The sequence below is a fragment of the Mobula birostris genome, chromosome 11, assembly GCF_030028105.1.
Source record: "Mobula birostris isolate sMobBir1 chromosome 11, sMobBir1.hap1, whole genome shotgun sequence".
Taxonomy (NCBI): domain Eukaryota; kingdom Metazoa; phylum Chordata; class Chondrichthyes; order Myliobatiformes; family Myliobatidae; genus Mobula; species Mobula birostris.
Window position 1 is genome coordinate 77,127,986 of NC_092380.1, and position 109,172 is coordinate 77,237,157.

At 40.6% G+C, this 109,172-nt stretch overlaps 2 protein-coding genes and 1 long non-coding RNA gene across 4 annotated transcripts; 1 reads left to right on the forward strand and 2 right to left on the reverse strand.

Moving 5' to 3' along the window:
* Positions 1–1,672: 1,672 nt before the first annotated feature.
* On the reverse strand, positions 1,673–51,632 carry tmem9b (TMEM9 domain family, member B). Of its 2 annotated transcripts, none has more exons than XM_072272586.1 (5): positions 51,544–51,632; positions 45,212–45,303; positions 41,305–41,413; positions 39,857–39,988; positions 1,673–5,160 (listed from the first exon to the last, which is right to left on the reverse strand). In XM_072272586.1, exons 3-5 carry the CDS (start codon positions 41,386–41,388, stop codon positions 5,005–5,007), a joined length of 372 nt encoding a protein of 123 aa, XP_072128687.1. In that variant the 5' UTR covers positions 41,389–41,413; positions 45,212–45,303; positions 51,544–51,632; the 3' UTR covers positions 1,673–5,004. The 2 variants fall into 2 exon arrangements, with proteins under 2 accessions (XP_072128687.1, XP_072128686.1); XM_072272585.1 differs by lacking the exon at positions 51,544–51,632 and adding an exon at positions 50,853–51,032.
* LOC140205204 (uncharacterized) lies at positions 50,521–85,829 on the forward strand. The gene is made up of 5 exons (XR_011887777.1): positions 50,521–51,233; positions 60,581–60,697; positions 78,282–78,319; positions 79,106–79,320; positions 85,176–85,829. It is a non-coding gene; the product is annotated as an uncharacterized lncRNA (long non-coding RNA).
* A 3,012-nt stretch (positions 85,830–88,841) lies between these two features.
* Positions 88,842–108,500, reverse strand: LOC140204687 (nuclear receptor-interacting protein 3-like). The gene is made up of 6 exons (XM_072271375.1): positions 108,327–108,500; positions 100,531–100,713; positions 96,506–96,588; positions 91,731–91,870; positions 89,972–90,024; positions 88,842–88,943 (listed from the first exon to the last, which is right to left on the reverse strand). The coding sequence occupies exons 1-6, from the start codon at positions 108,498–108,500 to the stop codon at positions 88,842–88,844; spliced, it is 735 nt and encodes a 244-aa protein (XP_072127476.1).
* Between the last annotated feature and the right edge of the window lie 672 nt (positions 108,501–109,172).

Here is a 109,172-nt window from a genome sequence, read left to right on the forward strand (position 1 = left end):
GGCGACAGCTTGCTCTCCATATCGTACTACCCTGGCTTGCGCATTGACTGCTGGTTCTGCACCAGCTACGTAGATAACAACATTCATGGTCGATCCCGACCAACGGAGCACCTCTCCAATATCATCTGCAGTGCTAGAAGATGGAAGTAAGGCTAGTTTTGTACAAGTAAAAGCCTGGGAACTCTAGACCATTGGGCCTAATGTTGATGGTGGGTAAGTTATTGGAGAGGATTCTGAGAGAGAGATCTGCATGTATTTGGAAAGGAAAAGACTGATTAGTGATAGTCAGCCTGGCTTTGTATATTGGAAATGGTGTCTCATGAATTTGCTTTAGTTTTTTGACAAGATAATCAAGAAGATAGAAGAGGGAAATGCAGTAGATATTTTCTACATGGATTTCAGCATGGCCCTTGACAAGGTACAGCATGGTAGGTTAGTTCAGAAAGTTAAATCACATAGGATCCATATAAAATAGCAAATTGGATCCAAAAGTGGCTTTACAGTAGGAAACTGAGGATTGTTCTTCAGATTGGAGGCCTGTAATCAGTTGTGTGCTGCACTGGGTCTTCTAACGTTCTTCATTTATATTAATAATTTGGATGGCAATGGTTAGTAAGTTTGTGGATGATACTAAAGTTGGTGCTACAGCAGAGAAGGTTATCCAAAATTACAATGGGATATTGATTTACTGGGCCACTAGGCCAAGGAATGGCACGGAGTTCAGTTCAAGCAATGCAAGTTGTTGCCTTATGGTAAGAAACACCAGAGCAGTAAGTGGTAAGGCCCTGGGGAGTGTTGTAGAAGAGAGATCTAAGGGTGCAGATTCTTTGAAAGCAGCATCATAGGTTGATTGGGTGGTGAAGGAAAAAGTTTGGCATAATTGCCTTCAGCTGTCAGAATATAGAGTACAGGAGTTGGAACATCAGAGCTATTCAAAACATTGGTAAGGTCACATTAAAGTACCAAATAGTTCTGTTCACCCTTCAAAAGGAAAGATGTCATTAAACTGGAGAGGGTGTACAAAGATTTACGATGATACTGGACTGTAGGGCTTGGGTTATGAGAGGCAGGGTAGGCTAGGACAATCTCCCTGAAATATAGGAGGCTGAAGGGTGACTTTGTAAAGGTTTATAAAATCATGACGGACATTTATTGGGAGAATAGCCAAAGTTGTTTTTCCCAGGGTGGGTGAGTCGAAAGCTAGAGGGCACAAGTTTAAAGTGAGAAGGGAAAACTTTGATAGAGACAGGAGTGTAGCAAATATATGGAACAAGCTACCAGAGGAGGTTATAGTTATATGCGTAGGAAAGGAGGGATATTGGCCAAACACATGCAAATGAGACTAACACAGTTAGTCAGCATGGATGAGTTAAGCTGAAAGGCCTGCTTTTGTGCTTTATGACTATCCACAATTTTTTTTGATTTTCATTCCAAAAACTTACATTTTTTGAAGCATTTGGGCATCAGCACCTATAGGTGCTGCAGAAGTCTGATGATGTTTATGTGTAGCATATTGGAAATTTTTCCTGTATTAAAGATGGAAGATACAACCTGCTACATTAATGTCATATATATATATATATATAGTAGGCTTTTGAGCTTACAAGTGAATGAATGAAAACTCCATCAGAGGGGTGTAAAGCAATGATAGAAATATTATTAAATTGTACAGAAATAAATTTATTAAAGATAAAGATATACAAAGTTTCACTGTAAATCTTAAAACAAGGTACAGAAGATTAGGAGCTCAAGTCTTGATTTTACAAAATGTGTGTGTGTGCGCGCTGATGGGGAAAATATAAAGTCTATTTGCAAAATCAAATTGAACCTGCTTTTATTCATATGGTAGATGACTTGATGAGTCCTAATAAAAGAATTAGCTCTAGTTGGACAAGAACTTAAAACAAAGCAAATTTATTGAGTCTATGAAAGCATTTTTGTTGAAGTGTGTTAATGCATGCTACTAAAATAGACGGAGGTGAAATCCTGAAGATATATCATATGGTCATTAACTTCTACATTGTGAAGGTAGTGATATTATTTTTTAGGCTGATACAATCTTGTTTAAACTTCTTGAATGATAAAGTTTCAAATAATTCCATAAGAGAGGGAGGAAAAAAAAGGAGATAACCACATGATACATCCATTGACTAACAGCTGAATAAATCCTTAAGAGCCATTAAGTGGTTCATTCAAAAAGGTAATTCACCAAATATAATGTAGGAAGATCGCTGTTTCAATTACTTACAATAATTTACCCAGGGCAATGTTGAGAGCTACAGTACTGATGCAAAAGGAAAATAGGATTAGTACAAGAAAATATCATGAAATATACTAATAGATTTGTTTAATTAACCAGTATAGAAGCCAAGTGACTGCGATGATGAGGAATTGACTTATATTGTTTTATAATTATAATAAATAATGAGATAGATTATTTGTCTGTTGATGAGATAACTGGTACAACTTAAAAACATTGAAGAGGAGATTTAAATTGATGAGCAAAGCATTCCCCCACCCAATGGAAAAGTAAAATGTTAAATGGTCAATGATAAGCTATTGCTGAAAGTTTTCATAGATGTATTCAAAATGAATTAAATTAATTCTTAAATGAAATATGAAAGATAATGAAAAAAGAGGATATCCAAAAGATGCAATTAATGTTTGACTGATTTAATGAAATATTGGGTGTTTCAAACATAACTTATTCATAATGACATCAACATCTTTCATTAAGGCCTTTCTGTAAAATGTTTCATCAGTTACTTTATTTTTTGCTACAGTAGCTTGTCAAGATCTAAGTGTGGTGATTTCAATGAGGCATTTCAAAAATGATTAAAATTTTGGCAACTCTGAAATAGAGAATTAGAAATAATCAGTTAGGATCTGAATTGGATCAAAGTTCAACTTGTGTAAAATATATATCATGACTGATTATCACCCACTGCAATTGAACAATTAGTAATTTAAAGAAACAAGATTTTAAAAATGTTTATTAATTACATCTTATGATATTTATATTATATTATTTGGAGAAAAAGCCAAAGGGGGAAATTTTGGGAGAGATATACGCCTTAAATTAAGGATTTAGTATTATGTAGTTCTTTTCATTACTGAATTGAATTTGAAGTCTCCATGCAATCCTGACATTTGGTTAATTGTGCAGCAATAATATGTTAACAGTGAGAATTCATTGATTGAATTATGCAAAATTATAAAGAGATGCATCTTATCAATTTTCTTGTGGAAAGATCTAATTTGATTTCAAATTTAAACATGCTAGCAATCAATGTCAAATCAGATTACAATGCTGGAGTTTACTAGTGTGTAAAATTAAAACACAAATGCAGTTTTAAAAGTAAACTTTTTGTCTGCCCAACATTGTGGCCTACATTAACCAGTAAAAATACCAACATGTTGCCAGTTGTACATCAGATAAAACTGAACATGGTCCACATGTATTAATAGACCCTGATGCCCAGTTTACCACACGGACAAGTTAGTTTTAGATGAGGCATTGTTCAAAGAGCTCCCTTTTACAGGAAACAAAGCAGCAAAATACCAATTTTCCAATTATTCTAGCAGATAGTTATAAAATATTCTGGAGAGAAAACCTATAGCTAATAGAAGTGACAGATTTCACAGACAGAAAAAAAATCATAACATATGAAATAAAAACATAGGTAATCTTCATGTTAATACCCAAATATACAAGGTCTAGCCTCCTCCTTGGCAATTACAGCACTAAATACAAAGAATAATCATCTTTTGTTCAATCACTAGATTAAAAAAAATCAGCAGACTTTAGGTGCAAGGCAGATGTGACAGAAAAAAATATGATAAAATCCAGTCTCATTACCCATTTGCTGCAGGAAAGAAAAATGTTACTGACTGGCCAGATTGTCTACTCACAACCTGTTGGTCACTTGTTCAATACTTCAAGTGCATAGATAGGTGCAAACAACATTGAACTTGGCAATAGTGTTGTCCACTGTAGTACAGTTCCACAACAGAATATCTTAGCTAACACTTGAGAAATGTAGCTGGAACAGAGCTACTAAACCACCAGAATTTTGCCACCTGGAATAAGTCTTTATTGCTAAAGGAAGATAGGAAGTAAAATGCGAATGAAACATATCCAAGACAATAGAAAACCCATCCATTAAAGCAGAATGAAGAACAGGCACTTCAACACTTATTGGTGTAAAATAGTGTAAAACAAATAACTTTAAAAGGTGTATCATTAGCCCAACATAATATTTAAATAATTATTTCTGCAACATATGGGTATGCAACAATACACAAACTATTTTTAATCAGTGTTACCATCGGTGTTGATTTTCTTTTCTACACTTCATCAGATTGGTCGTAAACAACTGCTCAGCCAGAACATACACTAATATTTGATTAGTTACCTTTATAATTGTGTTTATAGTTGTCATCTTTAGGTTTCATTAATTCATTAAAGACTCAATTTAAAAATAAAAATGAAAATTAATTGTTGGGTGTCAACAAATATCTTAGGCACTTCCTTTACGACAGGGAGTGCTTAGACTTTTACAAAGAATTTGTTTTGTTTTACAGGCATCCTGTGATCATTATTAAGGTTGCTAATTTTATAACAGCTCAAAATACTATGTACAGTAACTTCCAAAATTTTTGTAACTTAACCACATAATTAAAGCATCAAGGAAAATAGTAATTTTTAGATACATTTTTATAATTAGCTTATAATTAATGTTAACGATGTTATCTCGTACAACTTGTTCCACAACTATACCATAAATTTATTGATGGGCAAAAGTTAGGGTAAACTCTCCAAATGCAAATGAAAATCCCAATAACAAGATATTATCAAACACAAGTATGATTATTACACGTGTGCCAAAGAATTTACATCAGGGTATCAAAGTTAAAGAAATTCTATCAGCAGGTGAAATCCTGAAGAGATCAGATTTGTAGGTCCACTGAGTTTTCCTGCAAAATCTTTAAAAGGCAGTGTTTTTAGCTGAGGACAACATGGCGATCGAAAACAGACTTTCTCTGTTCTTGAACTTGTCTTTTCCAGCGCTGTTGTGCATGTTCAACTTTATTCAAAACATTGCTACGTGACCGAGAACGAGACAGCACATCGTGGGCATTGGCAAATGGCTGTGTGTCCTGAAAGGAAGCAAGTGCAATTTAGACAAAAACTGATATACAAAAATGTAACTGAAAATAATATTTTTGTCATGCAATTGGTAATAATATTAACCCTTCACCAACGGAGACTGTATCTTGTAATGGAAATTCTACAGAACTACTGCAAAAGTGACAACCTGTACCATGTGTGAAACAAATGGGTTTCACAGTGCAAATATATATTGTGGAAAATTACCAGCCTTTCATTTTATAGGAATATACTGAAACTGGTGGGTTTAAAAGGAGCATTAGAAATGGGGCTCTAGTGAGTTTAAAGAGAGTGTAAGAAACAAGACATTAGTGAGACAAATACTGAACCATCAGAATTTCTGAATAATCTGATGGTGGAACATCAGAGATTTACTGTATTTGCAATGCACGATATTCTATATTTGCTAATCATTTTCTGATTTGTTTGAAGATATGCCTCCCCCTTTCCCATTTTTGGATTATCTTTAGACTACCCTTATTAGTGATATTGATCTGTTTTTATCTCTCATAGCATAGTATTTAGCGTAATGCTTTACAGTGCTAGGTTTAACACCGCTGTCTGTAAGGAGTTTGTACGTTCTTCTTATGATTGCATGGCTTTCCATCAAGTGTTCTGGTCTGTCCCACATTCCAGAGATAGATATAGGGGCTAGTTGGTTATCAGGTGTTACTGGGTGCCGCAGGCTTGTTGGGCTGGAAGGGCCTGTTACCATGCTGATCTCCAAATAATCAATCAATCAATCAATCAATAAATGAAAACTGGACATGCTAGAATTACTCAGCAAGTCAGACATCACCTGTCAAGAAAAACAGCTGAGTTAATGTTTCAGGTCAATGATCTTTCATTATTTTGTCTTTCCTCTCTATCTAAGTGCATTCTGCTTCTATTTTATCAATATCTGGCCCAGTTTTTCTATTGTCATTTGTTAATTCTAGCAAGTACATTTACTCCAGCTCTCCTATTATCCTACTAGGTTCTTGAAATTGTAATTCCAAACCTCACTGTTACTGGTTCACTCTTCAACCTAACTTTCCCATCTGGAGTTGAGAGTTGAAGACATAAACCAATCACGCCACTTTTAGAATTGAATATCAGAGTGAATTGTATATTTAATGGAAAAAAACACTTCTAATTATGGTGATGTGGTTAGTAATACCTCAAATCTCAAACTTTCCAGTTTAAAACAGAAATGAGTTTAATTAGGGTAGCAAAATGAATCACCATACACAAACCATCACAGCATTAAATGACCAATAAGTCAAAAATATAAGATCTGAAATCATTAAAGGACAGAAAATTATGGCTGCAAGCTGATGCAGATCTATAAAACAGAACCATAATCATTTTCTAATGAGATAATAAATATTATTTGGAGAGAATATCCATGAAGTCTCAATTAACAATGACTTTTACAGCATCAGATACATTAATCCCTTTGACTCAAAAGGAATAAAAAAAAACAAATTATCCAAATAAAAGATCTAGTACTGCAGCTAGTATTCTGAAGGTCAGAATTAACATATACTTTCTTCTCATGGTTTAATAAATAAATGGGTTCAATAAAATCATCAAATTATACTTTTGCAATTATATACAGCCTTTGTTAATTAATTTATGTATTATTCCACACAATGTCTGTATAATAATTTCATACATTTGCCATAAGCAAATGATAATGCCGATTTATGTTTTTTGTGAAGAGCTGTATATAGAATTCTCTTTGAAAGTAACATATTGTGAAAGCAAAACTGAATTGCAGTTACAATTCCTGATGCCATCTATTGAATCAAAGGTGGATCTTTATAGTCAGCTCCCACAACCCATCACACGCAAATAAAAACACACTTTAATTATTATTTGATTGCTAAAGCTGCAATGATATCATTAAATCATTCTATATTGGACATCTGTTGCTCTATTTATTAATTCAGCAATCAACTGTTATAAGCATGAGTCTTTCCTATAAGTCACAGAGCATGTAGAATTGGTATACACGAGACCAAAGACTACAAACAGACCCATGTTAAGTTGATACTAAGCAGAATAGGTGAAGTGCACAATGTTAAATAATAAACAGAGTTGCTGGACAGACAGTGAATCGGAAAAAAAGCGACCCCTAAACACTCTGTTGAAAATGCAAAACAGTACTGAAGAATACAGCTGTATTTTTAACCGACAAATGTTCTAATTACTCACATTAATCTTCATTCTTAGATGAACACCTGCAAGTCTGCATTGGTTTTCTCAGTAAATAAAATGTAAACCAGATAAATTCTACAAACACAAATAAAAGTGAAGAACTTTCTCCAGAATGTCAAGTTCCAATACCTCCAAAGTTCTATTAGCCTGCGGTTCTGGGACAAGGGCCTCTTGCACCTGAGCCAAGATGCTCGGAAATGGCTTGGGGCGGCAGAGGTTCTGTTGGACGGTTGAATTTCCACAGCAAAACTGTCAAAATGCCATGAAATTTGCTTTTACAATTCAAATGCTTGTTGGCACTTCATAAGAACGCCGAGGCAACACGTTTTACCTGTTTTGCTTGTGAATTTGCTATTTGCAAATGTCAATAACTACTTCAGTGACAAGTAAATTCACTCAAGGTCACAATCCTCTCAAACAGAAGCTGTCCATGATTTACATTTAAAGCATGATTACCTGTCCATTACCCAAAACTTCTAGAAGGTTTAAAAATCGCAAAGTACCATTATTTGCTTCATAATGTATTTCACTAGTAATCAGACATAAAACAAGCAAAGTTAAACAGGTCAAAATTCTAACCATGGTTCTGAAAGAATTCAGCAATGTAGAAAAATTTTGCAATTAAAAGTGTCTCTTTTTTAAAAAAATAGAGCAAGGTCAATTCCTTGGGCTTTCAAAACACATTCTGAATAGACCCTGGGGCAATTCTATAAAAATAGAATACCAGAGACATCAATCAACAAAAATGACCACCAACATTTTAGAGCAGAGGGCTTGTGTCACAAGGATTAAGAAATCTCTAGATTTGATTCTTGTCCTACGTTCGGCAAGGATAGCAGTACATAAGGCATCAAAACGCAAAATTTGGAGTTCAGGTTTAAATGTTTCCTGTTCTAATTGCTATCCAACACTCTGCTATCATAGAGTGCATGTTTAATTAATTGAACTCATCCTACCAATAATCTGATTGAAGGGAAGAAGTAACATTTCTTATTTGATACTTTTTCACTGGGATAATAAAATTGATGCCTCAAAAAAAAATCAGAGTACATCATTTTATATGAAAGCAAACCAGAATATAAATAAAAATCACTTCCAAAAGAAATAGGAAACACTCGAACCTATCAATGTCAGTAAATCTGTGAGGAGACAGAAAAGGTAATGGCCCGGATTTTGTTGAGAGGCTCGTCGTCGTTGTTAGGTCGCATCTGGAATTTCCAGTTGGTGGACGATTTCCCTCCACACCGCTCTGTCCCGACACTTGTCCACAACATCCCTGGTCTTGTCCAGCTCGGTCCAATCCTTGATGTTATCCAGCCATGTTGTTCTTTGCCTTCCTCTTCCTTTCTTTCCCTCCACCTTTCCATATAGCAAGACCGACAAGATGTTATCTCTCCGCATAACGTGTCCACAATAAGCAATTTTTAACTCCATGATCTTCTCCAGCAGTATCCATGGTCTATCAACTTTGGACAAAACCCTCTCATTTGAAACTTTTTCTACCCAGCTGATGTTCAACATTTGTCGATAGCACCACATTTCAGAAGCATTAATTCGTTTCATGTCATCCTTCTTCAGGGCCATGTTTCTGATCCATACCTCAGCACTGACCACACGTAACACTCGAGGAAGCGGATTCTACTTTGAATGTTTACCTTCCGATTGCATAGTAGATCTTTTAGCTTCATGAACTGGGTCTTAGCCGTACCTATTCTCCTTCTGATCTCAACTTCACATCTCCCGTCATCTGTCAGACAACTGCCAAGATAATCAAACTTTCGCACCTGTTCAATGTCTTGTCCATTCACTTGTAATGATGCCATCATGAATGAGTCTTTAGTGTTTGTTTTGCTTACCACCATCGATTTTGTTTTCTTAGGGTTGAGTTTTAGGCTCGTCACCTACTCTCAAATTTGGTAAATACAATTGCACTTCACGCATAGGAACATGTGAGCTGAAAGTTTCTTGGACTCAATTGACATAGCCCTTGTGGAATGTACTTAGGTAATGGGGTAAGTCTAGAGGTATTCATAAAACTGATGAGAAAACCTGTTAAACAGTAAAACCACTCCTCTAGTTTCATCATTTGTCAAAAATTGTCAAGCTCTTTCAACAGTTTTCAATTATCCAGCCATTCAAAAAATCTAGGGTTGAGTTAAGGGCTTTTGCTTTGATGTGATTGATAACTTCAACAACGTTACTTAATACGTTGTTTAGACATTTTTCGGCTAGCCAGCATTTCCCTGTGTATGACAGTGTGTAGACTGGCATTCAGGAGCAACATCTTTGACTCGGTTAGTGAAACCAAACAGCCGTCCAGTCATAGCTGCAGCCCCGTCTGTGCATATTCCAACACAGAATGACCAGTCCAGTTTGCCTGACATGTAGTCATTCAAAGACTTGAATAGTTCTGCCCCAGTTGTGTTAGTTGGCAGCGGCAGCGCATACAACATATCCTCGTGCACATCATCTTGAAATATATATCGCACATAAACCAGCAGTATTGCCTTATTGTCAATATCGGTAGACTCGTCGACCTGGATAGCATACCATGGTGACTTGTTAAGCCTTTCCAACAGCTGTGCTTCGATGTCCTCCACTATGTCATCGATTCCCCTTGAAACTGTGGTAGCTGAAAGAGAAACCTGTGCCATCTTGTTAGCTGCAGCTTCTCCCAACAGTTCACGGCACATGTCGTCGGCAGCAGGCAGAATCAAATCTTCACCAACAGTGAAAGGCTTCTTAGCCTTAGCAATACAGCTAGCCACTAAGTACGACACTCTCAGAGCAGCAGCATTTGTGGAGGTGGTGGCTTTCAGCACTTGCTTCTGTCTCGCTTGCTCACGGTTTTTCTGCTCAAAAAACTCAACTGGTTTGTCTTTAAGGGCAGGATGTTTGGACTCAAGGTGCCGAAGCAGTTTTGAGGGCTTCATTGCCTCATTAGACAGCTTGTCTCTAAATATCACACACAGCGGACTTGGAGTGTGCAAGTCACTGGTCGCAATAAAGCCATATTTTATGTACAACTTGTATTTTCTGTTGAAGGAAGCTTTCTCTTTTTTTTTGCAGTCTCGGCCTCAGCTGTCTCTGCGTTAACATCATCGTTAGGCTTTTTATGTCCGCTACCACCTCTTCCAAAGAAACTCTCAAGTGATGTTTGGTTTTTACTCATCGAGTAGTTGTAGGTTAATGACTGACTGATGACCTCGCGTGCGTCCAAGTTCAACAGTGGGCGTGACGGAATGAGGAAAGGTGCAGCTGACTCATATTGTTTCATATCGCCAAATCATATTGTTTCTTCGCAGCCCGGTAGCACATGCTTTGCGGCCCAGTGTTTGGGGACCACTGGGTTAGGGCATTGAATATAAAAGCTGGGAAGTTATGTGGCAGCTATACAAACCTTTAGTTAAGCAGTAATTAGAGCAGGGGTTTCCAACCTTTTTTATGCAATGGCCCAACACCTTCAAGCAAGGGGTCTATGGACCCCAGGTGGGGAAGCCTTGATTTCGAGTATTGTAACCAATTCTGGCCACCTCCCTATAGGAAGGATATGGTGGCATTAGAGATGATGTAGAAAAGATTCATCAGGGTGTTCCCTGGTTTAGAGGTGCATTAGATAAGGAGAGGTTGGATAAACTTGGATTATCTTCTCTAGGGTGTCAGAGCCTGAAGGCTGATTTATACTTGTGCGTCAAATGTACGCCGTACCCTACGTTGTAGGGTGACTTGCACCTCCCCAAAAATGTAACTCACGCGTCACGGCGACGCAGACCGCAACAACTGTGATTGGTCTGCTTGGTAGCATCGCACTTCCGGTTGCTTTTCTCCACCAAGTCTGTACACTGATGCAAAAATAAATGATTGAAGACGATGAACCAAATCGTCAAAGCTACCTGCCGACATCCGAAAATATTTGAAATGCATTTCCTTGTCCATGTCTCTCACAAAGAAACTCAACACAGTGGCACAGAAACCCCACCGCCAACTAGCATTTTGGCGGTGAATTGCAGAGCGACGCAGACACAACTACGCATGCTCACTAAGGCGTGGGGCTACGCAAAAGTATAAATCAGGCCTACGGTGTAGCCCCTACACACAAGTATAAATCAGCCTTGAGGGGTAACCTCTTATGAGAGGCATAGATGGGGTAAATAGATAGTCTTTTCCCCCCAAGGTGGAAATGTCAAATACTAGGACATAGGTTAAGTTTCAATACACACAAAGTAGTAGTAGATGCCTGGACTGCCCTGCCAGGAACAACAACAGAAGCAAACATGATAGTGATGTTTAAGACAAACACAGGAACAGAGGGATACATGCCATGTTCAGGCAGTAGAAGATCAGAGCAGACATGGTGAGCTGAAGGACCTCATCTTTTGTTGTACTTTTCTATGTTTTATATATCCAAATGCCAAGCACACTGGTAAATGTCAGCAGTTTGCCAGAGGACTGTAAATAAAATCCCACCAATCTTCTCTTCTTTTACATAATCTGTTGAATTCTTCCTTTATTTTCTGCCTTTGTTTCAGATTTACAGTAATTATGGGATAATAACTTTTTTTAATAGTTTATTTTCAAAATTTTCAAAAAAACAATGAAATCAACAAGAACATACCAGCTCGGACATGTATAAAAATGAAATAAGCAAAAAAAAGACATAACATTAGAGGGATGCCTATTGTACAAAGTGCTCAAAAATTCAAATTCAAAAAACTTTATTGTCATTCTAACCATACATCAGCTCTGCAGGGCAGAATGAGACCGTTTCTCAGAGGCAGTGCAATCATAACATAACAAACGCAACACTAAATAATAAACATAACAATAAATAGTAAAACACAACAGCCACATGTCAGTTAAAATCAGTTATAAGTGTCCATTGCAAGTTAAAAGTGTCCAAAGCAGAGTCAGGTGGAGCAGCTATTTAGCAGTCTGACTGCCTGTGGGAGGAAGCTGTTTAGTAGCCTTGTGGTTTTAGTTTTGATGCTCCTGTAACATTTGCCTGATGGCAGAAGAACAAACAGTTCATGGAGAGGGTGTGAGGGGTCTTTAATGATGTACCGTGTCTTCTGGAGGCATCGACTCTGAAAGAGGTCTTGGACAGAAGGTAGGGAGACCCCAATAACCTTCTCTGCTCCCCTAACCACCCTCTGCAGGCTTTTTTGTTGACAGCACTGCAGCTGGAGTACCAGGTTGTGATGCAAAAGGTCAGCACACTCTCAACCACCCCTCTGTAGAACGTAGTTAAGATGTTAGTGGGGAGTGATGCTTGTTTAAGCTTCCTCAGAAAGTGCAATATCTGCTGGGCCCGTTTCACAATCCCAGTGGTGTTCCTGGACCAGCTGAGATTGTCCGAGATCTGCACCCCAAGGAACTTGATGTTTTCCACTCTCTCCACTGTGGAGCCGCTGATGCTGAGGGGTGTGTGCTCAGGCTGAGACCGACATAAAACAAATACAAAACATTAAATCTCAATTGAGGGCCATGAGAAATCAGCTGGGGGGAAATTGCTCATCCACCCCCGGCCTCGTCCAGGTAGGCAAGAAATAGATCCCAGATAGCCGAAAATTTTTTAATTGAATTGGTTCTCAAGAACCTAAGTTTCTCCATCTGTATGACTGAGATCCTATCAGCCATCCATCTCCGAAAGGAAGGGGGAGAAGGTGATTTCCATTCCCTCAAGATAAGTCTTTTGGCAACAATCATCCCCAGCATCAGAGACTGTTGTATGGCTGCAGGGAAACAAACAGTAGATTGCGAGCAGCCAAATATGGCGAGACCAGCTTCCAAGGGGAAGGATCTTTTATAGGCCTTTGAGTACCAGTTAAATATTCTGGACCAAAATCCAATCAGTAATGGGCAAAACCAAAAGGTGTGTGCCAACGTGGCTTCCGTCCCTTGGGATCTATCACACATTGGTGAGACAGAAGGGTAAATCCTGTGCAATCTAAGCTTAGAGTAATGGAGACGGTGGACAACTTTAAACTGGATTAGTTGGTGCCTGCTGTTAACAGAGCAAGCCTGTATCATAGACAAACACTTATCCCAGGCAGCTTCAGATAATACAATGCCCAACTCCTCTTTCCAGGTGTCTCTAATCTTCACAGTAGACGCTACAGTGCAATTATCAAACAAACATACAAACTTAGAAACGAGACGCCTGGAGCCAGCAGGGTTCTTTAAAATATCAAAAAACGTATGTTTCCCTGGAAGGATTTCAAAATTACAAATCTTAGATTGAATGTAGTGTCTAATTTGTAAGTAACGAAAAAAGTGCGAATGAGGCAGCTCAGATTTCTCTTTCAGCAGACTAAATGTTGTAAACCGTCTCTCTATGTACAGGTCTTCAATAGAAACTAGACCCTTCTCCCTCCAAGCATGGTAGGTTTTATCTGACCATGAGGGGAGAAAGGAGTGATTGAAACCGATTGGTGTTTGTACAAAGGCCTCTGGTAAATTCAGATCACTCCTAATCTGATTTAGAATTCTGATGGAATTTTTCAAAACAAAACTCAAATTTTTTGAAGACCCAGGCTTCTCTAACTTAGAGAACAGCATGGCTGGCAAGGAGGAATTGACAACAGAGTTAGACTCCATACATAGCCACAAGGGAGCCCCAGGGACTAGGTTATCTGGAGCCCCCTGTTGCCAAAACATTAAAACCCTAGCATTGACAGCCCAATAATAGTGCCTAAATACAGTTAATCCCAGCCCTCCTTCAGACTTGGGCTTTTGTAAATGAATTTTTGAAATCCTGTGATTCTTATAATTCCGGATATAAGACAATATTATGGAGTCCAATTCTTTAAAGAAAGCTGATATAAGAAAAATGGGAAGATTTTGACAAGGATAGAGAAACCTGGGAAGGGAAACCATTTTAATTGAATTTATATGACCAATCATAGACAGAGAATTACTTTGAACGGGACACTTTCCAAAAATCCCCGCGTGTAGTCCTTGGAGAGGAGCACAAAGTCACTTTTTGTCTAATTGTTTGAGTATCCCGATAGTCTGCCAAAAGAGGTGATTAAATCTAGAAGAACTCAAATTTAACCCTTATAATAACAAAAATATTTAGAACATTCTCTATAATTAAATCCCAGTGTGGCATACAGCATTGCAAAACTACATATAACAAGTCTCTCCCCTTATCCCAACATGGAAACCGGCACAAATATAAGCATTGTCAGTATATCTACTCCCTTTTGAGTACATAATTCCATTCCAAGAATTGTGCTGCTTCTATCAGGTTGTTGTATACTTTAGGCGCACTTCCATCGTGATGATAAATATAGAGCCTAGCCGGATATCGCAGGGTGTGCTTGATTCCTCCATCCCGCAGAGTTTGCAGTACATCACGAAAGTCACGACATTGAGTCATCACCTCTTTAGTATAGCCCGGGAAGATCAAGACCTTGTTTCCCTTGTACTCCATGGGTTGTAGTCTGCTGTGGCGCAGGATCAGCCCTTTCACTTGAAAGTGATGAAAACGTACCAAGATGGTACGCGGTTTAGCGCCGGCAGCCGGCTTCGGCCGGATGTGCACGATCAACTTTAACCAGATACGGGAAATGCTCTTCCCTGAGCAACTTGGGAATCAGTCTGGAAACAAATTCAGTAGGTTTACCATCCTCCTCCCCCTCTTGTATCCCTACAATTTTAATATTATGTCTCCGGGAATGAGCCTCTAAGTCATGCACTTTAGCTTCAAGCTGGCTATTTTGTCTCATTAGCTCTGAGTACTTAGCTTCAAGCTCTTGTACGTGTGTTTCAAGGTCACTGGTGGTTAGTTCTTGATTAGCCATATGGGCTTGTAAGTCAGCCTGTGAGGCCACAAGCGCCTCAAACTTGGTCTCAAAAACATCAAAGCGGTTGTTAATGCCGCGCAGAACTGACTCAGAAATCTCCGGACCTAATTCCTTGCACATGGCGCAAGTTTTATCCGGCGGTATCTCAGACATGGAGAAGTTCTTTACAGACCTGTTGTTCGCACTAACTTCGGTAGTTTGGCAGTCGGCGGTCTTGGCTTTATTTGGCATTGTCAAGCTTTTCCAGACACTTAGTTTAGACATACACTTTTGGCCTATGAATAAATAAAACACGGTATAATAGTAATTTTATCGAGACCTCGGAGAGGAGCATCGACCAAACACGTCTAATCCATACGCATGCGCATTGGCGCCCCTGGGATAATACCTTCTAATCTACTTCCCCTATAAATTCTTTTTATATGTGCACATACCCTGGAATGAGGCAAGGACAGTTTCTTTAAACTACGCGTCATCATCATCCCAATGAAAATGATCACAATTGAACTCCATGTTGTAATTTCAAAGTAAATCAGAATACATTATGTAGGTTCCTTAACGTTGTTATAGCCAGGGGGTGGTAATGGAGATATGCTCTCACTACCTATTAAATGCTTCCAATGGCGTGCATCTCAGATAGCCTCTGACAACTAAGTCCAGCTCCTGGCCTTCATGTGTGGCTTAGCTACTAAGCCCAGCAAAACTGTTTCAATTGACAGGCGAAGGGGCAAAGGGGGGTTACAGGCACCTTAAAACCAGAGTCTTGCGGCAGATGGGGCTTGTCAGCCATGGATGGCAGGTCATCTAGATAAGGAAAACTTTAACCTCAAACCTCCTCTGCTTTGTGACTATATCCACTTATGAGGAAAGTGTCTGGAGTAAACCCAGAGGAGAAATCTGGAGATTAAGTACCTAAGGCAGTCCTACGTTGGGTTCAACACTGACTGGCAACTCATGCAACACCAACTGGTCTCTGCTGTTCCTTTGGATTCTTCAGCTGCATGGAGAGGGGTAGCCTGATCCATGGGCAACAGTTTGCTCTCCATATTGTACTGCCCTGGCTTGTGCATCATGAGACAGCAAGGACACAATATCCATAGTCGACCCCAAAGGGCTTCACAATAAGCAAAATTTCAAATGCCAAGATCAAAAGGTAATTTTGTGATCCCAGTACTTTAAGTGCAATGAAATATCCTATGTTTACAATGTATTGGTCAGAAAATAATTTCTCACAGACTTATCAATTACCAGCCTTGAACTTTCATCACTATAATTTAATCTGGCTTGAGTTTTCAGAATGACACTCTTTTCAGATGCAGGATTAAATGAAAGGCAAAAGAGTTCTATCCAAAATTAATTGTGAACTTCCTACACAATTAATTGTGATCTTTCTGCACAAAGAATAGCAGCCTTTATTCAGCACGTTACATTTGTCATCAACCATGTATTATGGCCAGTCTCAGCTGAGTTAGTGTTACTAGTATGGCCACCTTTGATTGTCTCCTGCAGCTTCACTTCAATACAGCATTTGCAGTATGGTATCATTTGGATTTTTTGTGTTATGAAAACATTGCTTTGCAGCAGATGTCTTATACTATACACACAGGTGGATAAAGTGGTGGTCAGTAACCAAAGATGATAACTCTGCACTGTACAAAACAAATGGAAAGTACAATGCTGAATAGAAAATAGAACATATTTATACATTAAAAGCAATAAATAGCATAAATATTTTCAGCAAAGTACTGTATTGTAACCCTGTGCACCTGTTTAGTAGTTATTCCTGAGTAATCGACGTTTCCTCATATGACTTGAACAGTTGCAATAATTTTCTCCTTTTATTTATTACCATCTCGTAAAGAGAATGATTTTTTATTAACACATTGTCCTACAGTGTTAAATAATGATTACTGTCAAACACTTAAGCACGAAGGGTATCTCTTGTGAGCCAAATCCTGCAGGGGTAACTGCATGCAATATCTGCTGACCTGGTCCAGACTGGATAACTATAGGTTTCTAAGCACACCACCAAGACCTTGGCCTCTGCAAATCAGGGGTCATAATTAAACCAACGGTTTCCACATTTTGCAGAATGCAGAATCATGCTAAGCACTTGGGAAAATTAAGTTGCCAAGTCCTAGCCAACAGTAAGTATCTAAAAAGCTTAATTGATTAACAGAAATTAAATTTGGTTAGCTTAGGTTTTACAACTGTGCAACCTGACAATTGTAATCAAGATTGATACGAATTTGGCCAATTTTGTTTGCCACAAAATCTCCAAGAGAAATTGTGCTACAGTCTGAGTGGGAAAGTCAAAGTTAAAAAAACGTAAAAGCTCATGAGATCCAAGAGAGTGGGACAAACTGAATCCAGAACTGGTTCAGTTTCAGGGAAAAACAGTTAACAGTAAATGGGCATTTCTGTAACTGGAAGGGTGTAATGAGACATACGCCATAGGCATCAGCTTTATGTAATAAATTAATGATCTTGACCTGGAGCTTCGATGCAAGATAGGAGTCTTTTTTGCTGCTGTGTATGAAAACCTTAGACTGCAGGATGGTCTGCAGATTAAATGGGTACAACAGATAGTGAATGGATTTAATCTGGAGAAATGTAAAGAATACCTTCAGAGAAGTTACAAAACCATGGTAATATACAATAAACAGTAGAACATTCAGTGATATTAGGGAATAAGGGAATCTTGAAGTCCATGTCCTGAAAGATATATAAAAATTAACAAGGTGTTTAAATTGGTAAATGTGATGCTTTCCTTTAGTACCTGAAATGAAGAGTAGAAGAGCATCAAACTTGTACTACAATTGTACACAACACCAGATATGCTACAACTTGAGTACTGCATACAGTTCTGATCACATCACAAAAAAGTATACCAGAGAGGTCACTAAGGAGATCTAATAAGATTGGAAAATAGCACTGATGAAGAAAAATTGGCTTAAGAATTTAACAGAAGTCAAGGGAAGACAATACAAGCGTGTAAATTTATGAGGAACACAGATGGTGTAAGAGGAAAGAACTATTTCCCTTAGGGCAAAACAATAATCAGTGGGCAAAGATTAAAGGCTATTGTTAGAAGGATTAGAGCAAAGCAGGTGAAAAGTATTTTACTCAGAGGCTGGTAGGAGTCCAAAATTCTGCTTCAGGGTGGTAGAGGCAGAAACCCTCATCAAGTATAGAAAATACTCTTAAGAAATGACTTCAAGGGTTATGGACCTTATACTGGAAGGCATGATTAGGTTGGGTAGCAGTTTTTCTAATACGCATAAACACATTAGGCCAAATTATTTATTCCCCTCTTGTACAATTCTTCCTTTTGTTACAAGTTTTGGGTTAATATTTTCACCAAAATTGATCTGTCAACACTTCTCATTGTATTTCAATTGTGAATACACAATTGCAGGTTTATGCACTAGTGGTGCAAGGAATGATCTTTGGAATTGTAAATAGCCTGGATTTCCCACACGTCAGTATACTACCCACTTTCACCAGTCATTGGGTCTTGAAGCTCACTTCTAACTTAGGAGGATCTCTGGACAGAGCCTTCCACTAGGAAGCTGGTTCATGGCTAATAAGCAAGGTTCTTACAGTCCACCTCCTGGCTTACCAGCTGAAAAGAGGCTTTCAGAAAGTTGAGGGTTTGTAAATGTCTCCGACTGACTGTTGTAAGTGAGGAAACGGATTCGGTAGGTCTCAAAGGAAAGGACTCTGGACACACGGTCCTGGTAGTAAAGGATTTCATTTACAGAAGGCAAACGTGGGAAAATGTCAACAGAAGCAACATGCACATGCGCACAATTTACAGCAGTCGTGGGAAAAGTCGGATCGGCAATAAAACACACGCGGACAATTAATAATGAACTTGGGAAAATCGCATGGGAACAAAGTACATGCACACACACAACCAAGGGAAAAGTCAATATGATACCTGCCACCCCTTGACTCTGTGCAGGCACGGCTCTATGCTATTAGGGACAATAATCAATGCTCCCAACCCTATTCAATGCACAGCTCACCAACAGTTTCTCCAGCATTGTTCCACGGTTCCCAGCCTGGAGCGAAGCAGGGTGGTCCCTCGGAAATGGCAAAGAGAGAGTCCAGCACACGTGGCACTCTTTTAGCGCAGGAGGGCTGGAGGGTCCAGCCCAGGTAATTCATGGGGGGGCCAATGGCTCGGTGCCAACCGAGTTAAGCTGATTACAAAGGCCAATTGCGAGGCCAAGTAGAAGGCTAATTAAAGGGGCCAATGGTTAGGTATGCAGTGATGGGTGAGGAGGGGTCAATCCTTGATTGGCAGGGGTCGTGTCTTCCGACCAGGTAGTAGGCAGTGCTGTCACATGACAGTCACGACCCCTCCAATACACTGACACTGTAATTTTTAAAGTAGCTGAGCACCATCATACTTAGTATTAAGCAGCGACCTCTTGATGAGCCACTAGGTGACTCCCATTCATCATCCAACAGGTCTCCGGCTTTCACATCTGCTCATTGAATCAAGGTAGTGGTCACTCACCAAGATATCTGACCTTCCCCTCTGCTGATGTGCAATAAACACAGAGGCAGAGCACTGACCCACAAGAGAGAGGGGTAGATACGCAGTATATCCACACCCTTGGCTTAAGCCAATTTGATTTACTGAACTTCAGTAAAAGGTCGACAGATAAGTGATTTACTAATTTATAATTAACTTTATCAAAGTACATTTATTATCAAGAATATATAAATTATACAAGCTTGAGATTCATCTGCTTATAGGCAGCCACAAAGCCAGAAACCCAAAAGAACCCAATTAACAACACCCAGTGCACAGAGGAGGGGAAAAAAAAAGACAAATCATGCAAACAATAAAACCAAATTGAGCCCATAGACCTGGAGCCTGTGAGCAGCCAGAGCAGGCCCATAATCTCAGTCTCGGTTTATCACACAGCGGGGCAAATAGCCATGAAGCATGCAGACATGAAATGTGTAGCAGCCACAGCAGGCACACAGCTTCAGCAGAGAGGAGTAACCATCACTTACAATTAATTTCCAGGACCTCGTGTTTTTTTGATAATTTTCAAAATTTTAACTTACATACAGAATACTCCGGCTAAAACGGCAGTACAGTCCAACATCTGTGATAAAGATATCTGATTCTATCACCTTTAGGCAGTGTACTCTGAATCTCCTGTCACCCTCTAGATAAAAAAAATCCTTTAACCATTTCAAGTTATTCTCATACAGATATGACACTATCACTGATTCGATCACTAATTTCAATAAGACAGACCACTGTGGAACAGGTCAAAAGCAACTTTTGTTAGAACTGGCAGAGAGAAAACAAATCCCTCGTTTCTCCATAGATACCACCTGACCTCCCGAGTGTTTCTAGCACTTTCTGTATTTGTTTCAGATTTCCAGCATCTGTAAGATTTTGATCTTCAGTTTGTTTCCATTGTTTTGTATACCTCTATCTGTCACCCAACAAACCCTGCTATTCTAAGGAAAGGCAAATCCAGTTAAAGAGTGTAGATTTCTACAGCAGCCCTCAAACTATTTCCAAAGATTAAACAGACACAAACAGAGTACTATGAAGTCATATTATTCCTTCTTACAGCAATGAGGTTCCAAAACAATAATCAACAGTACCGAAAATTGTACTTCTTGCTTCCACATTACTGTGATAAATCGATCACACAACTTGCATGTCCACTATTCTCTACACACTTCTCTCCTCCATAACTTTAGTATAAGGAAACCTACAAAGTCTGCAGGAGAATGTGGAAACTCACACAGATAGCACCCCAGTTTAGGAATGAACCTGGTGACGCAAGACACAACCTGTAATAAAAGAATACACAAGTTTTAATGTAATATTGTAAGTATCACTACTCTGTTTTATTGATTGGAAGGAGAGAGCAGCAGGGATGACGGCAGAACAGCAATAGCTGGAGTTTCTGGGAGCAATTCAGAAGGTATAGGATAGTTACATCCCGAAGAAATATTCTAAAAGCAGGATGACGCAACCATGGCTGACAATGGAAGTCAAAGGCAACATAAAAGCAAAAGAGAAGGCTTATAATACAGCAAAATTTAGTGGGAAGTTAAGAGGATCAGGAAAAGTTTAAAAATCCACAGAAGGTAACTAAAAAAGCTATGGGGAGCAGGGGAAAGATGAAATATGAAGGTATGCTAGAAAACTGAGGATATCAAAGGTTTTTTCCAGATATATAAAGAGTAAAAGAGAGGCAAGAGTAGATACTAGTCCACTAGAAAGTTAGTAATGGGGACAAAGAAACGGTGGACAAATTTAACAAATATTTTGCATCAGTCCGCAGTGTGGAAGACACTAGCAGTATGCCAGAGGTTCAATAGTGTCAGGGGCAGAAGTGAGTGCAGTTGCTATTACTAGGGAGAAGGTAATTGGTAAACTGAAAGGTCTGAAGGTAGATATGTCACCTGGACCAGGGTTCTGAAAGAAGTAACTGAAGAGCCTGTGGAGGCATCAGTAATGATCTTTCAAGAATCAATTGTTTGTGCCATGGTTCTGGAGGACTGGAAGATTGCAAAAGTCACTCCTTTCTTAAAGAAGAGAGGGAGGCAGAAGAAATGAAATTTAAAAGCTAGTTAGGTTAGAAAGATGGAGTCATTTGTTAAAGATGTGGTTTTGGGGTACTTGGAGGCACATGATAAATTAGGGCAAAGTAAGCATGGTTTCCTTAAGGGAAAGCCTTGCCTGACAAATGTGTTGGAATGTTCTGAGGAAATAACAAGCAGAATAGACAAAGGGGAAATTGATGGATGGTAAGTACTTGGAATTTTCAGAAGGCCTTTGACAAGGTGCTTAACAAGAAAAGCGCTTGTAATATTATAGGAAAGATACTAGCATAGAGCATTAGCTGATTGGCAGGAGGCAAAGACTGGGAATAAAGGGAGCCTTTTCTGCTTAGTTGCTGGTGACTAGTGGTGTTCTGCAGGGGTTTACATTGAATATCAATGATTTGGATGATGGAATTGATGGCTTTGACGCTAAGTTTGCAGATGATACAAAGAGGGGCAGGTAGTGTTGATGAAGCAGGGAGGTTGCAGAAGGACTTAGATCAGGAGAATGGGCAAAGAAATGGCAAAGGATATACAGTGTTGGGAAGTGCATGGTCATGCACTCCAGTAGGAGAAACAAAAGGATAGACTATTTTCTAAACGGGGAGAAATTTCAAAAATCTGAGGTGCAAAGGGACTTGGGAGTCCTTGTGCAGGATTCCCTAAAGGTTGAGTCAGTGCTAAGGAAGGCAAATGCAATGTTAGCATTTATTTTGCGAGGACGAGAATATAAAAACAAGAATGTAATTGGAGGCTTTATAAGGCACTGGTTAGGCCGTGAGCTGTTTTGGGACCCTTATTAAGAAAGGATGTGCTGACATTGAAGTGGTTTCAGATGAGGTTCAGGAAAATTATTTTGGGAATGAAAGGCTTTTTGTATGAGGAGAGATTGATAGCTCTGAGACTTGCTAGAAATTAGAACGGGGAGGGGGATCTCAATGAATATTGAAAAGCCTAGATAGAGTGGATGTTATGAGGAGGTTTCCTATGGTGGGGGAGTCTAGAGCCAGAGGACACAGCCTCAGAATGGAGGGACGTCCAATTAGAATGGAAAAGAGGAGGAATTTCTTTAGCCACAGGGTGTGATCTCTGGAATCTGTTGTCGCAAGTGGCTGTGGAGGCCAGGTCATTGGATGTACTTAAGGCAGAAATTGATAAACTCTTGATTAGTCAGTGTGTGAAAGATCACAGGAAGAAGGCAGGAGAATGGAATTGAGAGGGAAATGGATCAGATGCAATGAAATGGCGCAGCAGACTCGATCGGCCGAATAGCCTAATTCTGCTCCTTTGTCTTATGCTGCTGCTTCATTCACAGGTCAAGAATAATAGTGGTATTTTCCTTCATTGTGATGTGACAGGGCCCAGCCTTCTGTTCCATGTTCAGTAAGTGCCTTTATAAGAACATGAGAAACAAAACAGAGGTAGACTTCATAATCCGTCATACCATGCATCTATTTCTCCTGACTATGGTTAATAGTCCTTATGGTAATCATTAGCATTCACTTACTCCACCAGAAGTCAATTATGGACTTGTGTGCACCAGCTGGGTCCAGTTCTTAAGTGACAGATTGTAGTTACAATCAAGCATCTAAACATAGTCTCACTGGGATTGCTCAGAACTCTTAACATTAAACCAGGTCAGACCCATCAAGACTTTTGTGGAGCCTAACTCAAAGACAGTGAAGCCAAGCCACTGAATTCAAATATACACAGTGCAGATACCTATTCCAGGTACTGATCGAATTTCTGCTCAATTAATCATGAAATCATAACTATGCCACTTTTTCAGTCTATCGTCATAACTTTTATCTTAGCCCTATACATATTCAATGACTGAAATGTCAGAGCACTCCAAAAATTCACAACAGTGAAGGAAGTGCATCTCACATCAGTCCTCAGACCTTGGTTTCAAGCTACAGAATCTCACTGGGAAAACTCTCTTGTGACCTGATCTACAGTGACCTCAGAATTCTATTAAAGTATTCCAGTTTCATGCTTCTAAACTCCAGAGAAGTGCAAGTCTTCTTCACTTGAACCTTTATCATTTCAGCTCTTTATCCTTCATATAATAGTACTGAACTTTCATTGCTCTGTTGTCTGGGCAAATACATTTTCTTTGATACCAAAATTAAATTCAGCCTGTCCATATATATTTTTGCAGGAGTTTTTATCATTTCTTTTCCCCCTTGAAAGCTGGCCTTCTTATATCCTCTTCTCTAATAAAACACATGCTTTGTACACGGTAGTGTACATCAATCTAATGAAATTTGATGTATGTGGCATACAACAGGATAACTTGGTGTACTTACAGTTTCACACATCTGCAAGCTGCCTTTGGATACTATGGGCAGTTCTGCCGGCTCCCGGGCAGTATGCTACATCTCTTGTCCAAGATGTATTAAAATTATTTTCTGCAACAGCTTAATGAATTTATAAAGTTACCTTGAATGAATTTACATTATTCGCAGATCATTTGATCCTTTAGCTCTGAGGGAAATTTAATTCTATTAAGCAACTGTTTGAATTTATGCAAACTAAACTGATCTATTTTATTTGGCTTTCATAATTAAATTTACTTTTATTGTCTAATATTTCTTGCTATCGTACAAAAAACAGATTTAGATCTAAAACTCAAAAAATACTATTTCACAACAATAAGACTGGATTGCAAGAAAGAGAAATTGAGGAAATATAAGGAAGGTGCAGATGAACCATACCCCTCTGCGAATAAATGGCTCCTCCGCAGAGAGAGTTAAGTGCACCAAGTTCCTGGGAGCTCACATCGTGGATGACCTCACCTGGCCCCTTAATATCACCTCCCTGAACAAGCGCCCCCACTTTCTAAGAAGATTGAGGCAAGCAAGGCCACCCCAATCTTAACAGCGTGTTACAGGAGCACCATTGAGAGCATCCTGACAAGTTGCATCTTCATCTGATATGGGAGCAGTTGAGCATTGGACCAGACGCCTCTACAAAGGACTGTGAGAACAGCTGAGAGAATCATAGGGGTCTCCCTATCATCTATCGGGGACATTTATCAGGAGCATTGCCTATGCAGTGCCCTTAGTATTATTAAAGATCCCATCCATCCATCCATCCAGCATCCTCTTTGACTCTCTACCAAGGATGGTCAGGATGAGAAACAATCTCTTCCCCCAGGCCACCTCCCTGCAGCATCATATTTGAAGTGTCACTGGTTATTCTGTTCCAGTACAATATTTAATATGAATGCACTTTAGTATGTGATTCCTCTGTAGATTTTATCCTTACCTTCTTAAGCTGTCGTGTGTTATGTGTACTGCTGTGCCTTACACCCTGGTTCGGAGATGCGTCTCGTTTCTATATAACATTATATGGTTATACTTGTTATATACATGTATATACAGTTGCAACAAAAAGTTTGCGATCCCTTTGCAATTACCTGGTTTTCTGCATTAATTACTCAAAAATGTGGTCTGATCTTCATCTAAGTCACAATAATAGACAACCACAATCTGCCTAACCTAATAACACAAAAACAATTGTCCTTCTCATCAATACTGAGTACAGTACTCCATTTAAACAATCACAGTCTAGGTTCAAAAAAGTATGTGAACCTCTGGGATAATGCTTTCTACAAAAGCTATTTGGAATCAGGTGTTTCAATCAATGAGATGAGATTGGAGGTATGGGTTGTAGAGGTACCCTGCCCTATAAAAAAGACACACAAAGTCAAATTACTGACAGAGCCTGCTTTTCTCAAGAAAGATCCATTTATGTGCACCATGCATTTTTCAAAACAACTTTCAAAGGACCTTAGAAGAATTTTTGAGATGCATGAAGCTGGAAAAGGCTACAAAGCATTTCTAAAGACCTGAGTGTTCATCAGTCCAGTCAGAGAGTTTGTCTACAAATGGAAGAAATTCAGTACTGTTGCTACTCTTCATAGGAGTAGGTGTCCTGCAAAGATCACACTAAGAGCACAATGTACAATGTTGAAGGAGGTGAAAAAGAAACCAAAGGTAACAGCAAAAGACCTGCAGAAATCTCTGGAATTTGCTAAAGTCCCTGTTCATCTGTCCACTATAAGAAAAGCTCTGAACAAGAATGGTGTTCATGGAAGGACACCACGGAGGAAACCACTGCTCTCCAAAGAAAAACATTGCTGCACATCTCAAGTTTGCAAAAGATCACCTGAATGTTCCACAAAGCTTCTGGGACAATGTTCCGTGCACAGATGAGACAAAAGTTAAACTTTTTGGCAGAAATGCACACCACTGTTTGGAGGAAAAAGGGCACTGCAACACCAACACCTCATCCCAATTGTGAAGCATGGTGGAAGGGAGCATCATGGTTTGGGGCTGCTTTGCTGCCTCAGGACCAGGACATTTTACAATCATTGAGGGAACACTGAATTCAAAATTGTATCAAGACATTTTACAGGAGAATGTCAAGGTAGCAGTCCATCACCTGAAGCTCAATAGAAGTTGGATGATGCAGCAAGAGAATGATCCAAAACACAAGTGTAAATCAACAAAATGGTTTAAAAATAAGAAAATTTGTGTTTTGGAATGGCCAGATCAGAGTCCAGATCTTAACCCACTTGAGATGCCGTGGAATAACCTGAAGAGGGCTGTTCATGCAAGATATCCCAAAAATATTGATGAATTGAAACAGTTTTGTATGGAGGAATGGTCTAAAATTCCTCCTTGCCGTTGTGCAAATCTGATCAGCAGCTACAGGGAAACGTTTGATGGAGGTTATTGCTGCTAAAGGTTCTACCAGTTATCATGTACAAGGGTTCACATACGTTTTCCAGGCTGGACTGTGAATGATTAAACAATGTGTTCAATAAAGACATGAAAAGTACAATTGTTTGTGTTATTAGTTTAGGCAGATAGCGTTTGTCTACTATTGTGACTTAGATGAATATCAGACCACATTTTATGAGTAATTAATGCAGAAAACCAGGTAATTGCAAAAGGTTCACAAACTTTTTATTGCAACTATAGTTAAATGACAATACACTTGACTTGACTTCCTGGTGACATAATGGTGACATAGCCATTGTTGAATTGTAGAAACTTTGAAAATTATATTACACACACAAGTTTTCTTTACTGAACTTAAAGGGCTTATTATATCAGGGTATTCATTCAAATGTTGATATTAAGTAACTTTAGACATTCTGGAAGTTCGCTAATGATCAAATCTGGGGGTGGAGGGAGATCTATGTTTTTTAAAAATTGCTTTAAAGAATTAGGTGGTGTTTAAGTTATTTTAAAATAATGGGAAGGAATAAGCAGGTAAAGTAATGGCCTGGTCTTCCTCATTTTTCAGGTCTTCAACAATTTACGTAATATAATCTGTTAGGATTGTCACTAATATATCAAGAGCAAGGCAATTACAAAGTTGGCTGCTTGTTGGCTTTTTACAAATGGCTACTTTTTCCCCCAATTTAGTTCTCAAATTTCATTATTTCATTATAATCTTTCAATTCTGCCCTGTGGGTGGCTTTGACTTTACAAAAATTAACAACTATAAAACTAGTTTAAACAGGAATTGCTAAGGTATAACCAACATCATTTCCAAAAATGGCTCTTTGAACTTTGATATGAGTGTAAACTATTAGCGGCACTTACTCCTAATCGCAATATTATTATTAATGATGTATTGTACTGGCATTATTTTAGAATGCCTATAAATATGGACTTTCAAAAATAGTTAAAACTTCCAGCTTAGCATTCCAATATTAATAACAATAATAATGATTGGATTTAGATCATTTTCACATTTTAATATGAAAGCAAACAGCTACATTTCACAAACAACATGGGAGTAGAACTTGGGGGAGGGGGGCCCCATGGAATGGGGGAGAAAGGGGAGGGGATGCCTGCTGAGCCAGGGTGGAGGGGGCACGTGAGCAGTGGGAGGGGGCGGGAGGTGCCTGAGGTGTGGTGGGGGGAGGAAGAAAGAGGAGAGGAAAGGGGTGAGAAAGGGAGATAAGGGATGAGGGAGCAAAAAGAGAGATGGAGAGAAAGATGGGAAGGGGCGAATGGGGGAAGAGCACAAAGCCGGGGGAAGAGCACAAACCTGAGAGAAGCTGACATGGAGATCAGAAAACCTGGAAATAGATTAGGGAGAGCCCCAGGATTAACTCGGAGTCCAAGAGCAACCTTTGCCTCATGCCACACCACTAGTTGAGGAGTTGTGCTATTTTTTTGTTGGCCCCTAGGTCGAGCCCAGTGAACACATGCATTATTCTCTCTTTTTGCCACAAATTTCAGGAATGGAAGTTTTACTGAGATTCTAAAACACGAAGATCTTGAGAAAAATGATCCAACCCACTGCCGAAGGCTTGGTGTAGCAGGGTTTTGCGTTATCACTACATAAGGCACTAGTTAAATAACAAGTTTCAAATTAATGAGCTTTGATTTCATCAAGAAGCTAAGCACATTTCATTATTCTTCTGCCATAACATCAATGGACAGCACCTGAGTTCCAACATTCAAAGATAACAATTAAATCAGGCTCCACACAACCTCTCCTGAACTCATCATTGACTGCTTGATGTCCACTCTTGAAAAAGCCACAATATCCTTCCATTAAACATGGGGAAGACCAAAGACATCTTCTTTAGCCCCTCCAACAAACATCATTAAGAGCTGCTGCTGATGTCATCCCCTTCTCACGATACTGTCACAGGCTGCATTTGACTGCTCATAATCTGAATATACTAATCTCAACTTGAACTTCCAATATATTATCTTCTGTAATACAACCACTCATCATTCATGCATTTGTTAACTTGAATTCCTCTCTTTGCTCTGTATGGCACATCGGTTGGCAACCTTGCCGATCCTTTAGCGTTCATTTTTCCCAGACCAAGTTGCTGGCTTGACAATCTGCTCAGCGCAGATGGAAAGCATGCAAGGAGCCAGCCGGATTTGAACCCCAGCCCATTCACCTCAAAGTCTGGTGTGGATGCTACTACACCACTGGCTGCTTATTTGTTATCTTCATATACCATTATTACAATGCTCAGCTCTTCTCAAGCTATGCTTCACTGGTTTTACATTAAAATAAAATCTATAAAGTGAAATAATTAGCATTTGTTTTGTACAGACATCATACAACTGTAAGAATTTCTGCAGAATGAGCTAAGAGACTGAAAACCTCCCACTCTAAATCTTTAAGGAAAACCATAAAAAGAATTCACACATCATATTATTTCTCATTTGAGGTCTAACATGTACATATCTTGGAGAATACTTTAACACCAGGAGCTGTGTCATGTGCCAACTGTTGTATAAATATATTTCTATGTCATTTAACTATAAATTGCTATAATTGGCAAAACATTGCCAATAGAAATGTCTTTTGGGAACAAACTCAGAAATACAATCAAGCACATCTTCTTAAAGGGAAATTGTGAAAAGATGAGTCCTGTGCAGCAAGTTGTAAATTTGGGACTTCTCAGAGCATCTTTTTTCCACTGAGGGGAAAAACATAAAATTGGACTAGTTTTCTTTTTTTTTTGAAGTAGCTATTTAACCGAAAAATGTAAAATTGTGCATTGCGATTGTTCATTGCTTGATCCAATGAAAAACTTGGAATAAATTTTCCTCAAGTGAAACTAGACTCTATCCAATGAGGTATAGTGCTTGATCGACCCCAAATTTAGATAACAAGAACTACTTAAGAGAATTTTCAGCCCATCAAGACTGCACCAGTAATTTAAAAGAGTATTTCAGTTAGTTTCACTCCTCATCTTGCCCCATATATCTGTACTTATCATGCTCTACCAACATTTAATCCAATTTTCTTTTGAAAGTTTCTTTTGGATTTGTACATACCACCTTATAAGGCAGTGGCATATTTATTAACAAGAGACACACAATAACTTAGATTTCTCCATGCTCAGCAATTTATTAATGTAATTCAGCCAAAAATAAGACTTTACAAAAAATAACTATTGATTTATTTTTGTGAATAGGAAATATAATCAGCAGCCAGAGAATTGGAAATGAATACCAATAAATTGATCCACTTGACCCGAAACAAGTGTGTGGGCCATGGCAGTCAAAGCTCAAACTGCGCATGGTACCTGATGATGATGATGATGATGAATCAGTAGTCACATACAGTATGCATATCTGAAAATTATAATCTGTTGGAGACCTCTTTTACGCTGTTAAATTCAAACACAAAGTATGACTTTTTATTTCAGAGGGGAGAAAGCAGAGAGGCCTAACTCAAGAACACTACCGATCACCTTTTTGAACCTGTTATTTGAAAGGAGATGCCTCTGTACATTACCTGACTTTGAATAACAATTACACTAGTTTCAGCAAGTAACATGAAGACCATGAATTCAACATTTTTGATGAAATCATTTTTTTAAGCTGCATACTGGGGTGTGGGGGATGTGTGGGAGAGGCTCAGGCATGCTGCTGGTTGTAAAGTACGAGATAGGTTCAGGCCAACTAAAAAGCACTTCTTGATGGTATGCTAGCATATGATCCTGCACCCTATGCATCATCAAGTACTGAACAGTTAAATGAAAGGGCATACAAAAGCAGCATGCTTTTCCCTTAAACCTATCCTAGTCTCCTCAGAACACCTCCCAAAATGTCTAGTTGTAAACTTGAACTAAAAAAAAAAAAACAAGCATGCATCTGCTGCTTTAGAGCACCTATCTACAGGAAGAATTAAGTGCCGTTCAGCAGCAATTTCTTTGGAGAAATGCTAAACGCTCAAAATCTAAGCAGGGAATGATCCAAATTAAGGAATTGTCATGTAAGGCTAAAGAGTCATTATTAATTTTTTTTATGCTGTCACAATTTCGTAACGTACCAGCAGCAAGAGATGACAAATTGAGTCGGGTTTTAATATAAAAACCACTATATTTATTTACACAACCAACAGGAATTCTGCAGATGCTGGAAATTCAAGCAACACACATCAAAGTTGCTGGTGAACGCAGCAGGCCAGGCAGCATCTGTAGGAAGAGGTGCAGTCGATGTTTCAGGCCGAGACCCTTCGTCAGGACTAACTGAAGGAAGAGTAAGGGATTTGAAAGTTGGAGGGGGAGGGGGAGATCCAAAATGATAGGAGAAGACAGGAGGGGGAGGGATGGAGCCAAGAGCTGGACAGGTGATTGGCAAAAGGGGATACGAGAGGATCATGGGACAGGAGGTCCGGGAAGAAAGACATGGGGGGGGGGGGAACCCAGAGGATGGGCAAGAGGTATATTCAGAGGGACAGAGGGAGAAAAAGGAGAGTGAGAGAAAGAATGTGTGCATAAAAATGAGTAACAGATGGGATACGAGGGGGAGGTGGGGCCTTAGCGGAAGTTAGAGAAGTCGATGTTCATGCCATCAGGTTGGAGGCTACCCAGACGGAATATAAGGTGTCGTTCCTCCAACCTGAGTGTGGCTTCATCTTTACAGTAGAGGAGGCCGTGGATGGACATGTCAGAATGGGAATGGGATGTGGAACTAAAATGTGTGGCCACTGGGAGATCCTGCTTTCTCTGGTGGACAGAGCGTAGATGTTCAGCAAAGCGATCTCCCAGTCTGCGTCGGGTCTCGCCAATATATAAAAGGCCACATCGGGAGCACCGGACGCAGTATATCACCCCAGTCGACTCACAGGTGAAGTGTTGCCTCACCTGGAAGGACTGTTTGGGGCCCTGAATGGTGGTAAGGGAGGAAGTGTAAGGGCATGTGTAGCACTTGTTCTGCTTACACAGATAAGTGCCAGGAGGGAGATCAGTGGGGAGGGATGGGGCGGACGAATGGACAAGGGAATTGTGTAGGGAGCAATCCCTGCGGAATGCAGAGAGAGGGGGGAGGGAAAGATGTGCTTAGTGGTGGGATCCCATTGGAGGTGGCGGAAGTTACAGAGAATAATATGTTGGACCCAGAGGCTGGTGGGGTGGTAGGTGAGGACCAGGGGAACCCTATTCGTAGTGGGGTGGCGAGAGGATGGAGTGAGAGCAGATGTACGTGAAATGGGGGAGATGCGTTTAAGAGCAGAGTTGATAGTGGAGGAAGGGAAGACCCTTTCTTTAAAAAAGGAAGACATCTCCCTCGTCCTAGAATGAAAAGCCTCATCCTGAGAGCAGATGCGGCGGAGACGGAGGAATTGCGAGAAGGGGATGGCGTTTTTGCAAGAGACAGGGTGAGAAGAAGAATAGTCCAGATAGCTGTGAGAGTCAGTAGGCTTATAGTAGACATCAGTGGATAAGCTGTCTCCAGAGACAGAGACAGAAAGATCTAGAAAGGGGAGGGAGGTGTCGGAAATGGACCAGGTAAACTTGTGGGCAGGGTGAAAGTTGGAGGCAAAGTTAATAAAGTCAACGAGTTCTGCATGCGTGCAGGAAGCAGCGCCAATGCAGTCATCGATGTAGCGAAGGAAAAGTGGGGGACAGCTACCAGAATAGGCACGGAACATAGATTTACATCTACTCAAAAATATGGAAAATTAAATAAACTACTTTCTTAAACAGAAGTTAACAGTGTTATGCATCTATAGCTCCCAAACAGTCAAACTTAGAACCCGTTCTTAACAAATCTTACTCAAGCACAGTCTTAAAGTGGCTGTTCAGAGAGTCCCAGTAATTCACGAAATAGGTGAGAGGAGAGACTTGTGGATTCAGTGCAGCGACAAGGCGATCATGACAAATTCCAAAGATTCCACGGCTAGTGAATGAAGAAATGGTTACCAAAGATCCCAGCCGAGGGATACTGTTCCGAAGTCCATGATGAGAAATTTTTACTAAGTGACTGTCACGAAATCCACATCCATGGATCATACGTTGGACGGACACGTCTCCACAATGCGCTGCTGATTAACTCAATCCTTTGGGTATGGGTAAGCATTAGACTTTATCCTTCTCGATCATGAACTGTTCCTGGATAGCTCGGAGTCTGCAATGTTCACTCTCTCTCTCTTTCCTTTGACTCCCTCTCAGCAAAATGTCCACATTTCTTTTATACCGTTGGCATACGTCATAAGGTAATGCTCACAGAAACTAAACTGTGGACTCAAAGTAAAATGAAACTGGGGACACGTGATGCCCACAGTAAACGAAACTATGGACTCCCAGGAAAACGAACCTGTGGACACGTAACACCTCCCCCAAGAGAAAATTTTGATCTGCAAGAGCAAAATTTTAACTACAATCTACAATATGTGGAAGAATACATACACGGTTATCATACAGCACACTTCAAACTAATACAACATATTGCAGAAGCATATACAAATATTAAATTCTACCCTATTATTAAAATTACATTGCAAGTTTAACATCCAGAAAGACAATCGGCAATTGCATTATCTTTGCCTTTAATGTGAGTTATCATGAGATCATACTCTTGCAAAAATCAAACTCCAATTCAGCAACCTTCTATTTTTGTTTTTCCAGCTTACTCAAGAACACCAAGTGGTTTCTGAGCTGTGCAAACATACATATCAAAATGCTGCAAAGCCAAAATAAATGATACTAATTCCTTCTCTATGGTGGAATAATTTCTTTGATGCTCATTGAATTTCTTTGAAAAGTAAGCCACAGGATGGTCAACATCATCATAATCATCCCTTTGTAGTAACACTGCTCCTGTAGCTTCATCACTGGCATCCACAGCTATGGAGAATGGCTTGGCACAATCAGGTGACTTGAGCACAGGTTGGTGACATAAGATAGCTTTCAATTTATCAAATGCCTCCTGACAAGGTTCTGTCCAAATAAACTTTTCACCCTTCTTCAGGAGGTTAGTCAATGGGAGAACAATATCAGCAAAGTTCTTACAGAGCTTGTGATAATATCCAGCCATTCCCAGAAATCTTCTAAGAGCCCTCTTCCCAGTTGGAATGGGAACCTCAGAAGTTGCCTGAACTGGAGCCAACCTGCCTTGACCTGCAACATAACCAAGATAGGTCACAGTGGCATGGCCAAATTCACTCTTAGCTAGGTTAACTGTAAGGTTGGCTTTTGAGAGCCTTTCAAACAGCCTTTCCACTGCAGAGATATGGGCTTCCCAGGTGTCATTCCCCGTGACTAAATCATCAATATAGGCACCTGTGTGTTCTAACCCTTGAATTACAGAATTAATCATTCTCTGGAATGTTCCCAGAGCATTTTTCATTCCAAATGGCAGAACATTGTATTCATACAACCCAGAAGGCATCACAAAGGCAGAAATTTCTCTACCTCTATCCATTAATGGAACACACCAATATCCTTTTAACAGATCAATCTTTGTAAGAAATTTAGCTTTCCCAACCTTGTCTACACAATAATCCACTCTAGGGATTGGATAAGCATCTGTTTTTGTTACAACATTCACCTTTCGGTAATCAGTGCAGAATCTGATACTACCATCTGGTGTAGGTACCATGACATAAGGTGAACTCCAATCCGAAGGTCTAATTTTCTAACATATACTCAATTTCTTGTTCAGCAAGTTTACATTTTTCAATATTCATACAATATGGATGTTGTTTTATAGGTTTGTTATTACCCACATCTACATCATATAAGGCCACTGTGGTTCTTTTTGGGATATCAGGAAATAAATCCTTACATTTCATCATTAATTGCTTCATCTGCTGCCACTGCTGTGACTGTAAATGAGCCAGTTTCTCATCAATATTTTCCAAAATAGTCAAATTTGTCAATCTGGCTGGAATAATGTTCGGTTTAAAATAGGCCTCAGATGGATCAGCTAATAAATTTCCAGAGAGCTCACATCCATCTTTGTTTACAGCAACCACCAGAGCTGCAGTTTGTTTTTCATGATATAGCTTAAGCGTATTTACGTGACAAAGCTGCGCTGGCCTTAGTCTATCCGGCGTTTTGACTATATAGTCCACATTAACTTCAGCCACAATTTCATAGGGACCATGAAACTTAGCTTGTAGAGGGTTTGTTTTTACAGGAAACAAGCACTTTATCTCCCGGCTTGAATGACCTCATTCTGGCTTGTTTATCATACCAAGTTTTCATTCTTCCTTGGGCTGATTTTAAATTTTCCTTTGCTAGGTTGCAAGCCCTTTGCAATTTGTCCTTGAATTTCAAAACATAATCTAGCAAATTAACATGCAGGTCATTGTTAACCCACTGTTCCTTTAACAATGCCAAAGGTTCTCGGACCTGGTGACCAAACACAAATTCAAAGGGACTAAAGCCTAGGGACTCTTGTACTAACTTCCTTACTGCAAATAAAAGCAAATGAACTCCCTCATCCCAATCCTTCTCATTTTCAATACAGAATATCCTAATCATGGTTTTGAGGATAGAATAGAATCTCTCTAAGGCCCCTTGGGATTCTGGATGATACGCAGATGATGTAATTTTTTTGGCTCCCAGTTTGTAAACTACCTGCTGGAATAATTCTGACATAAAATTACTCCCTTGATCAGACTGAATTTCTTTAGGCAAACTAAAAAAGTAAAAACTTTACGAGAGCCTTCGACACAGTTTTGGCTTTTATATTTCTGAGAGGTATTGCCTCTGGAAATCTAGATGCTGTACATATGATAGTTAGGAAATACTGATGACCAGCTTTAGTCTTTGGCAACGGGCCAACTCAATCCACAATAACTTTAGAAAAGGGTTCACCAAATGCAGGAATAGGCTGCAGTGGGGTCACTGGGGTGACTTAATTAGGTTTACCCACAACCTGACAAGTGTGACAAGTCCTGCAAAATGTTGCAACATCTTTCCTCAAACTAGGCCAGAAGAATTGTTTCAAAATTTCGTTCACAGTTTTCTTCACAACTAGATGTCCACTCAAGGGTTTACTATGGGCCAAAGTTAAAATCTCATTCCTATAGGCATTAGGAACTACAACCTGGTGAACAATTGCCCATTCTTCACTTGCAGGAATCTCAGGTGGTCTCCACTTCCTCATTAACACTCCATCTTTGAAATAATATCCCACTGGCACTTTATCAACCTCCTCAACTGAGACAGCTTTTTCTCTTAAAGCTTCAATCTCAGGGTCCCCACTCTGTTCTGCTATAAACTCCTTCCTAGACAAAGATAAATCTTTATTATCAGATTTAATACCTGGATCCTGGTGAAATGAAGGCAGAAAAGTCCCTGACAAGTCATCAAAATCTGATTCCCTACTTGGGCTATCATGAGTAGCCGAATCAGGCTGCACAGGACCATCTGCATTGGCAAGTTTCTTGGCCCTAGTTCGAGTTACTGCACGAGGGATAAATGTTAGGGTCTATCTTTGAATCATCATTGCTTTGCTTAATTGTCAGCTACAGTGCAGGAACAACTTTACCACCTGCTAGGTCATTCCCTAATAACAAAGAAATATCTTCCACCGGTAAACTGGGTTGTAGTCCTATTTCAACAAGTCCTGAAACTAACTCTGACTTCAAAATTACCTTGTGCAGAGGTACAGGAACAACGGTGCACCCAATATCTCGAATAAGATTTACCTCACCAATGGCAGTCTCATCACCAAACTTTAGAACACTGTCTAACATAAGTGACTGAGAAGCCGCAGTATCTCGAAGAATTTTCACTGGTACCAGGGTTGATCCTTCCTTTACCGAAACAAACCCATCTGACGTAAAATGAAGGGATTCTTTCCTAAGCTGACCAGACTTCTAAGCCTTTGACACAGCTTCATCAGAATGCTTAGAACCCTGTGGATTCACAGGTGTTTCAACATTCTGGACACAGGCATCTGGAACTGCCCCCTTTTCCTTCTTCTTTTTCAGAAGGAAACAGTTAGCCATAACATGACCAGGTTTCCTACAATAGTGACAAGTATGACCAGAGGGCTTCTCCTTTAATTGTTTCCCTTCATTCTTACCTTTGTGAATAGACCTGGATTTGATTTCTGGTTTACCCTGACTATCCATGCTACTCTTTTGGAAGGTCTTACTCGGGGTAAACTTAAACTTGTGGGTTAAGGTAAACTCATCTGCTAATTTAGCAGATTCTTGCAAAGTGGTGGTATCCTTTTCATTTAAGTATGCCTTTCTGTCAATAGGGACGCACCTCTTAAATTCTTCAATTAAAACCAACTCTTTCAAGTTGTCAAAATCACCATTCACATTTTTAGAGGTGTACCAGCGTCAAAACACACAAACTTCTCATAAATAAATGCCACACGTCTGGTTCACAGATATCCTCAAATTTCTAAACCTTTGCCTATAGGCTTCTGGAACCAATTCATAGGCTTTAAGTACAGCCCGTTTCACATTCTCATAATTAGCTGCATCTCCAATTGATAAGGCAGAGTAAGCCTGTTGAGCTTTACCCTTAATTACACACTGTAACAAGAGAGGCCAGCTTTCTTTCGGCCACTTTAGGCTCTGAGCAACTCTCAAAATGCTGGAAGTATTTATCAACCTCAGCCTCATCAAATGGAGGGACCAGTTTAACTTCCTGGCTGGCAACAAACTTATCACCAGAGCCAAACGCTAGACCCCTTTGCTGCAACTTCTCTACCTTCTCTAACTCAAACCTTCTTTGTCTTTCTGCTTCTTCCCTCTGTTTTTCTGCTTCTTCAGCTGCAAACTGCCTGTTTTTCTGCTTCCTCAGCCTCAAGCTGCTTTTGTCGTAACTCAATCTCGAGCTGTTTTCCTCTTATCAGTGGTGTTCCACAGGGGTCCGTGTTGGGGCCCCTTCTTTTTACTTTGTACATCAACAATTTGGATTATGGAATAGATGGCTTTGTGGCTAAGTTTGCTGACGATATGAAGATAGGTGGAGGGGCCGGTAGTGCTGAGGAAACAGACAGTCTGCAGAGAGACTTGGATAGATTGGAAGAATGGGCAAAGAAGTGGCAAATGAAATACAATGTTGGAAAGTGTATGGTTATGCACTTCGGTAGAAGAAATAAACGGGCAGGTTATTACTTAAATGGGGAGAGAATTCAAAGTTCTGAGATGCAACGAGACTTGGGAGTCCTCGCACAGGATACCCTTAAGTTTAACCTCCAGGTTGAGTCGGTGGTGAAGAAGGCGAATGCAATGTTGGCATTCATTTCTAGAGGAATAGAGTATAGGAGCAGGGATGTGATGTTGAGGCTCTATAAGGTGCTGGTGAGACCTCACTTGGAGTACTGTGAGCAATTTTGGTCTCCTTATTTAAGAAAGGATGTGCCGACATTGGAGAGGGTACAAAGAAGATTCACTAGAATGATTCCAGGAATGAGAGGGTTAACATACGAGGAACGTTTGTCCACTCTTGGACTGTATTTCTTGGAGTTTAGAAGAATGAGGGGAGACCTCATAGAAACATTTCGAATGTTGAAAGGCATGGACAGAGTGGATGTGGCAAAGTTGTTTCCCATGATGGGGGAGTCTAGTACGAGAGGACATGACTTAAGGATTGAAGGGCGCCCATTCAGAACAGAAATGCGAAGAAATTTTTTAGGCATAGGGTGGTGAACCTATAGAATTTGTTGCCACGGGCAGCAGTGGAGGCCAAGTCATTGGGTGTACTTAAGGCAGAGATTGATAGGTATCTGAGTAGCCAGGGCATCAAAGGTTATGGTGAGAAGGTGGGGGAGTGGGACTAAATGGGAGAATGGATCAGCTCATGATAAAATGGCGGAGCAGACTCGATGAGCCGAATAGCCAACTTCTGCTCCTTTGTCTTATGGTCTTAACTCAGCCTCAAACTTTAGTTTTTCCAACTTGAACTGGAGCTCAAGATCACTGGGTTTACTTTCAGGAAACCTTTCTAACACCCCCTCTTCAAACTTCCTCAAAGAAATATAGTGCTCAGCTATTATCCTCTGAATCTGTACCTTTTTCATATCCTGTTTTACCGCAGTAAGTCCCAGCTCCTTTGCAATGGCCAACAAGCTGTCCTTTCTAGCATCGCCCAATGCCTTAGGGCCTGGCGATGCCAGAAATGCCCCAATATCCATTGCTGCTGGTTTCCCCACACAAGTCAATCAAAAGCGTAGTAGCCAATGAGATCAATAATCAATCAATAAGCTCAAATTTTGTTCATTTCGCGGACGAGCCCCCAATTTTGTCACAATTTCGTAACGTACCAGCAGCAAGAGATGACAAATTGAGTCGGGTTTTAATATAAAAACCACTATATTTATTTACATCTACTCAAAAATATAGAAAATTAAATGAACTACTTTCTTAAAGAGAAGTTAACAGTGTTATGCATCTATAGCTCCCAAACAGTTAAACTTAGAACCCGTTCTTAACAAATCTTACTCAAGCACAGTCTTAAAGTGGCAGTTCAGAGAGTCCCAGTAGTTCACGAAATAGGTGAGGGGAAAGACTTGTGAATTCACAGTGCAGCGACGAGGCGATCACGACTATTTCCAAAGATTCCACGGCTAGCAGACAAAGAAATGGTTACCGAAGATCCCAGCCGAGGGATACTGTTCCGAAGTCCACGGCGAGCGATTTTACAATGTGACTGTCACAAAATCCACAACCATGGATCATACGAAGGATGGACACATCTCCACAATGCTCCGCTGATTAACCCAATCCTTTGGGTATGGGTATGCATTAGACTTTACCCTTCTCGATCGTGAGCTGTTCCTGGATAGCTCAAAGTCTGCAATCTTCAATCTCTCTCTCTCTTTCCTTCAACTCCCTCTCAGCAAAATGTCCACATTTCTTTTATACCGTCGGCATACGTCATAAGGTAACGCTCACAGAAACGAAATTGTGGACTCAAAGTAAAATGAAACTGGGGACACATGATGCCCACAGTAAATGAAACTATGGACTCCCAGGAAAACGAAACTGTGGACATGTAACAATGCCCTGAAATTTCACCCAAGTCTTCAGTCAAGTAGCATGGTGCTAACCCAGCACAATTAGTTATGCAGCAGAATTTGATTGGTTAATATTAAAATTAAACTACCTTTGTGCCAAATTTGATCAAGGCTCATTCTTTTAATTATTTTACAACTACATAATTCAAAGTGCTCAATTTCAAATTAGGTATTTCATATGCCACATATAAAACAACTGCTCATCCAATAATAAATGCTATCTTTACCATAGATTTTATTATCAAGCTCCTATTTAATACCATTGTGAATATTTGAGATTTTTTTGCATTTGCACTTGAACTCACCCCAAAATCCTCTTCATTCTGCAGTGGCCTTGAATGGAACAATCGTTTTTTCAGCAAGGGTTCCATCAACGTCAGATAAATCATGTAAAGTAGCAGCAAGCCCAGGATGGACAAATAAATAACAATCGTTACCTGCAGACAAGTTAGATTAATTATATAGTAGATCTTTTGTCCATTAAAGTGAGAACAACAGTTCTTGATTGTTGGGAGATAAACCTGACCCCACTGAAGTGAATTTGGAAGACTTAGAAAATGAAAAATGATAGGAGCAGGGTGATGAAGAGTATTTTGAGAAAAGCTGAAGGGAGTGAGCCCTCCTCTGTGTGAGCTTCAAGAACAATCAGCATTCATATATCCTTCATTATCCCTCCAATGGAGACAAAGGGAGTAAAATGTGTTCAACATGCACCCAGTACCAAATTTCAATTCAGGAACCCTACCAAGTTACTTGGCCAAAACCATAAATTGGTACTTTAGCCAAGGAGAAAAATCAAATAACCCTAAATGACCAGGTATGTATAAGCCCAATAATACAGGACTTTGGAGGCAATTGGAAGGGATGAAGAAAGTGCACCAAATGCATTCACTTTTGTGCCTAGGCTGATGTGTCCATAATAAAAGTAGAAGCTATGACCGGGCAATACTAGATATGGGTGAGCTGCCACTAGATAAAAATAATTTTAAGCGTATGGCATGTGATAGGTTATCAGCAGCAGTAATGCCAACCTAGCATACACAAGTTTACTCTAAGTGGCTTAAACACAATCACTAGAAGGTCCTTGGTCTTGGGATTTCGGACCCTTAAAGGACACATCACATAGTTCCTAGTATACTGGGTGACATGACAGCGTAGAGGTTAGCACAATGCTATTATAGCCTGGATGTCAGAGTTTGGAGCTTAATTCTGGCATTCCTGTAAAGAGTTTATATTTATACTGTCCTCCCCATGCAATGCATTGGTTTTCTCCGGGTGATCCAGTTTCTCCCACAGTCCAAAGACTGGTTAGTAGGTTAATTGGTCATTGTAAATTGTCCCATGATTACGCTAGAGTTAGATCAGGGGTTGCTGTGTGGGAGGCCCTCTTCCATGCTGCATCTCTAAAGAAAATTAAAATAATATATCTCACATTTTGCACCAAAGTTCAAACAGTATTGAACCATTTTTCAAGTAGTTATTGCTTAGTATGATTAAAATCAACCCAACAAAGTTTCTCAATTTTTAGTTGGATCAATCCTACTTCCATTTAGCAAGAGAGTTGCTTGCCAAAATATTTTATGTTGCATGAAAAAGGAAACATAAGGATAATCGTTTCAAAATATATGATTATTTTAAGGGTAATTCATCCACAGTATATAGTAAAGATACTGTACATTTGCTCTTCAAAAATGGATTAAACAAAATATGGTCCTAGGAAGAAAGCTTTTGTGGCTTAAATTTTTAAAAATACCTTAATTGTAACAGAGCTTCTTTCTTCATATCTGCACTCACATCTTAAACAATAAGCTTCAACATCTTGTCCAGCAACTGGCATGGGTATTACAACATGTAGGCAGTCACTGAAAAAAAAAGCCAAAAATTTAACCCCTTCAAATGTACAAAGGTTCTATATGGTTTCTTTGAGCTTTTTTAAAATTTCATCTGCAGAGGTATTACTAAAGATAAAGCTGAATCAGAACACGAAACTGTCAGCATTTGAATTACTAAGAATTAACTTGTAGTTAATAGTAGGAAAAAAATGATTTTACGCATTTCAGCAGTTTTAGGATTTGCAAGCTATATTTCACAGATTATAGTTCCATGGTAGCCTAAATCTGAATGCTTCCTTTCACCCAGAAAAGTAACAATAGATTTGAAAACATTAATTCTAACAGAAATATTGTTAAGTACAGAGAAAGGAAAAGCAGATACTATTAAAATGGTAACAGGCACATAAATGTGTAAGGTGATGAATGACCTGGCAATATTCCTGGATATTCAACACAATTACAATCAGTCTTGAGATTTGTTTTTTTTTAATTTGCACAATTTTAAGTTATACCTTTCAAGAATCTGGTTGGAAATACTGAAATTTTTATATCAAACTTTCTTGGATAAGCAAACTAAAGAAACCTGGAGAGATGAAGCCTTATTAAGTTTAACATGGTAATTTTTCTGTTCATGGATGAAAGTTTGTATTTTAGAACTCATATCAGTAAAGGGCTTCTAAATTGGCATCAGCAAGCAGCTTCAGCTGTAGAAGCCTAAAACACTTTGTTTTTAAACCAAAGTTGCCAATTCTGAAGGATCCAGGCCACAAAATGTCAGTGCTGGCTAAGTATTTATTGAAGCCTTCCCACACCAAATGTAATTACAATGCCAAACCACAATGAATCTTTAGAAGGTACCAGATGAACAGACCATTAAGTACTTATACTTCTAGACACTCAACTTGACATAACTGTTAATTTATAATCATAGGAAGAAGCAAGTGAAAAGGGGGGTGAATTATAATAATTGGTCTGATTTCTCAAACTTGTAAACATATACCATCACCTATTAAATAGAAATTTGGCAAGAATCAAAGTACCTTCCCATTATCCATGTCCAGCTTGTAACAGAAATATCCCTGTGCTTGAAATACAAAGTATGTTCAATCATAAATTAATCTCTAGTGAAAGCAAGGCAATGACTAAAACTGCCCTCAAATTGTCTCCTCAGCCTCTCAGGTGTGTTCCACCATTTGATGAAGAACTGGTTGATCTACAACAAACTCCACTTACTTGCAATGGATTCATACTGCCCATGAAAAAATCCTAGTCAATAAAGTTAATTTATTGCTATTCCAAATCCAGAAAGAGGATGGAATGTAGAGAATAATGCAGGAGTCTTTGGAATAATTGAACACTGGTACAAACGAAAATTTTCAGGGACTGATGAGGTGAAGCATGCCATAGCTGTGAGATATTAGAAATTCTAGTCCAATCCTACACCGAGTTGCAATTACACTACATTTGATACTGCTATATAGAAGAGCACCATCTGATGGTAACAGCTAAGAATAGGTTCTAGATACATAGATACATAGAAAATAGGTTGAGGAGTAGGCCATTCGGCCCTTCGAGCCTGCACCGCCATTTATTATGATCATGGCTGATCATCCAACTCAGAACCCCGCCCCAGCCTTCCCTCCATACCCCCTGATCCCCGTAGCCACAAGGGCCATATCTAACTCCCTCTTAAATATAGCCAATGAACTGGCCTCAACTGTTTCCTGTGGCAGAGAATTCCACAGATTCACCACTCTCTGTGTGAAGAAGTTTTTCCTAATCTCGGTCCTAAAAGGCTTCCCCTCTATCCTCAAACTGTGGCCCCTCATTCTGGACTTCCCCAACATCGGGAACAATCTTCCTGCATCTAGCCTGTCCAATCCCTTTAGGATCTTATACGTTTCAATCAGATCCCCCCTCAATCTTCTAAATTCCAATGAGTACAAGCCCAGTTCATCCAGTCTTTCTTCATATGAAAGTCCTGCCATCCCAGGAATCAATCTGGTGAACCTTCTTTGTACTCCCTCTATGGCAAGGATGTCTTTCCTCAGATTAGGGGACCAAAACTGCACACAGTACTCCAGGTGTGGTCTCACCAAGGCCTTGTACAACTGCAGTAGTACCTCCCTGCTCCTGTACTCGAATCCTCTCGCTATAAATGCCAGCATACATTCGCCTTTTTCACCGCCTGCTGTACCTGCATGCCCACTTTCAATGACTGGTGTATAATGACACCCAGGTCTCGTTGCACCTCCCCTTTTCCTAATCGGCCACCATTCAAATAATAATCTGTTTTCCTATTTTTGCCACCAAAGTGGATAACTTCACATTTATCCACATTAAATTGCATCTGCCATGAATTTGCCCACTCACCCAACCTATCCAAGTCACCCTGCATCCTCTTAGCATCCTCCTCACAGCTAACACTGCCACCCAGCTTCGTGTCATCCGCAAACTTGGAGATGCTGCATTTAATTCCCTCATCCAAGTCATTAACATATAAACAACTAGGGTCCCAGCACTGAGCCTTGCGGTACCCCACTAGTCACCGCCTGCCATTCTGAAAAGGTCCCGTTTATTCCCACTCTTTGCTTCCTGTCTGCTAACCAATTCTCCACCCACACCAATACCTTACCCCCAATACCGTGTGCTTTAAGTTTGCACACTAATCTCCTGTGTGGGACCTTGTCAAAAGCCTTTTGAAAATCCAAATATACCACATCCACTGGTTCTCCCCATCCACTCTACTAGTTACATCCTCAAAAAATTCTATGAGATTCGTCAGACATGATTTTCCTTTCACAAATCCATGCTGACTTTGTCCGATCATTTCACTGCTTTCCAAATGTGTAAAGATAAAGCAGGCGTGACATTTTCACCTGCAAAAGGCGCAACAAGTACCTAAAACTGAAGTGCGTATTTCCTGTTTAATGCATTTGTGCCCATTTCTGGTTGAAGCTCGCCCCATTTGTAAAGAAAACTGGACTAGTCAATTGTGGGTTCAACTCGCTCTGACATTGCTGTCATTTATTTGGCATCATTCATGCATGCCATGGGAATTTTAAAATGTGGAAGGTTCTTTTCCATGTCACTAGTAGAAACTAGACTAACAAACCTGTGTGCATCTAAAGGCATGCTGGCTGTAAGCAAATACAATTGGAAATTACTTCAGGTGTAGGAAGGTGATAGGAGAACCAGTGGGGTGTTACTGGCATGTGGGTGAGAAATAAGTAAAAGGAAAATAAATGAGTAAGTCAGGGTTATATTCAGAGCACCACGGTAGTGTAGCAGTCAGTGCGACACTATTACAGCTCAGTACATTCCACGCTTCACCTGGATTTTCTCTGGGTCCTCCAGTTCCCTCCCACAGTCCAGGACATACCAGGTAAATTGGTCATTGAAACTTGTCCTGTGATAAGGTTAATTGTGTTTGTCAGGGGTTGCTGGGGCGGCATGGCTCAAAGAGCTGGAATGGCCTACTTCATGCTGTACCACTAAACAAACATATATAAATAAATAATATCACTATTTTGTAAATAAATAAACAAACTATCAACATTTATCAGCAGACCCTAAGGTACAATTACAGAGTCCTTTCAGCAGCAGACTGCTTCAGAAGTTAAGAGAGCTGGTCTCTGCACGTGTATTGATACTGAAGATTTTGACTCAAAGAAATATTTGAAATTCTTTGACTGAAGTTGACTCTCAGCTATTTGCTTTTGGTAATCACATAATAATAATTTGACTGGGAAAGTATTAGAGTGTGAAAAAGGGTAGAAAATGAAAATGATTTTTCTTAAGTAATAAAAGAGGCAGAACTCCACTTACCAATCTTTCTGTGTTACATTTTTGTTATAGATATGGCCTGCATTATCTTTGTACGGTGGACAAATGCACTTGCACCTGATGTCCTCAGAATTCTGCAACAGAACAGATTAATATTTATCCCAGAATGGCAGTTCCATTTAATGTATCCAGACTGTATATTACTTATTATTAATTACATAGCTACAATTTAGCAATAAATACCTATTCTAAGATTTTTTTGTGAAGACAGTTATAAAATAATATTTTTTGATAAAAATACATTATCATTCTCTGTTGATGGGAGTAAAAGATCAGAACTGTTTCCTAGGCCTCGAATTGGACACTCTTAATCACCTGAAAGGAAATTCTTGGGGCGGAAATAAAGAATATATCATTTGTTTCTTATGCTTAATTTTCTTTAGTGTTTTGTGCCATCGATTTTTAATTATTTTTATTCCAATGCATAGAGCTATAATAGTTTTAAATGTCTAAATATTAAAGATGCTTAATAGGAGATAAAACACTTTTCAAGTTCAATTTTCATTTAACCACGTATGAATGCCAATGAATACAGCCAAAGCTCCTGGAGGGCTAAGGTGACAAAACACAGTACCAACAGTGACACACAGCACAAGGCACATATAGCACATGTAGGATAGCAAGTAAATATATATAGTCACACAAAAAAACATATATTCCAAGTCCCTGAGTGGCATGTTCTGTAAATTGATGGTGCAAGGGTGTCGTTGGCAGTTCTCAGCAGTCCGCAGATGAACATCCACATGTATGCTGCCAAACCAGCTTGTCATCTCACTGATCGAACACTGAACTCTAGCACTGATGGGAGGGATGGGGGGGCCAGCCCCCAACCCAGCACTGACGCCGCACTACACCACCTCCAGTGTCTTCTCTCTTGGACTGCTGCAACAGGCAAGCCTCCAGCCTGAGGCCTCGTCCTCGCTACAATCGAAGCCACACGGCTCCCCTGTGTCTGCCCCGCCAATAAACAAGGGAAACAAACTTGTAGCATTTTACATCAATGTCCAAAAGGCTTTTGCAATTGCAATAGAAACATCCAAGACAATCACTCGCTGTTAGACTGCACACCACATTCACACGCCAACTCCGATGTGTCTACACCAAATCCAGTTCCTCCACCAATGAGCATCTCACTGATGGGTCAGACCTGTAGCACCTGAAGTTCTTAATGTACAGCATTGCATTCAATCATAAAAAAGATAAAATTACTTTTGCCTGGCCCCCGATCCCTCCACCATCTTACAGGAAGTAACTTTATCTTCCATGAGTCAGAGTGTTTGATGATTATAGTCATACTGCTAATGATTACTTGCCACCAGAGTCACGCTGTGGCTCATCCAACATTTCTAGACATGCAGGGTCATCTTGATAAACTCTTCTGCACTAGGTCAGGTAAGTGAGGATATGTAAATATTATAGGTGCTGAGTCCAGATTGGCTAGAATTCAATCCAGATTTTTCCAGCAGTCTAAATAAAGAGTAAAACAAGCAAATACACAGCACATGAATCTATCATGCCATTAGGTCCTTTACTTGCATAGACACTGAAAAAAGATTCATTTGGTCAAATTGGCCAAATATAGGCAGCTGCAACAAATAGTGTTCAGCATAAATCTAGTACGGAAAAGATGGCACTGGAGGGTTTTGCAGACATAGGCAACTCCTTCCAGTTCGTCCACAAACAGCTTATTCTTCTTTCTTCATGTTTCTTTTTTCTTTTCAAGGTGGCTGGGGTCCTCTGAGTCCACAATCTACAGCTGCAGCTCAAACTACCGTTCTCCACAGGCAGTGGGTTCTCGTTCTCAGACTTGCCATGAGGCCTGGTGTTTTGATATCTCCAGATGTGGCAGGAAGACGTGCACCTTTGGGGTGTGGCCCTGTGGACAACCTGGCTCCTCGCCAATGTCGCCGGCATCGCCAGCAGAACAGTTGCATGAGACTGAAAGAAACCTCGATACACAATCAGTGTGTACTGCTGTTGGAAGAAGGCCCCAGTACTCGAGTGATCCCTCTCGCTCTCTTTTGGTCTGTTGGTCCTTAAGTTGGAGGACTCGGACAAATGACACAGCAGATTGTAACATCGAAACAGTGAGCTGTTGGTCTCCTGCTCTCACTTGTTACAGAAGCGATATCTCTCTCACCCTCACTATTGAGAAAGAGTCTTTTGAGATATTGAACTGTTGAGATGAACAGTAGTTTTTTGATAGACTCTAGATCATGGTCTCTTTGGGGACTTTACTACGGCTTGCATGGTGGGGTAGTGGGGGGGTCGGTTCTCTTGCTGGAGCAAGTGGGGGGAGGATTGATGCTTTTGCTGCTGCTTATGCGTGGGAGGAGTGCTTTGAGGTTCTAACATTTCTGTCAGTCATTCTTTGGGTTTCTGTTTCATGGATGTCTACAAAGAGTCAGAAGTTCAGGTTGTATACTGTATAAATTCTCTGATATTAAATTGAACCATTGAATGGATAGATATACGCAGATTCTTCAGCATCCTTTTTCTCCACAAGTGAACAGACACAAAGCAATTAGAGTTCCAGGCATGCCCTTGCAAATGTAAAATGACATTATCATTAAATTCTGAGCTATGATCTAGACAGCAAAGTTTTCAAACACAGAGCATCTGACCACATCTCATCCATTTCCAGCACTTCTGCTCTAACCCCTTCTACTCCTGGACAAAGCAAGAACAAAGTTCCCCTGGTCCTCACCTTCCATTCCACCAGCCTCTGCATCCTTCACAATTTCTTTTTACTCCAACAAGGTTCCTTTACCGGATACATACTCCCCCTTGTGCCAGTATTTTGAAGGGATCTTTTTCTTTGCAACTCCCTGCTCCTGTCGCATTTTCTACAGTTGCATAGGAAGGTGCCATACCATCAACTGCTCCCCATGATATGGTACTTTTCCATGCAACACATGCCCTTTTATAATTTTCATTCCCAAGTGATTCACGTGCACTTCTTCAAAGCTAGTGAACTGCATTTAGAGTTTATAGCACGGTCTTCCCTACACTGGAAAACCAAACACAGATTGGGTGATAGCTTTGCACCAGAGTGACTCTGAGCTTTCAGTCATCTGCCATTTTAATTCCCATCACAACTCTGATCTTACTGAATATGGCTTCCTACGCTATTACAGGCCGGTGTAACAGCTCCTTATCTTCCATCTCAAAATGGCAAACTTGCAGATTCAACATCAAATATTCCAATTTTATGTAAATCAGACTCTTTCTGGCTGCATCAGAACTGGCTCTTTCTGCCTTTCATTGCTTTGCCTGGATTTTTCTCTTTTAGCAAATCCCACAGCCTTGATGTTTGCAAGCCACAATAGAGAAAAAGAAGCATAACTGGTTTCTAATTCTGCCTCTGAGTTATTTAGTCTTGCACTATTAAATATATTCCTCTTCTTCTGTTTGTGCTTGCCCCATCTCCTTTGATGCTGAAAACTAACTGGTTTTCTCTCTTTCCCAGTTCTGACAAAGAATCCAGGAAGGACTATAATTTTTCACGAACGTAGCTTGACCTGTTGAGTGTTTCCAGAAATTTCTGTTTCTATAGCAAGCTTTAAAAAAATCTGTAAATCCGAAGCCTTCCATTAAATTTCTTTGGGTAGTGGAATCAAAAACAAGACAGCATAAGTTTAAGGGGAGAGGAGAAAGATTTAAAGGGTACCTGAGGGGCAAGTATGTTCCCCACATAGAGGGTGCTGGGTGTTTGGAACGAGCTGCAAGTGGAAATGGTAAAGGCAGGTAATGATTACAGCATTTAAAAGACATTTGGACAGGCACATAAATAGGAAGGCTCACCTAAGGAGAGGCAAGACAATCAATAACAGATCAGCCTATACTGTAAATCAAAAAGAGCTCTATGAGCGCTAAGATTATGAAATAAGGATTTACACATAACAAAATACAAACACGACAAACTAAAAAGATGCACTTAAAGACTCATGCAATAAAAAGACTGATTAATACACAAACATGAGGAATTCTGCAGATGCTGGAAATTCAAGCAACACACAAAGTTGCTGGTGAACGCAGCAGGCCAGGCAGCATCTCTAGGAAGAGGTACAGTCAATGTTTCCGGCCGAGACCCTTCGTCAAGACTAACTGAAAAAAGAGCTAGTAAGAGATTTGAAAGTGGGAGGGAGAGGAGGAGATCAGAAATGATAGAAGACAGGAGGGGGAGGGATGGAGCCAAGAGCTGGAAAGTTGATTGGCAAAAGGGATATGAGAGGATCACGGGACAGGGGAAAACCCCAGAGGATGGGCAAGGGGTATAGTGAGAGGGCCAGAGGGAGAAAAAGGAGAGTGAGAGAAAAAGAATGTGTGTATATAAATAAATAACGGATGGGATACGAGGGGGAGGTGGGGCATTAGTGGAAGTTTGAGAAGTCAATGTTCATGCCATCAGGTTGGAGGCTACCCAGACGGAATATAAGGTGTTGTTCCTCCAACCTGAGTGTGGCTTCATCTTTACAGTAGAGGAGGCCGTGGATAGACATATCAGAATGGGAATGGGACGTGGAATTAAAATGTGTGGCCACTGGGAGATCCTGCTTTCTCTGGCGGACAGAGCGCAGGTGTTCAGCAAAACGATCTCCCAGTCTGCGTCGGGTCTCGCTAATATATAGAAGGCCACATCGGGAGCACCGGACGCAGTATATCACCCCAGCCGATTCACAGGTGAAGGACTGGAAGGACTGTCTGGGGCCCTGAATGGTGGTAAGGGAGGAAGTGTAAGGGCATGTGTAGCACCTGTTCCGCTTACAAGTGCCAGGAGGGAGATCAGTGGGGAGGGATGGGGGGGACGAATGGACAAGGGAGTCGCGTAGGGAGCGATCCCTGCGGAAAGCAGAGAGGTGGGGGGAGGGAAAGATGTGATTAGTGGTGGGATCCCGTTGGAGGTGGCGGATGTGGGTAATACACATATTGATCTCCCTCACATCCAGCTCACAGTGGTACTTATATTAAGGAAAAATATCCTTTCAAAGGTTTTGTTTGCAGCAGACTAGGATGAAACGAAAGCCAGTCAAACTCTTATAAGGTGTATATTCAGCTTTGCTGTAAAATCCATACGTGACTTTCGCCGTGGTAGCTTGAACTTTCAATGACCACGTTAAGATTTAGATAACGGTAGAAACCGGTGAAGCGCACTTATCATAAATGAGTTTTAAAATACAAAACAGAATCCGATGTTAAAAAGGATCAATTTGCAGAATTGTCAATACTGGCATTCATGACCGGAAGTTGCTCAGCGACATGACCTGTAAACCATTTAAAAACAAGGAAGTGAACGTTACTGAGAATGTAGAACTCTAAACCAAAGGATTACGTCTGTTCCCGATAACAGCTTCAGTTCACCTCCAGCCAATGAGCGGTGAAGTTTTCATGAAAGATGTCGACCTAAAGGGTAACTCAGTGTTCCTCTTTGCAGATAGTGTATGGGCAGCTAAGTGTCTCCGGCATTCTTGTTTCAGATTTCCGGCTTTGCCCAAGTTATTTTTCTCTAAAAGCTCTCCGTCAAGCAGCGCCGGCGGTCAAAGAGGACCCGAGCCGACGTCCAGAGAAAGTAAAGGAGCCCGGGGCCCAGACACAGGCTGGAGTCCTTCTCCTAACGCCTTACCTCGTCCTCTTCGCTCTTCGTCAGTACGATCAAACACAGCAACGGCAGCAGCAACAGAGCAAGCCAGCAACCTCTCGCCATTTCTGGAAACGATGTTTCCCTGGTAACCTGAGGCCGACCCGGAGATCAACGCTCGCAGCACCGCGGGTTGGTCCGACGCATATCGCGCACTCCCCGTGAGCAGCATAAACATTCCTGCATCTCCGTTCCGAGTCGAGTGGCTCTCGTCAGAAAATAATTATTCTCCGTGTTAGCAAAGACAAACGTGTCCGTTTACCTATTATCTGGTCTGTTTTGTTATTTTCCTTTGAGGTAAATAGAAACGAAGCTTGTTTCATTTTGCTGTTTGCGCCAGGCGTGTCACACGCTTTGAAGTCCGGAGTAAGTTATTATTCCTAAAAAAAAGTTTTTAAAAAATCAATCGCTTCTCTCAAATTAGACGCTAATTTGATTCATTTATCAAAGTTATCAGTCAGATTTTCGGGTTTAATTTATTTAAACATGTCTGATCCTTATTTTTTTAATTTCATTTAGTTGTTGCGATTTCTCGGATCTTGAGGTCGAGAATGATTGTTTCTACTCAATACGTGCGTCGAAGTAAGGATGATAACGGTAATGTTAGATTCATCGATTAGTCCAAAAACCTGCGGATTTTGTTTTATAAGGGCGATTTCTGCCGGGTCTTTCATACCTTCTACGTTGATTTTCTGCTGATCCGAGAATGAACGCGCTCTGTTGAGGAACTGTGTACTCAAATTGAGTTATCTTGTTGAGACTGACGATAAATCCCTTTAAAACATGGAGCTTCGTTTGTTCTCTTTTTAACAAGCATAAAACACGCAGAAGAGTTTCGAAAGGTGGGGAGAAAATTGAGGGTTGGCGAAGTTACGAGTATGATGAATGCGTGTTTGGTAGCTAAGAGTTAAATGAGATTTGAAAATTTAATTTCATGTACAAAGAAAGTTATTTTATATTAGGTAGGAAATTTAAGACTGTTGCTCCTGAACCTGCGTGTTTTTACAGTAGAACAAAAGCAAGAACATTTTTCAAAAACTAATATATAGGAGTTGGAGACCATGTTATATCGGGTATCAGATTAGTAGGATCTACAGTCTTTTATTATGCTCTGAAATCTAACATAAAATATTTTATAGCCTTTATCATTCCTTTCAATGATAGATTTTACTCTTAAGGTTCTTGTACACTTTTGTCAATTTATGCAGTTCTCTGCTAGGCCACTTGATGGCCTTTTGGAGATGTTTTCCATTTGCAGTAATTCATAATTTCCAAATCATTAATTCTTTTTGATATACAGAAAGGACTATTTTAGTTCTGATTAAATAAAGACATTTCATTAGGTTCTCCGTCAATCAAACATTTTTTGCAATATTCACCTCTTCCTCCTGTTTTTAAAAACATCTAGAGGCATTTCTCTAGTCAAATTTCAGAACAATTTCATGTTACTGTTAATTATACTGATTGTTACGTTTTGTAACTCCAGAACTTAAAACTAATTCAAAGGAAAACAAGAGAGCCAAGAGATGCGAATTTTAGTTTGCTTTCTACTTAAAGGGATGCACACGTATAAGACTTGGTGACATGCTGATGTATGGCATTTACGTACTTCTAAAATAACCCACAATGCATTATGTAAACAATAATACTTAACATATTTACAATATTACTTAAATATTACTGAAATATTAGCTACACAACATTTCTCCCTGCTTATGTATAAATTCCAACTCAAAGCATCTCAACTATATTCTCAATACATGAGATAAAACAGCTACTGTATAGGCATCACACATCAAAGTTGCTGGTGAACACAGCAGGCCAGGCAGCATCTCTAGGAAGAGGTACAGTTGACGTTTCGGGCCAAGACCCTTCATCAGGACCCTTCGTCATGAGTCCTGACGAAGGGTCTCGGCCCGAAACGTTGACTGTACCTCTTCCTAGAGATGTTGCCTGGCCTGCTGCGTTCACCAGCAACTTTGATGTGTGTTGCCTGAATTTCCAGCATCTGCAGAATTCCTCGTGTTTACTGTATAGGCATCCACAGTATAGTAAATAATAATTTGTCCCATTCAGACCTAAAGGTTTAATCGCTGTGGAAAATTTCTTGCTCTTGTGGGATAAAGTTTTTCTTTATTGGGGTGGGGGCTCTCTGCTTGGCAGGTGAGACTTGTGGCTGTGAAACAATCTCAGGTTCTGGGGCCGCCTCCGTGGTGGTTGTGTATGCATTGAGTCTGATACTTCAGGAAGCAGTCCTGACAGGACTGGACACCTTTCTTCTGGATGTGTTAGCATCCTGAAAAGTGCATGCCTGGACAATGTATCATAATATGATAGTACAATGCCTGATGTCACCGTTTCCTTTACATTTTGGCAAGCCACTTCACACTGCTTTGTCCATTGCCACTTCTTCCCGATCTACAGTAATGAGTTCAAGCGGTGGAGCACAGTAGCCAGGTTTGGCAGGAACCTGTTATAGTAATTGACAAATCCTAAAAAGGACTGTAACTATGACATATCCTTTGGCCTTGGAGCATCTCCACTGCTTGAATTTTCTCAGCACACTTGTGTAGTTCTTCTGTGTCAGCAGTGCAACCACAGTAAGTGATGCTTGCTTTAAGTAACTCACACTTGTTGCATTGTGCTCTGAGCCCATAATATTCTAATTTTTTTAACATCATATTGAGATTTTGAAGATGTTCCTTGTCATCCTTATCAGTAACAATAATGTAATCCAGGTGACACTGGGTGCCTAGGCAGCCTTGCAGCACCTGGTCCATAGCTTTCTGCCAGAGTGCAGGGGCAGATGCTACTCCAAACATAAGCCTATGATAGTGATTAAGCTCTTCGTGAGTTTTATGGTGAGAAATACTGTAGTTTGGATGCTTCTTCCATCTCCTTCTGTAGATAGGCCTCAGCTAAGTCCAGTTTGCTGTAGTGTTTCCCTCTAGAAAGGTTTGCAACGGTGACCTCCAGCCAGGGCAGAGGGTATCAATCTGCTTTCATTACTGGATTGATGGTAACCTTAAAAATCACCACAGATCCTGACAGACCAATTGTTGTTGGCTTCAGGGACTACTGGCATTGCCCATGGGCCACACTCAACCTTGGAAAGGATTCCTTCAGGCTCGATGCGAACTGACTCACTGGGTACATTATCATGGATGGTATAAAGAACCAGAAAGGCTTTGTAAAACTTGGTTGTGGCATTTTTATTTAACACCATTTTACACTTGATATGTTTGAGTTTGCTAATGCTACCCGCAAATGCTGCTGTGGCATCATCCATTACCTTTCTTAGTTCACTTTCAGTTGAGTCTATTGCAGGGGATGTGTCATGCAAATTGTGGGTGGATCTCCAATCACGTTTTAGTTGGCTCAGCCAGTCATGGCCCCACAATGCTGACCCTCCTGTTTTTACCTCACACAAGCTCACTGTGTTGCCCTTAAGGGTCTACGCTTTAAATGATTTGTTTCTAACTATCTTCTAGTTAAAGTTAAAGGTTGATAACTATGTTACAGTATAACAAAGGTAAATTCATTGTCTATGGTATATCGCAGCATGTGATGACATCACCGGTTTCGCCACGTCTTATGTGTAACCTCCAGTTCGGAGAAGGTGTGAAGGTGGGTGCCATGCGTGTGGCATGATCGTGAAGAGCTCTGTTTCTACCCACAAAGAAACATTATAGAAACAACGCCATAAGTTCATAAGAATGTATTTGAAGTAAAAATATTAACATGGTTTCTGTTAAGGGAAGGGGTTTGGGTGGCGCGCATGCCGGCTTTTCAATTTCAAATGCAGGGTGGGCTCGAGCCCGGCAGTGGTTTGACGTGACCCCCTCGCCCGCTACTCAGGGTGGCTGGAGACAATCGCTAAAAGAAGAGAGCACACGTGGTCTCCAGAATGAAACAGATGCTGTATATGTTTGTATCTTTTTATCAACAGTTTTCACCATACGATGTTAATGTGGAAGAGTGAACAGTAAATGGTTAACCTTACTACGACTCTGTCTTCATTGGCTCCGGTTTAACTTGGTGTTTAGTCAGAGTTTCAACACACTGTACGAGAACACTACACTCACTGTGGCTTGTTAGTTGTTGTATTTCACAGTTACGAATGTCATTCCCACAGGAATTATCTTTTCTCTGGTATAAATCCTTAGTTGGATATCTTCAGGCTTTAGTTCAGTATCTTTTGAAATGCCATTCAAACTCATTTTGTGGAATGACCAAAATAGCTGAGCTAGTGTCCAATTCTATTTTCATTAATTTGCCACTCACGTCTGGTGTAAGCCATATTGCTTGCTTATTATTAGTTCACACACTCTAAGTCTCAACACTACCCAGGCTTGTGTCACCTACATCAGATTTTTCATCAACAGCATGTAGATTAATGCTCTTTTTGACATTGGAACTTGACATTTTATCTTTTTCTTTTTCTCTTCCCTGTGCAATCCATTTATTTTTGTCTGTGTGACAAGCTCTTTGCATGTGTCCTACTTATTACGCTTTCTGTAAATTTTGGCTTTAAATCTGAATTGTTCTAGTGAGCCCTTGCCACAACGGTAACACAATTTGTCTGGCCAGGCTGGTTTCTATTTAGATGCTGCAATTTGCTTCATGCTGACTTTCATTCCTGACTGCAACTCAGTTGTGTCCCTGTCTGCTGTTTCCATGGATACAGCAATTTCAACTGATCTTTTAAATTTTAAGCAACACTCACAACATGCTGGAGGAACCCAGCAGGTCGGGCAGCATCCGTGGAAACGGTGAGTCGACATTTCGGGCCAGAACCCTTCGTCAGTACTGAAGAGAGAAGGGGCAGAGGCCCTATAAAGAAGGTGGGGGAGGGTGGGAAGGAGAAGGCTGGCAGGTTCCCAGGAAGGAGACGTGGCTGTGGTAGCGGGTCTGGGTCAGGATCTGGTTGAAGAGTCGGAGAGAGGCGGAGATCACAGAGGGGAGGCAGTGAGAGAGGGTTTCACTGAACTCCCGTCAAAGAGGTGATTTAAACTTCAGGGTAGGCATACCTGAAAGAGACTTTGCAGCGGAGTAGCGAATCGTAAACACAAAATAATCTGCAGATGCTGGGATCAAAGCAACACTCACAACATGCTGGAGGAACTCAGTAAGTCGGGCTGCATCCGTGGAAACGATGAGTCGATGTTTTGGGCTGGAACTCTTCATCGGGACTGAAGAGGGAAGGGGCAGAGGACCTATAAAGGTGGGGGAGGGTGGGAAGGAGAAGGCTGATAGGAAGGAGACGTGGCTGTGGTACTGGGTCTGGGTCAGGATCTGGTCAAAGAGTTGGAGACTCTGCCCCTTCCCTCCTCAGTCCTGACGAAGGGTTCTGGCCCAAAACATCGACTCATCGTTTCCACGGCTGCTGCCCGACCTGCTGAGTTCCTCCAGTGTGTTGTGAGTGTTGCTTTGATCCCAGCATCTGCAGATTATTTTGTGTTTACTTTTAAATTTTAAGTTCTGCTTCAGTTAGGAGCCATTTTTGAATGCTTAATTTGTAATTCCACAGACTAAATGATCTCTCAGTGCATCATTTAGCCCAGTACCAAACTGATAATGCTCAGACAATCTCTTCAATTCGCCCATGTATGCCCATTCTGGGAGATCGTTTTGCTGAACACCTACGCTCTGTCCGCCAGAGAAAGCAGGATCTCCCAGTGGCCACATATTTTAATTCCACATCCCATTCCCATTCTGATGTGTCTATCCATAGCCTCCTCTACTGTAAAGATGAAGCCACACTCAGGTTGGAGGAACAACACCTTATATTCCGTCTGGGTAGCCTCCAACCTGATGGCATGAACATTGACTTCTCAAACTTCCACTAATGCCCCACCTCCCCCTCGTACCCCATCTGTTATTTATTTATTTATATACACGCATTCTTTCTCTCGCTCTCCTTTTTCTCCCTCTGTCCTTCTCACTATACCCCTTGCCCATCCTCTGGGTTTTTCCCCCCTCCCCCTTCTCCTTCTCCCTGGGTCTCCTGTCCCATGATCCTCTCATATCCCTCTTGCCAATCACCTGTCCAGCTCTTGGCTCCATCCCTCCCCCTCCTGTCTTCTCCTATCATTTTGGATCTCCCCCTCCCCCTCCCACTTTCAAATCTCTTACTAGCTCTTCCTTCAGTTAGTCCTGACGAAGGGTCTCGGCCCAAAATGTCGACTGTACCTCTTCCTAGAGATGCTGCCTGGCCTGCTGCGTTCACCAGCAACTTTGATGTGTGTTGCACAAGCAATAACCTCAGTTTGTTTTTCTATAGCCATCTTAAAAGTAGTTTATGTGCAGTAATTTGTAGAAATAAAATCTTCATAATATATCCTACTCCGTGTGAGTGATCCCTTTTGTTCTATCACACCCCTCAGTGCCCTACTGCTCACAGTATAAGGCCGACTGTCTTTGGTCCTCCAAAAGTGCAATGCCTTGCATTTGTCTGCATTAAATTCCATCTGCCATTTTTCAGCCCATTTTTCTGGCTCGTTTATATCCTCCTGCTGCAAACTTTGATAGTCTTCCTCATTGTCCACTGCATTCCCATTCTTGGTGTCATCTGCAAATTTGCTGATCCGGTTAAACACTATATATATAAAAAACAACAACAGACCCAGCACTGATCCCTGCAGCACTTCACTAGTCATATGCCTCCAGTCAGAGAGATAACTATCTACTACCACTCTCTGGTTTCTCCCACAAAGCCAATGTCTAATCCAATTTACTACCTCATCTTGAATGCCAAGCAACTGAACCTTCTTGAACAACCTCCCATGGGGGAACCTTGTCAAGTGCCTTGTTGAAGTCCATGTAGACAACATCATCTGCCTTGCCTTCATCACCTTTCCTGGCAACTTCCTCAAAAACCTCTATAAAATTGATTAGACATGGTCTGTCTATCTAAAATCTGTTCCTGCCTATCCAAGTTCTTGTATATCCGGTCCCGTAGAATACCTTACAATAACTTTCTCACTACTGATGTCAGGCTCACCAGCCTATAGTTTCCTGGTTTATTCCTATAGCCTTTCTTAAAACAGTGGAACAATATTAGCTATCATCCATTCCTCCGGTACCTCACTGGTTGCTAAGGGCCCCTGCAATTTCCACACTTGCCTTGCATAGGGTCCAAGGGAGCACCTTCAAGAAACTCATTAAAATGTGTCCAGCTTTATGTTTTCAAATTTTTGAGATTCCTCTATGGTGTGCAACCTCTCTTCTATTGAAGCACTCAGTGACCACTTTATTAGGTACACCTGTACACATACTCGTTAATGCAAATATCAAATTGGCCAATCACTCAATGCATAAGAGCATGCAGACATGTTCAAGAGGTTCAGTTGTTCAAACCAAACATCAGAATGGGGGAGAAATGTGATCTAAGTGACTTCGACCATGGAATAATTGTTGGTGCTAGACGGTGTGGTTTAAGTATCTCAGAAGCAGCTGATCGCCTGGGATTTTCACACACTAGAGAAGGGGTTCCCAACCTTCTTTATGCTGTGGACCGCTGCCATTAACTGAGGGGTTCGCGGACCCCAGGTTGAGATCCTCTGCTCTAGTTTTCAGAGAATAGTGTGGAAAAACAAAACAATTCCAGTGAACAGTGAGTGAAAAAACCTTGTTGATGAGAGATCAGAGGAGAATGGCCAAACTGGCTCAGGCTGACAGTAACTCAAATAACCACGCATTACAATACTGGTGTGCAGAACAGCATCTCTGAATGCAAAACACATCGAACTTAAAAATGGATGGGCTACAGCAGCAGAAGACTATAAACATACACTTGGTGCCTACTTTATTAGTTACAAGAGGTATTTACTAAGGTGGCCGCTGAGTTTGAGTATCTCCACCAATCCTCCAGCTTTTTAAACCTCTTCTTAAGCTTCTACAGCTTCCATACCAGCTGAATGGAACATGTAGCTGATAATACTTTCTAGACACCAACCATTCTATATTGAATATTTTGCAAATCTTTAATTATATTAGACATTTTAATTATAAATTGTTAACATCCTTAAATAAGCAATATTTTATTAATCAGGTATTGTTTCTGATAATAAATTTTACAGACAAGTCACGAATGACTTTTTAAGAGCAATAGTTGGAGCCACACTGTGATTGCCGCCTGCTCCTATGTTAGTTATGACAATGTAATGCCCATTATCCCTGGTTGCTATGACAACTGTACTTGAACGTCTTTCTTTATCATTTTCCTTCAAACAAAGTAATCAACCTTTTAAGTTTTGCTGTGCGAGATGCTTAACAATGAAACTTAACTGCTCTCCGCCCCCCCACCCACTTTTATTCTGCTTTCCTTCGTGATGAAATTATGATTGTGATACTGTATCAAAAGTGTAGTTTCTGTTACGCCAATGTGTGTGTGTCCCCTGTTTAGAGGCCAGCAAACTTTTCACTGTGGTGGAAATCATACTTTAACCTATTGCTGTCCTCAAATGATGTGCATACATCAATCAGAAAGCGAGTTAAAGCACATGGAAAGCTATTGAATACACAAAGAGAAAATCTGCAGATGCTGGAAATCCAAGCAACCCACACAAAGTGCTGGACGAACTCAGCAGGCCAGGCAGCATCTGTGGAAAAGAGTAAACAGTTTGTTTTTCGGGCTAAGACCCTGCATCAAGACCTGAACATTTTGTGAAATATTGAATAAGTGTAGACTATGCTCAACTGCAAGGAATTTAAATATCAGTTTAACTGTGGTTAAATATCAGTTAAACTACACTGAAGCTGAATTTTATTCAAAGTCTGAGTTTCTTTAAAGAAAAAGCTTATGTATCAATTTGAACTTCATTTATCATTTGGTGTCTCATGGTCTGCCCAAAGGCATAGTGTGAAATTGTCACAATTGTACATTTAGGCTGCAAAATAGTGTCAAAATGGAGGAGAATCTTGTGGTGAGACAATTGAGTGAAATTTGCTCATTAACACGGTGGACCTGGAATTTGGTGAGTGCTGCTGATCGCCAGCATTCACTTCTGAGGTTCACAGAAGTATGTGACTGTATTGTGGTGGTAAGACCTCTTACAATTTAATTGGGTTACATGAGTGAGCTTCCTTAGTCCAACTTTATCCCCAACCCTTCACCACGAAACTGAGAAATACTTGGCAAAGCCATGGCCCTAGCTTTGCTGTTTTATGAGATTTTACAATACATCTGAATTTCCCTGATCCGGATATGTTCAGAAATTATTAAAGTGAAACGGCTTAAATGTCTAAACTGTAATAAATAATCAGCCTACACATTTAGCACACTTTTAAATAATTGTAAAGGCTACTGCAAACATCATAATTAAGAAGTAACTAAATATTCTTCCTTGCCCGTAATTTCCATTTATTTAGATGGATTTGTTAGATGTTAATATGAATTATCTGCAAACCTCTGTCGGTGAATAATAGCTGATACTGATCTAGGAACACTGCATACTAATCTTACTAATGATGGATCATATTAAGCCTGTCGCTTTCACATCTCAAAGTAACATTCCAGAAAAATAGTTATGATATGGCTGAACCAGTTTGATGTTTGAATCTGAAATTTCTAACATGAAAAATTATATTCTTTTCTATACCATCAGTCAGCTATCCATTAATTGTGATCTTAATGTAAAGGATGATTTGATTCAATTGCCCATGAGTTCTGGGAATATCATAAATGATGAATTTTCCACTATTGATTCCAGAATGATATGCCTTCCCTAAGAAGTGTGCTGCTTCATCTGGATTCTGATGCAAATGAACTTCAATCTACACAGAGATGAAAGCAGGGGCACAAAAGGCAAGACCATAAAGAGTAAAATGTGAGTACAGGATGCCATTAAAATAAGGGCTTAGTTCAATGCCAAGATACATTCAATTTGAAGTGATTTCAATAAGATAAATTAATGCTCAGTATTTTAGTTTTCAGTACTAAAATTTTATGATGTAGTACAATGTATAGTACTTAACATTTATCTGAACACTAGTTATTAGTATTTGTAGTCTTATTGACAAAATTCTATTTATTTCTGTTTCCTTGAGTTAACTCATTCAAAACATCTTTAGCAATCAAGATTTTATTTTTGGTTTGTCTTCTATCATTCCTTGGACAAAGAAGACAGATCTACTAATCACATGGGTGGTGATTTCAATAGTTTGATCCAGCAACAGTCAAGGAATAGCGATGGTGTTACAAGAATTGCTTCATTGATACAGGTTTATCTGATATACCTTAAGAAGCCTTACAAATTTATTGCAAAACATTTTGTGAACAATGTGCATTGGAATCATGGTCCACCAATGATGCAGAGGGTAAAGAAGATTCCTTGTGTGGTCCTGGACCAATGTGAATAACCCTAACTCTGAATAGATTTCACAATCTATGGCCTCAGTATTATTTGTTTACTTATTTGTGATTATTATTGTATTTGCATAGTTTGTCTGTTTTTGCATGTTGTTTGTCAATCTTTGTGTTTAATTTTTCATTTATTATTGTGTACTTTGTTCTACTATGAATGTCAGCAAGAAAATTTATCTCAATGTATTATATGGTGACATATACATACTGCGATAATAATTTTATTAAGAACTTTGTACTTCAAAATATATTGTGCAATTTGAAATACCTTTTTCTAGAGGTTTACCTTTAGGACCATGTTTGATTATTTAGAGACAGAGAATTACTGATAGGTTGAACCAAACAACAGGAATTCTGCAGATGCTGGAAATTCAAGCAACACACATCAAAGTTGCTGGTGAACGCAGCAGGCCAGGCAGCATCTGTAGGAAGAGGTGCAGTCGACGTTTCAGGCCGAGACCCTTCGTCAGGACTCAGGACCCTATATATATAGGATATATATCCATAGATCATGACACCAAGGCTACAAACCTGTTTCCGTTTAGAATAATTGCCAGAAAGGGAGAAGGCACTGGCTGGATAACAGATTTTTGACAGGAGACTTCAATTAGAAACCATAGAAACCATAGAAAAACTACAGCACAGAAACAGACCTTTTGGCCTTTCTTGGCTGTGCTGAACCATTTTCTGCCTAGTCCCACTGACCTGCACACGGACCATATCCCTCCATACACCTCCCATCCATGTATCTGTCCAATTTATTCTTAAATGTTAAAAAAGAACCCACATTTACCACCTCGTCTGGCAGCTCATTCCACACTCCCACCACTCTCTGTGTGAAGAAGCCCCCCGCAATGTTCCCTTTAAACTTTTCCCCCCTCACCCTTAACCCATGTCCTCTGGTTTTTTTCTCCCCTTGCCTCAGTGAAAAAAGCCTGCTTGCATTCACTCTATCTATACCCATCATAATTTTGTATACCTCTATCAAATCTCCCCTCATTCTTCTAAGCTCCAGGAAATAAAGTCCTAACCTATTCAACCTTTCTCTGTAACTGATTTTCTCAAGTCCCGGCAACATCCTTGTAAACCTTCTCTGCACTCTTTCAACCTTATTAATATCCTTCCTGTAATTTGGTGACCAAAACTGAACACAGTACTCCAGATTCAGCCTCACCAATGCCTTATACAACCTCATCATAACATTCCAGCTCTTATACTCAATACCTTGATTGAGAAAGGCCAATGTACCAAAAGCTCTCTTTACGTCCCTATCTACCTGTGATGCCACTTTTAGGGAATTTTGTATCTGTATTCCCAGATCCCTCTGTTCTACTGCACTCCTCAGTGCCTTACCATTTACCCTGTATGTTCTACCTTGGTTTGTCCTTCCAAAGTGCAATACCTCACACTTGTCTGTATTAAACTCCATCTGCCATTTTTCAGCCCATTTTTCCAGCTGGTCCAAATCCCTCTGCAAGCTTTGAAAACCTTCCTCACTATCTACTACACCTCCAATCTTTGTATCATCAGCAAACTTGCTGATCCAATTTACCACATTATCATCCAGATCATTGATATAGATGACAAATAACAATGGACCCAGCACTGATCCCTGTGGCACACCACTAGTCACAGGCCTCCACTCTGAGGAGCAATCCTCTACTACCACTCTTTGGCTTCTTCCATTGAGCCAATGTCTAATCCAATTCTCTTGATATTTAAAAAAAAATCTATTCATTCTGTGCAGGATGTCAGGTAAACAATCTGATAATTTGGAGTCAATGGAAAGATCAAAAAAGATGGCAACAAAAATGAGCTGGGTGATTTCAGTAAAAAAATATAGAAAGTGACACTGTGTTTTCATATAATGTCGTTAACAGTATGTGCTGGCTGGCTGAAAGGCAACAGCAGGTTTGAAGGACCATAATGTAAATGTTCTCTTTGTGAAAGAGGGTTGTAGATTTGTGTTCCAGAGTCTCTGCCTCAGGGTGTTCCAGTAAAACTGGCAATTCATTGGAGGACAGATCAATGTTTTGTTTTAGCAACCAGTAAGCCTGATGCCAACACTGTAATCTGCAGCCATGATGCCAGCAGGCAGAATTTAGATGGAGCCATGTGAACTTCACACAACAGCAGTCAGAGCTTTCACTGCAGCACCTGGGTATTATGTAGTTGCTGCTTGCATAATGGAAACTATGACATTGGCCAAAGCATGTGGTTTCGCAAGTGTGCTCCAAATTGACCAGCACATCTGTGCTAGAATAGATAGACCCTGCGGAATATTTCGTTTTGGGTTGTGAACAACAAATATACCCTTTAAGGTATTACCTCTTTAAATAGTAATTTTGTATAACTGCAGTGTCAGACTTCAAGATGAAAGGTCCCGTGTTCGAATCCAGCCGGCTCCCCTGCACGCTTGCCATCGTGCTGGGTTACGAGCTGGTGATCTCTTTGGAAACTCAGCCAGCAGAAGGCAATGGCAAACCACTGTTGTAACTTGCTTCGTATGCGGTTCCCCACTACGTCAGAGAGACGTGGAGGGAAATCGTCCGCTAACCGGAGAAACTCCGGATGCAACGTACCTTTCCTTTCCTTGTTACTAACTGAGCTGCACAACAACCATAAAATGCTGCAGAAGTAGTTCATGAAGACCCCTTAAATAAATACACATTTTATTTTGCTTGTTTTGTTTTATTTCTAATAGTCTGTACCATCTCTAATGGATTTTACTAGAGGTCAAGAATCCATTGAACCCATGCATATGTTTTCAGACTCCTTAAAATTTCTGGCAGACCTGACAATGCACCAAGAAGTTTGACATGCATAACCAAAATGCTCACTTGATTTCTCTACAGCAAAAGGCAACCTAGTTTCCTGAGAAGATGGTAATCGTACTCTGGCTGCTGGCCACACATGATGGGTGCCTTGTAGCTCTCAGTTTCAGTTTCTGTCCTGGCCTCTGCACCAGTAGGTGTAATAGTACCTGTAAGTGTAAAATCAAGTAAGGCTGAAGAGGTGATGAAACAAATGGCTACTGCCAGGAAAAGCTCTCAAAGGGCAAATGATTGTCTCTACAGAAAATGGAGTTTGCTCTGAACATTAAATTGGAGGCAAATTTGATAAAGGAGCTCAGGGATGGGGAAAAAATTAGGCAACACAAACAAGGGAGAAATTATCCTGAGAAAACAAGGTACAAAGGCTTTGGAGTAGGAGACCATGTCAAATGAGTTGTTCAAAGTTGTTTTGATAGAAAGCTGTTTCTGAAGGGAGTAATTTCCAAGGCCCAACAAGAACAAATAAGGAAGGGGTAAATCTCTTCTTAGCCAGTTTTTAATGCAGTTTGCAGTTTGCTTTTATGTGGTTGTCACTCAGCTTGATTTCTTGGCCTTCAATCATTGTGACTAATGTGCAAAATTGAATAATAATCAACATCAACACTTTGGTAGGCCTTCCATAAAAGCACAATCCTGCTGATCAAGTAAATTTAAATGCCAATCACAATTATGCAGCTTTCCAAATTTGTTTTTAAAGGCTTTGTTTTAAGTGGAACAGCTTGACATACACTACCATTATTCTTTGCACCATTTATAGTTCTCTAAAGCCTGTATATAGGTCATTTATAATAGGAACACAGTGAGTTACATACAAGTAAATATTTGTCAATTTGTAAATATAATACATTGAAATCACAAGCAGTTTATTTTAGATCAGATCAGCACTCACTTTAAACAATTGAAGACCATGGTTTAAAATGTACACGCATAACTTCTTTTGATTTCACCATCTGTTGTCTCCTGATGCATTCCATGAAATAAAATGTGCATGATTGGTGAGACCGCGTCTAGAGTATTGGTGAAGGATATTGCTGTATTGCGAAGCAATTCAGAGAGGGTTTACTAGATTTAATGTTTTAAAAGTTGAGGTGACTTATGAGGAAAGGTTGGGCAAACTGGACTTGTGTCAACCAGCGTTTAGAAAAAGGAAATGAGAATTGATTGAAGCCAATAAGATCTTGAGGATCCTTGAGAGGGTGCAAGTGGAGAGGACACTTCCTCTTGCAGAAAAATCCAGAACTAGAAGTCACTGTTTACAAACTAAGGAGTCACCTCTTTATAGCATGAGATGAGATGACGGTATTTTATCTCTGAGTATCTTGAGTCCTTGGAACTCAAAGAGCAGTGAAACAGAATCTTTGAATATTTGTAAGACAGAGATGGGTAGATACATGCATGAAGTGAATGGTTACCATTAAAAGGGGAGATTTCAGATTTGTAGTAACAGTCACATCACCATTACTCCCATTAAGTGCAGACTTGAAAGGGAAAGTCACATAACTTTGCCTTTAATATGCATCGTCCTTCATTTTTAAAAAAATGTGCATTGGCAGGCTTCCTACAAATCAAAGTAAATTTATTATCAAAGTACATACCTATCACAATATATAACCCTGAGGTTTATTTTCTTGTGGGCATTCACAGTAAATACAAGAAACACAATAGAATCAATGAAAGACCACATCCAAAAGGACAAACAACCAAATACAAAAATAAAAAAGTAATAATAATAAAATAATAAGCAATAAATATCAAGAACGTGAGATGAAGAGTACTTGAAAGTGAGTCCATAGGTTGTTCAGGGATAGGGTGAGTGACATTGAGTGAAATTATCCCTTCTGGATCAAGAGCATGATGGTTGAGGGGTAATAACTGTTCCTGAACCTGGTGGTGTGGGTCCTGAGGCTTCTGCGTCATGTTCCTGATGGCACCGGTAAGAAAAAAAGCATGTTCAGTCTGGATGTTGGGGGTCCTTGATGCTAGATGCTGCTTTCCTGTGACAACGCTCTGTGTATATGTGCTGAGTAGTTGAGAGGGCTTTACCTGTGATGGACAGGGCTGTAACCACCACTTTTTGTAGGATTTTTCAAGGCATTTACATGGTGCAGCTAGGACAGATTCTCAGAAATTATAAAACCAAGGCATTTGAAGTTTCTGATCCTCTCCACCTCTGATCCCCTGATAAGGACTGGCTCATGGACCTCCGGTTTTCTCCTCCTGTAGTAAATAACCATCTACTAGGTCTTGCTGACATTGATTGAGAGGATGTTGTTGTGGCACCACTCAGCCAGATTTTCAATCTCCCTCCTTACACACAACATCCGTGCATTATCAGTTCTTCATTACCAACAGGACTTGCTACATCTGTGTTAGCAGTTCTTCATTTCTAACAGGACCTTTTGCTAATTAGTACAAGTAGACATACAGACACCATCTGCTTCTCATCTGGCTATCCTCAGGATTTTGTTAACCCTTAATTCTCAGGCTTAACTTTCATCCACAATCACCAATCTCTCAAAGGACTTCATCGCAGTGGATGTAAGTGTTACTGGATGATTGTCGTTAAGGCACTTCTTCTTAGGCACTGGTATAATGGAAGCCTGCCTGAAGCGGGTGGATACCTTCCACTGCCGAAGCAAGTGGTTAAAGATATCGGTGAACTCCTCACCCAGCTGATCCACACAGCTCTTTAGTACTCGGCCAGGTATCCCGCCTGGGCTGGATGCTTTCCGTGGGTTTGCCCTCCTGAAGGATGCTGTCACATCGTCGTCAGAGTCTGAAATCACAGGATCGTCAGGAATATACTGCGGAAAAATGTGATGCCATCCACTTTGCTTCTGATAACAGAAAAGCAGAATACTTGCTAAGTGAACAGTTGAGCTGTGTTGATTTTCAGAAGGGTCAAGGTTTACATGTATACAGTCACTGAAGCCAACATGCCTAAGCAGCAACCAATTAGGAAGGTAAGTGGAATGTTGGCTTTTATTGCAAGACGGTTTGATTACTGGAGGAAGGAATTTTATTGTAATTGAGCAGGGTGTTGATGAGACTGCAGCTGGAGTGTTATATTCAGATTTGATCCTTATCTAAGAAACGATGTACTTGCCACAGAGGGTGTGCAGGAACTGGTCATTTATTATTTCTGTGTAGGGTTTCTTCAATAGTCTTCTACGTTATTTGCAGTTATATTAGAGACACTCTGCTAGCAACTGGAGAAAGTTATACTTCACAGCTTTATTCAAACTAAATCAATTTTGAGACACTCAATCATGGGGTGATCAGTCTTGATCAGACATGGGATACCCAGTGTTTTCCAAATCTCACACCTAGGGTCTCTCCTTGCAAACATTGATCCTAAGATCTCATGCAAGGATTTGATAAGGAGTTAAACTCTGTTTCTGGAAACCGTCTCCAATCAATTTCTTCTTTTCTCCTCCATTGGGACTGTTCCACCTTGTCAGTTTGGTCCAGGTTTGACACATTTCATTCACAGTTATCCCATTGCTGTTGTGCTGTTAGTAGTTACAGCTTCACCTTCATTTGCCTATTAACCAATATATAGCATCTTAGTTTTTGATAGTGAACCAATTGAATTAAGCTGAGCGTGGAAATGATTACTTCTGACAGATAGTACAAGGATCCTTTCTCTTCTTGGGTCTCATGGCGTCATCACTGTCCTAACCCAAGTTCTTGCGGTCCCTATTATCATAGTAACAGGCAACTCTTCTGCCTGTTGTTGATGCCCTAGATGTCTTTGGAGATACAAGACCATAGGATAGAGGAGCAGAATTAGGCTATTTAGCCCATCAAGTCCGCTGTACCATTCAATCATGCTGATATTTTAGAGTGGACCTATTGTTCAGGTTCCGAGTCATGGAGATACAACATAAAAACAGGCCCTATAGCCCACTGGGTCTGTTCCAACCACCAACCTCCCGTTTACATCAATTCCTGTTTTAGAAATCTCCCATCTGGTCATATCTTCTTGAGCCAATTTCATTACCACAGCCTAAATAAATGTGAGGATCGTGCAACCCTTATCTCAAGCTCTTTTGCTCCCAGTCTTATGTTATATTGTCTTTACAGAATTTTAATTGCCATGAGTGGCTTTTTAAAACAATACCCAATTCAGAACTCTGATCCTGGAAATAAACATTTTCTTCAATTAAATGTGATCACTATCCAGTTTATACTTCACTGACTATTAACAACCTTTGTATTTTGTGACTTACACATGTCTGTTAAACTTAATCAACTGTCCTTTCTATTCTATGATGGCTGTTTTTGGCTACCAAAATCTGTCAGTGATTCTACTTCAGTGGTCATAAAGACATAAATTGCTTTGGAATGTCCTGCGGATATGGAAGGCAAGCTATAGATGCAGATTCTTTTCCTTAAAAAGTGAAAAGATATTTCCTTGGCATCTTGGTTAACTCCCAAAAAGATATTTTACTAAAAATGTGTCAATCCTCTTTTCTACTAAATATGAAAATCTAATTCATCCTGTGCAGGAGCATCATTAAGCTTTGGGTTATTTCACAAATGAACACATCTTGGCATTGCATTATTTTCGTTAGACTCTGGTAAAAATAGTTACCAATGCCAAATTGTTCTGAACTGAGTGTGAAATGATGTAAACCGACTCCACAAAGCCATCCCATTTCAATTTTTTCTGCTGTCAACCACAGACCTAATAGGCATTAGTTCAGATTTTTAAGTAGCTTCTTAGTTATGCCGTTCTCGTAATATTTAGTGCAGAGAGCAGGTATTGCTGAAGTCAAATTTGCCTTGTCCAATAATGCAAACCCACCCAAAGGTGCAGATAATTTCACCTTCAGGTATTTATAATCTATGACACAATACATCTGGGGTCACAAGTATTTTCAGTTTTGTATTTCCAGACACATGTCCCAGGTAAATAACTGTAGTTATTAAATGGTAGTGGATGCCGTATGCATTAATATTGCTCCTGACTTTCAAGCAAGTCATTACATTAATGAATGAAAATGAATTAAACCAACCAATTTGTTACTCCTGTAAAATAACTTTAATTCACTTCCAGAATCCTTTGATTTTACAGACCAGAGATTAAAACATAGCACTGTTTGAACAGATTTGTTTTTTTTTAAACATAATCTAACTGAATTACAGAATTACAGAAATATTACTTCCAAGAACAGTTAACATAGAAAAGATGTTTTATTTTTCTATACAAAATAAAATCACACGACAATAGCAGGTACAAAGAAGAGATATATACACAAAATACATTTTTCAAATGGCTAGAAAAGACTAACATTAAAAATACAAAAAATAATAAACATTAATCTGCAGCTTGGGTAATAGTTGCACACTGCCATTGACTCTTACATTGTTTGGATTTGGGCTGATTTATGTAGGGGAACTCTCTTGAACCATAATCGTATTTACTGCAAGCAAAAATGTGACTAACTATGATTTCAAATGCATTCTATAGATTTATTTGGTGTTATAATTAAAATAAAGGAAAAGTTGTCACAGAACCTATTCTGCTCAAAGACCACTTATCCAATACCTTCTCTTCTAGCTCAGCATATCAAACTGAAAAACCATACAGTCATCCCCCAAGTGATAGTAGATGCACTGCATAATCAGTGCAAAGAGCAAAATTCTGTATTTTCTTCATGTTGCCATATCAGTATAATTTCGACTGGACCATCTGCTATGAATTTGACTTATCACAAGTGATAAGGATAATTTAAGCGGAGCCTCAGATTTGTACCCCTATCCCGTATCTCAGCTCAAAAGCAACAAGACCTCAGGAGCCAATGGTATCCCTGCTGAAATCCTATGCTGTGGTAAAGAGCTTCAATAGCAAATCCCTTATCTATCATCATATCTGGCAAGAGGAGGACATACTAGGTGACCTCAGATGTTATAAATGTGACTTCCTTCAAGAATGCAGACTGGTTGTGGTAATTACAGATGAGTCTCCCTGCTGTCGGTTACAGGGGAAGTCACCATCAGGCTCCCTGAATCCCAGTGTGAGTTCCATCCACCCACTGGCACAGTCAACATATCGCCACTGCATAACAAGCTCTCTCATGTGAAGAGATTACCAGGCAAGAAAAATTATTCAAGGAATTTCTCAAAACTCCTTGAAGAAATTAATCATTCCCACTGATGTGTGGGAATCTGGCACATGACTACTTACGAATATTCAGGATGGTATTGAGAAACTTGAGACCACATAGCCCTGGCCGTGCATTGAATGAATGCAGCACTTGACCAGCTATTCACCTGCTCAGCCCGTCATCCACCTCCTGCCCAACAGTGGAAGAGTCTGAAGTTCCTGTTTTGGCCTCATTAGCCAAGTCAGGACCCACAAAACTCGAATAGAAGCAATTCATCCTCAATCCTGACAGACTGCCAAAGAAGATTTACTAAACTGATTGATGTGTAGGTACAAATATACAGGTACAAAACATGAACACAGGTACAACACTGTTTCTACTAGGGCTGAATATCAGAATAATGGACAAAAGTAAATGCTGGATTCATTTTCAAAGATGTTAATTACATTTTACAAATGCATGAATAACAGAAGTAATACACTGATGTAGTGTAACCTGCTTTTCCATTACATGTGGTCAATTTATGTAGTCCATTTAACCTTTGCTAAATCACCATTTTCAATGCTCACGTTTTTGGCCATAGAAGTGTCATGGCTCCCAATTCTCAGGGTAGAATTAATGATGAATAATTGATAACAAAGCAACTGGTAGTTTATCTTAAAGAGACAACAACTGTTTTGAATAGTGTTTAAATTAGCACCAGGAGTTGTATGGCACAGAAACGGTCCTTCAGCCCATCACATTTATGCCAAACTTTTGCCCATTTAAACTAATCCCAATTCCCATTTCTATACCTACCTCGCCTATTTATGTATCTTCTAAATGCCTTATAAAAACACAGTAATTATAGATATAAATCACTCTGTTAAGAGCACACCTCTCAGATCCACCTTAAAACTCCTTCCTCCCACCTTAAACCTGTGCTTTCTTGTTTTTAAATACCCCCACCATGGGAAAAATGATTTTCTACAGTATCTATGCTTCTCATGTTTTATTGACTTCGCTCAGATCACCCCTCAGCCTCCTTCACTCCAGGAAAAATAAGCCCAGCCTACTCATTCTCTCTCCATAATGGAAGTCCTCCAATCTAAGCAACATCCTAGAGAATCTCCTGTGCTTCCTCTCCAGTGAAATCACATCCTTTCTGTAGTGTAGTGACCACACTCTGTAACCATTAATTACACCTCACAAAAAGTATTACAGTAACAAGTAAAAAAACAACAAAATGGACTGTGGTGATTTCATTGCTTTCAGACTGGTAGAGTTCTGGTCACCATATTACAGAAGACGTGATGCACTAGAAAAGGAGATTTAAGTGGATGTTGTGATGATGAGAAAATTTTAACTGGGGGAAATCATGTTTAGGCTGTAGGTCTTCTCTTTGAAACAGAGGACACTGGGAGAAACTTAACTGAGATGTATAAAATTATGAACACCCTGGGTAGAATAACAAGGAAGGTCATATTCCTGTAACTAAGGAATCAAAGACCAGGGACTTGGGTGACACGAGAGACTACAGACGCTGGAATATGGAGCAGCAAACAATTTGCTGGGTCGAGCAGCATCTGTGAGAGGAAAGAAATTGTTGACATTTTGGGAGTTTCAAAACATTGATACTTAATTTTAAAATAGTTGGTAAAAGGATTATAGTGGAGATGAGGAAAGTATTTACACCCAGAGTGTGATTGAGGTCTGCAATTCACTGACTGAAACAAATCACCAACAATGTGTTAAACAGTGTTGCAAGGTGCTATTGAGGAGCCATCACCTGCAAGTCCCCAGATCAAGTGCAGGAATTGAGATTGGGATGGGTAGCTCTTTTTGACTTACTTAGAGACAATGGCCTCCCTTTCCATGGTTTTATGGTTATGCTGAGTATACCCCCATTATATTGAATAATAGGCTATATTTTCATTGCTTATGTCATGCTGTATCACCATGAAAGTGCTTTGGATGCAGAGGAGTGCAATACTCTTGTTTTGTGTTCTCAATATACAAGGAGAGACCCACTGCTTTCCTGTCACCAGAATAACAGGAGAGGATGCAGTGGATGGGGTGGGAGGACGGTGATGGGGATACCTCCTAACACTCACATCACTTCAAAGAATGGCAATGTGAGGGCTCAGAATAGTTGGTTATTCATGAGGGAGAGGCACCAGACACCCTCGGGCTGAGTCCGGCATGAATTATAGGAAATCTATGATGGAGGGGTTCATGCACAATACTTCCTGACAGCATTTTGAAGAGTAGCGCAATTGGGATGTTTTTGGATGAACAGGCTGATACAGAAGAAGATGATGAGGAGCATGAAGGTGTCCATCACTAAGCTTTCATAGGAGATTGTGTGGAGCCAGGAGACCTTGTCTTCCATTCTGTGCATTCTCTTGGAGGTTTTAGCAACTTACTGCTCTTACTGCTTCAGATAGAAATATAGACACATAACACCTGTTTCTCATTCCTCCAACTTTAGGTTTAGTCTCTGCCACAGAGGAACAGCTCAAAGCTCTGAAGGAACAGCCATATATGACTATGGAACAGCTTGATATCCTCAGTAAACAAAGTAGTGCAACCTATGAGCAGATTTGACACAGGGATGTGAGCAGATTGGAACAGCTCACAGTTCCCCAGATGAAATATGTTGAACATCAGCTGGATGTCCTCTTCAAATAGACACTGCATACAAGATAATTGTTCTCCTGCATGCAATGTGTGAGCAGATCACTCTCCTACTCATGTTGCTATGTGGCAAATGTGAACTCATCTCTCGCACTCAGGAGCAGAGACACAAATCTCTCCATTACGCACAGCCATTCGGTGCGAATGCCGTCTTCCTCAGATTGCACAGAAAATTAAGCAGTGAGGACAGCAGGGCCCCATTACCAGTGACTCACAATGTGTTGAACCAGGTCATCTCCTGGTCTGAAAAGATGGCCTGCTACCCATTTGAGTGCCCCACTTCACCTTCCTCTTACTCTTATGCTGGTTGTCTTCTAGGTGTACTTCCTCGGGGTCATTTGGCTACCCTTTTTCAGCACACTAAAGTCTCTGCACCTGCTGGGGGCAGTGGAATCTCCTCTTTAGTGGATGCATGGTACTCTCCACAACTGTGAAAAACCACGGAACTGCAAGCCATTAACAATTTGGCCTGGTGAAATAATGTAGAGAGAAAACCCGACTGAATAAAAACAAAAACCAAAGTGGGCAAACAAAGAACGACAGCTGGCTAGGGCAGAGGGTAATATTGTGACTCAAGAAATTCCTGATTTAATTGGGAAGAGAAAAACTTATGTGGATTATGATGGCCTGGTTGAAGGGCAAATGTGTCAGAGTCATAGAACCCTTTGGCCTATCTAGTCTTTGCTGACCAGCGCCCTTCATTTCCCTCCGACCCATATACAGTACCTATCAAAAGTTCTTCTAAATACTGTAATCGAACCACCACTTGGACTAGCAGCTTGTTCCACACACTCACCATCCACTGAGTGAAGTTCCCCTCATGTTCCCCTTACCTTTCACCATCAACCTATCTCTAGCTGTAGTCTCACCCAGCCTCAGTGAAAAAAGCCTGCTTGCATTTACCCTATCAATACCCCTTAGTTTTGTATACCTCTATCAAATCTCCTCTCAATCTTCTACACATTCCAGGGAATAAAGTTTTAACCTATTCAACCTTTCTCTGTAACACAGGTCCTCGCATCCCAGCAACATCTGGAATTTTCTCTGCACTCTTTAAATCATCTTTACATATTTTCTGCATGTAGGTAACCAAAATGCACATGATACTCCAGATTAAGCCTCACCAACGTTTTATACAATTTCAACATAATATTGCAACTCCGGTACTTAATACATTAATTTATGGCCAATGTGATAAAAGCTTTCTTCACAACACTATCTACCAGTGATGCCACTTTCAAGGAATGATACATCTGTATTCCCAGATCTCTCTGTTCTACTACACACATCAGTGCCTTACCACTCACCATGTAAGACCTACCCTGGTTGGTCCTCCCAAAGTGCAACACCTCACACTTGTTGGCATGAAGTTCCACCTGCTATTTTTCTGCCCATCTTTCTAGATCCTGCTGCAAAGATCCTTGCTCTCCACTATACCCTCAAAGTTGATGTCATCTGCAAATTTGCTGATCCAGTTTACCATATTATAATCCAAATCATTGATATAGATAACAAGCACCAACAGACCCAGCATCGATCTCTGTGGCTTTCCACCAGTCAAAGGCATCCAGTCAGAGAGACAACCGTCAACTACTGTTCACTGGCTTCTCCCGCAGAGCCAGTCTCTAATCCAATTCTCCGCCTCCATCTTGAATGCCAAGCAACTGAACCTTCTTGACCAACTACCCATGCGGGACCTTGTCAAAGGCCTTGTTAAATAAAGTCCATGAACATCCCTTGCCTTCTTCAACTTGGTAATTTCCTCAAGAAACACTATAAAATTGATCAGACATGACCTTCCACACACTAAGACATGTTGACCATCCCTACCAGTCCCCATCTATCTAAATACTTATATCCGGTCTCTTGGAATATTCTCCAATAACTTTCCCACAAATTAAGTCAGGCACCTAGCCTCTAATTTCATGGCTTATTCTTAGAGCCTTTCTTAAACAACGGAACAACATTAGTTATCCTCCGATCTTTCGGCACCTTGCCTGTGGCTAAGGATTTTTAAATATCTCTGCTAGGCCCCTGCACTTTCTGCTCTAGCCTCCCACAGGGTCTGAGGGAACACCTGTCAGTCCTGGGGATATATGCATCCTAATCTGACTGAAGACAGCAAACACTTCTTCCTCTATAATCTGTATAAGGTCCATGACTCTCTCCTGAGCAAATAGCTGCAAAAAAAATCCATTTAAAATCTCTCCCATCTCTTTCAACTCCATGCATAGATTTACACCCTGATCTTCCAGAGGACCAATTTTGACTCTTGCAATCCTTTTGCTCTTAATATATCTGCAAAAGCCTTTAGCATTCTCCTTCAACTTGTCTGCTAGATATTTTCTTTTAGCCCTCCTGATTGCTTCAAGTGTTCTTTTGAATTTCCTACACACAAGTACCTCATTTGTTCCTATCTGCTATACACCTTTTTTTTAGGCAACACACAAAAAATGCTGGAGGAACTCAGCAGGCCAGGCAGCATCTGTGGAAAAGAGTAAACAGTCGATGTTTCAGGCCTAAACACTTCATCAGGTCCCTTTATCAGTCTGATAAAGAGTCTCGGCCCGAAACGTCGACTGTTTATCCTTTTCCATAGATGCTCCCTGGCCTGCCAAGTTCCTCCAGCATTTTGTATGTTGCTTGGATTTTCAGCATCTACAGATTTCCTTATCCTTTTTCTTAACTAGGGTCTCAATATCTCTTGAAAACCAATGTCCCCTAAATTTGTTATCCTTGCCTTTTATTCTGATAGGAACATACAAACTCTGTTCTCTCAAAATTTCACTTTTGAAGGACTCCCATTTACGAAGTACACCTTTGCCAGAAAACAATCTGCCCCAATTGACACTTGCCAGATCTTTCTTGGTACCATTAAACTTAGCCTCGCTCCAATTTAGAATCTCACCCAGAGTAATAGACCCAAGAGATCTAGTATCACACTCTCTCTAGTTGGGACCTCTGTGTACTGATAAGGAAACTATCCTGAACACATTTGACAAACACTTTCCCATCCTGCCATTTTACATTATGGGGTCCCAATCAATGCATGGAAAATTTAAAATCACCTACTTTCACAACCTTAGGTTTCTTGCAACAATCTGCGATGTCTCTACAAATTTACTCCTCTAAATCCCATGGACTGTTGGATAGTCTATGGTACAATCCCAATAACGTGATCATACATTTCTCATTTTTCATTTCTAACCATAAAGCCTCACTAGAGCTCTCCAGTCTATCCTTACTGAGCACTGTCATGACGTTTTCCCTTACAAGTAATGCCGCCCTCTATCTTTAATCCCTCCCACTCTGTCACATCTAAAACAATGGAACCCTGTAACATTGAGCTGCTAATCCTGCTCCTCCTGCGACCAAGTTTCACTAATGGCTACAATGTCATGATGCTGATCCATGCCCTAAGCTCATCTGCCTTTTCTGCAATACTTCTTGCATTGAAGTATACACAGCTCAGAACATTAGTCCCACCAATCTCAATCTTTATACCTGACTTTGTATGTAGGCTTAACAACATTATTCTCCACAACCACTCCACTATCTGTTCTGGTGCTGTGGTTCCCACCATCCTGCAATTCTAGCTTAACCCCTCCCCCACAAGTGCAGCACTTGCAAACGTTCACTGTAGGATATTAGACCCCTCCAGTTCAGGTGCAGACGGTCCTTTCTATACAGGTCCAACCTTCTCTGGGAGAGAGACCAGCGATCCAAAAATCTGAAGCCCTCTCTCCCGCACCATCTCCATGTGTTAAAATGTATGATCTTCCTATTTCTGCCCTCAGCATGTGGCATGGATAGCAATGCTGAGATCACAACCCTAGGGGTCCTGTCCTTTAACATGGCACCTAATTCCCCGAACTCACTTTGCAGGACCTCGTCACCCCTCCTACCATGTCATTGGTACCAATGTGGACCATAACCTCTGGTTGCTCACCTTCCCAACTTAAGAGTGCTGTGGACTCAATCCAAGATGTCCCTGGCCCTGACACCCATTAGGCAGCATACTGTGCAGGAAACAGGTCCTCATCTATAGAATCTCCTTTCTGTTCCCCTAACCAATGAATCCCCAATTGTTACAGCTCACTTTGTCTCACCCCTTCCTCCGAGCCACAGAACCAGACTCAGTGCCAGAGACCTAACCACTGTGGCCGCCTTCTGCTAGGTCATTCCACCTACCCCCCTTCCCCACACCAACACAGTATCCAAAGCGCTATACCTGTTGTTCAGGAAGTACCACAGGGGTGCTCTGTACTGGGTGCCTATCCCCTTACCCCTCCTGCAGGTCACTCATTTACCTGTGGGTGTGACTACCTCCCTGCATGTCCTGTCTATCAGCCCCTCGGCCTCACAAATGATCCAGAGTTCATCCAGCTCCAGCTCCAACTCCATAACGCTGTCTGTTAGAAACTGCAGCAGATGCACTTCTTGCAGGTGTAGTTGAAAGGGATGCCGGAGGTCTCCCTGCCTTTCCACATCCTACAGGAGGAGATTCCACTATCCTTCCTGGCATCCACACTGCTCTAAAGTGTGCAATAAGAAAGAAATAAAGAATAGATAAATGATTTTAAAACTCTACTTACAGCCTATTCCTCCCCTCACTGAAGCCTTAATGAGCCAAAGTCCCAACTCCCCATTCTAACACTGGCCCACTCACACAATGGCCGCTCCACTTAAACCTAACTTATTTTTATTGGACCTAATTATGCACAATCCAATGTCTTCTCGGAAACTGTGACATGCAAAATGTGCCAAATAGCCCGCTCTCTTTTTTTAAACTCACTCTCCTTCAACGTAATGCAATGTCTCCTCAGGAAATGTGGCGTGCAAAATGTGCCAACTAACCCCACTCGCTTCTTTTAAATTCTCTCCCTTTCTACGCAATCCAATTTCTCCTCAGAAACTGTGCCGCACAAAATGCTTTCTTGAATACGGGCAATGGACTAGGTAGCAATTATTATACTTGCATCAAAGGATTGGATTTTCAAACTAATTATTCTAATTATCCATTACATTACCTCTCCTCTCCAAGACAAACATTATCCATGCAGCACCCTTAGACAGAATTGCAAATCCAATGTGTACATGTAGAGTACAAGACATCAATCAAAATTTTGTACTCTCATTTAATTCTTCCTTCATTATTACAGTGATGAAGGTGGTTAACTCACCATAAATTATTCACTTCTTCCTGCAACGAAGCCTTTATGCTTGCCAATAACTCGTTCAGTTATAGTGAGGTCAGAAGGTGCTCTACTGTTTGGAAGGTACACCAATTATGAATATGCTTAGTGGTTTAAAGGAAATGGTTTGGGAAGGCTACCTAGGGTGGCATAGCACTGCAGCCTTGATTCAATCCTGACCTCTGGTGCTGTTTGTCTGGAATTTACATGTTCTTCCTTTGAATGTGCAGGCTTCCCCAGATGCTACAGTTTCCTACAACATCTCAAGGTAGGTTGATTAGCTGCTGTAAGTTGAAACTGATGCGTAAAGTCTCAGAGGGCGAGTTGATGGGAATGTGGGATTGCTAGGGGATTAATGTAAGTGGTGGTTGATGGCTGGTGCAGACCTGGTGGGCTGAAGGGTTAGTTTCTGTGTGCATAACCCTATGAACACTATGAATTACCCAACCAAAGTTAAAGGAAGCAGTTTACAAACACTTAGCAATTGGTTAAATGGTCTATGTTGACTTTAGCGCCACATTATTTGATTTTATGTAATGTCAAGAAGGCACTGGTATTAACGGGGGAGTGAAGAAAGGAGGCCAAATGCAGCCAAGGAAGCAGAGTTCCTGCCAGATTTTTAATCCTTTGTAATCTATTTGTATGTCAGACTAGAAAACTAATGAGAGAGTTGGAAAGTTTTCCAGAATTAGAAAAACAAGTGCATGGGAGAAGCTCGGATCAGGAAAAAGGAGACTAAGGTGTCCACATAGAGCGGATGAGTGCATCCTGCTCCTTTGATCAACCAGAGTGCTATAAAAAGAGATTTCTAGTAAGTTGGCAGCTCCCAATTATTTTCACTGCCACATTTTCCAGTTGCTGGGAGACTAACTTGGATTAAAACATTCTTCTCCCAATCATACAGCAGGAACATGAACCTGAATGAGCACATTGAAAAATTACCTTACTTCTCCAAGACAGGGCATTCACAGCTCTAGTTGTTCACTAGTGTAAAAACAACAGCAGCAGAGACCTGTAAAATGACTTGCAGAACTCTTTTTTGTTGTTGTTAAAGGGTTAACGTCTCATAAACTCGTCTTTCCCATCTTGAAAAGAAAATGCACAGTGATATGGTAAATGGAGGCCTGAGTATTCAAATTCTCAAAGAAGGCAAGAGCCTGGAGACACGAGACTGCAGGATGGAACACAGCAGTCGAGCATCATCTGTCAGAGGAAAGAAATTGTCAATGTTTAGGGTTGAAACCCTGCATCAAGACTAAGAGTGGAGAGGTGAGACGACCAGTATAAAGAAGCATGCTCCAGTTCAGAAGCCAAAATGTAAAGATTAATTTAACAGTGATTTATAAGTTCCAGCTTCTGAAATAGAAATTAGAACAACTCAGAGTGAGAACTACAGGGTCTCATTCAAATTCCATTATTAAAATATGATGAAAATGAATCTTGCAAGCTAAACACACACGGGGTTTCTTATAATCAACCCATACCATTTTTACTGTGAAGTACTTTATAAACAGTGGCATAGTTTTGTAGTAGTACAGTATATGGGTAAAATATTCTGCACAAGGAAAAGCAACTAGGGTTCATGCATTTCATCAAGAGAAATCGCAGAAATTATAAATGCCTTATAAATTTAATATTGTTAACTTTTACAGTAGAATGAAGAAGGATGAAGATTTTCAATGTCAAAAATTATATTGAGAGACCTAGATATTATATTTTAACTGGCTTGTTAATCCATATTTTTTAAATCTTTTCCATAGTGATCAAAACTTTAATGATTTCTAAATGCTATAATTCTCCCTAGATAACTCATTGTTAGTTTGTGGAAGTGTATTATTCCCTACAGAGCTCTGCAAAAGGACAGAGAGAAAAATTCTCACAGTTTTTAACTAAGTTCTTGCTAGGAGAATTGCGCAAGGCAAGTGACCAAACATAATCAAAGCAAAGATCAGTGCTGAGTACCATTAGCTCACTGCTGACTGCAAAATCCAGGCCAGGAATTCAAAAGGTACTTTTCTATGTTTCTCAAGTCTTCAGATAATGGAACACAGTAGATATAAAGTATGTGTTCTCAAAGCATGGCTGTCCAATTCAGAAAAAGTCCATGCCATGAAAAAAACACAACTTCTATTTACCCTTTCCAGAAAACATGCAAAGGCACTTCACAGCGGTTTCATGAAACAAATTTTACTCCAATCTCAGTAAGAAGTTAGAATAGCAACACACAGAAAATGTTGGAGGAACCCAGCAGGCCAGGCAGCATCAATGGAAATGAGTACGGACGATGTTTTGGGCCAAGACTCTTCATCAGGTCCCTTCATCACAGAAGTTAGAATAAATTATTTAATGCTTAATCAAAGCATCCTATAGACAGAAAGCGAGATTTAAGGATCAAGTTCCAAGGCTCAAGGCCAGTCAAGAATTGATTAAATCTAATAGATTTACGGACCCATAAGAGATCAGGAGAGTTAGAATTTCAGGTTGTATACTGCATACATTCTGTGATATTAAATTGAACCATTGAGAATCAGAGGAGATAGATTTTTCAGAGAGTTGTAGGATGGGAGAAGACTATTTTATTTCCCATTTATACTGTTAAGTATTGTACGACAGCATTCTGTACCAGCAGGCTGCTACAGATTATGAAGAAATATAAATTTCTATTAGTGATCAGGATCAGAGATAACAGCTTGCTGATGTCTGGTTGTAGAATTGACCATTCTGCAATTTTAGCTTCACAACTAGATCTATTTCAGTCATGCTGATTATATTAGCAGGGTCCAGATGTTAGAGTTATAGAGACACATCACTTCCTCCTTTGAGGACTGTACATCTTCAAAAACAATACTGTAGCTGCAGCTGCCATGTGATCTTACATCAACGAGTGTTTTATGACTCATCCATACAGCAAGTGCTTCATCTTTCGATAATTAGAGACAACCAGTTTTGTATAGGTCTCTCTAATAAATAAGGAGAAGCATTTTGAAAGCAGAAACACACACAAAATGCTGGAGGAGCTCTGTAGGCCAGGCAGCGTCTATGGAAAAGAGTAAACTGTGGACGTTTTAGGCCAAGACCCTTCATCAGGACTAGAAAAAAAGATGAGGAGTCAGAATAAGAAGTGGAGGAAGGGGAGAAAGAACCACAAGGTGATAGGTGAAATGGGGGGGGGGGTGTGGGAGGGTGAAGTAAAGAGCTGGGAAGCTGATTGGTGAAAGAGATACAGAGCCGGAGAAGGAGGAATGTGATAGCAGGAGACAGAAAGCCATAGAAGAAAGAAAAGGGGGAGGAGCACCAGAGGGAGGGAGGTGATAGGCTGGTAAGGAGAAAGTGAGACAGAGAAATGGGAATGAGGAATGTTGTTATGAAAGGTGTGGGGGGGGGGGGTGGAAAGAGCATTACCGTAAGTTTGAGAAATCGATGTTCATGCCATCAGGTTGGAGGCTATCCAAATGGAATACAAGGTGTTGCTCCTCCAACCTGAGTGTGGCCTTATCCCGGTAGTGGAGGAGGCCATGGATAGACATATCGGGATGGGAATGGGAAGTGGAATTAAAATGGGTGGTTACTGGGAGATCCTGCTTTTTCCTGGCATACAGAGCATAGGTGCTTGGTGAAGTGGTCTCCCAATCTGTGTCAGGTCTCCCCAGTAGACAGGAGGCCACACTTGGAGCACTGGATACAGTAGATAACCCCAACAGGCTCACAGGTGAACTGTGGCCTCACCTGGAAGGACGGTTTGGGGCTGTGAATTGTAGTGAGAGAGGAGGTGTAAGGGCAGGTGTAGCCCTTGTTCCACTTGCAAGGATAAGTGCCAGGAGGGAGATCAGTGAGGAGGGACGAATGGACAAGGGAGTTGCGTAGGGAGCAATCCCTGTGGAAAGCAGAAGGTGGGGGTGTGGTAGTGTGGAGGGAAAGATGTGCTTGGTGCTGGGATCCCGCTGGAGATGACGGGGAATTATGTGCTGGATGAGGAGGTTGGTAGATGAGGACAAGAGGAACCCTATCCCTGGTGGGGTGGCGGGAAGATGGGTTGAGGGAAAACGTGCAAAATGGAAGACTGTGGTTGAGGGCATCATTAATGGTGGAGGAAGGGAAGCCCCTTTCTTTGAAGAAGGAGGGCATCACCATTCTGGAATGAAAAGCCTCATTCTGAGAGCAGATGTGCTGGAGACGGAGGAATTGAGAGAAGGGGATGGCATGATTACAAGTAACATAGTGGGAAGAAGTATAGTCCAGTGAGAGTCCATGGGTTTATAATAGACATCAGTAGATAAGCTGTCTCCAGGGATTGACACAGAGAGGTTGAGAAAGGGGAGGGAGCTGTCGGAAATGAACCAAGTAAATTTGAGGGCAGTAAGGAAGTTGGAAACAAAGTTGATAAAATCAACAAGATCTGTAGGGGTTCAGGAAGCAGCATCAATGCAGTCTTTGATGTAGCATAGGAAAAGTTGGGAAGAGAACAGTCTCAGGGAGCTGAACAGGAATTAAGATGTGGGATATAAACTTCCAACAGGAAATAGAAAGGGCATGTAATAAAGGCAATGTTATGATGGTCACAGGGGATTTCGATATGCAGGTAGATTGGGAAAAATCAGGTTGGTGCTGGATCCCAAGAGAGGAAACACCTACGAGATGGTTCAGTTGAGCAGATTGTGGTTGAGCCCTCTAGGGAAGGGCAATTCTGAATCAGGTGTCGTGTAATGAACCAGATTTGATAGAGAGCTTAAGGTGAAAGAACCTTTAGGAGGCAGTAATTATAATATGATAGAATTCACCCTGCAGTTTAAGAAGGGTAAAATAAAGCCAGAAACATAGAAACGTAGAAACATAGAAAATAGGTGCAGGAGTAGGCCATTCGGCCCTTCGAGCCTGCACCACTATTTATTATGATCATGGCTGATCATCCAACTCAGAACCCCGCCCCAGCCTTCTCTCCATACCCCCTGATCCCCGTAGCCACAAGGGCCATATCTAACTCCCTCTTAAATATAGCCAATGAACTGGCCTCAACTGTTTCCTGTGGCAGAGAATTCCACAGATTCACCACTCTCTGTGTGAAGAAGTTTTTCCTAATCTCGGTCCTAAAAGGCTTCCCCTCTATCCTCAAACTGTGGCCCCTCATTCTGGACTTCCCCAACATCGGGAACAATCTTCCTGCATCTAGCCTGTCCAATCCCTTTAGGATTTTATACGTTTCAATCAGATCCCCCCTCAATCTTCTAGATTCCAACGAGTACAAGCCCAGTTCATCCAGTCTTTCTTCATATGAAAGTCCTGCCATCCCAGGAATCAATCTGGTGAACCTTCTATGTACTCCCTCTATGGCAAGGATGTCTTTCCTCAGATTAGGGGACCAAAACTGCACACAATACTCCAGGTGTGGTCTCACCAAGGCCTTGTACAACTGCAGTAGTACCTCCCTGCTCCTGTACTCAAATCCTCTTGCTATAAATGCCAGCATACCATTCGCCTTTTTCACCGCCTGCTGTACCTGCATGCCCACTTTCAATGACTGGTGTATAATGACACCCAGGTCTCGTTGCACCTCCCCTTTTCCTAATCGGCCACCATTCAGATAATAATCTGTTTTCCTATTTTTGCCACCAAAGTGGATAACTTCACATTTATCCACATTAAATTGCATCTGCCATGAATTTGCCCACTCACCCAACCTATCCAAGTCACCCTGCATCCTCTTAGCATCCTCCTCACAGCTAACACTGCCGCCCAGCTTCGTGTCATCCGCAAACTTGGAGATGCTGCATTTAATGCCCTCATCCAAGTCATTAATATATATTGTAAACAACTGGGGTCCCAGCACTGAGCCTTGCGGTACCCCACTAGTCACTGCCTGCCATTCTGAAAAGGTCCTGTTTATTCCCACTCTTTGCTTCCTGTCTGCTAACCAATTCTCCACCCACACCAATACCTTACCCCCAATACCGTGTGCTTTAAGTTTGCACACTAATCTCCTGTGTGGGACCTGTCAAAAGCCTTTTGAAAATCCAAATATACCACATCCACTGGTTCTCCCCTATCCACTCTACTAGTTACATCCTCAAAAAATTCTATGAGATTCGTCAGACATGATTTTCCTTTCACAAATCCATGCTGACTTTGTCCGATGATTTCACCGCTTTCCAAATGTGCTGTTATCACATCCTTGATAACTGACTCCAGCAGTTTCCCCACCACCGACGTTAGGCTAACCGGTCTATAGTTCCCCAGTTTCTCTCTCTCTCCTTTTTTAAAAAGTGGAGTTACATTAGCCACCCTCCAATCCTCAGGAACTAGTCCAGAATCTAACGAGTTTTGAAAAATTATTATTATTACAGTGAAGTAAAGGGAATTACAGTGGCATGAAAGAAGAGCTGGCCCAAGTTGATTGGAAGTGAACACTAGCAACAATAGTGTTGCTGCAATGGCTGGAGTTCCTTGGGGAAATTCAGAAGGCGCAGGATAGATACATCCCAGAGATGAAGAAGTATTCTAAAGGGAGGATGAGGCAACAATGGCCAACAAGGGAAGTCAAAGACAGCATAAAGGCAAAAGAGAGAGGGCATGTAATATCGCACATATTCGTGGGAAGCTTTTAAAAACCAGGGGTAACTTAAAAAAACATAAGGAGAGAAAAGGTGAAATACGAAGATAAGCTGGCCAATAATATCAAAGAGGATACCAAAAGATTTTTCACATATATAAAGAGATGGGTGAGAGGGGACTTATTCTGGTTGGCTGCCAGTGAATGAGATTCCGCAAGATTCCAGCCTCCTTTCCTGTTATTTATCAATGATTTGGATGATGGCTTTGTGCCCATGTTTATTGCAATACAAAGATAGGCAGAGGGGCAGATAGTCTTGAGGAAGCTGAGAGTCTGCAAAAGGACTTGGACAGATAGGGAGAATGGGCAATGAAATGGCAGATGGATACAGTGTAGAGAAGTGTATGGTCATGCACTTTGTTAGAAGGAATAAAAGCATAGACTATTTTCTAAACAGGGAGAAAATTCAAAAATCTTGCACAGAGGACCTGGGGATCTTTGTGCAGAATTCCCTCAAAGTTAACTTGCAGGTTGAGACAGTGGTAAGGAAACCAACTGCAATGTTACTATTCATTTCCAGAGGACCAGAGTATAAAAGCAAGGATGTATTACTGAGCAACTCACACAAAATGCTGGAGGAACTCAACAGGCCAGGCAACATCCAAGGAAAAAAGCAGAGTCAACATTTCGAGCCGAGACGTGCCGAAGGGATATCCAGCATCTGCAGGTTTTCTCTTGTTTGTGATGTATTACTGAGGCTTTATAAGGCATTGGTCAGACAGCACTTGGAGTACTGTGAGTAGTTTTGGGCCCCTTACCTAAGAAAATATGTGCTGGCATTGGAGAAGGTCCAGAGGAGGTTCACGAGAATGAGTCCAGGACTGAAAGGGTTACCATACAGAATGAGGATAGCTCTGGATCTGTATTCATTGGAGTTTAGAAGAATGAGGGGGGAATCTCATTGAAACTTAGTGAATATTGAAAGGCCTAGATAGAGTGAAGTGGAGAGGATGTTTCCTATTATGGGTGAGTCTAGGGCCAGAGAGCACAGCCTCAGATTACGGGGACATCCATTTAAAACACAGATGAGAAGGAATTTCTTTAGCCATTGGGTGGTGAATCTGTCAAATTCATTGCCACAGACAGCTGTGGAGGCCACATCATTGAGTATATTTAAAGTGGAGGTTGACAGGTTCTTGGTTAGTCAGGGCATGAAAGGTTATGGGGGAGAAGGCAGGAGAAGGGTTGAGAGGAATGATAAATCGGCTATGATGAATGACAGAACAGACTCAGTGGGCTGAATGGCCTAATTCTGCTCATGTGGTATGGTCGCATGATTTTATTTTAATTCCACACAAGTATAGTTCTTACATCTGTAACTTGAACACCTTATTAGATCATTATGCTTAAAATGTATCTTGAAATATATAATATAAAAATTACAGACTAGCTATTTGTTATGCTATAGAAAGTAACAAATGTCACAAAGTGTAAATGCTGGGATTGTCAGAGAATACCACAAATTACACTGTGGAGATGCAACAGCAAATTCACAAGTCTGACAGAAGTTAAACTCCATACCACATGTGGAAAGCTCAAATAGAACAACTTTTTTTTTCAAAGTCAATGCTAAACGTCAATAATTTTTTTTAAAATGCACTGGAAATTCATTCTGTTATTTTCTTTGCATACTGTATTCAGAAGTGAAAGATTGAAAAGGTTAAATGACAATCTGAGTTCCATGTTATTTCTGAACACTTGTACTGAAGAGAAAGCACAGGGAGAAGGCTGGATCGGAGGTGCTTGTTGTGACATATTTGTGTACGAACCACCAAAGAGCACTTCTGTAAATCGAATGTTTACTTCTGTCACTTATTTCAACATCTGTATTTTAAGAAGAGCTGGTTTAGAAAAGATAGTAATGATTGATTTTTTTTTCAAAGTAATAGAAATAGAAACACCTTTAAGAAAACATTGTTAAAGATCATAGTAACAAAAGAACATTTACATTAATATTGAAATTCTATTCCTTTGATTTTATACTTCTTTTAACTTTTTATACTTTTAAACAAATTTGCATTCCTAAGGATTTCAAATTCAGTTCATAATGAATAATGAGGCATGGTCAGCTACTTTTGGACATGGGTAAATGTTCTGGAGAGTGCAGTTTCACATTGTGCACTCTTGTATTTGCTCTTTATGCTTTATTGTTTGTATTGAATGCCCACTTATGTTCTTCTTTCACGAAGAAGATCTGCATACATACTCCCATCCGTAGAACATGCCCCACAATAAACATATTCACATGTGCTATTTTGCATCATTAATTTGCAATCAGGCAAGTGTCCTGACTGTCAGTGTCATCTTTTAGTTAAATGTTAGTAGGACGACAAATGCAGTCTTTACTGACCACAGCCAGGAACAGCAACGGGGAGCAAAATAGTTCCTAAATAGTACGTTTGTGATGCAAATATTCCAAGATACCACACAGGAACGTAATTGATATCCAGTCAAACATTAATTAAGCAGAGGACCCAAAACATTGTCAAAAAGTAAAATCTTAAGGAGGAAAGTGATATGGAGAGGCAGAGGTTCTGGGAGTGTATTTCAGAGCATCCAGTCTTTGCAGCTAAAGGCATGGTTCCAAATTGATGGGGGTCATTAAATCTGGGGATAAGCACATGGTAGGAATTGAGTATTGTACACATCCTGGAGCTTGTAAACGTTAAGGGGATTTCAGAGACAGGAAGAAATTGAATTTTCAGATTTATATTTTGCTTAACCATCATTGAGCTGAAGGTGATTTGGTGCAAGTTCAAAAAGTGACAGCAATGTTTTGGACAATTCCAAAATTTATTTAAGGTAAACAGACAGCCACAAGAGAATATTGGAATGGAGGATGATTTCAGCAGTTGAAGAGGTACAGAGCAACCAGGCAGTATTGATGATAAGGGAATAGGGAGTTTGGTGATGGCACAGATAAGCTGGCTTAACTAGGCTAAATAAAACAAAGTCATGAACATTCACTGAGAAATTCATCTGGATGCAGTGGCACTAAATACGCAATGTAGTGGGGTGAGCATGCTGCTTCTTGCCTTCAAAACTAATTCCAAAACTCTGGACGCAAGAATTAATGCACTGCTTAGACTGTGAAGTATATTCAATCTGCTGCCTATTTTCTGTTTTCATTTCAGAGTTCCTGCATCTGCAGTTTTATCTTATTTTCATTAATCTGTCTACTTTATAATAATAATAATATAAAAATGATGGGTACTTGCTTACACTGCAAAGTACAGGCAGCCATGTTTTTTTTCCAGACATTTCCTTGTCAACCTCCAGCCAGGAGTGCCTGCCTGTTGTGGGTCTTCATACACCGTGAATGAAGAGCCTGTTTCGTGTGGATTCTGTTCTTCACTAGCCTACCCAAGTTCCCCCCACTCTCTTGGAGAAATTAACACTTGCCCATCTCACGGAGGATGAAATTCTTTATCTTGAAAGATTGTGAAGACAGGATCATTGGAAGTATACCAAGAGGAAGCAGATAAATATTTGAAAGAGGGGCAATCAGCACTGAACAGGAGATGAAACTGGGCCAGAAATGACATGATCATGTTGAATGGCAAGGCAGGTTGGTGATGTTGGTGAACTACTCCTGTTCCCTTTTCTTGTTTCACTGTGTGTGTGTTTACAGCAGAATGTATACGTTAAGCAGTATCATGTCCATGTAGTTGGAAAAAGGTGCTAGTAGTGAGAGATGAAATTGGAAGCCTTAAGAACTAGGCAGTGGAGAACAGCACACAGATTCTGACCTGATAATTTTCAGCACAGGAAGATCTGACAATGAGATTCTATGATTGAGGATCTCACTTTATGCAACTTTCATGACACCAGGATGTTTTACTGCCATTGAAAGGTAGTTCAGAAATTTCCAGTACCAGTGGCTTTCCAATAAATGGACCCATGGTGACAAACTGATAAAAGATTCTATAATTATTAGAATTACTGCTACTAGTGGCATTTATCACTTTATCACCAATGTCCCTATCAGCTGTCTAAACATCTGTACTATTTTTTTGTCACTTTGCATTATTTAATTAATTCACATCCTCTTCAGCTAGCAAAAAGTCTTCCAAATATTTGGTCCTAGAAGTACATTTATCTTTCATATAAATACAGAATACGTTCAACAAAAGGTTTTACATTTAAACAACCTAGTCTAAATGTAGCTAAATTACTTTCATTGCACTTACCCATCTTCATTCAAACAGCTCTCTGTATTCAGAAATGGAATCTCCTCTTTCTCCTTCTCTCCAAGAATTAAATATTGTTTTTCCATGTCTATTATGCACTAAGTACAAAGCAGAGCAGACACAATTTTGTAATGGATGACCACTTTCCAGGGCCTGAGAAGCTTATTGCTAACCTCAGCTTTCTACTACTGCAACAGGACCTTTCCGAAGCTTCAGAGTTGTTTGGTACAACGTTAACAAATATTCCTTGCTCAATTTCTTGTTGTAAACAAGAATCAGTCTTCAGTTCTTAATACAAATTGCAAGCAGTAATTTGTTTGAAGTTAAAAGGGTATCTGGGTTGGCTACTAAGAGATGTGGTTTGTAAAGTGAAGTGACTGCATTAGCCAAACACAAGACAATGGGCTATGTTAATAGGCCTATATTAACCAGGCACCGTTGTTCTCAGAAGGTTTTAGACCATCTGTATAAATTACTTTGTCCCAACAAATAACACATGCAGATGATATCATCTAGTGGCAAGCAATATAAACATTAGAAAGTATTGAGATTGTTAGAAATGACAAAAAGATGGGGTGACAGAAAGAAGAACTAGAATTCATTCCACAGCCTTCGGTTTCTGCAACGGATGACTCAGTCGTCTGCAATTTGTTGGTACAGTATGTCCTTTTAGTTCATAAGGATTGCACCTGTGTTTTGAAATCCTTTGAAATTCGGATATATTTTGTAAATGAGAAGTCCTCTGAGTGCTAAACATGTGTCAAGAACCATTTGTCTGAATATAAATGTGTATCATTAAAATAAAATAAACTGTTTTAAAGTACTTCATTAACTGGAAATATCTCTTCCTTGGTAGGGAGGGGGTCCCACCATTCAAGAAGTGACTACTTATGAGCTAGAGCTCATAACAGAGACTAGACAGGGAAGTAAGCTAGTCCATGAAGATGGATACAGGATAACCTTCCTATAGTGAGTGTACTCATTGATATCTATATTGGATAGGGCTTAAAATCTTTTCAGTTTAGGGCTTTGAAGACAGAACCCAATGCAATCACAACCTGAGGCTAAAAGGGCACAAAAAATCTCTTCCCAAACCTGATATACACAATGAATGTCATTTTGTTACCTTCAAAGATCTCAATGTCTGTGATCCAAGAGAGAGAATTTTCTTATCATCATCTGTTAATGAGAAAGATAATTGAGTGTGAAACATATTCTGATCAACATTAAATTGGGTAGAAACCTTTTAATAATATAGAACTGGAACAAAGGATTATCACCAAATTATTCCTTATTTCAGTTCCAATGGAAGATCATTAAAGAGAGACTTTTCTTCTCTCTCTCTCCACAGATGCTGAGTGACCTCTCATGTGTTTCTTGCATTTTATGTCTATATTTCATTATCAAGATTAAAACATTGATGATAAAATTTCTTGACAATATCAATTACTAATTGGGCTACCAAATGTAATTTGAAAATTAACAGTCTTCTTTGAGCATAGCTGAAGGACAAAATTCCACACACATTAAATGGAGTGTACAGCAGAAAGAATGTTGTAGTTTTAAAATGAGGCAATTTCTTGCATTAAATTGATAATTAATCTATTACTCTCAGCAATGGAAGATGATTTCTATAGAACATTTTAGCTTTACAGTGAAAGGTTAGCAGTGTAAATGGCAGCACTGATTACAATATATTCCTCACTATTTATTACAATCCTTCTGTTTTGGAGAGTTAGATTTCCTTCAGAACCATACCCAGACAGTATGTATTAGTTGGCTAAGTTTATTTTTAATTTTTGATCTGAGATGTAGAATGAATGACACCTTTTCTAATACACATGCAGAAAAATATATAACAAGATATATTGATCAAAAAAACATGGAATGTAAACATGACTCAAATGAATACCAGACCCCTAATGAAAAATCACCAAATTTAGACTTCTTTCGAGAAAGTGGGCATAGTCATTGAGCAAGTATTGCACCTTGGCTCAGCTAATATAGTCAGGAATCTGACTCCCTAATCAGTGCCAGTGGAGACTTATTACTTGAAACCTTGCAGTTTACAAGCATAGCATTTCACTAAGTTTCTCTCAGATTGTACACTAATCCCTGCAATTTTGGGGTGTGGATTGTGTTCTAAGCAAACAGTCCAATTCACAATTTTCCATAATATGAAGTCATAAAATCTTTGCATGTGCCAAGAAATGTGAGATAAAAAAAATGTGGATTTTGTTTATTTAGTTACTTAAAAAATTCATGAGTGAATTTAATGCTTTACTTCAAATTTTTAGGTAGCAATTTATGAATTCTGTAAGGGCAAATTTCCATTATTCAAACTGCCATAACCCAGGGGTTGTCTGTAATTATTTTACAGGGATATCTGGTGCCAATTGCTTTATTTTCCAGTCCCAGCTGAGGCAGGAGAATATGGCAGTTCTCAGAAAGACTACATGTACCTGATTCAAGTAGTAGATGATAAATTTCGCCATTCAGCATCAACTAATTTCCAAATTCACATTATTTTCCCATTTATCATCACACAAAGACAGTCAAAAGAATGTGTGCACTATCTTGTGTTCATTAAGATGCAGGAACTACATGCTGGGGAATGGAACATTGAACACCTTGTGATCAGGTTAGTCAGGCATGATGAATGTTCTTTCTATCCAATCTCAGTGCATGCCTCAGTTCCAAGAGCTCTCACTTTTGTTATTATTACCCATAGTACCTTTAAATGTGATTAATAACTTCACAACCATTCACAGCAATCTCTGCTAATTATTCACTAGAAACTTAGAACCTATGTAAAAACATAATCTGTTTACAAAATATGTTAGGAAATAGTTTTTTAATAAATTCTTTTAAGTATGAAAACTTACCCACCACAACTGCTGAACACTTAATATTCAGTTGCCCTACAGAAATTGCAATGTTGTCCATTTGGCCAATAACCTTTGACAGAAAGGGCATTCCCATTTTTTCCATTTCATTCCTGTCTGTTTTCACATATTCCTTCAGCCTATGATGAAAATAATGATTTTGAATGTTTTTTTTAAGATCAGAGTAAAATAATATGTTCATTAAATTCTAATGTAAAACAACACAGTTAATACTCTAATAGTGAGGATTAAAAAGTATTCGTAACAAAATGATCCTCGATTACACAATTTTGGAATGCTGCGCAATTCCTGAGATGCCTTAGGTCCCACGCCACCAGGTTCAGGAACAGTTATTACCCTACAACCATGAGGTTCCTGAACCAGTGTGGAAAAGTTTACTCACCACTACTCTGAACTGATCCTATGACCTATGGACTCACTTTCAAGGACTCCTTACAACTCATGTTCTCAGTATTATTTTTATTTGCATAGTTTGTCCTATTTTGCACATTAGTTGCTAGTCAGTCTTTATCGGTTTTTGTATAGTTTATTGTAAAACTCAGTTGTGTTTTTTCTGTAAATGCGGACAAGGTAGGATTTGGCAACATATACTGTATATACTTTGATAATAAATTTACTGTGAACTTTGAATAGGATTGCCTATTTTCAACATATGAATACAGTCATGGGGCTTATTGACGCTCAGCCCTCTTATAGAAATCAAATACTTTAAAAATAAACACTTAATTTGTTTTCGTCTTACCTTTATTTTGCAAGGTATTGTACATTTAGGAAGCGGCAGGGTAGGTATCAATAATAATTAAAATAGACTATCCAAGTGGAATTTCTGTAATCTTGCCAGAAGATGTGTGTGTGCAATGTGTGTCCTTGGGTAACAGGAGAGATCATGACACACTTTTTTATGGCCATCCGCATATTTTCCTTTAAAAGGAAGAATTTGTGGACAATCTCTGACACAAAACTCTAGATTAAGTAATTCACGCATGAAAACAATGAACCCACCTGTGGTTGGCCCAGAATGTTAATAATCATTAAATCAAGACGCAAAGCCCCGATAGTGTGCCTGCTGCAATCTAAAGACCTGTGCTAACCAACTGGTAGGAGTGTTCATGGACATCTTTGACCTCACCTACTTCAAAAGGGTAACAATCATACTGGTGCTGAAGGAGAACGGGGTGAGCTGCCTCATTGACTATCATCTGATAGCTCTTACATCTACTGTGATAAAATGCTTTGAGAGGTTAGTCCTGGACAGAGTTAACTCCTGCCTGAGCAAAGACCTGGACCCCATGCAACTTGCCTAACACCACAACAGGTCTACAACACATGCAATGTTACTGGCTCTCCACTGGGCTTTGGACTACCTGGACAACTGTAATGCCGACGTCAGGCTGCTGTTTATTGATTACAGCACGGTAATCAACACCATCAGCGCGTCAGTACTGATCAACTATCTTCAAATCTGAGCCTCTGTACCACCTTTGCAACTAGATTCTTGTCTTCCTCATCAGGAGACCACAGTCAGTTTGGATTGGTGATAACATGTCCTGCTTGTTGATAATCAACACAAGCACTCCTCAATGATGCCTGCTTATCCCACTGTTCTACACTCTGTAAACTCATGACTGTGTGGTTAGGCACAGCTGAACCGACATCTATATACTCGCCGATGATAAAGCAGCTGTTGGCAAAATCTCAGATTGCAATTGGAAGGCTGGTTGAGTGGTGTCACAACAATCACCTTCACTCAATGTCAGCAAGACCAAGGAACTGATTGTGGACTTCAGGAAGGGGATGTCGGGAAAACACACGCTAACTGTCACTGAGGGGTCACCGGTGAGCAGCTTCAAATTCCTGGGCATAAACATCTCAGAGGAACAACTGTCAGCCCAGCATATTGATGCAATCATGACAGAGGCATGCCAGCCTCTATATCTCATTGGGAGTTAGAGTTAGGTCCCCGAACACTCTAACAGGTTTCTACAGATGTACCATAGAGAGCATTCTGTTTTATAAGATTGCTTTTATATTTATATTTATCATGCATTTTTTGTTTTTTAGTTGCTGTTTTTATGCTGCGTCAAATCCAGAGTAACAGTCATTTCTTTCTCCTTTACACTTGAGTACTGGAGAATGACAATAAGCAATCTTGAAACAAACAACAACAGGTCTAAATGGTGTGGAAGGATTGTAAGAGGCCACAGAGGTTTGTGGATTCAGCCAGCTCCATCACAGCCATAAACCTCACTGCTATTTCGGCATTTTCAAAAGGGGGTGCCACAAGAAGGAGACATCCAACATTAAGCGCCGTTGCCATCTGGAATATGCCCACTTGTTACTACTGTCAGGGAGGAGGTACAGGAGCCTGAAGACCACACTCAATGTTTTAAGAAGGGCTTCTTCCCCCCCTGCCATCAGCTTTCTAAACAGCCCATGAACCCATGACTACTACTTCGCTATTCCTTTATTATTGCACTAGTTACTCATTTTTTACTGTAACTTAGAGTAATTTGTTATGCCTGCACTATACTCCTGCCACAAAACGACAAATTTCATGACCATGTCAGTGACAATAAATCTGATTTTGATTCAATGGTTGGATCAAAGCAACTCCAAAATTCAGGAGACTCAATGGCATCCAAATCAAAATGGCCCACCTCACTGGTGATTTTCACCTGCTTGTACATTCACACGCTCCAATGGTATGTTACAAGATGCATTACAATAATTCAGAAATGCTTCTTTGACAGTATCCCACCATCTAGAATGACAAGGCCGCAGGCATCTTGCAGTGCAACATTACCCTCCTCCAGTCAAGCTGCCTCCTGTTGTCGAATGACATTGCTATGGGGCAAAATACTGGAATACTCTCCCCAATGCCACTGTGGCATTTTCACCACAATGAGTTTAGCTCTTCGAGTACGTGACATAGAGAATAAATAAGGAAGACAATAAATGTTATTCTTACCAACAGTGTTCTGAACTCCCCTACAATGGATTTTGGGAGATTGCCAAGGGGAGATTCGCAGCTTTAATGCATAATCAAGGCCAGGGTCCCAGGACCATTGTGTGTGCATGTGCCCATATGGGTATACTGAAGACTGTGGGTGAACGGGGGGGTGTATGATTCGAGTGGCAGGAGAAAGCAACTAGGAAGGGATCAGTGAGCGGGGTTCCAGTTTGGTAATGCACTGCAAAGGATCAGTTGTTCCAGGATTGCCTGACAATGACAACTCCTCAGCCAACCTCATCTACTTTCTCCACAGTTCTCCCAAAGTATCACTGCATAGGGAATATTGGGTAAAATCACCCAGGAATTGAAAGGCATAATATTTAACTCTGTGCGTTAGTAATTGCACATTGCTGAAGTGAAGCATCACTTTGCAATCAAATATCTGGGCCCCAAAGACGTTTTGTGTCCACCAGATCAAATGTAGATTTTACATTCCTGTGATAGAAGATTGGCACTACAGTCACTGCTTCCTGATTTACTCAGCAGCCCTGGTTGCATACTATTAATGAATCAGGAGCATTTGTTTTGTATTTTTAATAATACTATTAGAATCAAAATCAGAATTAGGTTAATTATCACCAACATGTTGTGAAATTTATTAACTTAGCAGCAGCAGGTCAATGTAATACATAATAGAGAAGGAAAAAAATAAAAGTAAATAAGTAAATGAATAATAGTATATGTATATTGAATAGATTAAATATTGTGTAAAAACAGAAATATAAAAAAAGTGAGGAGGTGTTCATGGGTTCAATGTCCATTGAGGAATTAGATGGCAGAGTGGAAGAAGCTGTTCCTGAATTGCTGAGTGTGTGCCTTCAGGCTTCTGTACCTCCTCCCTGATGGTGACAGTGAGAAAAGGGCATGCCCTGGGTGCTGAGGGTCCTTAATAATGGACACTGCCTTTCTGAAACACTGCTCTTTGAGGATGTCCTGAGTACTTTGTAAGCTAGTACCCAAGATGGAGCCGATTAAATTTACGACCCTCTGCAGCTTCTTTCGGTCCTGTGCAGTGCCCACTCCCCCCCCCCATACCAGGCAGTGATACCCCTGTCCTTACAACATATCAAATTCATAATGGAGTCACAAGACTGTAGATAGTATAGTCTGTGCACAAACCAAACTGTTGGAGGGACTGAGTGGGTCAAGTGCCCTCTGTCAAAGGTAAGAGTCCTGATGCTGCTTGACCTACTGAGTTCCCACAGCAGTTTGTTTTATTGCATTAAAATTTGTAATGTATGCAATTGTGAAATTCAGTTCCAAAGCATATTCCAACTTGGCACACTGAATGACAGGCTCTGCTATAATTTACCTCCAAATGAATTAAATTTTCCACCGGTCGAAATGCTAAATCAGGAAAAAATCCAATTGTGCTACTCAATGATGCAGCAGATGCTTTCACTTTTACTGCAATGGTGTTTTCCTTCTTTTCTGTTTCCCACAGTCTGTCATACAGTAATATTATTGTATAGTCTTTTCAAATGTTATCATAAACATCTTTTGAGAATGGCTACTCCTATTTCTGATGTGTTTCTGCTTACGTTACAAATCCCAACAGGTCTCCAGCCAGGACAGCTCATTATTCCAACCATCTGTGCTGACGTCTGTACATTCACACTACAGATATTCCCATCCCATCACACGGGGGGAAAAAACACAGTTCATTCCAATAAAACATGTGGTTTATTTGTTGCAGCACCATGTCTGAAGGAGGAAGTATAAGAAATGCATGATGACTTACCCTAGTTTATCCACACAGGCAGATGAAATGAGATTATTTTGAGAGCCGGTGTCAATCTGTAATTTCATCTCTAATCCAGCACACTTAAAAAATTGAAAACAGGTTTAGAACCATCCAAGGCAAATTGCAAAGCCAATAGTATTATTGCAGCAACCCAGATACAGTCTGGGCCCTCGGTGCTGTCTTTATAGAGTTTCTATGCTCTCCCTGAGAACGTGGGGGGTGGGGTGGTGGTTTGCCAGGTACTCTAGTTTTTCACAACATCCTAAAATTGTTCAGGTTGGCAGGTTAATTGGGCACTGTAAACGCTGGTGTGTAGGTGAGATGTGGAATCTAACAGGGGTTATCTAAGAAAGAATGAGCTGACGTTGGGAGAGGGTTCATGAGGGGTTCATAAAAATGATTCCAGGATTGAAAAGCTTGTCATATGAGGAGCGTTTGATGGCTCTGGGTCTCTACTCACTGAAATTCAGAAGAATGAGGGGTGACCTCGTTGAAACCTATCGAATATTTCCTTTATAATTATCATGGAAAAGGATAGAATCAAAGAGGACAGGAAAATTTTTAATTGGGGAAAGGCAAATTATGAGGCTATAAGGCTAGAACTTGCGGGTGTGAATTGGGATGATGTTTTTGCAGGGAAATGTACTATGGACATGTGGTTGATGTTTAGAGATCTCTTGCGGGATGTAAGGGATAAATTTGTCCCGGTGAGGAAGATAAAGAATGGGAGGGTGAAGGAACCATGGGTGACAAGTGAGGTGGAAAATCTAGTCAGGAGGAAGAAGGCAGCATACATGAGGTTTAGGAAGCAAGGATCAGCTGGGTCTGTTGAGGAATATAGGGAAGCAAGAAAAGAGCTTAAGAAGGGGCTGAGAAGAGCAAGAAGGGGGCATGAGAAGGCCTTGGCGAGTAGGGTAAAGGAAAACCCCAAGGCATTCTTCAATTATGTGAAGAAAAAAAGAATGACAGGAGTGAAGGTAGGACCGATTAGAGATAAAGGTGGGAAGATGTGCCTGGAGACTGTGGAAGTGAGCGAGATCCTCAATGAATACTTCTCTTCGGTATTCACCAATGAGAGGGAACTTGATGATGGTGAGGACAATATGAGTGAGGTTGATGTTCTGGAGCATGTTGATATTAAGGGAGAGGAGGTGTTGGGAGTTGTTAAAATACATTAGGACAGATAAGTCCCCGGGGCCTGACGGAATATTCCCCAGGCTGCTCCACGAGGCGAGAGAAGAGATTGTTGAGCCTCTGGCTAGGATCTTTATGTCCTCGTTGTCCATGGGAATGGTACCGGAGGATTGGAGGGAGGCGAATGTTGTTCCCTCGTTCAAAAAAAGTAGTAGGGATAGTCCGGGTAATTATAGACCAGTGAGCCTTACGTCTGTGGTGGGAAAGCTGTTGGAAAAGAGTGTTAGAGATAGGATCTATAGGCATTTAGAGAATCATGGTCTGATCAGGGACAGTCAGCATGGCTTTGTGAAGGGAAGAACGTGTCTAACAAGCCTGATAGAGTTCTTTGAGGAGGTGACCAGGCATATAGATGAGGGTAGTGCAGTGGATGTGATCTATATGGATTTTAGTAAGGCATTTGACAAGGTTCCACACGGTAGGCTTATTCAGAAAGTTAGAAGGCATGGGATCCAGGGAAGTTTGGCCAGGTGGATTCAGAATTGGCTTGCCTGCAGAAGGCAGAGGGTGGTGGTGGAGGGAGTACATTCAGATTGGAGGATTGTGACTAGTGGTGTCCCACAAGGATCTGTTCTGGGACCTCTACTTTTCGTGATTTTTATTAACGACCTGGATGTGGGGGTAGAAGGGTGGGTTGGCAAGTTTGCAGATGACACAAAGGTTGGTGGTGTTGTAGATAGTGTAGAGGATTGTCAAAGATTGCAGGGAGACATTGATAGGATGCAGAAGTGGGCTGAGAAGTGGCAGATGGAGTTCAACCCGGAGAAGTGTGAGGTGGTACACTTTGGAAGGACAAACTCCAAGGCAGAGTACAAAGTAAATGGCAGGATACTTGGTAGTGTGGAGGAGCAGAGGGATCTGGGGGTACATGTTCACAGATCCCTGAAAGTTGCCTCACAGGTGGATAAGGTAGTTAAGAAAGCTTATGGAGTGTTAGCTTTCATAAGTCGAGGGATAGAGTTTAAGAGTCACGATGTAATGATGCAGCTCTATAAAACTCTGGTTAGGCCACACTTGGAGTATTGTGTCCAGTTCTGGTCACCTCACTATAGGAAGGATGTGGAAGCATTGGAAAGGGTACAGAGGAGATTTACCAGGATGCTGCCTGGTTTAGAAAGTATGCATTATGATCAGAGATTAAGGGAGCTAGGGCTCTACTCTTTGGAGAGAAGGAGGATGAGAGGAGACATGATAGAGGTGTACAAGATAATAAGAGGAATAGATAGAGTGGATAGCCAGCGCCTCTTCCCCAGGGCACCACTGCTCAATACAAGAGGACATGGCTTTAAGGTAAGGGGTGGGAATTTCAAGGGGGATATTAGAGGAAGGTTTTTTACTCAGAGAGTGGTTGGTGCGTGGAATGCACTGCCTGAGTCAGTGGTGGAGGCAGATACACTAGTGAAGTTTAAGAGACTACTAGACAGGTATATGGAGGAATCTAAGGTGGGGGCTTATATGGGAGGCAGGGTTTGAGGGTCAGCACAACATTGTGGGCCGAAGGGCCTGTACTGTGCTGTACTATTCTATGTTCTATGTTCTATGAAAGGCCTCAATAGAATGGATGTGGAGAGGATGTTTCCTATGGTGGGGGAGTCTAAGACCAGAGAACACAGCCTCAGAATAGAGAGGCATCCTTTTAGAATGGAGATGAGGAGGAATTCCTTAGCCGGAGAGTGATGAATCTGTGGAATTCATTGCCTCAGGCAGCTGTGGAGACCTAATCATCGGGTATATTTTAGGCAGAGGTTGATAGATTCTTGATTAGTCAGGGCATGAAGGGATACAGGGGGAAGGCAGGAGATTGGGGCTGAGAGGGAAAATGGATCAGCCATGATGAAATAGCAGAGCAGACTCGATGGGCCAAGTGGCCTAATTCTGCTCCTATATCTTATGATGTTATAGGTGGGAGCCAGTTGATGGGAATGTGGGATGATTAAAATGGGTTAGGGTAGAATAATTGTAAAAATAGGTGCCTAATGATCAACGTTGACTCAGACTGGAGGGCCTGTGCCTGTGCTGTATCTCTCCGTGACACCACGACAAGGCTGCAATAATGATAAGCAGACTCATAACTCATGCAGCACTAATTGTACCAAGCATTAGCAAACTGTAAATCAGGAGTGTTCTTCATCTTAGAACAGAGAGCTGAACTTAGGTGCCACAATTAATGACTGGGTTGTCTATAATTAAAACAGCTTGTGATCAGTCAGGATTCTGATTAAGATTCAGACATCACAGGAATTGAGAGTCTCTTTGTACTATGGGGTATTGTTACTCGTAAGTGGTAATTCACCCCTTGAGATACCTTCTCTTATCCCTCTGTAATATAATTTATCGTTGGGATATGGAAAATAGGTGATTAGAATAAAAGTAGTATTATATCTGCAAGGATAAATAATGTGTTAGTGAGACCACATACAAATTGGAAAATCATCAACTGCTGTACCATAGTAGATAATAAAGAGACATGCTGGTTTGTCTTTCCATTTTTAGACACTGACATGACTGAAGTAGAATTACTATTTTCATAAATGGAACCATATACAAAGCTTATTTTAAATTGGTTGGCTGATAATTCAAGATCCAAGTGCATTCATTATCAAAGAATGTATAAATTATACAACTTTGAGATTTGCTTGCTCAGAGGTAGCCACAAAGCAAGAAACCTGAAAGAACCCAATTAAAGAATGAAAAAAGAATAAAACTAAAAATAAAAGACTAACATCTGATGCGCAAGAAAAAAAAACACAAAGCATGCAAACAATCAAAGCGAACAACAACATTCCGAACCAAAATAATGTCATACATTTTAAGGAATACAAAATTACCTTGCAACACACAAATATCAGATCATCATCACCATGAGCTCTGTGAAATTCCTGTTTAATCTGATGGAAGCTATTGCTCTGCATCGGAAATGAATCATTAGAAGGCCAAGTCCCTCGATTGTTGGCTCGAAGTTTTGACAAGTTGCTTTCTAACAAACGTCTCTGCAAAATGTTGTGTGGTTGCTAAAATAAAATTTCAAAAATTATAATCAATACAGTTAGCATGATTTTGACACTCTGAACATCTATAGTAAACAAATGGATCAGATTAATTCCCAAGTTGTGATTTCCCCTCTAGGGGGAGTTTAAGTGAATAGGATCTATACTGTCAAGTTTAGATGAAGCTGAAATGTCCAAAACTCTAATGGGACTTGACAGGGCAGATACTGCTTCTCTTGGCTAGGATGTTTACCACCATGGATTCTACACACTAAGACATCATTATCTCAAAATGAAGGACAGGCCTTCAAAACAAGGATAAGAGGAAATTTCTTCACCCAGGGGTGGTGTATCTTCTGAGCCAAAGATGCCTATGGAGACTTAATGACTGTGTATATTAAAGAAAGAGGTTAATATAATAGCATTTTAGATATTAAGGGAATCAAGGGATATTGTGTTTATGGGTGCTTTAGAGTGGCTCTGATATAAAAGATAAGTCATTATTGAAAAGAGGATTAAGCATGATGGGTTGAAACATCCGTTTCTTATGCTCTTTAAAGTTCAAATTGCTAAAATAAAAGGATGTTTGGGTAGCTTTTGTGGAACACCTGCACTCAGTCTACAAACATGCTTTGTGTTTTTTGATGCCTTCCAGTTCATCTCCCCCTTTCACTCTGACCTGTCTTTTGTTGGCCTTCTGCATTGTACATTGAGACTCAATGTGTGCTCTGGGGGGAGATACAGTGTTGGGGGGAGAGAGAGAGGAGCAAAGGAAGAAATCTGCTACATTTGCCTATCTGCCCATCTGCAAGGTATCAGACTGACAGGTATGGTTGACTCTGAAGCAAGCCACACAATTGAACCATGGCCACCTTCTTGAAATGGAGGAAGAACAAAACCAGATGGACCATTTGACATGAATGGTAGCACCAAGTTCAATCAGCCCAACCAGCCTTGAAAGGTCCTCCTCATATACACTTGGGATTTAGTTTCCAAATTAGGGAACTAATTGAACAAATTGGGAACAGCAATTGACCATCTGGGTTGTTGATCTATCATTCATTAAGATCATAGGTGACCACTATGGCTGGGAGTTCGGTGGGAAAAATGGCCTTGGAACTCCTCAATAGTGAGCCCCCATGAAGTCTCCCAACATTAAGTCAAACGCGAGCAACAAAACCTACTCCTGATTATCATCCACTGCTGCCTCTCAGGTAATGAATCATTGTACCTCCAAGTTGAGCACTACTTGATACAAGCAAGGGCACAGAATGTTCTTAGACTGTGGACATTTAACAGATCTGCCAGTTCAAACTGGTGGTCCACAGTATCCAGGAGGTACTGTGGACCACCAGTAGCAGAAACATATGTCACCACAATCTAACCACACGGCCTGATACAACCCTCACTATACAGGACCAGGTGTGTATACAACAGCAGAAACAACAATCAACAAACAGAGGGATGTGATCTTAAAACCAACAGATTGAATCAAAACTCTGCAGTTCCAACATGCCTAGATGTAGATGTAGGGGGACTGATGGATGTCAATTAAACAGCTATCAGAAGAAGATTCCAAGGACACTCCATCCTTGTAGAAGCCCATGGCATAATTGTTAAAGACAAAGTTTTCGCAATAATTTTCAGTGGTCATATCCAGCAGATGACTCATCCTGAGATCTGCACTATCACAGAACCCACTCTTCAGTCAACTTGATTCACTTCATATCATATAAACATGGCTGAGGGCATGGGATACGGCAAAGGCAATGGGATCAAACAACTTCCCTACCATGGGAGTGAAGACCTGTCCTCTTCACCCAAGCCAGGACCTCTCACAGCCTCGACATAAAGAGCAGAATTCTACCAGTGAGGAGACAGTAACTGCTCCTGATATCAAGGCAGTATTCAAATTAATGATTCACCAAGGACCCTTTAAAAAAGTATAATAGATATCAAGAGAAAATTGTTGTTAGTGGCTGTACCATGCCTTACACGAAGGAAGATGGTTGTGATTGCTGGAGGTCATTCACTCTATCCACACTACTTTCTTCTGCTTCATCAATGATCTGCCTTCCACGAGAACGTCAGAAGTGGAAATGGTTGCTGATGATTGCACAATGCTTCCATCCATTTTGAACTCCCCGGCAAACAAAGGAGCAAGACAACATTCAGGTATGGATTAAGTAGCACATGTCATTTGTGCCAATAAGTGCTAGACTTTTATCATCAAGGAAATAGATAAACAGCTACCTTTAGTATTCAATAGCATTGCCATCAATGAGTATTTCACCAACAGCACACTGGGGAATAGCAATGACTATTAATGCAGGTGGAGCAGCCACACTAATACTGTGACTAAAGGAAAGAGAATCAGAATTGAAGTCTGAGGTCAATGACCTTGTAGTCAGAACCTTAAGCCTCAATATTCTGCTTTACTTAATCTACATTGGGGTTAACTCCACACTTTAAGAAAGGAGGGAGGTGAAAGACAGAAAGTTATAGACCATTTAGCTTGACTTCAGTGGTTGGTAAGATGTTGGAGTTCATTATTAAGAATGAGGTTTCAGATACTCCGAGGCACATGATAAAATAGGCCAAAGTTGGCATGGTTCCCTTTGGGGTAAATATTGCCTTACGAATCTGTTGGAATTCTTTGAGGAAATAGCAGGTAGGATAGTCAAAGCAGAGTCCATGGATGTTATTTACTTGGATTTTCAGAAGGCCCATGACAAGGTACCATACATTAGGATGCTAAACAAGATAGTAGCCCATGGTATTACAGGAAAGATATTAGCATGAATAGAAGATTGGCAAAGAGTGGCAATAAAGGAGGTCCTTTATAGTTGGCTGCCGATGACTGCTGGTGCTCCACAGGGGTTGGTGTTGGGACTGCTCCTTTTCATGTTATATGTTAATGATCTGGATGATGGAATTGATAGCAAGGTTGCAGATGATACAAAGGTAAGTGAAGGGGCAGGCAATGTTGAGAGATCAGGGAGTCTGCAGAGGACATGGACATATTAGGAGACTGGGCAAAGAAGTGACAGATGAATACAGTGTAGGGAAGTGTATGGTCATAAGTCTTTGGTAGAAGGAATAAAGGCATAGACTATTTTCTAAACAGAGAGCTAATTCAGAAATCGAGGATGCAAAGGGACTTGGAGCCTTAGTGCAGCACTCCCTAAAGGCTAACTTGCAGGTTAAGTGGGCAGTCAGGAAGACAAATGCAATGATAACATTCACTTCTAAAGGACTAAGATATGCAAGCAAAGATATAATGGTGAGGCTTTATAAGGCATTTGTCAGACTGTATCTCAAATATTGTGAGCATTTTGGGCTCCTTATCTAAGAAAGAATGTGCTGGCATTGGAGAGGTTCCAGGGAAGGTTTATGAGAATGATGCTGGGAATGAAAGGGTTAACACACGGGAACCATCTGATAGCTTTGGGCCTTTACTCACTGGAGTTTAGAAGAATGGAACCTACCGAATATTGAAAGGCTAAGTACAGAGCAGACTTGGAGAGGATGTTTCCTATACTGGGCAAGTCTAGGACCAGAGGTACAGCCTCAGAGTACAAGGATGTCTCTTTAGCACAGAGATGAGGAGGTACTTCCTAGCCAGTGTGAATCTGTGGAATTCATTGCCACAAATGGTTGTGAGCAAGTCTTTGGGTATATTTACAGCGGAGGTTGATGGGTTCTTGATTATTAAGGGCATCAAAAGGTTAGATAGATAGATGGAAACTTTATTGATCCTAAAGGAAATTACAATGTCACAGTCACATACCAAGGGCAAAGTTATAAATATTAGAAGAGAAGTAGAAAGAATAAAAAATAAGTTACTTCAAACAGTCTAACAGGAGGGGTCATCACTTCCTCGGCTATAGGTTGACTCATTATAGAGCCTAATGGCCGAGGGTAAGAATGACCTCATTAAATGCTCTTTGGAGCAGCATGGTTGTCTTAGTCTATTTCTAAAAGTGCTTCTCTGTTCAGAGAAGGTGGCATGCAGAGGGTGAGAGACATTGTCCAGAATTGCCAGGATTTTCCGTAGGGTCCTTTGTTCTACCACAGCCTCCAGTGTGTCCAGTTTGACACCTATAACAGAGCCAGCCTTTCTAATCAGTTTATTGAGCCTTTTGACATCACCCGTGTTGATGCCATTGCCCCAGTACACCACCACATAGAAGTTTGTACTGGTGACAACAGACTGGTAGAACATGTGAAAGAGAGGCCTGCATACTCCAAAGGACCTTAGCCTCCTCAGGAAGTAGAGGCAACTCTGCCCCTTCTTGGACAGAGCCTCTGTGTTGGTGCTCCACTCAAGTCTGTTATCCAGGTGGATCCCCAGGGACTTGTAGGTCCTCTCTACATCCAGATCCTCATCGTCAATAGTAACAGGGAGCAATGCAGGCTTAGTCTTCCTAAAGTCCATCACCATCTCCTTTGTCTTACTGATGTTGAACTGCAGGTGATTCAGCTTGCACCATTTGACAAAGTCCTCCTCCAAGGCCCTGTATTTATCCTCCCATCCTCCCTTAATATACCCAACTATTACTGAGTCATCAGAATCTCTGCAGATGACATGACTCAGTGTTGTATCTAAGGTCCGAGGTATATAGGGTAAGCAGGAAGGCAGCCAATACAGTCCACTGTGGGGCCCCAGTGCTGCTTATAGCCATGTCTGACACACAGCTCTGAAGCCTCACTGTGGTCTGCCAGTCAGGTAGTCCATCATCCAGGATACAACTGTAGTGCCAGTCTGCACTGAACAGAGTTTTTCCCCTAGCAACAAGGGCTGTATGGTATTATAGGCACCTGAGAAATCAAAAAACATGATCCTCACAGTGCTGCCCTGCTTATCAAAGTAGGAGTAGGCTCTGTTTAACAGATAGCTGACATCATCATCGACTCCAATGTGCTCCTGGTAGGCAAACTGCAGGGGATTGAGGGGTGATCTGACCAGGGGTCAGAGGTGGGCCAGGAGCAGCCTCTCCAGGGTCTTCATGATGTGTGAGGTCTCGGGTACTGGGACCACACATAATGTTTTCAATTCAGGTTACAGGGAGAAGGCAGGAGAGTGGTGTTGAGGGGGAAAATAAATCAGAAGTAATCAAATGATAGAGAGCAGAGCAGACTCAATGGCCTAATTCTGCTCTTATGCCTTATGGTCTTAACCCTTAAAATAAGTGAATTAGTGAAACTAAAAATTAAATTGTCTGGTGTGACTATCAATAAAATGTCCTCAATGTGCCAAACAAGTAGGTTTCAGCCTTTGAATCTGCCTTGAGCACAGATTTACCAACATTCTGGTAATGGTATTTAGATTAAATGTGGATATTTCCTCAAGGACAAATTCTCTTTGGAAAAAAAAACAGAACATTCCAACCAGCCTGTGGGAATCCCTAGCCCATGACCACTTAAAATAGAGAAGGAACTTTCAGGATGACATTGAAAATGCTTTGTTGGGCATGTGCAGTATCCCAGCAAAAAAAACAGTAGTACAACACTCCTCTTTTACACACATCCACCCACCTGCCCAACAACCAACTCTCTCTCTCACTCTCACTCTCACACAGAGTTTGCAAAGCCCATATTGACTTCATCATTCTTTTCAGAATACATGCAACTGGCTAGTCATTCTAGACCCTGAAAGACTACCTTGGAAAGAACATAAGAGTATAACCAGAATTTATAGGCTTCACTGCACATTAGTAATAATGCACAAGCAGATTTCAAGCATTGGATTCTAACCATTACAACTCTGAACTGGTTTAAGTGGTGTATTAAATATAAGAGGGTATATTTTCCTATATGGTAGGAGTCTTAATGAGACTAAAACACTGTGAATGGTAGAGTTTTGGGGGACAATTGAAAAAGAGAGGGACTTTTGGGTACAGGTCCATTGATCCTGGAAGGTAGCCACACAGGTAGATAATGTATCCAGGAAGGTATTTGGTTTACTAGCTGTAGTTAGATGGGGAACTCAATACAGAAGCAACTGGAGTACCATGTGCAGTTCCAGTCACCATGTTAAAGGAATGATGTGATCATGCTGGAGAGAGTACAACGATTCACCAGGGTGTTACTTGGGGTAGAGCATTTCAATTATGAGGAGAGATACCAGTTGCTAGGTCTGTTCTCCCTAGAGTGTAGGGGATTAAGATGGGACACGATTGAGGAATATGAAATTCTGATGGTATTAGGTATACTGGTGTATATATACATACAGTAGGTCCAGGATTCCACAACCTATGGACTCAATTTTAAAGGCTCTGCAGCTCATGTTCTCTACATTTATTGCTTATTTATTATTATTATTTATTATTATTATTTATTTTTGCATTTGCATCTGCACCATTTGTTGTTTTTTGCACATTGCTTGTACATCCTACCTTCTCTGTCGTCCTGTGCAGGTTTTCACCAACTCTATGATGTTTCTTTCTATTTACTGTGTGTGTCTGCAGGAAAATGAATCTCAGGGTTGTATCTGATGACATAGATGTACTCTGATAATACATTTACTTTGAACTTTGCTGGAAACTTTTCTCCATTTCAGAGGACATAGATTTAGGGCCTGGGGAAGAGATAGATTTAGGGCAAGAAGGAAGACATTTGGAGGGGATACAAGGGCAACCTTCTTCACTCAGTGAGCTATACTTCGATGGATCAATATATCGGGCTTCAGAGAATTTTAACCACCGACAATGCTGTAAACCACACAACAAACAATATGTATTATTATGTATTGCATCGCCCTGCTACCGCAAAGTTAACAAATTTCACGACATATGCCGGTGATATTGAGCTAGATTTCTGATTCTGATATCGATATCCCTCCTATTACACCCGCGTCTCGTTTTTTTTCTCCTTAATTTTGGCATTGTGCTCATTAGTCCAATCGAATAATGGCAACATGCCCAACATCAATCGGAAAGGAACAGTAGATTTGTTTTAATACTTGGTTTATTCCCGATAAATGAATACTCAGTGAAACAAATACTTTAATTATACTGACCCGAGAGACCGCAGATATTGGAATCCGGAGCAAAAACAAACTGCGGAGGAACTCAGCGACATCATCGGTACAGGTGGAGGGTCTCGACCCCAAACGTTCACTGATTTCCCTCCACGGATGAAGCCTGGTTCGCTGAGTTCCTCCAGCGTCCGTTCTCTTTTAATCGATTTAAAACGTTTTCAAGAATCAAAGAGGATATCGGTGCTAGGAAGACTATTTGGCCCATGGTATCTATTCCCCCGGCTTTCTTGCCTCATCTGTGCTATACCTCCGCACCAGTCCTTGTCCCAGAGGGGAACGAGTGAAATTGATTGAGAGCGGCTGGCTTGTGCAATCGTCAGGAACAAGGCATTTTCTACAGAGAATGGACGCGCAAGGTTAGTCCGAAATCCAGAGACTCGGAGTTCATGAAAATCTAATAGCACTCACTCCAGCAGCCTACGGGAGCCGCCGGCAGCCCACAGCCCAGTGAGATACCCCAGGCTGTGGGCACTCCATCGCCTCAGACGCTCATCATATATCGACATACTGAGGAAACTGAGACACGTTCCTCACAATCTGCTCTGTCCGGCTACCCCGCTGACTGGGATCTGTCCAGCATGACGCGGTCACTTACGGTTTCTTTGGATGTGCCCAGTTTTTTGACGCCGTCGAGGGGCAGTAGATCCATCGAGTCTTTATGGATGAACTGAACGGCTTGTTTCATTCGCCTCTGCTGGCGCAGAGAGGCAGCCTCTCGGATATCCATCTGCTGCTGTCGGGTTTCTCTCAGAATGTCCGAGTAGAACATTCCACCGAGGCAAGAAAATTCTCGACGATCAACGAAAATGTTGACGGCAAACGGAAATCTCGGTGACTTCTCTGGGAACCCTCAGGATCTCCAAACAGCAATGAGAAGCACTGCTTAGGCAGCTGGCTTTTAAAGGGACGCCGCTCACCCTCCCGTGATTGACACGCAGGTTCCAGCCCCTGTAAGACGCACGGTTCGGATCTGCAGAAACATCTTCTACCAACCACTCCTCTACTCTTGAACAGAACGTGGGGAAGAAAAGTTGCTTGTCCCCATTTCAGGCCGGCACACGACAGCAATAATACAACCCACCTAAGTGGATATTATTGGAAGGTGAATGAAGATAAAGCCATAAGATATAGGAGCAGAATCAGGCCATTTGGCTCATCGAATCTGCTCTGCCACTTCACCATGGCTGATCCATTTTCCCTCTCAGCCCCAATCTGCTTCCTTCCCCCATAGGTAGAAGATCTATGTTCGTGTTACTGTAATTGATTAAGTTTAATATAAGGCGCTTAATCTATACCCAGCTATCCTCCACTCACTGCATTTTTTCTGGAGAAATTGCCCTGCTTTCATCAGAAATTGCCATAGACTCTGTGTCATTATGGGACCTCTTTCTGAATGAATTGACTTTGTTCCCAGTTCCCATTGAGGGATGCACTCTAGCCC

What these genes read in the sequence shown, in the direction of transcription:
- LOC140204687 (XM_072271375.1), bottom strand. Translation starts at nt 108,500, where the DNA reads ATGTTCTACTCGGACATTCTGAGAGAAACCCGACAGCAGCAGATGGAT. An exon ending in TGATATTTGTGTGTTGCAAG is followed by an intron (nt 96,589 to 100,530) that starts GTAATTTTGTAT and finishes CAATTTTTTAAG; the next exon opens with TGTGCTGGATTAGAGATGAA. An exon ending in GTGTTCAGCAGTTGTGGTGG is followed by an intron (nt 90,025 to 91,730) that starts GTAAGTTTTCAT and finishes TCTCATTAACAG; the next exon opens with ATGATGATAAGAAAATTCTC.
- tmem9b (XM_072272585.1), bottom strand. Translation starts at nt 50,933, where the DNA reads ATGGCGAGAGGTTGCTGGCTTGCTCTGTTGCTGCTGCCGTTGCTGTGT. An exon ending in GAAGCTCTGTTACAATTAAG is followed by an intron (nt 39,989 to 41,304) that starts GTATTTTTAAAA and finishes ACTTGTCTGCAG; the next exon opens with GTAACGATTGTTATTTATTT. An exon ending in AGAATGAAGAGGATTTTGGG is followed by an intron (nt 5,161 to 39,856) that starts GTGAGTTCAAGT and finishes GCTTCCTTTCAG; the next exon opens with GACACACAGCCATTTGCCAA.